This window comes from Arachis hypogaea, chromosome 11, assembly GCF_003086295.3.
Source record: "Arachis hypogaea cultivar Tifrunner chromosome 11, arahy.Tifrunner.gnm2.J5K5, whole genome shotgun sequence".
NCBI lineage: Eukaryota > Viridiplantae > Streptophyta > Magnoliopsida > Fabales > Fabaceae > Arachis > Arachis hypogaea.
In genome coordinates, this window is record NC_092046.1 from 124,577,769 (window position 1) to 124,721,947 (window position 144,179).

Consider the following 144,179-nt stretch of genomic DNA (forward strand, 5'->3'; position numbering starts at 1 on the left):
TACATTACTATTTTCTGTAAGATATGAGCAACTAAACCTCATAAGTTAGGGTTAGGAGCTCTGCTGATTCTCATGGATTAATAATATTATTGTTTCTATTTCATTATGTCTGATTATATTCTCTTATGCGTTCTCGTTCTTCAATCTCAATGAATTGGGGGTGAACCGTGACATTCATCCTTATTCTACATGGGTTCTGTGTGAGTCTTGACCCGGATAGAATTGAACTAAAGCTAGAGAATTTATTGTGGATTCCAAGAGAGTACCTGGGCAACTTTGGATACGTGACATGAAATTCCGTTGATCGTGAGTTACTGAGGTCTCTGCGGCGCTAAGGCTAGAGTAAAAAAAGTAGCACTCTCTCATCCGGAAGATCCGACCTTGTCTGTGGTATTTTGAGTAGGATCATGAAGGGGAGTGGATTGCTTAGAGCTTCATCTTCGGCTACATTGAGAAGCCATGAGTCAACTTGATGAGAGGACATGAGTTACTCAGATATGGTGGACTACTGTGATTTAGAAGAGATTAACTTGATGAGAGGACATGAGTTAGTCACTTACGGCTGCCATTAAATGAATCATTCGTTATTGAAGTAGACAGTAAGAAAAGTTAATCCGGAAAGAAATAGCATCTCCGAAGCCTTAACTGAATCTTTATCAGTGTTTTCACATCAATCTGGTATTTCGTTATTTACTATTTCGTTTATGCTTTCAAACAAACAACCATCTTTTCTAATCACCTGACTAAGATTTACAAGATAGGCATTGCTTGCTCAATCCAACAATCTTTGTGGGATTCGACCCTCCCTCACCTGAGGTATTACTTGGACGAACCGGTGCATTTGCCGGTTCAGTTGTGCGGAGTTCAATTCCGCGCACCAAGAGCCATCTCATAATCTCACCTATGTTTTTTGTTTTTTAGATAGTGCATACATTTGTGGACAATGAGAATATTGTCAGTAATAAGATGACCCTTGATAAAAGTACTCTGTGATTGGCTTACTAGCTTATTCATAAGAGGTTAGAGTCTATGAACAATCACCTTAGATATAATTTTATAAATAACTGTAGAGAGGCTTATAGGTCTTACCTGAATCATCCTAGTAGTGTCCGGGACTTTTGGAATAATACAAATTTGGGTGTGATTGAACGCCTTTAAGATTCTCCCACTGTAAAGAAGCTTCAAACAGCTCTAAAGACGTCACCATTAATAATATCCCAATAATTCTGAAAAAACTTTGTAGTCATTCCATCATCTTTCGGAGCACTTTGGGGGTGTACACTAAATGTATCCCTTTTAACTTCCTCCATAGTTACTGGTCTACATAGCCTCGATCCATGGAAGTAGTAATATTAGGCTCAAAATCAGAGAAGAAAGGTTCCGGGTGCTCTTAACAATGTGAATATATTTTGGAAGTGTTGTTCGGCCACCCTAGCTATCTCTCCGTTTGTTTTTGCAACATCCCCATTTTTGCCATATAGCCTCTAAATATTGTTCCTACGAATTCTAGCCTTGAATTTATAATGAAAAAATTTAGTATTCTGGGCCCCTGCTTGGAGCCATTTGACTCTAAATTTTCTTTCCAATACATCTCTTCATTATGATAGGCAATCTCAAGCTTCCTTTCAAGTTCTTGCAGATCATCACCTCTATGTACCCTTGCTGTTCTGATTTCTTCAATTTGCTTAGTTAACTCATCAATAGCAACTTTTGAGTTAGGTCCCCTTAATCTCTACCACTCAACTAGTTTGTACCTACATTTTTTTTTTATTTTTGAGCAAGTACAAATATAGTTGAGCCTTCTACATCTATCACGCACCATCGCTCCTGAATTTTGAACCTCTAGTTTATTCTCTCAGTTCTCGAATTGGTGTCTAACAAGAGAGGTGCGTGATCTGAGCCATCTTCCAACAACCTTATCACAGATGGACTATGGTGTTTTTGTAACCAGCTAGTACCTGTCAACACTCTATCAATTCTTTCTTGAATCAATTCTCCTCCTTTCTTTTGATTGGTCCATGTAAATGGTCAGCTGGTCATACCAATGTCTACCAGTGCATTATCCCCAATAAATGTATTAAAATTAGCAATAACAGAGGGGGATTTGTTGTTACCTCATTCCTTTTTGCTCTGGCTTGTTATAACATTGAAATCTTCTGCAATTACAACCTATTGTTGCTGTTGTTGAACCACCAGTGATACCTTGTCATATTGTTGCCTTCGGTTCTGGTCATTAGTGGACAAGTGCACACCCACAAAACTTCATTCCAGGTTTGTAGTAGTATCTTTAATCCTAGTAGCAATTAAAAAATCAGCAGCTTTATTATGTAAACCTCCATCTCCTCCCTCCATGCTAGAGTTAAGCCTCTTGATGTTCCTTCTGAATTAACCAGCTGCCACTCTCTATAACCACAAGCCCGTAACTTCTGCTCCACAATTCAAGATTGATTTTTTGTTTCACATAAAAAAACAATCTTGGGAGAGTAGGATTGGGTGATTCCTTTAAGGTTGTGGACTATCAGGAGTCTCCCAAAATCCCGACATTTCCAGGTTGGCAACCCCACCATATCAAGACCATCATCTATATCCAAGCAAATTCTCTTATAAATTACATCATTCTTCTTATCTCTACTTGCTCTTTTTTCTCTAATAACTCGCTTACCTTCAGAGCTGTCCGGCCTCGCAATTTGTTTCAGTTTCACAGTTTTCTTTCTTCCTGCATATTGAAGCATCTTATCTGACTTTAGTGTCATCACGTTCATAGCTGCGGTGATGTCCATCAAATTCAGAGGTATCTCCAATGTCATATTTCCTTTGTCAACCACCGCACCCCCCGTTTCTCCTATATTTTTTCCCTTTGTCTTGGACAACATTACTATTGTTCTACTTGTTTTTCTCCTTAATTCTTAGAATGGCAAAACTGTCCAACAACCATGAAGGGGGAACCTTGTTTTTCAGTTTGATGTTGCACCAGGTCTATGATCAGGCTTGTTTCTCTCCTCTTTTCCTTTCATATACACCCTTCTCCTTACTTGATCTACCTTCAGCCACTCCCCAACTTTGTTCTCCTTTAAATTGTTCGAATTTGAGTTCTTGATCACTTTACTGCATACTTTAGTTCCATGACCTACATGAGCACAATAGGTACAAGAAATGCCAATTCTTTCATATATCAATCCCACCTCCACTACCTTGTTATTTGGACCCTTCAATTTGATGTTATCCCTTACTACTTTGTCTCCATTTAACATAACTGGCTTTCAAAATTCTAGCTTCTCTACCTCGTATGTCAAAGATTCCAACGTCCATCACTTCTCCTACCTTTTCACCCAGTTTTCTCCCAACATCTATTGTTTTATAATTTTCTGGGAGACCCAAGAGTTAGACCCAAATTGGAAAATAGAAAGTATCTAACCCTTCTGTTTCCTCTACCTCTGTCTAGCATTTAACATGTAAAAATTTGTCTTTGAAGAGCCATGGAGACTCATTCTTAATTTTCCTAACCTCTAATTCATCATCAAAGAAAAACTAGAACTGATTCTTTTCTTGATCTGCCACTCTGAAACTAGCTGGTTGTCCATATAGCCTATAAGGCATTTTTTTGTAACACCCTAATATTCAAATCCTTATGCTCGAATGATAACAAGGTGGTACGCCTCTCAAGGTGGATTTATAATACATATATATAATTGAAAGGAAGTATTAGACAAGAAGCCTGAAAATGAGTAAAATAAAATTACGAATTGGGACCACTTACGTATTGATAAAAGAAAGATAAAGAGCGTTTAGAAAGTGATATAAAGTAAAGCACTAAAGAAGAACAGAATAAAGACAATATATATATATATATATATATATATATATATATATATATATATATATATATATATATATATAAAAGCATAAGTAAATAGCCACTAGTCGCGACCTGCAAAGTTTAGGCCAACTAGGGTTACAGTAATAAAATCAGTTTGACAACAGTATTTTTTTATCTCTCCCAAAATATACATCAAAACTTCTATAGGCAAGTTTCAAAAGAAACAAATACATACATATATGTTTTTCAAAATAAGTGCGGAGAGAATCTAAACAAAAGTAAAAAAGAAGTCCAGTAAGCTTCGCCATCTCTCAGATGAATCACAGCTCATGCTGAGCACCAGTACCTGGATCTGAAAATAGAAGATATATACAGAATAATCCCCGACCCATGGATTTTCAGTACGGTAAAAGTGCCAAATAGATACTGCATAAGGCAACACAGACTCACTAAGCAATCTTAAACTCCATACCTCATCATATTCATCTTAAATTATCTCTAATCCATAAATTGACAACTATCATAAGGGGATTCTAATTCTAATTCCATATGTCCATCTTTTCACAACTCTCCAATCAAAATAGAATTAGCCCTCAACGTCATCCGACACCAGCATGAGGGGTCTCTCAAATAAGGAAACATAATCAATGCAGACAAGGAAATACACAAGTAGGTTCAAGTAAAGCAAATAGCATGTAATCAGGTAACATATTCACTTAGGCAAACTAATACAATTAGGCAAACCCAAACAAATCAAACATATACAAATAATGTATGCCTGTTCTATGGATGATGAGTCTCATCTGTCGGTTATCAAGCTAATCAGACATATCCGGTAGCGAACCTTGGATAGTCCCTAAACACGCATCCCAAAGAGTCTATGCATATATATAATCATTCATTAATCAATTCTCTTCTCATTGGGGGAATCCGGGGAGTTTAAGTGCCCAATCACAACTTGCGTCGAAGTGTCTATAGAATCTCATATCTCAACCTGGAGCAAGTGGAGCCAACCTACTGCATCTACCCAGGAAAATTTAAAACTAAAATAATTTCTCAAATCTCATATCATTCTCAACTGGAAGCAAGTGGGGGCGAATCACTGCATCTGCCCCAGGAGACTTAAACCATAACATGGAGCAAGTGGATCAACGCCACTGCATCTACCCAGGCAGGAATATTTAAATCAGAATCATGTTCAACATCAATCTCATTATCATTTCATTATCAATCTCATTAACAATCTCCTCTTCAATCTCATTTCAATTCATATTCAATCTTAATTAATCTCATTCATCATCATAGTCAATCATCACATTCATCCTCATCATACAGCAACTTCACTATTTGTTCATCTCTTATCGATTCACTAACATATTTCATTAACTCTCATTTCTCACTCCTTTATCCTTAATTACACTAGTTCTAGACTCTTATCGAGGTTTATAGAGGTTTAGAAGGCTCAAAGAATTGTTGAGAACTTAAAAATTCACTTTTCAGAAAAACAAGGGTGCTCGTGTACGCATGTACATATTCGCGTACGCATGAATGTAAATTTTCAAAACTCACATATGCGGAAGATTTGGACAGTGGGGCTCGCTCGTGTCATTTTGACAAACTCGCGTACGCAGCCCGTGTTCGCATACACATGGGTGTTGGCAGAGACTAACTCCCGCATACGCACGACAGTGCTCGCGTACGCATACCATACCAGAACTTGAAAAAGTCAATATGTTATAAAAACCATTTTTTCAACCCAAATATCAAACCTTCATATCTTTTTCCACAAAATTCACTTTTCAACCATTCTTGAACCATTGAAAAGATCAATAAATAAATTTTTATAAAAATATAAGATTTCATACTACATTACATAGTATTTAAATGAAAACTTAAACCATACCTCTTGGAAGTCAAAACTAAGCACTTCACTTGTGAATTTTCACTAAGCCTTAGCTCTAAAACTCACCTAATAGTTTCACAAGCTATTTTTCAAGTTCCCAAAGTAAACCAAAATCACCCAATGCTCTAATATACAAAATTTCATATATACATCAACCTAGGGTTCATGAAATCTCATAAATCACAAGGGTTTGAGGATCTCTTACCTTAACCCACGAAATTGGTTGATGAAACTCACCAATAACTCGTACTAGAGCATCCCTAAACAACCAAAATTACAAGATTTCTCAAAATTCATAACCAAATTTTGAATTCATCATGAATTGCAAAAATGGGATATGAGAACTCAAGATTCTTACCGATATTTTTGGATAAAATTGTAGAGGATGAAAAGGACTTTGCGTGGCCACAAATAGTGTGACAATCAGAGCACTAGAGAGAAAGTTATAGTGGATTGAATGTTTCAAAGGTTAAGGTTTCACTCTTCTTTCCTCTCTTTCCTCATTTCAGAAAGAAGCACAAAATGAAGGGGTGTTTGTGCTGAATAGCCTTTAGTTAGGGTTTATATATGTTGGGCTTGGATCCAACTTGGGTCCGGTTCACATATATAGCCCGTTTGGTCCAATTTTGAACCAAAACCTTTGAGATTAGCACTTTAATGTGTGTTTTAAATATTTTTACCTTCTCAAACATGAATTTTAGCTTTTTAATATTTTTCATTCATAATTAATTTTTTTCAGGCGTAATACCGGGCAGATCTAAGCCAGTACTACCGGTCAAATTTTCAGTACATATTTTTACACAAAAAAATATATTTTCTGACTCGAAAAAATCCTCTAAGTCCAAATATCATTTTTAAATTGTCAAATTTTGATTGCTAAATTTTTTTAACTATTTTTTTCTATATTTAATTAATTACTTATTTAATTAAGGTTTGACCGGGTTTTACATTTTCCATAGTACCTAACGAAAAGATCCTTGTAGAAAAGACTCTTCCCATCAGACTTTTGGAACACGCTTTAACTCCTGAGAGTACATCTTCTTCCTCTAACACTACAACCTCCTCCTTCTCAGCCTCCTTTTCAGTATCATGATTGATCGGATCAGGATCAGGCCTAAGACTAGTCATGATCGAAAAATCAGAATTGCCATTAATATGACGGCTGACTAGCAACCCTATTAAGCACACATCAAAACCCAAAGCAGAGCACAGATAATAGCATGTATATAATACGTTTAATTTGGCATATTCGAATTGAAGATGTTTTAAAAAGTATAATTTATGATAAAATATTTTTTTAAAAGAGTAAAGGTGCAAATTTAATTTTTGCTCAGTAGTATTTGGAGCCCCTCCAAAATCTTAGACATTTTAGTTTCCTCTAAATTCTTAGCCTTTTTAGTTTTTTTCATCTTCATTCTGAGTTCCTATTTTATTCTCAACCTTAACCCATAGTAAAATGCCATCTCTTCTTCTCCATCAACCTCGCGTTCATGTCGGCCTTACTTCTAATGCATCGTTAGTCTTGCGTCCATCATTGTCAATTCTATTTATCTAACGTATGTCACATTGTCTGTCTCTCCATACGCCGTTATGCTTCTCCTCACAACATCAGGTAAGTTAACTATGATCTTTATGCCTTTGCTTCCTTCTCCAAACTGTTCTCATTATTTAATAAAGTCTTTTTCTTTCAGTTATTCTCCTCAAATTTCATTGACTATACTCACTTTCAATGTTACTGCTTCATCCCCAACCCACATTTCGTCTGCTCTTCTGATTTTTAGGTAACTTACATGAAAAATGCTACCTTTTTTCTTGCCCCTTTATGGTAATTGGTTACTAGTCTATTTAGTTAAGTTGGTATATCTAGGGTGTTGTGTTTTGAGATATGTTGCATGTTTTTCTTTTCTTGATGTATGGCTCTAAAATCTAAATTGATATTAAAAAACTGGTTTAGGATCTCAAGCTATTTGTGGAGAAAGGTGTTTTGTTTTTTTATTCTTCTTGTATTAAAAATAAAAAAAAGGATTTAGTAAAATGCTTTGACTATTGTTGGTGTTTTATTTTCATTCCTCATCTACAAAATGTAGTATGCTTTTAAAGAAGATAACTTATGTTTTAATTCATTCATTAATCCTATATTCAAATGTAGAAATTCAGGACCTTTCCTATTTATATTGAGAATAAAGCAATGTTATAGTAGTTTATGGTTGGCTTTAAAACCCTTTGATTCTGAGGATAAACTCTATATATGTTAGTTTAAGATATCAAAATTAGTCAAAATTTTATTTTCAGTTTTACGAAAGCTATACTACTCAATTAACTTATACCTACCCAATTTACTTTATTTGAACGGTGGAATATAATGTATTATTATTTTAATATTTATAAAGTTATGAATCAATATATAGCATGTATGCTTAACTTCTTTTTACTCTTAATCTTTGTATTTTCTCATCTATGAATGACATAAAGTACTCCTTACAACCTTAATTTGATTTGTGTGCTGGTGGATGTTTGTGTAATTATCTGATGATCTTAAAATGTTTTACACGATGCATTAGGGCTTGTTTAACTCTATGAAACTTTTTTCTTATTAATTTCTAGAAGAATGAGCTTAGGTTACTATGAGGAGCACCTTTAAGTGGGTCCAATTTGAATAATTCATCCATTAGGAATTAACAACTCTCTAGTAGTAACTATAATTTTTGTGATGTATGTATTTTGTTTCTTAATATATAAGTTAGATATATATGTTGATTGAAAGGAACTCTTGGAATTTCAAGTGGAGCTCCAAGCCACATTGTTTCAAATCAAGAGTTTACTAACAAAATGAATATATGATTCATTTATTTTATATGTTTCCTTATAGTTGTAGTTTTATGCATGCCGACTGCTTTTAAAGAATTCTTTTACATTATCATTTTTCTAATACTTGTCTAATGACTTTATTTTGTGTCAAGGTTTGGAAAAATAGATAGGAGACCTCGATATAGCATTAAAAGTATAGCCAGAAGCCCAGAATTGATGATGGTATTGATGCCTAAACTTAGGCTAGTTTGGTGAGTGATCTTCATGAACATTGATTACATAAGTTTGTGTTAAAACTATGTATAAATTATTTCTTAAATGAGTCATTTTGTAACTAATTATAAAAACTTATTAGTTTTTGCACTCAATTCTAATTCTCAATTCTGTTCTTTCTATTACTTTTCTAAATGACTTCATTTTGCCTGAAGGATTGAACAATGTCTAGGGGGATAATATATCAAGTAAGTAACCACGCACTAGACCTCATCCATTTTCATCTTCTGCGAATAATGCTAGAACATCTCGTATTAATAATAGATCATTTCGTCCACCACGCAATGAAACATAGCTGGCTCAATCAAGTTACATTGGTGATCATCAAGCTCCTGTAACACACATAGAGCCTCGGCATGGCGATGAAGTTGCCAATATATATTCGAAGGATGAAGATTATGACCTAGAAGCGGATAAGATTGAATCTTTCAATGACCATGTCGATGACTTATTTGTGGCCCAAGAAGCCAAAGGTCACAACAATGCCAACAGTTTTCAAGGATACCGATTATTGGACTATTAATGTCATTGATGTAATTTTTTTTATCCTATCTTGGATACTTTAGATTTTTATTTCCTTGTATTCTATTTTTCTTTTGTGTAACGATAATCACAGAAGTTTATTTTTTCTTCCTTAGAGGATGGCATGACAAAAAGATTGTAAGACTTCTTCCTAGTAGAAAGATCATACTCTGATTTAACAGAAAATTGCAACCAATTAATTATGTGTCTAGCATATTAAGTAGATTTTTGGGGAGTTAGGGTGCTGACTTTCAACAATTTTCAATTTTTGAAGAGAGTTAGAGGAGAATGAACATAGCTATCAAGGAACATGCATATAACATAGTTAAGGTATAAGTTTTTAGTTTTTTTATTTTAAGTCAATTTGGTTAAAAAAATTTTGGTGAAAACTTTCCGTTGGATATTTTATACAATTGAATGAATTTTCATATTTTCTATTTCAAATGTTTAAATTTGATTAACTTTTTATTTTTCTTATTTTCATAATCACATTATCTTAGTTTTATACCTATTCATTTGTTTTGGTTACTAACAATGTCAAAATTTTATAACGGATCTTTCACTATGATGACGATGACAAAAGAAAAATAAAGCTGAGAATTACTCAAAGGATATGAAAAAAACTGGAAGGATACAAGATCCAAGTTATATCATGAGTTTTATGATGAGACAAAGACTTTTTGAGAAAAATACTAAGCATCACCCATCAGAAATATATGCAAATCACTGGAAATGGTTCCTTCAATATCGGTTGGAGGACGACACAAAGGTAATAAATAATGAATTGGTATTTCATTTTATCCAATTTTAAACCCGTTGAATCACTGCTTAAGATGCTTAATTGACTGTGATAGTAGCAAAATCCCAAAATACCATTACTATATATTTCTTTCCCTTAAACTAAATATGCTTACATAAAAGTCTCCTTAAGTTTTATTAATTTAAACCACACTAATTTTTATTTATCTCTTTTTTGTATGAGAAATACAGACAAAATACTTTAAATCATTCGAAACAAGCTTACACATATACTAGGAGTTCCAAAATATTGGCAAGACGAAGAGATGGAGACATAATCAATTTTTATTTTATTTAAGATATTCTTTTTTTTATATAATATTCATTTGCTAGTTATATATTTGTATCAATATCAATATTATTATAGGAGCAATTACAGAGAAATCACATTAGTAGAGGAGAGATATGAAATATGGTTCATAAAAAAGGATGGCTTGTATATCCATGACGATGTAGGTGTTATTGGTGTAAGTATTGTTTTAAACTTTTCTACTTCTCTTTTTGTATTTGTGGTGCTAAATTTAGAATCATTATAACTCAATTTTGGTATGTCTATAGAAAGCAATTGCAAATATCCCATGACCAGTTCATGGTGTAGGTTTTGCACCATGTCCCACCCACCTTTTTGGTAATACTGCACAACAGTTAGACTCTGGTGTGCAAATTGAGGAGTATCAAAAGATGATTGTAGAATTAAAGGCAGAGGCAATAGGAGAGAAGACAAAAAGTCAAATGATGGAGAATTTTTTGAGATACCTAATCCAATAGCAAAGAGATACTTTGCCACCTGACATTGCTGCAGAGTTGGATTCTTTGAGGAGTGCACCAACTTTATCACGCACAAGGCCATCTTCTTATGATCTACAAAGAAAACCATGAATTTGAATAGACTGAAATAGATACTATAGAATTTTATTTGTTTTAATGTTCACTGTTTATTTACCTAACAATACTTTTTTTGTTTTATAGGCAATGATGCACTTTTGACAGATTCCTATTATATGTGTGTGTGTGTGTGTTTATGTTCATTCTAGCATTTGATTTTTTAATTTGATTGAAAATTACTTATTTTAATTAAGTTTTAATAAATTAAACCCACATAAAAAATGACGCGAAATAAAAGATACAAAAATATTGATGTGATATAGAATAAAAAGGCAATAAAACAAAAAAATGAAAATAAAGAATTTGGCGGCGGTTGCCAACCCACTGCAAAATAAACACTAAATTTTTTTGTTGCCATATTGTGGCGGTGTATAAACTGTTGCTAAAGGATAAGCAATTTCATTTTTGAATATAGTAGAAGCAAAAGAGATCCACAGCAAAATTTTGATTGACAACGGTTATTCCAGCGGTTTGAAGAAACCAACGCTAAAGGTTTAGCAATGTCTAATATTGGAGTGGTTTAAAAACCGCTGCTATCTTTCCACTACAAGAAAAACGCTGAGTACCGACGGATGTCGGAAAAAAGAACAAAATTCGACGGTAATTACCGTCGAAAGAAATCAGACGGTATAAACCTTGCTGGTAAAGGTTTACCGTCGAATTTTTTTCGTTCAACAGTAATTACCGTTGGATTATGTGACGGATTACCTGCTCAAAAAACCATTTGGTTATCAGCGAATTTTTTCAACAGTAATCCTATGCTACAATATGTTATTTTCCACACTGTTACCATCGGATTATTCCCTCCGTAAATCTAACGTTAATGTCAATTTTTTAAAAAAATGTAAAATAAATGGTCAATTTTAATTTTTTATTTAAATTTATTTTTTTACATAATTCATGGTCAATTTTTAAATAATAGAGACCTATTATTTAAAATAAATTATCAAATATTCAAATAAATTAAAATTCAAGTAAATCAAATAAATACAATAAAACAATAAAACGAAACACTAATCACTAAAAATCCAGGTAGTCCTCATCGTCATCGTCGTCGTCGTTCCCAGGCCCTGATGAGGCGGCCCCTAAGGCGGTGATGTCTGTGTGCCACTAGCAGGATCGCTGCCATCAGCAAGGATGATGCCAGTAGCGTGCATCTAAGCCTCGTATACCTCCATCTGTGCCTTCATCCGCTGAAGCCACTCCAGCTGCTCCCTCCATTCTAGCCTAAAGTCATTTGTGTCCCTCACACATGTGAGGATCTCCTGATACTTCTCCAGATAATCATTCAGCTCCTGAGTCTACTGGTGAAGGATGCAGGTGAGCTCCTGCACTTGAAGCCTCAAATTCACGCCTTCCTTAGGCTCGACGGCTCGACGGCTCGACTGGTGGCAAAGGCAAATGATGGCCTTAATGTCGAAGTGCGAAGGCTTCTGGCGAAGAATGATCCCAGCCTGTATACGCGGTTCTTGTACAGTGCAGAGGCGGTCTCGTGCCAAACCGCATTGAGATCGACGACTGAAACAGCAGAGCCATCAGCGGTATCCTCCCCACTTTGCTGAGATTGCTGAGTCACGACCTCTAGTCTCTACATGTAGGACTCCTGTGTAACACATGCTATTGTGATTAGTACGACAGCTATACAATTAATCTCTAATTTTATATCAGAAGATCAGATGTATGTTTACTCACAAAATGATCCTGAGACCGCTAATCAGTAAATCTCGCTTTGTTCTCCTTCAACGTGTGGGTGTACTTGAACATCTCCGCCAATGTCATCTTGCGATCCAATGACTTTGACTACATATGTTGCATTGAAATAATATGATGAGGATGCCTAGTAATGATATGTAAAAAAATATAACTAAGTTAATTACAAAACCAAAGACACTACATACCAGCCTAGCCTTAGTCTTCAAGAAGGTCGCTGAGCCACCGGTATACTTGGACGAGATGGCCGATGCCCTATTAGCTCTATTAGTGAGATGCCGATACCTGAACCCCTCATCGATCTCCCAGTAAACTAACAGAGCATTTTTTATTTCCGGTCGGAGCCAATTCGTCAGGTGGTCCCGCCCCTCACGAACATCCTCCAGCATCTGTTACAGCCGCCGACCCATTCGATGGTCGTAAATCTTCCTAATGAGGGCATCGTGCTCAGCGTCCCATATAAAGTGCAGCTGGACAAAGAAACTTTAAAATTAATTAATCAAAATAGAAGATATAAACTATAAAGTAGCTAAAAAAAGTTTAAAACTTAAAAAAATTAATTACTGCCCATTTCTAAAACCATCGCTCTCTGGTCTCCGAGTGGATCTTCTTGTAACTAAGCCAGGGATGGTCGTACATCAGCTTGATGACGTTGGTCATCTCCTGAGTACATGCGTTGTTATTTGGCACAAACCTATTAACAATCTACAAAAAAACCAATATGGAAATATAAATTAAAACTTCAAAAGCAAATAACCATAATATATAGAGATTTTTATAAAAATTTCTGCAGAGTTTCATCTATAACTAGAATGCACCATAAACTCTATCCATCAACAATTAACTTAAACAGCACCAAATGTCAACAATCAATGAGCAACAAACAATAATCAAGAATCAACATCCATAAATTCACTAAATTCACTAAACTGGAATCAATAATCAGACACTTTCAGCAACTCAATAATCAGAAAGCATGAAACACTTTCAGCCATTCAAACCTACAACCCTAAATCCACTAAACTAGAATTAATAATCAAACACTTTCAGCAATTCAATAATCAGAAATATAAAAGACTTAAAGTGATACTTATCCCATGTCGCTATCATGCCAAATCGTCAACCATACGATGGAAGGTGGTGGAAGGGCATCAGCTGCCTCACTTCCATAAGAGGACTCCGAGGCCATGGCTTCTGTCGCTGGAGGCGACGTCTCCGTGGCAGCGAGCTACTGAGCGGTTGGAGGCGGCATCGTCGCCGTAGACAGAAGGACGTAGTTGGGGTTAGGGACCATGATGAATGACTAGTCCACTAAAATCGCAACCTATAACATCACTGGGGTAGTCGGAGTAGAGGGAGAGGATCCAGAATTTCCTGGAGTACCAGAAGAAATCCTCCGTCTACCACGACCACGACTACGTCCACGGCCAGTAGCCTGATCTGCTGAACCTCTACATGTCGTCATGTCGGTAAATAGCATGCCAATTAACAGAAATTCAAAACAACAAATCAACAATAAATTATAATAATACCAACGTAATTCTTATAACTAATACCACAACATTAAGTTCAACATTTGATAATCTAAACAGCTAGTGTCTTATAATACAACTATTTCAACCATAATATGCATTATTGGATCTAAATCAGATATTAAGTGTGAAAAACACTTCAATCAAGCAAGGCAACAATTAAGGTAAAAATCAACGCAAAGGAAAGTGAAGGTAGCATACACTAAAATGAGGTAATTTTTATAATGTTGTGACATGAAAGAAAGCAATGTGTGTATTCTAAGTGTGCGCGCAGTTTAAAACACACACATTGATTGCTTAAAAGCATTATGTCACAATAACCAATCAAGAATTCAATTCCCTCAAATTAGCGCGCTTAAGATATTTTAAAGAGAACTTAGAAGTTAAAGCAACCAAACACGTCAAAAGCATTTAAAAACACTTAGGCAATAGGAATTGATGTAATTGTGATGGATTGTGCAAAAGAGGAGTTTTAGAGTGTGTTGTGTTGTGATGGACTGTGGACTATTATGCCTGACGAAAAAAATGATAGATATTGATCTATATATTAATTTTTCTTAAAAACTAAAATGTATGCATTTAAAATTCTTGAAGATTAATTTGAATAATTATTTTTTTTATTTGTGAGATGGGTCAATCAGTCTCTAATCTTTAGTATTATAACATGAATAATACTAAAGGGCCAATATATATAATTTATTATTTTTGGTTAACAGATATTAATATTTAAAAATATAAACTAAAAATATAGTTAGGTTGTTGGACTAAAAATACTAGACTACTAAATTACTAGTTAAAAGTCTTTGCCAATATAAACTAAAATTGCTACTCTTAAACTTTTCTCTTACATCACAAATTTATCTATACTACATACTCTGACAAATAATATTTTAAAAAATTTTATCCACTATTTAATCTGAACCAAGTTTTGAATCTACAAATAAATTAGAATTGTACCAAGCCTCAATCACGTGAGTAAGACTTATTACGTCCTACATATATTACACAATTTGTTCAAGACTTTTTAATAGGTTATTGACTATGCTTCTTTCTCCCACCCAAAGCTCAGCAGAATAAAGCAATATATATAGAGTTCGGAGTTTTTGACTTATTCTTGCATCCATCATTAACTTTTGATTTTATTTTGTTACATTTTTAACCTATTTCGGACCATTTGGCTATTCGGTCATATATAGATTATTTTTATCACCGTCGTATATGTATTATGTAGGGTTATTAGAGCAACTCCAACTATTACTTTTTGGAGTCCTTGTTATTATGTGTGTCAGGAAAAGAAAGGGGATAGTCGTTGGAGTGAAATACGAAGAAGTTTCTTCTCTTGGATCGAGAAGAAAGAGTCCCTCTGAATGGAGACTTATGTTGTCCAATAATAATTTGTCACTTGGCAAGTTATTATAAAAATAAATAATTATATAAAATTTGAATTAATTAAATAATTATATTAAATAATTATATCTCTATTTAATTAATAATTTATATTAATTATTTATGTCATAATTAATATTAAATATTATTTATATTATTATATTAAATTATAATTAATTAAATTTATTTACAATAAAAATAAATTTAATTTTACACCTTACAAAATAATTTTTGGTTGGGTTAGTTATTTTTATTTTTAAAATTTAAAATGCTAACCACGTTATTAAAATTAGCCATTACAAAACTAGCCGTTGTAAAATTAGCCATCGGAAACTAGTCGTTACTATGTTGCCGTTATTATTAATAAATTAGTATTTTATTACTCTATATATACTACTTACACGGGAGAGAAGAAGTCACCAAAAAAAATACTACTTACATACACTTCTATTCTCACACTTTCTTCTACTCTTCTTCATCTTCTTCCAAGTTTACTAAATCAAAGTTTTGCTGATATTATTTTTTGTTCGAAAAAATGGATCCAAACCAACTCAACTCTTTTTTCAATTATTTACAAAACTTTTCTCAAACTCCAAATACCCAACAATCTCAAATCTCAAACTCTCAAGTTCCAAATCAAAACTACCAAATACATTTCAAAATCCAAATCCACAAAATCTTTCTAATTTCAATTTTCAAACTCCTTATAATAATCAATTTCCTATATTCCAATCACAAAATCAAAATTCACAAACACCACATTTTCCATTTTCATCCATATTTAACCCCTCTATCGGAAATGTTACTCCAACATCCTTGTCGTTTCCAACTCAATTCAGTACATCAAGACATAACTCATCTGGTGTTGGTGGCTCTTCTAACCCATCCTCTCAAACTCCGATACAATCTAGTCCAAATTCGCAATATTCAGATTTTACTAACCCTCGTGGATTAGATGCTATCGACCTCAATGATGATGATATTGAAGATCGGAGGCAAGATAGTTAGTGCATACAAATCCCCACACCTTCGTACAGCAGTACCAGCAAGTGCACTGGGTCGTCTAAGTAATACCTGAGCGAGTCAGGGTCGATCCCACGAGGATTGTTGGCTTGAAGCAATCTATGGTTATCCTGCAGGTCTTAGTCAGGCAGATGAAAGAGTAAGAGATGTTGGTATGTTATTTTTAATTGCATAAAAGTAAAGGAAATAAATAAACAGGGTAATTAGAACTCAGAAGTCGTGTAAACTGTGAAAAGAGGGATAAGAATGACGTATAGGATTGGAGTTGCTTAGTCTTTCTGAATTAATTCTGGTAGTATTGTTTCCTTTGCTTGTGAGTGATTTCTTTAATGGCAGGCTGTATGTGATTGACACTGGTTTGAGCAGCTGCCAATACTCCTCCAGATCTGAACCCCAGGTTTAGTGCGGATCCATTCTGATTGAGGGTAAAGCTCGTACAGTTCATTCTCCTTAATGATCCTACTCAAAATGCCACAGACAAGGTCAAATCTTCCAGATCAGAGAATGTTGCACCTTGGGTTCTAGCCTCTACCACAGAGACCCTAATCTCCCCGGAAATCGGCTGAACTGATGTCTCAAGAAGTCCCCAACGAAGTCATGGATTAGTCGTCTGAGAGATGTATAAACATAGCTATTGGCTCGTCATTGTCCGATGAAAGACGCATTCTGAACCCAAGTAAACGCGGGTATTTGTCAGGTACGTTCGTCTTAATGTGATGAACAGAGCTAATTTGTCAGATCATCCTATTCATCACGATGAAGATCGAATATACATCTTAGAATTAATCAAGCACAGATCGAAGAGAAACAGTAATACTTTTATTAATTCATAGGACTCAGCAAGGCTCCTCCCCTCAACCTAGGAGGTTTAGAAACTCATACTGATAAGAAAATACAATGGAATAAATGTCTATGCTGAATGGTATGCGTTCCTCCCTTTATGAGAGATGTAAAATACACTTTAAATACTAAACAGATAATTAGTAAGGGTAAAACAGTCTATTTAGTGCTAAAATCCACTTTTGGGGCCCACTCGGTAAGTGTTTGGGCTGAGCTTTGATGAGATCCACGTGCTATGAGGTCTCTGGGGCGTGGAACGCCAGCTAGGGGGTCCTCTTTGGGCGTTTGTACATTGGTCTCTGCTCTTTGGGCACTGAACGCCTGGAATGGGGCAGGTAGCTGGCGTTGGAAGCCAGTTTTAGGCCTTCTAATCCGAAGCAAAGGATGGACCATTATATATTCTGGAAAGCTCTGGAAGTCAGCTTTCTATAGCCGTTGAGAGCTCTCCATTTGAACTTCTGTAGCTCCAGAAAAGCTCTTCCAAATGCAAGATGGTCAGATCCGGACAGCATCTGCAGTGCTTTCTCTGTCTTTGAATCAGACTTCTGCTCCAGCTCCTGAATTTCAGCCAGAAAATACCTGAAATTGTATAAAAATACAAAAACTCATAGTAGAGTCCAAAAATGTAAAATTAACACTAAAACCTATAAAAACTTAATAAAAACTAAATAAAATATACTAAAAACTATATGAAAATAATGCCAAAAAGCGTATAAAATATCTGCTCATCAATAGTATTCAACACTGGCATTGGAAAGAGAATGAGATGCTGATCAGTGCATGGTTAAATGTTTCAACTGACCCTATAGTTGGTACCGATCAAAAGGGGAAAACATTTTGGAGTCGAATTCACAACTACTGTGTAGAATTTTGCTCCGACATGACAAGGAGGGTAGTTGCATGTATGAAACGATGGTATAAGATCAACAAGGTTGTTGCACAATTTGTTGGTTGCTACGATCAATCTAGTCGAAACATAAGGAGTGGTTTGAACGCTAACAATATAAAGGAGTTAGCCTATAAACTTTATTCCACAAATTATGGTAAAAAATTCACTTTTGACTGGCATTCGAACATGCTTCGTTTGGAGCAAAAATGGAGAAGCCAACTACCTACACAAAGTGGAGGCTCAAAGAGAACCAAGGTTAGTGCAACTGGAGCATACTCATCTTTATCAAACCCAGAAACACCGTTGGCTGACGAACCCGGTGTGGACTCTTCTGTTCGCCCACAAGGATCAAAGAAGAGCAAGCAAAAAGGTTAGGAAAAAGCACAAATGTCTGAAGATCTTAGCGAAAAAACATCGGTTGTTAAAAAACTATCTCTCATGGAAGATATTAAGAATGTTAGAGAAAAGGAACTAATGGATAGGGAAAAAGAAAGAGAAGAGGAGACAGAATATAGAGGAAAGATTATGGCAATGAAGGAGAAGGAGTTACAAATTCAAGCGGCAATGAAAGAACAAGAATTACAAACTCAAGCGGCAATGAAAGAACAAGAATTACAAACTCAGAGGTATATTAAAGAAATAGAGATAAATGCAAAAGAAAGGGAAATGGAAAGGATGGCTAAGAAAAGGAAAAGGGAAATAGATATGCAAATACTTAATACTGACACGTCTACAATGAGTGAAAAACGACGAGCTCTTCATGAGATTGCATGTGAGAAAATAATCGCTAAGTGGTTTACTTAATGGTTATTTGTATTCATAGAGTTACGTAGTATGTTCTTATTTTTATTGCGTATTACTGGTATGTGATGTTGTATGTTTTAATCATTTCTGATGTAACTTTTCAAATTAGTCAATATTATTGTGCCGTTATTGTTCATGAAAGTGACCGTTGCAAAACTAGCCATTTTAAATTTAGACAAGAAAAAACTAGCCGTTAAGTAGCCGTTGCAAAACTAGCCGTTAAGTAGCCATTGCAAAACTATCCGTTAAGTAGCCGTTGTAAAACTAGTCGTTGAGAAGTAGGTACTTGTTGCAGACACACTTATAAATATCAACTATCAATGACTCTGCAACTCCATTTCAACTCTTGTTTCTCACCTTAAAAGGGTACTAAAAATTACATTTCAAGATATGGCTAGAAATTTTGATGATATGTTTAATGAGGCTTTGTATGGCAAAATAAGACAACAAGATAACACACTCATAGATCATTGGATCGATGAGTGTTTATTCGAAGATTCAAAAGAAGAAGAAGATATCGATAGAAGCTCTATCCAAACTCCTCATACATGAATCAACAGAGATCAAGAAGCAAGACATGATCACCTTTTCCAAGATTACTTTGCAGATGAACCGGTGTATAATGCTGACATTTTCCGATGGAGATTTCAAATGATAAGACATGTGTTCCTTCGGATAGTAGACGCTCTCTCAAATGTCTATCCATATTTCCAACAGAGGGTTGATGCAACTGGAAGAAGAGGCTTGTCACCACTCCAAAAATGCACCGCTATGATACGGATGTTAGTATATGGCGTAGCAGCTGATGCTGTTGATGATTATGTGCGCATAGGCGAGAGCACTACAATTGAATGCTTGGAAAAATTTGTTGAAGGTGTCATTTCGGTGTTCGAGGATGAATACTTGCGAAAACCAAATCCAAATGATGTACGACGCCTGCTACAAATGGCGGAGGGTCGTGGATTTCCTAGCATATTGGGTAGCATTGACTGCATGCATTGGCAATGAAAAAATTGTCCAAAGGCGTGGAAAGGTATGTACATGAGTGGTTATCGTAGGGTTGCAACCATAGTACTTGAGATTGTAGCATCTTCAGACCTTTGGATATGGTATGCGTTCTTTGGAGTTTCTAGTTCAAATAACGATATCAATGTGTTAGATCGTTCTTCAGTGTTCGATTATATTCTAAATGACCGAGCTCCGGAGGTAAATTATACTATTAATGGTAATAATTACACTATGGGATACTATTTAGCAGATGGTATTTATCCTGAATGGGTCATATTTGTCAAATCAATCTCAAAGCCACAAGGAGAGAAACACAAGTTATTTGAATAATACCAAGAAGGGTAAAGAAAAGATGTGGAGCGAGCATTCGGAGTGTTGCAAGCACGCTTTGCAATTATACGTGGTCCAGCTCGCTTTTGGGAAAAGAAGAAGCTTGCCAACATAATGAGAGCTTGTATTATATTGCATAATATGATTGTTGAGGATGAAAGAGACACTTATGCAGAAAATTTTGCTCAAGACTTAGAGTATGACGATATCGAAAATGGCTTATCACAACTTCAGTTGGGAGAGGAAGATTTTGCACCATACCATCAATTTCTCCAAAGAAATGCCCAACTTCAAAATAGGCAGCAGTATAGACAATTGAAAGAGGACTTGATTGAATATATATGACAATTTCACAATACTTGTCGTCAACTATAGAGCTTAATTATATTTTTTTTGTATTAAATAATTTTACAAATTAGTGTAATCCCGAATTATATATTGTGTATTATTGTTACATATGAATTTTTTTAATATTAATATTTTTTAATAATGAATTATTTTTAAATTTATAAATTTAAATAATATTATTGAAAAAAATAATTACATTAATTTTAAGTATTTTAATTAATTAATTAATTAAGTGAGATTACAATAGAAACTAAAATTAGTTTTTTTTAATAAAAAAAATATTTTAAATTTTTATTTACTGTTTATAATATAAAAATTAATCTAAAATTATTTTTTATGACAAATGAATTATAAATAAGAACTAGAATGACTTCTCTACTGAAAATGGTGTTAAGGTTATGCCTAACTCCAATTACTTTTGTTGAACAGTTGTTTCGTTTGTGCCTTTTTTGGTAAAAGCCAAACTAAAAAGTATATAACGAATGCCGAGCCACCATGTGATGGTCTGATGGAACACTAATTTTAAAGTCAATGTACTCATCTTTAGGGTTTAGAGTGCATGCATGCATGACATCATGATGCACTCCAATAGTTTTCTTTTTTTGGTGACACTCCAATAGTTTTCTACATACACTTAATTAAATTTGGTTTCTTAAAGTTTAAAATAAAAAATCAAAATTTCTCTCTTTCACACACTAGCCACACTACTCCTTTTATTATTTTATAAGTATTATTTTAACTACAAAATTAGCAATCAAAAGCCTTTGTTTTTTTTTTTTTTTTTTACTTTTTAGAACATATATATATATATGAGGATGGTTATTCTTTGAGAATAGATATTTAATTTTAGAAAAATACAGAAACAACATAAATCTTTGTGCTTCTAATTTAAATTTATAATAAGCAGCGGCAAAACTAACTAAGGTAACTGCATTTATTTATAAAAATAGGGCTTAAAATATAAATATAGAGACATAAAATTATATTTGATAGTGAGATATAAATAAAGATATTATATCTTATAATATTAAATTAATATATGTTATATCTGAAATATATATTAGATAAAGACATAATTTATTTTATTATTTTTTTCTTTTATTATCATTATTAGATTTTTATAATTATATTTTTTATTCTAAATTTTAGATGAAGAAAAAAAAAGTAAATTAGATTTTTCATTATTTGTTCTATTTTATATTTAATTTGTCACCAAACAAAGGGTAAATCACTAAAAAGATATCTGGATTATTTTATTGTTGACAAAAATATTCTTAAATTTTGTTATTGACAAAAATACCTTCAAATTATTTAAAAACGTGACGAAAATGAACATTTGTGTACTTAGATATTTTATGTTAACGAAAAAGAATGATACGACAAATGAAGCTTCCTTTGTGGCAAGTGAGACTCTAAGATTAGCAAATGAGTCATTACATACTTTTTTATTATCAGATTAGGTTTTTAATCACGATTGGGTATTTTTGGAATATTTTTAAATTATTTGAGAGCATTTTAATCGGTAACAAAATTTAGTGATATTTTTGTTAGCGTTAAAATAATTCAAGTGCATTTTTGGTGGTTTATTCTCAAACGAAAATACAAAAATATTATTTTTTGAGTCTCTGTTCTTTGTGTCATTTTTTTAAAGTCTTGTCTTATCCTATTCTCAAAATCAAACACTAAAACGTTGAGTACCGTCGGATTTATCGACAGAATAACAAAAATAATTCGCCGGTAAATTGGATACCGTCGGATACAATCCGACAGTATAAATCTCTCTGATAATTTATTACCGACGAATTTATTTTTCCAACTATAATTTACAGAAAAATTAGCATCAGAATATGATGTTAACTGTTAAGATTACAAAAATTTGATATCAGTTACCATTAAAAATTATTCGATGATAAATTTAACATCGGACATAAATCCAACAATAAATCTGATAATATTCAGCTTTTTCTTGTAATAAAACGTAGCATGGGTATGTTTGGTTGTTCAAAGGCAATGAACTAATATTTTAAAAGTTTCATATGTTTCTCTATTGTCAACAAACTTAGCATAATATATAGAGTTTAATATTTTAGTTTTAAACTTCATCTAGATCAGATTTTTATCTGGTCTAAACTTGATTTTATTGTGATTTAAAAATAATAAAATTTTATCAGAAGATAAAGATCTAAACTCGATTAATATTTAAGATAAGGTCAGATCTAAACCAAAACAAACACTTTTATTTAACCTATGAACAACTCCTAACAAAACAAGTTCAGGCAAGAGCAACGACCAACCATTTTTTTGAATTTTCTATTTTCTTTTTGGTATAATATTGTTTTTATTTATTCTATAGTCTCCACTATATTCAAGAACATTATTGTTTGGGTCTCTAACCATGAGCCCATAATTAAGACTGGCCCAGGAAAATATTTTTGTTGTGTAGTGAAATAGTCGATCTTCTTTGAACAACATTTTTTTTTTTTTTATCAAAAACAGTCAAATAGTCAAAAAAGTATTTAATTGATCAATGTTGCCTTGATTATCATCATGTTGCTCTTGTTTTAAGCTTCCAATAATAATCAAGTGCGTACAAACTACAACTATTACTACTACTAATTTAGTGTGAGTCCTAATCAAAGTTTAGGGAGATTGTTATTATTAATATTAAAAGTGGTTTTAAGTGACCCTATCAACCGTCCACTCGGCCGCCCCTTCCATTATCAAATTCAAAAAGCATTATTGTTAATTAATCTCAGTTTAATCTCCTCTCAGCTTTTAGTTTTGTACTTTTGCTCCTTAATTATTGTGTACTCTCAATGAGAACATTCTTTAATTAGTAGAAGATGCATGTTTACTTTGCTAAGCATGATGAGACTTGAGTGGGTTTTACTGTTTTAGTAATCACTTCATTAATGTTTCTAAATAAAATTTTACTATTATCAGTAATAAAATCGTAAGTTATTCATAATTTCATACAATCCACTAATTAAATAGAAAATATTAGTATTTAAAAATAAAAAAAAGTATGTATCTATCCGTGTCCCATTTTTTTTTTAAATGAAAAACTAAACCCTAATTTGTATATTTTTAAGAATAGTGCTATATATTTAAGTTTTTTTATGAATTAAGTCTAATTAAATTAAACAATATAAGATTTAAAATAATGCTAGACATAATTAATTTTTGTTATATTAGATTAATTTAATTAAATTTGATAAAAAAAATTTAAATATATAGTATTATTCTATTTTTAATAGCTATTTCTATAGCTAAAATTTTTATATATGAATAATTATAATGTAAAATACAAAAATATTTGATTATTTTAATATTTTACATGGTTATAATAATAACACAAAACATTATTAACTTTTTATATTAAAAAAAATTTAATTATGAAAGAACAAAACGTTATTAATGTTTTTTAACAAAACATACGTTTTGTATTTTACTAATTAAAATAATATTTTTTTATTACAAAACGTTAATGACGTTTTCTAAATTACCATAACAGTATTTAACACATAGTTTAGTTTATTATAGAGGATTTTACACCTAATAATACAATATAAAAAAAAAAAGTTATGTTTCTATACCATTTTTAGTCAATATTAAAATTTCTTGCTAATCAGGACACGTGTCTTGATAATCAAAGGGAGGAGTTGCTTAGAAGTTAGTAAAACGAGGGAGGTGAATAATGCGAGACACGTGCCAATAATCTTGAGACATGTCTACCCACGTGAGAAATTGGTATAATATTTTAATATCTTAATTAATGCTTTTAGGCTTTTAGCTCAATAAGAAGGAAAAGAATTAAAAAACTTGATAAGAAGGAAAAGAATAAAAAAATAAAATGAAAAAAAAATAAATACATGGAGGTGATGTGTTTAAGGAGACCCATCAATCTTGTTTTCTCTGTCCTCCCTTTAGATTAGCATTAGCATAAGCCGTTGGTTTAGCCATAATGCTTGCTTACTTTTTCTCACTTGTTTTTTCAACTTTGCATCAATGCCTCGCACTACACACACATGACACTTCCATTTGCTTCCAAAACACAGGTCTCTGAGTTATTTGAGGGTCAATCTCGGCTTTTCATAGACGGACAAGTTTCGTTTAGATATATAAGACAACAAATTAAACTATTTTAAAATTTGTGAAAAGGACACTCACCAAAATAAATAAAAAAATGTAAAGGTCTACACTCATAAACTATTGTGGATAAACATTTGCTGTGATTTGTGCATGTGTAAAGATTTGAGAAAATTTTACGTTACTTGAAGATAAATGCTCATATAATATAAGAAAGTTGTACTAGCAAACAAATTAAAAGAAAATGAAATAACGATATTCTAACAAATATCCTAAAAGTAATTTTAAGAATATATAAAAATATAAAGATATAGTTTATAACTTTAATGTATGAAACTTCATTTTTTTTTTCATTTGAACAATAATATCGATGTAAATCAAGTTAATCATTCAGTTATCTTCTTAATAAAAAATGATAAAATAATATTATATATTTATTTTAAAATATATTTTATACAAATAATTAATTTGGTAGTTATTTTATGTATATTTAATATATATTTGAGGTATTAAATTGTTTTCAATTTCGATGTTGTGGATTTAATTTTCAACCTAATTACAATTTAATTTTCTTGCATTTTTCTTTATTATTTTTCGAGATAATTAAATTATACTGGATTAAATTAATGTACTTTTATTACGTTTATTTATGGCCAATGCTAATGCGCCTTAATAAAGAAAGAAGTACAATTTTTTTAGAGTTAATTTAATTTATTATTAAGATAAATAAAAGATAAACAAAAAACAAAATACTTAAAATCCTAACTCTTAAATTATATATTTTAAATTCTAACTATTGATATAAATAAATAATAAAATGTGTTTAATTAAAAAAAAGTACAATATTCTTTTCTTAATAAAAAATATTTAGTCGATATTTACTGTCTTGCAAAAAGTAAAAAAATCTTTTATTTTAAAATTAAATAAACAGTTTTTATTGTACAATTAATTAAGCCTCAAAAGTATCAAGCCATACAATAATTGTTCAATAAAATTGTTAATACTCTGTTTGCTAAAACAGTAGCACAACCATTGTAAAGATTTTCGACTGTACATGTTTAGGAATAGAAAAGTCGTCCGTGCACTTGGCACCACTTCTGCCAACCAAATCACGCCATGTCATCATTGTCGCCAAGGTTATTTGATTCCCATGTCCCACTCTGAAGCTATCAAGCCATGAAGTTGCCATTTACTTCTTAGCAGTTTAGCAGGGACAGACTTTGAACATTTAATTTGTACTTTTTTTTTTGGTGTTATTTAATTATTGTATTTATTTCCTTTTATTCTCATTAGTTTTTTTTTTTTTTTTTAACTTTTTGAGGTGACTTTGATTTAACAGTTAATTTTATTGTTTTTAAATCATATCTAATTTTTGGACGTTCATAAATCTAATTTTAGGGGAAAATAAAGAAAGAGTGTTGATATAAAAAAAATTGACAACCCGGAAATATAAGTTATATTTCAAAAAAAAGTAATATAATATTTAAACAATAAAGCTGGGAGTTCAAATTTTTTTAAAGTCATCAATAATGTCATCTTTGCTTTCCCTTTGTACGTAGGTGCACGCTGCTTTATTTTTTTTTCTCTTTCTTCTCTTTCTCTTTTTATTTCTCGTTATCGTTATTATAATTATTGTCGTTATTGCTGTCTTCTCTTTTTTTTCTTTTTCTATTTATCTTTTTTCTTCTATTAGAAATAAGAGAGTAATTTGGAGAAAATAATTGTATATTATTCAAGTATATTCAAGTTGTATAAAATTATACAATATAAAAAAGTATTTATAGGTGTTAAGATATTTTTTGATATTTCTTACATTTAATGCGTATTAGTCTCTTTTTTCACTTTCCATAAATATAATTACCACTTACTACAATATCTTCTCTTTTTCTTCCTTTATCTAAAAGTTTTATTTACTCATGCTTTGCTCTAGGGACATAAATGTTTACATGCTTTTGTATATAAAAATTGACAGATGTTAGTTAACTTTAAAAAATATCACATTCATTTTTCTTTAAAAAATACATGTTATACCGGTAATAAATAAATTAGTAACATCTCTGCTTACATAATGACCAAATAGACAAATAGTAGTAACGGCAATATTAGGTTTCAAGTAGGGATGGCAATTTTTTCCGGCGGGACGGATATCCGCGGGGGACAAATTTGGGGGACAATTTTCTCCCGCGGGTGGCGGTACAGGTCCCCGTTTAATAAATGGGACGAGGGAAGAGGTACCCGCCCCGTAGATATCCGTTTAATATCCGTTTATGTGAAATTACATAAATGTCCTCCTATATATATATATATATATATATATATTTGAAACCTTAGGTTTCACTACTCCAGCGCCTCCCTCATCAGTTCCTCACCTCCCTCACCCAATCACTCTCTTTGCCTCACTCAGACACTTTCCTTCCCTCTCTTCCTCTCAAGCCACCTGGTGCGTCGCCGACAAGGCTCCTACCCACGCTTCTGTCTTCACTTGCGTCTCCTTCTCTTCCTCTCAAACCACTTGGTGTGTCACTGGAGAGGCTCCAGCCGCGTCGATGCACCCACTCAGCCCTCTGTCTCCACTCGTGACCCTCTCTCTTCCTCTCAAACCATCTGGTGCGTCGCTGGCGAGGCTCCAGTCGCGTCGCCGCCCCACCTGTGCCTTTATCTTCACTTGCGCAGCTGCTTCACCTTCACCTCCATAGGCGTTGCCGCTTCACAATCCAGTGTTATTAACCTCCTCAGACTTCGATTTGTTCTTTCTTTCTTTTTCAGTATTTGAATTCATTGCATGTTCTGTTCTTATTACTCTATTAAATTTGGGTATCAAGGAATAACAAAAAATTGATAAAATTAGTTTTACATTTGATGAAATTGATGAGATTGGAACCAAATATATGAAATTGTTATAAGATTTGTGTAATAATAGATGTCTATTACTGAAATGATTAGATCTGTGGTGGATTCAAGTGTTGCAATGGCCATTGGACACAATATTTTGGAGAGGCTATGATTTCAGGGTTTGAAAATTTTGAATTTGAAAATTGGAAACAGATGAAGATGAGGAGTTAAATTCTTTGTATATGTGAAGAAGATTCAATAAATTTGTGAGATGAAAATAGTTGAATTTGTATAAGTATTGAATTGAATTTGTATTATGGTAGAATTGAATTCTAAACTTATTTGTTTGCTGGAAATTTATTTTTTTAATTTTTTAATTTTTTTTTAAATTTGCGGATATCCGTAGAGACCCCGATCCCCAGCGGATACGGGGTCCCCATTACCCGTGACGGAGACAGGGTGGAGACGGGAACGGATTATGGGTGGCAGGGGGCATGTTCCCGTCCCATGGGAACCCATTGCCATTCCTGTATATGTATTAAGTAAAGATATTAAACACAAAAATTTTAGTGCACAACATAAAAAAAATTAGTACACAACATAAAAAAATTTATATATTATATCAATAAATTTTGGTTATATTAAAAAAATTTTATACTATATTTATAAGTTTAGGGCAAAAAACCAGAATAAACCAAGGGAAGTTGAAAATTACTTAAATAAGCCAAACTGAAATTCGTTTCTGCAATGAGCCAAACTCTATATTTATATAATTCGAACCAGTGTGGTTCGAACTCAATTCATTAGTAATTCGAACCAGAGTGGTTCGAATTATGAAGAGGGAAATTCATTCAACTAAATCGAACCAGGGTGGTTCGAATTACTTGGGAGGAAAACGTAGCACATAATTCGAACCACACTGGTTCAAATTATATAGGGAGAAGCTGCATCAAGTAATTCGAACCAGGCTGGTTCGAATTACACAAATTGAATTCGAACCAGTCCGGTTCGAATTAGTGGTAGACAGTGCAGTATATATATGGTTCTAAACGTGAGTTGCTCTCATAGAGGGTGTAATATGGCTAGTGAGGAGAGTTTTGGGGTTTTGGTTCACCATAGAGGATCCATTAAGAGAAAAACTCGCTCCGGTGTGAAGTTCACAGATAAGGATCCTCTCTGTATCGTCGTGAAACCAACGACGAGCTATGATGATCTTGTTAGATCTGTGCTGATGAAACTCGGTCTGGAAGGTGCGAAGCGAGTGAAGAAGTTTTTCTATCGCATTCCAATCACTGTCTTGCAGGATACGGTGAAGTATGATTGCTTCACGATTGGTAGTGATGAGGACCTGCAAGTCATGTTTCTATGTCGGAGGCAGTTTCCCGAGGTTAGGACACCAGAGTTGTTGGCAAAGTTGGTTGATGTGGTATCCAGCTCAGGGGGTTCGAACCGGAATGCCACCACTGAAGCAGCGGCAGCCGGTTCGAGTTCAAGGCCTGCCGTTGCTTCTTCGTCCGTCCCTGTGTACGAGCCAGCGGTCGAACCAGTCGCCTCCCCGTCTTTTGCTGTTGATCTGAATGATGGAGTAGGCGACGTGGTAGGATCAATTGATATTCTGCCGAACGCTTTACAGGGAGTTCCACCGGTTGGCGTCGGTGACGGAGTGTTGGGTGATGTAGAGGAGGACGACGTCGAGCCGGATATGATTGAGGATGACAGCGGCGACGAGGTTGGAGCGACTGAGCCTGCATTGGTAGTCGGTGGTTCTAGTTCTGGCACACAGCAGTATCCACCACATTTTTCCTCTTTGGACCTAGATGCCATGAGGCAAGAGGGTGTTTCAGGGCACTCTGTTGGATTCGGAGCTAGAGATGCTGAAGGGACTGCTGGTTTGACAGAGTTCCAGGTTGGTCAGCAATTTCAGGATAAAGACGAGGCCCTGTTAAGTGTGAAGACTTACAGCATCCGGCGAGGGGTACAGTACAAGGTTGTGGAGTCTGATCATCGCCGTTATGTGGGCAAGTGTTCTGAGTTTGGGAATGGGTGCACATGGTTGATTCGACTGAGTCTGCGGAAGCGCAAGGGCATTTGGGAGGTCAAGCGGTACAATGGACCTCACACTTGTCTTGCGACCTCCATCTCGAGTGACCACAGGAGCTTGGATTATCATGTGATTTCCGCGTTCGTTATGCCAATGGTTAGGGCTGATGCATCCGTCAGCATCAAGGTGCTTCTAAATGCCACGGCAGCACACTTCGGGTTTAGGCCGACTTACAGGAGGGTCTGGATGGCGAAGCAGAAGGCAATTGCCCTCGTATATGGTGACTGGGATGAGTCATACAACGAGCTCCCCAGGTGGGTTTTGGGAGTCCAGTTGACGATGCCCGGTACTGTTGCAATCCTACGGGCGATCCCCGTTCGAGTTAGTGGACAAGTAGACGAGTCTCAAGCTTTTTTTCACAGACTTTTCTGGACGTTTCCACCGCTCATCCAGGAATTTCGCCATTGCAAGCCTTTAGTTAGCATTGATGGGACCCATCTGTATGGGAAGTACGGGGGTACTTTGCTCATCGCGATTGCACAGGATGGGAACTCCAACATTCTACCCGTTGCATTCGCACTAGTAGAAGGTGAGAATGCAGAGTCTTGGTCATTCTTTCTCTCCCACCTTAGACAGCACGTGACACCGTAGCCCGGTCTTCTGGTTATATTGGACAGGCATAACGGCATAAAGGCTGCGCTTGAGGCTCCGGACGGGGGTTGGTTACCTCCATCTGCATACCGTGCATTCTGCATTCGACACGTAGCGGCTAATTTTGCCCTTACCTTCAAGGGCAAGGATGCACGTAGGCTTCTAGTGAATGCCGCATATGCCAAGACCGAGGTTGAGTTTGATTACTGGTTTGATATTCTTCGGTCTGAAGACCCGGCGATGTGTGAGTGGGCGAACCGGATTGATTATTCCTTATGGACTCAGCATCGTGACGAGGGACGGAGATTCGGTCACATGACGACAAATATCTCGGAGTGTGTGAACTCAATCCTAAAGGGTGTCAGAAACCTCCCTGTTTGCTCTTTGGTGAAGGCAACATATGGAAGGCTTGCGGAACTCTTTGTTCGCAAGGGTAGAGAGGCTGAGGCCCAGATGGGAACCGGACAGCAATTCAGTCAGTACTTGGTGAAGTGTATAGAGGCCAACTTGAAGAATTCGAGGTGCTTCACGGTGACTTTGTATGACCGGGATAACTCCGAGTTCACCGTAGCCGAGACCACTCCGACGGGCTCTTTCTCATTAGGTACCTACAGAGTATCGCTTGCGTCCAGGACCTGTGACTGCGGGTACTTCCAGGCACTTCATTTCCCGTGCCAGCACGCACTTGCATGCTGCGCCTACTCACGGGTTACCTGGTCCTCTTATGTTCACAGCGTGTATCAGATTAGTTCAGTCTTCCGTGTGTACCAGATGGGATTCACACCGCCGATACCGGAGGGATTCTGGCCACCTTACGACGGGCCAACCGTGATCCCAGACCCTGCCAAGAGGCGGGCAAGAGAGGGTCGTCCGAGATCCACTAGGATACGGACGAACATGGACGAGGCAGATCCGAATCGGCCAAAGAGGTGTGGCCTTTGTCGCCAACCCGGACACACCCGCAGGAGTTGCCCACAGCTTGGAGGACCGTCTCACACGGGGGGCCAGTAGTAGCGATCTTGTTATTGTTAGTGTTCATTGATTTTATTTTTCCTGTTACTTGTTATTTAAGATGATTTGTGTTATCTGTTTATCCTTTTACCTTCTAGTAATGAAAAAGTTGCATCTGAATTTGAATATGGTTAGAAATCCCATGACTGCAAAAGTTGATAACTACAGTGTTATATGATTCAATGATAATACATAGTCACTAATCCACTAGGTAAATAACAGATTTTTAAGTACAATAAGATGAGCAAACAACAAGGAAAAATAGCTCTAAAGTAAATCATCTAAAATACATGAGTGAACCCTAACGTCCAAAATACATGAAATGTAAATCATCTAAACAAGTGGGAGCCTGTCCCACAACGACGGGGAACCCATGGCCTCTGACCTCTGCGGATAAACGGCTCCTCATCCTCTATCTCATCTGCGTCCTCATGCGGGGCAGGCTGTGCGGGTGGCGTAAAATGGAGTGGTGCGGCAGACGGCCCGGCGACAGACTGTGATGCAGCGGTGTAAGCGGAATGTGGGGTACCTCCCAAAGCAAACTGGTCACCAACAGGAGTCGTAGCAGGCTCGTTCAGATCAACATCTAAGGGTGCCTACGTGGCAGGGGTCTGAGGACGCCTCCTGCCCGGCTCGTCCTCCTGCATGATAGCCGAAATCTCCGCCAGAAACCGTGGACTGCCGAAGTCCGGATCGAGCGTATCTGCCCCAAGGAAGTCCTGCCACTGTGATCCGGGAATAACCCATGGAGTACCGTCCTGCTGAGGCTGGTCGTCGGTGGGTACTCCAACAAAGTAATGTCCAAAAGGACCGGACCCAAGTCCAGCGTCACTAGGCTCAGCCCCGTCACCCATCCCGGAGCCATACCACTCACCTCCGTGAACCCCATCCTGGGTACTACCACCAGCAACTGAGGCCGCCCCTGCACTATCCCCGCCCTCAGGCCCATGCTGATCATCGTCATCGTCCTGAGGGTCAGGTGCAGCGGCATGAACCGCAGCACGCCCTCTACCTCTGCCAGGATGATGTCGTCGTCGAAGTAGCTGAAGTAGCTGAAGTGGGCCCGCTAGCTTGATAACATTTCTGTTCGCCACACGGCACATGCACCGGTACAACCATGCCAGTGCTGCAGAACCCCAGCTGTAGGTCCCCACCTCCTCCAGCCTAGCTACAAACGGAAGCCATCTGATGTGAACGCGGTTGCCCGACTTGTTCGCAAAAAGCTGCGTGCCCAACAACATCATGATGTACGCACGGGCATAACGACGCACAGTATCCTCATCAGCTCCCTCCGGGCACTCACCAAACGTCTCCTGAAACCAGCTGCAGTTGACCGCGTACTTCTGAACCTGGCTAGGAGGAGGTACCACTCCAAGCAACTCCTCGAACCAAACCCAGGCTGGACGGCCACCATCGATGTATACATGGAACTCTGATAGGCAGCCGCTGACGTAACGCCCGTCCACTGGCAAACCCAGCTGGTATGCCACGTCCTGCAGTGTGATAGTGCACTCTCCGAACGGCATATGAAAAGTGTGCGTCTCCGGACGCCATCGCTCAACAAACGCACTCACAAGGGCCTCATCCAACCGGAACCATCTATCGTTCAGCCTTGCAAGATGGTAAAGACCAGCCATCTGCAGGTACAGAACGTATCTGTCATCCAGGACCATGCCCTGCTGCCGCCGCATGCTCCTGATGCATCGCTGAGGCTGCGGAAGAAATGAACCGCATTATTAGAACCAACTTAATTACCGGTGACAAACATAATCAACACGATATTCCCTAAACCAAAAAATCTTACTATGCATAGCCGCTTAAAAATCCAAGAACGAGAACCATTTGCATAAGAAACTTAAATTAGAAACCACCATAGCCTACTGACATCAAAGATCTAACATTATAAAACCAGAACTAAACCGCTTACGTAAACCACTAACATAAACCACTAACGTAAACCGTTAACGTAAACCGCTTACATAAACCACATACATAAACCACTAAGATAAACCACATAAACCACTAAGATAAACCACTAAGATAAACCACCAACATAAACCACTAACAAAAACCACTAACCTAAACCATTAACAGAAATCACTAACATAAACCGCTAAAATAAACCACCAACTAAACCAACATCTAACCCGCATGCCAAACCACTAACTCACATGTACCGGTAAAATAAAGTTATTTCCGTACTAACCTCTTCGTTGATGACCCCAGCTATATGGGCGACTCCGTCCAAGCGATATAACCGTGCCGGATCGTCCTCCATGAGCAGAGTATTCCGTTCAGGTCTTTCTTGGAGAGAATCTGGGTCGTTTTCTCTGAGATTTGGTGGGGCAGGGGAAGAGGAGAATGGTTCGAATGAGGCTGATTCGAACTCCTTATATAGCCGAATCACTAGTAATTCGAACCAGGGTGGTTCGAATTACTAACAACCTTGCTTAAGCGTAATTCGAACCAGGGTGGTTCGAATTACATGCAGAACTCATTTCCCCATAATTCGAACTGGAGTGGTTCGAATTACTTGCATAGGTAGTTCGAACCAGTCTGGTTCGATTTACGTTCAATTTTTTTTTGAAATTCGAACTGCTCTGGTTCGAATTACTTGAAGATAGAGTTCGAACTAGCCTGGTTCGAATTACATAAAAATATGATCTGGCTCATTGCTGTATCGATTTTCATTTTGGCTCATATAGGTAAATTTGGATTGACGTTGGCTTATTATAGTATTTTGCCCCTAAGTTTATGTACTATATGCTGCATGTAAAAATTCATGTATTATGTAATGAAATTTCTACGTGCTATAACAATTTCTATGTTATATAACAAAATTTTTGAAATGAAGAAGCATACAAATAAAGAACCACATAATGAATGTACACATTTTTTTTTTTTTTGAGCTTATACCAACTTAGTTGGATAATATTTGTATATCTAGCATCACTAATATTTAAAATCATGGAAATTATTCTTTTACCAATGTTTTAGATTAAACAAAATGTAAAAGCAAAAATATTACATGCACACTAAAATTCAATTATTTTGTTCTGTATTTATATATATTTGTATATATTATATTGATTTATATATTTTTTTAGCTAAATAATGAGTTGCTAAAATAATTATATGTGACATAATAGAATAATCAATTTTATTTATAATAATATAATAAAAACTTGAGTAAAGTATCGTTTTTGTCTCCAACGTTTGGGATAAGTCCCAAAGTTATCCCTAACGTTTCAATCGTCCTGTTTAAGTCCTTAACGTTTTAAAATTGACTCAATGTTGTCCTACCGTTAGGGATCCGTTAACAGAATTGATGGCAGGACAAAATTGAGACGATTTTGAAACGTTAAGGACTTAAATAGGACAAAAACGCTAGGGACAAAAATAATACATAAAAATAAATTTTAATTTAATTTTATCTTTCAATAATATTAATTTTTTACTGTACATAGTGTTCAATTATTTTTTAATTACATCTAAATAAATTACACTTAATCACATTACTTTCATTTTAAATAAATTTATTTTTTTATAATTTTAAAGAATTTTGATACATTAGAGACAAAATGTATAATTTATATTTTATTGTATATATATTATTTTTTCTGCAAGTTTATATACTAGTTATTATACAAACATTTTATGATCACTAAAAATCTTTAAGAGTAAAATTATAAAAAAAATTAATTTATTTAAAATAAAAGTAATATGATTAAGTGTAATTTACTTAGATGTGATTAAAAAATAATTGAATACTATGTATAATAAAAAAATTGATGTTATTAAAGGATAAAATTAAAATTTATTTCTGTGTATCATTTTTGTTCCCAACGTTTTTGTCTTATTTAAGTCCCTAACGTTTCAAAATCGTCTCAATTTTGTCCCGCCGTCAATTCTGTTAACGGGTCCTAACGGCAGGACAACATTGAGTCAGGTTTTGAACATTAGGGACTTAAATAGGACGATTGAAACGTTAGGGACAACTTTAGAACTTACCCCAAATATTGAGGACAAAAACAATACTTTATTCTAAAAACTTTTAATTAATAACTAATTTTTTATATATATTTAACATTTTTAAAAAATACATGCATAACTATATATTTTCAAATTTTTTTTTCTTCTTTCTTGTTTTTTATACTTTCAATGGGAATTTCAAGTTTTCAATTTAGCCAAAGTAATCTCTCTCCTATAGTCCTATTCCAAGGATCATTAACCTATACTTATGCCCTAATTGATTTTACCACTTAATTAAAAAGTCTTTAAAAATAAAAATTTATATATAGTTATTTTTATATAAAATTAATGTTTGTGAATAATTAAATAATTTTTAACTACTAATTTTATACAAAAATAATTGCACTCAAATCTTCGGCCTATTCAAAATGTAACATATGCAAGAATAATTCACCTAAATAAATTGTTTCACATTTAAAATTATGTAAATGCATTGTTTCCAAAACGAAGACTCAAATACATTGTTTCACATATCTATAGAAACCGCTACTAACAGTTAGGGGTGCACAGACCTGGCCCGGCCCGAAGGCCCGGCCCGGTCCCGAATACTTTAGAGACTAATTTGGTGTGATTTCATCGGGTTTAGAGTCGGGTACGGGTCCCAAAAATAGACCTGGTCATTATTTCGGGTTGGGTCCGGGCCATAACTCGGGTCACCCGAAGTCGGCCCGGTGGCCCGGTCATCATACACAATTAATATTTTGTGTTATTAATGATGGATCATGACTATTCTTATGTGGAATTTAAGTATTGTAAACATTAATATTTTGTGTTATTAGTCATTATAAGATTATAAGTTAATGTTTTATGTTTAGAATGCATAAGACTTTAGACTAATACATAAGACTGTGTTATTTGTATTGATTTAAATATTTGGTATTATTAGACAATATTAGTATTGATTGTGGTTATGCTTTAATTTTGAAGAAGGGTTGGTTCTTGTTATATTTTTCTAAGTGAATTTTACCATGGTAACTACTGGTTGGAGTCTTGGAAATTTGAATATTTTTACATGCTAGCTTACAAGAAGGTATCAACGTAATGTAATGTTAACGACCCGGTTTTCACCCGATTTTTACCCGGTATAATTGTGGCCCGAAAGTGTATTGGTTTCATCGGGTCTAGGGTCGGGTTCGGGTCTAATAAATAGACCCGGTGTATATTTCGGGCCGGGTCTGGGTCACATCAAACCCGGCTTCACCCGGCCCATGTGCACCCCTACTAACAGTAGCAGTTTACACAAACACAGAATCTGCTGCTGCCTGTCTCGATTTCTGCATAATTATGGTTGGTCATAAACCGCTACTACAAATAAAAAATTTATTATATGCATATTATATTTTTTAAATTATATTGTAAAATGATAAATTAAATTTTTTTTTAATTATGATATTTAGTATATACCATTAATTATTTGTTTTGTAATTATTTTTTAGATAAAGATTAGTTTTATTATTTGTTTTTATACTCAACGTAAATCGCTGCTGCTTCTAGCGATTTACACACGTGTCCCAATGCACATAAACCGCTACTGGTAGTAACGATTTATGATGACCAACTATAATCATGTAAAAATCGCGGCAGACTACAATGGTTCCATACTGTCACAACTCAAGGTAATCCGCAGCTGACAGCAACGAATTCTGTGTAAAATAATACATTTGTGTCTTCATTTTAAAGATAATACATTTATATAATTTTAAAGGTAAAACAATTTATCTAGGTGAATTGCCCATATGCACCGTAGAAAAGCTTAATTAGATTGGAAAAACCAAAGAGAAGAGACAAAAGCAGGTGCAGGGGAAAGGAGTGAGGGACAGTGGTAGAGAATCCAAAAATACAAGACAGCAGAGCAGAAAGAAAAGAAAGGAAATAAAAAAGGCAAAAGGAAAATCTAACAGAGGCCACAAGAACTTGTGGCTAGAAATCGAAACAACAATCTGACGTGGCAGCCGAACGTCGTTGGTTTATACGCAAAATCAAAATCAAAATCCCCCATTACTCCTGTGCCCTCCATTCTGTCAGATCCTAACATTGCAACAACTGTAACCACTCCCACCCACCAACCCCCTCAACTCTATACTCTTCCGCGCGCTCTTTTTTTTCTTTACTGTTTTCGGATAATGGAGGACCAAAGTACTGTTACTATTAGGGACCCTGCAATTAAGCTTTTTGGTCAGAAGATTCCCCTTCCCGGAGATCCTGATGTTCTTCCCGCCGCGGCCATGGACCATGAACAGGACCTGCATGAAGAAGACGAAGAAGAGGAGGAGGACCAGGATTACGACGAGGAAGACGGAGAAACCCAAGACACTCACGAGGACAAGGTAAAATTGTTACAAAAATGTTCTTTTTTTTCTTCTCTCAAAGACAAAGCTTTGTTTTTGGGGATGACCCATTTCTTCCGATGATGGAATAAATTCTGGGTCGATTTTGCCTTCTTGTTCTTTTCGAATGAAAAAGAAGAAACGAATTTTATTTATTTATTTATTTTTGGGGTCGTATTCATTCCTATCGAGAATTAGTATCATCCATGTTTCCAATTGTGAGATTTAGGACTTCATTGCTAATCAATCAGTTTTGAATATATGGAAAATTCTGCAAGATCCTTTCTTCCCTTGTATGAACAAAGTTTAACTGATTCCACTGTTTTTTGAATTCCTGAGTTTGCCGATCATGGTTTGCTCTTTTTTGTTTTGTTTTGTTTCATAGTTTGGTTGACATGTTAATGAGTACTGTTCAACAGTTTTTAGTCCAGTATGTCCGAGGAAAACATGAAAATGACTATTTCTTTTTGAGTAGTAAATTTTAGCTTTTCAACAATCAGTACTTACAAACAGTGAGCTGTACTTTATGTTGGCATGGTCCTAGTCCTACTCTAAATCTCTGTAAATAGTCTACTATGCAGCCAGAAGGATCTCATTGACTCCTCTATATCTTTGTATTCAATGTAAAAAAGTTTCTTCTTCCTATTTAACTTACTTGAATTCTTGAATCTAGCACTTTCATCTCCTTAACCCTTTGGCAGTGTTGTTCTCTTAGAGTAAGTTTTTTCTTATGTTGGATACTGTATTGAAGAATTTATATTTGTTCTCATTTCATTCAACAAATTGAAAATATGCATACAACCTCTCTCCCATGGATTACTAAGATAAGTAATTGCTCTTTTAAACAGTAATTAATCACAACAAACTGATACAAGGTTTTTAGAAGTCTCCTTCCACCTTGCATCTTAGTCATAGCTAATGTTCTTATAATTTCATTTCAACTCATGATCTTCCCCATCTTAATATGCATCTTGGTTTTATTTCTGTGGTTTTATTTTCATTGATTAAGCCAATCATTTTTCTCAAAATATTAGGATGCAGAAGCTGAAAATCTTACCACCCAAGAGCAAGAAGCTGATCCTCCTCCAAATGTAGAAGAGAACAAGAAATCAGCCACATCACCTGAGGCTATGGTGAATCCGAAAACACCTGCCATAGAAGAAGATTCTGCAAAATCAAAAAGTGACAAGTCAGATAAGGAACAAGGTGACACATCCAGTCCACAAGATCAGAAACCCCTGAAAAAGCCTGATAAGTTGCTTCCATGCCCCCGCTGCAATAGCATGGATACTAAATTCTGTTACTACAACAACTACAACGTAAACCAGCCACGTTATTTCTGCAAAGCCTGTCAACGATACTGGACTGCAGGTGGCACCATGAGGAATGTGCCGGTTGGAGCAGGGCGGCGAAAAAACAAGAACTCTGCCAACCATTATCGCCACATCACAATCTCTGAGGCTCTTCAAGCAGCTAGAATTGATGCTCCTAACGGGACTCATCTCCCTGCTTTGAAAAGCAATGGGAGAGTCCTCAGTTTCGGAATAGATGCCCCAATCTGCGATTCCATGGCATCTGTCCTTAACCTTGGAGAGAAAAAGGTTCTTAATGGCACAAGAAATGGATTCCATCATGGCTTTGATGATCAAAGATTGAAAGTTCCTTCCAAAAGTGGTGAAAATGGCGAAGCTTGCACGAGTTCATCGCCTGTTGCAGTTTCAAATCCAATGGGGGAAAACAGTAAAAGTACTTTCCAAGAACCAATGCTTCCAAGCAACGGTTACCTTCCTCAAGTTCCTTGTATTGCTAGTGTTCCTTGGCCTTATCCGTGGAATGCGGCAATTCCCTCACCAGCTATGTGTCCTCCAGGATTTCCTGCCCTTCCATTCTATCCTGCGGCTTTTTGGAACTGCAGCATGCCAGGGAACTGGAATGTTCCATGGTTTCCTCCACAGTCCTCCCCTTCAAACCCAAAATCTCCAAGTTCCGGACCGAATTCTCCAACTCTGGGGAAGCACTCTAGGGACGGTGACACGGGTAACCAAGATTCTTTGAGCAAAGAAGAGCCACCAAAGCAGAGAAATGGAAGCGTTTTGGTTCCCAAAACGTTGAGAATCGATGACCCAAGTGAAGCTGCAAAGAGTTCTATATGGGCAACTCTAGGGATCAAGAATGAATCCATTAGTGGGGGAGGCATGTTTAAGGCCTTCCAATCAACAAAAGAAGAAAAGAATCAAGTCGAAGCTTCTCCTGTGTTGCGGGCTAACCCTGCAGCTTTGTCAAGATCCCTTAATTTTCACGAGAGCTCGTGAATTTGCGACCAGACACGAAGTACTAGATATAAAACCATTCATCTGTCTTGGCATAAAGAGGCTTTGATACCATGTCATGAATAACTGTCTCTCCAAACTATTGGACTGAGACACGTTAATGGTTTAATATCTAATAGAGTTCTTGAATCTTGATGGCAACAAGATTAGTCATTTCTTCTTGAGTTAGGAAGAGGCAGGGACCAATGACCATCTTTGAGTAATGGAGCATTTGACTATGCCTTCATTGACCTTCTACTGAAACAAAGGGTGGTGGTAGTCTTTGATTTGTTCAGCATAAAAGTGGGTTATAACTTATGTTGGAGGTTACAAGAAGTTTTGGTGAGATGGAAACTAATTTTGTCCTTTTCTTTTTTCTTTCCATTTGACACTATGAATAGGTGCCTTTTTAGTTTGCTAAGTTTGTGAGTTTCATGTAAATATATATGAAGTAGCATATGTGAAATACTGGCTAGATATGGAGAAAGATATTTACTATGTATAAAATGCAGAGGTGCTGTGTTTTCTTTTCCTATCAAATGGGGTCTTCCCCATTTTTGTACCATGGTTTACTAAGTAGAAAATAAGAAAAAAAAATTGACACTTTTTTTCCCTTTGAGTTCTTGTGAACAATTTAGAAGGGAAAAAAAAGGGGGAGGGGGGTTATTTGCTTATTTTTCTCTCTCTATCTTTTATTTGTTAAGAGTATACAAGAGTGTAAAATTAGGAAGATAACCACAAACATTATGAGCAAGACAATAAAGTAGTGGATAGTGGATACCCGTGTCATACCTGTCAATCTTCTATGATAATTTAATAATAATTGCAACAAAAGTCAGTAAGCATCTGAATTATTTTTTTTTAAAGGAAAAAGATATGAATTTTTATTTATTTATATTTTTTGGCTATGAAATTTGAAGGTATCACATTCAGATTTAATAGCTCCCCTTACTCCACAACCAATGATACCTTTTTCTTTCCTTTTGCTCTTTTCACATTAAAAAAATATTATTTAAAAATTAAAATCTCAAACTAATTTAGTGTCTTGAATCTTTATCGTATAACTAAATTACATAATAATTTATTAGATCTTCAACCTACCTTTTAAAAACTAAATAATGGAATGTTTCCAAAGGAACTTTGGAGTCTAATATTTAGTTTTTTTTTTTTCCTTATCAAATTTTGTCAAATATTCTTTATCAATAATTTAATAAGTTTGCTAGAAAATTAAAAGGAAAAAAGAGTTTCCATATTATGCAAAAAATTGATGGATACATCAAAACCAGATTGACATGTGTCCTCAATCAACCACCCTCGAGAAAAAGATTTTAGATATTTTTTCAACCTCCATCTAATACAAGTCACATATAGTGTATAAGATTTATTTTTATAATGAGTTGTGATGGGACCCTAAAATGCTATCAAATGACCCACTCATATGATATCCTCCTCCCCTTGGCACTCTATTTCTGACTTTTTGTTCCTTTTTTTTTTAAATATTATTTTTTCTTTTTTCATTTTTTGCCTTTTTGCCCTTTCACTGAGATACAAGAAAGCAATGGCTTATTTCTTTTCCTCCATAGAACCATGCCATTGCCCCAATTTCAATTATTAGGGGGAACCAAAATAATAATAATAATAATAAAGATAATTCGTTGCACGTAAGCATCATCATCAATTTGTAGCCATGACTAATAAAAATTACATCATTTCGTTTTTCCTTCATACCCAAAATTTCAATTATTAACACCCACATTTTCAGGATATTCTGTAGTATTCATTACCGTGAGTTGAAAAAGACCCTTAATTTGTATTGATCAATTTGGTGATTTTATCCCAATGCCCTAAATTTTTGGTAGCCAATAGCCACACATAGCTTTAACCATATCACCCCAAAAGAATCCTCTATTTAGCAAGTAACAATCAAAGATAGAGATAGCGTAGAGAGGGATGCCAAATTCCATTACCAAAGTTTTAGGTTAATTAGTACGTAGTACCAAGGGAATAGCTTTTATTCATTTAGTTAAACTTGGTGTTTGATGCAACAACATAAATCAAAAGTATGGGTAGAGTGATGTTAAAATTTATAACCATTAGATTATCTTGGATAAAGCTTTTTCTAAGGTGCACACTATTTAAACCATTAATTTAACGGTTTTAAATTGTATGGGTACTTATGCATGCATGGTTTTGTAATTTATTAAATCTAAACAGTTTATAAGGAATTCATAATTTTAAATGTTATATTTTACTCTCTAAAGTAGAACTTTCATTTTAGAGGAGTCAAATTTGATTTCTAAAATAAATATATGAAAAATAGGTATACATAAAAAAAAAAAAAGAGTAATCATGTCACTATTTATCCTAATAACAATGTACCTTTGCCTGTTTAACACGTCAAAGTGAGTTTTCAAAAAGAAAGAAAAAAGAAGAACGAAGATGGGAAGCTATATCTTAATCATCACATGCAATTGGATGGCGAATAATGGCAAACTTGCTTGCCATCAAGAAATTGGTCCATCAATTTCTATTGGATTAAAGTGCTTAACACTTTTTAGTATTGGATTTGCTGAAAAATGTAATTACTAATTAGTCAACCATTGCTTTTATAATCTGAATTATAATTCTGGTGAAAAAGGGTAAGCTAAGATACCTAAAGTCTATGGTCAGGACACGGTATAAGGAAGTATATGTGGCCACTTAATTAAAAATGTTGACTTAAGATAATGACAATTTCAAAATAAACTCTAAAATAATCCAATGTCAACCTTAGTAGACTCTGAATCAATGTCCACTATAAGGTAGCACTTGATCTAAATTCTATAGTTTTGTTGGAGATAAGTCAGATAACATAAAATAAAGCACACAGATTTACATTTCAATTCAATGCTCTTGGTATCTGTTGTATCAACTTCAGATATTGATTATCATGAGTTTCATTTGCAGCTTAAGGATTCAATTTTTTTTTTTTAAAAAAAAGAGAAATCTCAACAGAGTATATAACTGATACTAAACAAATAAATAATTAGAAATTACAATCAAAATCAATTCATATATCATTTTTAGCAAAGCCATTAATAACATAAATTAATTATTATACTATTTCTTAGAGTAACAAAGTAATCTAATAACACAATTCACCATGTCTATTGTTTTATTTTAAAATACAACACCTCTGTGTGGTTAAATATTTTGTATAACAGAAACAAAACTAACTACTTTTTGTATTTTTTTTCAAAGGCATAATCTTTTAACTCTCAGGTGTGTGTGGTTTAAGTATTACTTTGTTACTCACATTTTATTTCTATGGGAATCAAATATACCCAAGAGAATGTGGGAATTGAAATGATGGTATTTTGATTTCATGGAATCAAACTTGCTTAAAAATAGCTTTTCAAACTTTGAACCAAACATAAGAATATGATATTCACATCTTAAAATTTTTAGGAATTATTTATAATTCTCCCAACCACACACATTCTCAAAGTGTTCTTTTATGGTTTCTGAAATAGTCTAAGTACGTCCAATATAAATAATTCATAGAGTAAATAGCCATTTCTAACCATGAAAGATTTGGACACCGACAAAACTGACCATGAAAAATTAAAATTAAACTTATACTCATATAAGATAAGTTTTGTTCGACAAAAATAACCAATTATTAAATTTTTGTTCATAATTCCATAAACACCCCTAACCTTTCATCTTTCTTTATCTCTAAGTCTAATCCCTAACCCTATCCCGCTTCCTCTTCCTCTGCCTCTGCCTCTATCCTCCAACCTTCTCTCTGGTCACAATCCCCTCCCACCGCCACCATTCCCTCACCATCCCTTCTCTGTTAACCATCACTAACTCCAACACCACCACCGCTTCATTTCCTTCCTCACCCCTTCCCTCCAACCACTTCCTCCACCGCAATTGAAGATCCTCCTCAGAGAAGAAAAGCTTTTCAAATTGAAAACTCCGTTGTACCTACCTACTATATATGTATTATCCATCATCAATCATCAATAATTATTTCGCCTGCAAATTGGAATCCTGTTACAAAATTTTTAAGTACAAGTAGCTAGAATTAAAATTTTTATATTAATTTTCAGTCTAACACATTATTTTATCGAAATTCAAAAGTGAGAAAGAAATTAATAATATTTTTCTCATCAAACACATTATTAACATGCAGATCAGTTTCTCCAGCAGCGGCGGCAACAATATAGACAAAAATCCGTTCATGCCAAAGACGTACGCACTGCAATACTGGGCCAAAGCCATTCAAAACACGCTTCCAAAGCCATCCTTCCTCACCTACTAGGCCTCACCACTAACCGCCATCCAAGCCGTTAAAACTCGCTGCCACAACGCCCTCACCACACGCCTCTCTGAATTCTGTTCCGCCACGCACCTTCTTTGTTTCCCGGACTTCAAGCCCAATCTCTCCAAGCGAGACAAGAGCGAAAGCTTCACTGGCTATGAAGACGGCCAAAACTTCACTAACTACGACATCGACGAATCCGGAAGCGTCATCGACACTGGGTTTCTAATTTGAAAAGTTTTTTCTTTCTGAAGGAGCTGAGGAGGGTATTCAATGGTAGTGAAAGAAGTGGTTAGAGGGGAGAGGTGGGGAAGAAAATAAGCGGTAGTAGTGTTAGAGTTGGTGATGGTCGACGGAAAACGGAAGGTAAGGGGGATGGAAGGGATGGTGGTGGTGGAAGGGGATGGTGAGGTTGGAGAGTAAACACAGAGGAGGAGGGAGTGGGCTTAGATTGATAGGGTTAGGGATTGAGTTTAAAGATAAAGAAAGATGAAAGATGAAAGGTTAGGGGTGTTTATGGAATTATGAACAAAAATTTAATAATTGGTTATTTTTGTCAAACAAAACTTATCTTATATGGGTATAACTTTAATTTTAATTTTTCATGGTCAGTTTTATCAGCCTCCGAATCTTTCATGGTTAGAAATGGCTATTTACTCATAATTTATATGTACTATACCTGCCAAGAAAATACACAAGTAACAAATAGGTGTTGAAATGTTGAATAGTTTCAACATCCTTCTTACACAGAATGCACACATTATCAACATATTCACTGATACTCAACCTATTCAACTAGTCCTTAGTATTGACATAGCCTACTAAAACAAACTAGGTAACAACTCCACTTGAGACAGCATTAATCCTTTCCAAATTTCATTTGTAAATCTGTAGCTAATTATATCATCTGCCAAAGTTTCTTTTTGAAGCACCTGCACAAATGAGTTAGTAGAATAAACGTCTTCCTTATCAAATTTTCACACCACTATGTCTTGTACTTCTGTTATCAATCTAACAGATTTTTAAACATCAAAAATCTGATTTAAAGAATTTGATTTAAGATTATTTTTCTGCCTCCCATTGGCAGAGTTTTTTTCTCTACTAGAAATTCCAAACCCACTATAACTCATCCCAAAACACAAAATCTCCAATTATGGATCTTTTTTTGTTTGAAATCAAGAAGAGTCACGGAAATGAGTCTTTCAACTTTCCAGCTTGTAACCATGTATTCTCCTAAAATCTGGTTGATCTACCTTCTCCTACCTCTATGGCAAGTCCATCAATCATATTTTCTCTAACGTGTTGCTCCTTTATTTACAGATGACATATATCTCTCCACGGACTTTCTCTTGCATCTCCCACTCGGCCACTCCCAAACTTCCTAACTTCTTTGGTACTTGTACCATCTCTCACCTTACAAGGACTAAGCCAAGTCGCTCATCTTCCTTCCCCCAAAAAAATCTTCTTTGTAATGAAATTATTCTTTGTGCAATTGCATTTGACATCTTATACAAACTTAGATAGTAAATAGGTAAAATGTTGATAACTCACTTAATAAGGACTAAGTTTCCATATTTATTAAGAACCTTTGTTTTTCACGAATTAAGTTTCTCCTCCACCTTATCTATTACTAGCTTTCATGTTTTTACTAGCTTTGGATTCGCTCCCAGATTAATACCAAAAATACTTTATCGGTAGTGCTGCCGCCTGACACTGCAGTAATTGACGCATTCTCCCAACCTACTCCTCATTATAATTTATTGGTATCAAGCTAGACTTCTCAAAATTAATACTCAACCATGACATCATTTTAAAATACTGCAAAAGTCTCGTATAATTTCTAACTGTCTCCTCTTCCAGTAGACAGAATAATACAGTGTCATGCAAACTGTATATGTAATAACTCTATATTATCTCTGCCCACTAATAATGGAGATATTCTTCTATTTCTTATCACCTTTCTAATTATTCTATTCAACACATTCATCACAAGAACAAACAAAAATGACAACAGTTGATCACCTTGACGAAGTCCTCTCTCTATCTTGAATGGTTTCGATAGTGATCTGTTTACCAGAACAGAGATAGATGCCAACCTAATGCACTCCTTAATTCATGTCCTCCATCTTTTACTGAACACAATATCAATAAAGCTTCAATTTATTCTATCATAAGCTTTATGAAAGTTCAGTTTGATGATCGTTGATCCCTTCTTCCTCAATTTTAACTATTGTACTATTTTACATGTAATTAATGCTCCATCATATATTTTTCTTTCTTTGACAAAGGTATTTTGTGATTCTTCAACTAACCCTATGCTCCTCATTTTTTTTTTGTGAACACTTTAGATATAACCTTAAACACATCTAACCATGCTAATAGGTCTGAAATTTTTTCTCTCTTTTGTCCAACAAATTTCAGAGTCAAAGTTACCCATATAATATTAGAATCTATTGGTAGCCTTGCCGTTTCAAAGAAATCCATCATATCTACAGTAAATTTCGCTCCAATCTCCTCTCAACTCTTCTTTATACTAAATCATCATTGATATCCAAGTGAGAATTTTGGTCACAATTTTGTGGTACCACAACTCGATCCAACATGACAAATTTTTACGTTTTCTCGATCATATTTAACTTGCTTTAAACATATTTTATAGTGACCTTTTTTAAAGAAAGTATTTGTGTGTATTATTTAGTCTGAGGTAAAGTACAATGTACAAGGGGTATATATAGCTGCTAGAAGAATCAAAGTAATAAAAGCATAGAATCCTATAATTAATATATAGATACATTATATAAATACAAATGATACTAATTGATCTAATTTGATTCTAATTATTCTCTTAACATCCCCCTCAAACTCAAGTGGGAGCTAAGGATACCATCTTGAGTTTGGATAACAAGGTCCGGAAACGAGTCGGATGATGAGCCTTCATGAAGATATCAGCAGTCTGATTTAGTGTTCCAACAGCGATGAGACGAACAGTATCAATAAGGATACATTGGCCGAACAAAGTGACAATCAATCTCAATGTATTTGGTGCGTTCATGAAACACATCATTATGGGCAATTTGAATAGCACTGCGGTTGTCACAAACAATATTAGTTGGGGATGACTGAGGAGCACCCAAGTCTTCGAGAAGCCAATGTATCGAGATAATTTCAGTAGTGGTGTTAGCAAGAGCACGATATTCAGCTTCTATGCTTGATCGAGCTGTGAATATTTGCTTCTTAGCTCGCCAGAAAATGAGAGAGTAGCCAAGAAACAAACAATAACGGGTAGTGGAACGATGATCAGTGGGATCACCAGCCCAATCAGCATCGGAGTACGCCCAAAGGGATAGAGATGAATGGGTAGAAAAGTAAATGCTATGGAATAAGGTGCCTTGATGTAGCGAAGAATACGAAGAACTGCCACATTGTGAGTAGTACGAGGAGCTGACAAGAATTGGCTAAGAACATGAACCGAATAGGCGATGTCTGGTCGAGTGACAGTTAAGTAGACGAGTCCTCCAACTAGCTGTCGATAAAGAGTAGGATTATCCAAAACAGTGCCATCCATAGGAGTAAATCTAACATTAGGCTCAAGAAGAGTAGACTCAGTGTGACTATCTGTAATTCCGGCTCGAGCAAAAAGATCTGAAGCATATTTAGCTTGAGAGAGATAGATGGCATCATCGGTAGATATGACTTCTAGACCAAGAAAATAGCTGAGAGAACCAAGATCTTTCATCTCAAAAGTACGCTAAAGGGATGCCTTGAGATCAGAGATACCATCAACATCATCTCCAGTAATGATCATATCATCAACTTACAGAAGTAGAAGAACAACTCCACGTTCACTTTTACGAATGAAGAGAGCATTCTCATGAGGGCTGCAAGTGAAACCAAGATTGCATATGATAGTGTTGAACTTGTCAAACCATTCATGAGGAGCTTGCTTAACTCTATAGAGTGCCTTGCGAAGGAGACAAACTTTGCTAGAAGGACAAGGATAACCCAGAGGGGGTTTCATATAGACTTTCTTTTTCAAGTCTCCATTAAGAAATGCATTCTTCACGTCCATCTGACTGAGAGACCATTTTTTTAACCGCAGCAATGGCAAGAAGAGCTCGAACAGATGTGAGACGAGCAACAGGAACAAAAGTCTCTTCATAGTCAATACCATACTCTTGCGTATAACCCTGAGCAACCAATCGTGCCTTATAATGGTCAATAGAACTATCAGAGCGAGTCTTGATTTTGTATACCCATCTGCTTCCCACAACTTCCTGATTAGAAGGAGGATCAACCAAATTCCAAGTGTGTACTTTTTCAAGTGCCTGTATTTCTTCCTGCATTGCTTGTTGCCAATTTAGATTTGTGGAGGCTTCTCTGAATAACTTAGGTTCATGTTGATGAAGAATAATAGAAAAACAATGATAATCAAGAAGATGGGGAGGTAAATTTCTTAACCTAGAAGAACGAGTGGAAGGAGGAGGCATGACGGTAGGAGCAGGATCGTCGTCCGGTCTGGAATCATCAGGAGATGGAGAAGGTAGAAGAACAGGAGGCTGTAGAGGGTGACTCGAGATGGAACCTATAGAATCATCACTAGGAAAAAGACCAACATTAGGGTTAGTGATAAAAGGTGACTGAGTAGGAGGAATGGACTCAAAAGAGGAGAACCGAGAAAACATGTGATGCTCCTAGAAGATAACATGACGAGATATACGAATACGTTTAGAGAGAGGATCCCAACGACGATAACCCTTATGTTCAATGCCATAACCAAGGAAACAACACATATGAGCCCGAGGTTCAAGTTTACTATGTTCATGAGGCTGAAGAAGAATAAAACAGACACAACCAAAAACTCGAAGAGAACTATAATCTGGGGAGGTATGATAAAGACGCTCAAAGGGAGTAAGGTTACCAAGAACAGAAGAAGGGAGTCTATTGATAACATGAACAACAGTAAGAACAGCTTCACCCCAAGTACGCTCAGGACACAAAGAAGAAAGAAGCATTGCACGAATAGAGTCAAGAATGTGATGGTGTTTGCGTTCAGCTCGGCCATTTTGTTGAGACGTACCAGGATAAGAAAACTCAGACAAAGTACCCTATTTTGCAAGAAAGGTTAAAAGTTTGGAATCACGGTAATCCATAGCATTATCGCGTCGAAAAACCTTAATGACTTTGAAAAATTGAGTTTTAATCATAATGGAAAAGTTAATACAAATCTTAGGTAACTCATGGCGATTAGTCATCAAATAAACCCAAGTAAAACGTGAATAATCATCAATAAAAACGACAAAGTATCGAGCTCCGCTCATAGAAGCAGTGGGAGCAGGGACCCAAACATCAGAGTGAATGAGATCAAAAGGAGAGCAAGCAAGGGAGGAATTATTGTGAAAAGATAAAGCAGGTTGTTTAGCAGTTTGACAAAGAATGCAATCAAAAGTTTCATTAGGAACCTGACCTAAAACACCCTGAGACACAAGAGGATGCAATTTTTCTAAGGAGCTGTGGGCATGGCGTTGATGCCATAAGTGAAGGGTAGATAGAGAAGAAGCAGCACAGAGATTTGGTATAGGAGGAATATGGAGATTCTCGAGTTCAAACAACCTTCCAACTTTACGTCCAGTTGTGATGATTTGTCTCGTCCGACGATCCTATACACGACAACCAAAAATGGAAAAGTAACATCAAAACCCAAATCAACATGTTGACCAACAGAAATAAGATTAAAGTTTAATTTGAGAATACAGTAAGTATCAGGAAGATTAAGAGTCGACTAGGAGATAGAATCCTTGTGTGTTGTGTGCAAGAGGGAACCATTAGTAGTATTGATAGAAGGTGAATTTGTAGTGGTAGACAGAGACAAGAAAAGATTACGCAATGGAGACATGTAATTAAAGCAACCCGAGTCAAAATACCATTTAGAATTACCTGGAGGAGTCGAAAAAGCAGCAGAGGTATTACCAAAAAGGGAGAGAAGATGATGAAGAAGAGACGCAATATCAGATAGAGAGACAGGAGACGGGTTGAGAGGAGCAGAGGTAGTAGATTTCGTAGTAGCAGCAACAGCAGAAGCAGCACAATCTTGGAGAAGGTGGGACGAGAATGATACTTGAGTTGATCAGGACGTGGTGGACGAGTAGGATAGGTAGTAATTAAGTGTCCTGTGAGCTTACAATAATGACAGAACAGCTGTGAACAATGGTATCTAATGTGACCTTTCTGGTGGCATGTGCGACGTTCAACAGAGGGACTGTCGGAGAAAAGGTGCCCAGAACAGTTACAGTTTCGATAGAAGTTACCCTTTCTGTTTGTGGCAGCAAAAACATTTGACTTTTCCATAATAGTAGTAACAGAGATCAAAGAGTGGAGAGAAAACTGCAATTTTAGAGCAAAAAATGAGAAATTTGACGGAAAGAGCTCACAAAAAAATCTTAGGGAGAGTCCCACTGTCTGCCACGCCAGATGACACGTCAGCAGGGAAGGACACGTGGCGCTGCGTGATTGAAGGAGAACACGTTAGCAGTTGACGAGGCGTGGAGATGGCAGTGGGTCGCAAAGCGGATCGGGTCGAGCGCGCGGGTTGAGCACGGGCCCGTGGAGCAAGCTTCCTGACACGTGGCGTGACGGAAGCCGTTGATCTAGGGCGCTGATCCAACGGGGTTGGAGGCGTCTGGAAGGAGAAGAGCTTTAATCGGACAGGGAACTTCAAGCGGCGCGTGGCGGCACATCCGGCAGTGTACGGCGGTGATTCTGGAGGCATTGGAAACCTTGCGACGAGGAGAAGGCGATGGTGGCGACGGTGACGAACCAAGGCGTCAAGAAGGAGTCGAAAAATGAGGACAAAGTACTGACGGAGGAGACAAAAAAAAAGAGCTAGAAACCAATTGTTACTTAAAAAAAAGTAACCTAAGCTTTTGATACCATGTTAGAAACAAGAGAGCAGTCTAAAGAAAGTGTTTGTGTGTATTATTCAGTCTGAGAAAAAGTACAATGTACAATGAGTATATATAGCTGCTAGAAGAATCAAAATAATAAAAGTATAAAATCCTACAATTAATATACAGATACGCTATATAAATACAAATGATACTAATCGATCTAATTTAATTCTAATTATTCTCTTAACACCATTTAATAATTATATAAAGATAAAAAGTAAATTGTGGATATTCCTATTCAATAACGGTATTTTATGAATATGTAAGTTCTTTATTAAATAATGAAAAACTTTATTATATCTTTGCCCTTACCGTGCAATGATGGTTAACTTAAATTGTGTTAATACTATTTATGACATAGAAATATATAGACAATAACATAAAAATTCATTTGATTATAAAAAGAGGAATATAAAATATAAATACATATATAGAAAATATTTGTATATCCTTCTATCTCTTATTTCTACTTAAAAGAGTTACGAGATATTCAAATCATCCTTAAGTAGATAAAAAAAAATGGTTTATTTAGTTCATAGAATTGATTAAACCATGCGTATTTTGGTAACTTTTTCGAGCAATAAGTGGCCCAGAACTTGAAGTGGTGGACATTACAGGAACTAGGCAAAAAGTTAGGCATGTCACCAAAAAGGAAGCGCATGAAGAAAAAGGAAATAGGAAAGGAAAGAGATAGTAAACTGTTCGTTTGGATTGGAAGGCATATTGAATGAAAGTGTGGACATTAAGCTTTGCTTTTTGATATAAAAAGGCATCAAAGATAAATGTGTGGTAACCTTTTTTTCACACTAAATCACGAGACCAAGACTGGTTTTAGTCAAATAGGAAAGGAGAAAAAGCTCCAATACACAACTGTAGAATGAAGCAATGTAGGGAGATACATGGTTTGGTACCTTATTATATGTTACTCTAGGAATGTTCCATTAATGCTATTAGGACCACACCAAAATTCTGGACTAGATTCTTCCGAGTATAAGATTCAATAATAAATATTGAATTGCAAAGGTTACCTCTATGTACCATAAACAATGTTTAACGGAAACACGTTTATCTTCAACACTAGCAGCCAAAATTCTTAATTTCAGTTTATTTGCTTTTTTTCTTCAGTCAAGATTGTGGTACACTGGATGACTGTCATTTGCTTTTATATTTATATATATAAAAAAGGTATCAGTTATTTACACTCATTCGACAAGAATAATGATAATTCGTGTGCAACAATAATCATTTTACACTTCTGTAGCAATAAATAGTGTTCTGATGTTCCAGCATATAGGCTAAATGTTCAATGCAATAGTGGCTCTTCAATGGATCAGTATGCTATAGACTTACAAGACCAGTTAAGTCATTTTTTCTTTGCAGTTTCAACTTGTTTGTGCACAAATGGAGCTCCAAAAGATCATTTTCAGGATGACTAGCTACAAGGTTATCATTTAGCTCTCATTGGCAATCATCCACAAAACAAGTTAGTATGCTCAATTGTTCATTGGATTCTACAACCCCCAGACTCCGGTCCTCGCCGTACGTTGCCATATGCTGACAGTTCCAAAAGATCCATATCGCGACCTGTAAGGCATCCAGAGCTCCATCAACAGTTGTCATCACTACTCTAGGTAATGTACATGCTACCATTGGAAGACTACAGCAGCAAATATGTATAATCAATTAATCATATAGCCGTACCTGAAACCCTGCAATAAGAACTCTTCTGAATAAGTTCAGATTTGGATATATCTGTTGGATTACCCTTTGATCGGTTAACTGTTGCCTGAAAATCACAACAGAAAAGAACTATCAAATGAATGCTAAGAAAATCAAATAAGGAAACAGACTAAATAACTCATTGGTTTTTGTTCTGAAAATAAAGTCGAGCTTGCATCATAACTTTCTTTATTATTTGCATCCGAATTGGAACTAGCAATGAACTTTAGCAGCAGAACTAAACTGCATATAATTTACCATCATGAAATTATGTGAACACTGTTTAAGGATTAACAGTAAACCTTCCACACCTCATCCTTAGATGGCTTGAAAGTGTGAAGTCACTCAGAAAGAAGTGTAATGGAAGAGACAGGAAAAATGTCAGATTATCTGAGTTATCTAAATGCTTCTCCAATAGAACAAAAAATCTGTTTCACACTAAGTCTATATGGCTACATGGTTCTGTTAATGGTGTCCAAGTCTTTGATTTGTTGTTCAACGACCAAAAATATGTTAGTGGAGTTCCCTTTGGGCATGGACAAATCAGTTACATATGGCTGTAATAGGCTAATAGCTAAAGAATGACCCCAATAACATCAGTATAATTATCTACATACTACTGAAAAAGTAAATGCTTATAACAAGTTTACTGGCCTTCATTATAGCATTACAGGACACAGCTCTCAGTTGAAATATGTTTGCGTTTATTGAATGATGTTATTGTTTAATGGATTTTCAAAAGGGGATCCTAGTAAAGCACATTATCAAATAAAAGAAAGGTATTATAAGAGCTCTCAACAGAGAAATTGAGAAACTGAGAGGAACCGAGACACCTTACCTGTAAAACTTGACAGTTTTCCAGTGTGCTTTTCCCACCCTGTAGTTCACAAAAAATCCCAAACAAAGAATAAGCAAACAGAACAGTAGTAATTGAGTTAGTAAAACATTAATCTTTAAAATGTTTCCTTTCTTGGATTGTGGGGGGGTGTTTTAAGTGATGATTTTCCTTTCTTTGGAATGGATAATTATAAATATATAATCCTCCAAGACTTATGGTACTTTAAAATGTTCATACAAATGGATAGTTAGATAGGGATTTGGAGGATCACATTAAAAAAGCCCTCACTATCTAATCCCCAGACTTCCAAATAAGATAATGGTTTATTATATGTAGATGCAGATCTCGATTAAATGTACTCCCACCAAAAGATAAATCTAGAAAAGTTAAGCTATTATAATTCATCAAAAGAAGCAAACACCAGTTTCCATTGAAGTTTCATATCCATTAATGTCAGAACTGTATCGGAATCACACATATGAAAGTGCAAGGTGAATTTGAAACTTACTTCATGGTTCTCTTGGTGCTCATCTACAATTTTGTACATTGAGCATGTAATAATCAAATGCATTTCTATATTCTGACATAAAATGCGTCAAAAGAGGGGAAGTCCGTGTGACCTTAGAGTAAGGGAGGATGTGGTCGTAATCATGGCAGAGACAACCAGGGCAACCAACGAGCTTGCGAAAGACGGTGTTGCCGAGGGCATCCCTGCGCCAGCGATCGGGGTCTCGGCCTTTGATCTTCTCGGCTTTCTCCCAGCATTGCTGCTTCACGCTGTAAGGGAAGCTTCTAGGGTTAGGGTTAGGGTCCGAAGAGATTCGAAGGTCTTCGAAGTCAGCTACGAGGTCATCGTCGAGCAAGAGGGCTTTGGAGCCGGAAGGGGTGAGTGTTGAGGAGCGAGACGACAACTTGGAAGAAGTCGTTTTGGATCGGTCCCTTATGGGCGACTTGCTTGGGCTTCTTCGTCTTCTTCTCCTTTCTTCTACTTCTTCTCTGTTATTCTCACTCCGAGAAGAAGAACTCATCGCCTCCTATCCACTTTCCAATTCTTTTCTCCTTTCTTACCCTACTCCAATGGATAATATTATAATAATGAAATTTTGAATTACACTTTAAAAGGTAAAGTATAATTTATTATCATTTATTTTATAGGTAGGACCAAGAGAAAATATGAGAGAGAAAACATTCAATGTTAAAAGATCTTATTTTATCCTCTAAAGTGAAGATGTAAAATTTAGACGATCCAAATTCCATAATAATATATCTATTTTTGCTTTCTTCTTTTCATTTTTTATGAGTTTATATCAAGATTCTGAAAATTGGCTCGGACCGGTCGGTCGAACTGGTTGAACCGTGAACCGGACAGAAAAAAGATTCGGATAAATAAGAAAACCGCAAAATCTGAATGAGTGAGTGAATCCCCCTCCTTCTCATCGAACTGAGAGCGCCTCTCTGACTTTCACACGGGTTCTCATTGAGCTCGTCGTCCGGTCGCCCATCACCTCCGTCGAGCCACCGCCGTCGATCCTTGAAACAGCCACCTAATCGCGCAGTAGCCGTCCTTCCTTCGACCAGTCACCTCCGTCGCGCAGCAGCCGTCGTTCGTTGGAACAGCCACCTCCATTGCGCAGCAACCGTCGCCCCTTCGAAGGTGCTCCACCACTGCTTGGTCACTAGGCGTCTGATGCGTGAGCATCTTTCCTATCTTTTTTCTAGTGAATTTGCATTTAAATTGTTGAGTTTAATCAAGAATTAATCATCTTTTAGCCACTATGGATGCTACTTTGAGTTGTGTGCAATTATGTTTATTTTAGGTAGCATTCGGATGGATTTGATGGAGCTTCCGCAAAAAAGAAGAAGAAGGCTATATAGGGCAGGAATGACTTAAAGGATAGAGAGGAAGCTTGCACAAATGGAATCAGCACAAGAATTAAAGGAGATGACAGCGAGGAGCGACGCGTGCGCGTACCTGACGCGTGCGCGTGATTTGGAGATTTGGACAGCGACGCGTACCTGACGTGTACGCGTGACACGCGAAGTAGATCATCGACGCGTACGCGTGACTGACGCGTACGCGTGATATGCGCCACGTGCAGAAAACGGAGAAAACACTGATTATTTAATTAATTCTTATTTAAACTTTATTTTTATTTTAAAATAGGAAAAGATATTATTTTAGTTTTAGAAAATAGATTTTAAATTAATTAGGATTAGATATAAAAGAGAAAAGAAACTTCTCTTCTGGAGATTCCATTCCAATTCACAATTATTCACAATTCACAGTTTAAGAGAATCCTAGTTTTTCTCTCTGAACCATGAGCAACTAAATCTCCACTGTTAAGGTTAGGAGCTCTGTCTATTTGTATGGATTGATTCTATTGTTTTTGTATTTTAATTCATATACTGATTTATGATTCAAGAATTGTTTTCGTTCTTTATCTTATGAATTTGAGTGGAACGGAAGTATGACCCTCTTTCTAATTGAGTTCTTGTATAACTTGGAAAAGCTCTTTACTTGAACAACAGCTTGAAAACAATTTCTCCTAAATTCTAATTACCTGGACTTAATAGGATACGTGACATATAATCCTCTTATATTTGGATAATTAGAATTTTTGTGGCATAATGACTAGAATTAAACTTCACCCCCTAATTGAAATTAATTGACCAAGGAATTGGCGGTTGATGAAAGTTAGAGGAGACTAGAAAGGTCTAAAGAATTAGGGTCTAGTCACATATAGTTTGCCATGAATTAAATCTTGCATGATTAAAATAAATTAATAAGAAAATTCAATCCGGAAAATAGATAACTCTGAAGCCTTAACTGCCTTCTCCATATTGTTTTTCCAACTTATTTACTTGCCTGTCTTCTGATATTCTGAATTTATTGTTAATGCTTTTGAACTCTCAACACTATTTTCTGCTTGTCTAACTAAGTAAATTAATAAACTATTGTTGCTTATCTCTCAATCCTCGTGGGATCGACCCTCACTCACCTGAGGTATTACTTGGTACGACCCAGTGCACTTGCCGGTTAGTTTGTGGTTGTAATTTCCGCACCAAGTTTTTGGCGCCGTTGCCGGGGATTGATTGTGATTAACAACTATCAGGTGTTTGATTGCTTAGATTAGGCGTTTTAGTTTTAATTTTATTTAAATTTTATTTTAGTATTTTTGAAAAAAAATAGCAGTAATTTTTTTCCTTAATTTCTGAAGTTAAGTTTGGTGTCACCTAGTTAATTTTATTTTAATTTTTCTATTTAATTTTGCTTTATATATTTCGAATTCTCGATTAGGTTTAGTTATAATTTTCAAAAATTTCTATAGTTAATTGTTTAGTATTTTTATTTTATTTCTTTACACAAGGTACCTCACTGGGAATTCTCTGCACTCTGACGTAGAGAATCCCATATTTTCTTGTCTTCTGTTTGTTTATGAGCAGGAACAAGGACAAAGAACCTCGTTTAGACTTTGATCCTGAACCTGAAAGGACTTTCACACGACGTTTGCAACAAGCAAGACTTTGCAAGGCTGCAGAGTCCAACATGGATCATAATAATAATGCTGTTAATGCTAATGTGGCAAATCCGAATGGGAATGAGCAACAAAGGAGAGTACTTGGCTCTTACTCTGCTCCTACTGCAGATCTTTATGGAAAAAGCATTGTGGTGTCTTCTATAGCTGCGAACAACTTTGAGTTGAAGCCACAATTGGTCACCCTGGTGCAACAAAACTGCCAGTATCATGGTCTTCCCCAAGAAGACCCAAATCAATTTATTTCTAACTTTCTACAGATTTGTGATACTGTGAAGACAAATGGAGTGAACCCAGAGGTGTACAAACTCATGCTCTTCCCGTTTGCTCTGAGGGATAGAGCAAAGCTATTGGTAGATTCCCAACCCAAGGAGAGTTCGGATACTTGGGACAAGGTTGTTACTGAGTTTCTTACTAAATTTTTCCCACCAAAGAAGCTGACTAAGCTTAGGGTGGATGTTCAGACCTTCAGGCAGAAGGATGGTGAAACTCTTTATGAAGCTTGGGAGAGGTACAAGCTACTAATTAGGAAATGTCCTCTGGACATGTTCTCTAAATAGACCGAACTAGACATCTTTTATGAAGGCTTGGGTGAAATGTCCAAGATGTGCTTAGATAATTCTGCAGGTGGTTCATTGCACAAGAAAAAGACACCGGAGGAGACTATTGAGCTGATTGAATTGGTTGCTAGCAACCAATATTTATACTCATCTAACAAGAATCCTGTGAACTCTGAGGCTCCTCAGAAGAAGGGTGTTATGGAAGTAGAAGCTCTTAATGCTATTCTTGCTCAGAACAAGCTTATGTCTCAGCAAATAAATTTACTTACTCAGCAGATGGGTGGCATGCAAGTCTCAGCTATCAACAGCCAAAATCCACCTCAAGAGGTCTCTTATGATATGACAGGTAATTTTGTACAAAATGAGAATTATGATTATGTTCAATCTTTTTCTGAACAGGTAAATTACATGGGGAGTGGTCCTAGAAACCCCAATAATGATCCATACTCTAAGACATACAATCTTGGGTGGATGGACCAACCTCAGAGATCTCTGAATTTTAACAATAACTCTCAGGACGGTTTCCAACAGAACAATCATAATAACTGCCAATTTCAGTCTCATCAACAACAACCACCTCAGCAGACAAACTCTCAATCCCAAAAAGATTCTAATTGGGAGATGATGAGGAGTTTTATGCAGGAAACCAGAGCCTCCATTAGAAACTTGGAGGTGCAAATGGGCCAACTGAGCAAGCAAATACCTGAGAGGTCTGCAAATACAATTCAAAACTTGGAGATTCAGATGGGTCAATTAGCCACAAAAGTTAATGAAATTGATAAGAGGACCATTAATAGCCTTCATGGTAACACAATTCCAAATCCAAGAGAGGAATGCAAGGCTATCACCTTGATAAGTGGACAAGTGGCAAGTATGGAAGTACAAGTTAATGAGGAGCCAGTTGAAAAAGAAGCTACAGAGGAGAAGAAGGAAGAAGTAGAGCACGTCCCTCCAAAGCGTGCGGACAACCCATTCCCAGACTCTCTTGACACTTATCCTACATTGCCAAAGGCTCCTGAGTACAAGCCTAAAATACCATATCCTCAAAGACTTCAAAAGGAGACCAAGGACAAGCAGTTTTCAAAGTTCCTGGAAGTCTTCAGAAAGTTGCAAATCAATATTCCTTTTGCTGAGGTTTTGGAGCAAATGCCTCTCTATGTCAAATTCATGAAGGAATTGTTGTCAAAGAAGAAGCCTTTAAAGGGAGATGAGACAGTGGTCCTGACTAAAGAATGTAGTGCCATCATTCAGGGTAACTTACCAAGGAAGATGCCAGACCCAGGGAGCTTCCAAATTCCATGCACCATTGGGAGCACAACCTTTGAGAAAGCATTATGTGATCTGGGAGCAAGCATCAATTTAATGCCCTTGTCTGTGATGAAGAGGTTGCAAATCCAAGAGGCACAACCCACAAGGATAGCATTACAGATGGCAGACAAATCTATGAAGCCTGCATACGGATTAGTGGAGAATATCTTGGTCAAAGTGGGTAAGTTCTTCCTCCTAGCAGTTTTTGTGATTCTTTACACGGGAGAGGATGGGAATGCCTCTATAATTCTAGGAAGACCATTCCTAGCCACTGGGAGAGCTCTAATTGATGTGGAAGAAGGTGAATTAGTGCTTAGAGTGCATAATGAGCAACTGGTCTTTCATGTCTTCAAAGATATACATTCAGCAGGTGAAGAAGAGAGGTGCATGCAGACTGAGCTTATTGATCCAAACCTTCAAAAACCCCCTGATGATGCACCGCAGAATCTGCAGCTCAAACCTCCTTTGGTGACAATCAATAAAATACCTCCTGACATCAAACCTAAGTTGGGTGTCGGGAATGCATCATCCACCAAGGAGGAGGTTCCCAAAAAGAAGAAAGTACCCAGAGGATGGAGAAACAAAAAGATCCCCACTGAAGGTTTCTCCACAGGAATGAAAGTGGTGTTGACTAGCAATTCAGTGTGAATTTATACAGTAAACAGAATCCTCTCTCTGGAGCATATTGAGCTGCTTTATGGAGACACAGGAAAGAAGTTCAAAGTAAGGGGGTGAAGAGCTGAGCCCCTATGATCCTCCTCCTTAGAGGAGCTAATCGTCAAGCTAGTGACGATAAAGAAGCGCTTGTCGGGAGGCAACCCGATAATTTCGTATCCTTAGTTATTTTTCGTAGTAGTGATTTTCTTATTTATTTGATTTTTATTGAGTTTTTACTATTTTTCTTTTGTTTTAAGTGTGTTCTGATCATGCAGCTATTTTAGAACAGGAACCGAACACTTCGACTAAAAAAAAAAAGAACACACGACGCGCAAGCGTCGCTGACACGTACACGTCATATGTGTATGCGTGAAAAATAAAAAATTGACAGAAAGTTGGGCAGGAGTGGTGCTGGTGGCGTGCCTTGCACACAAGCAAGTCCATGCGTATGCGTCCATCACGCGTACGCGTTGATTGCGTTTTCACCAGTCCACGCATATACGAGACCCTGCAAATCGGCGTCAATGGGTGTATGGCCAGAGAGTTATGATGGTGTGGGGCTAGAATGGTGCTGGGAGCACAAGCCCCACCACCCGTACGCGTCCCTGACGCGTGCGCGTCGTTTTCCCATCCTGGCAGGGACGCGCACGTGTCATATGCAATTTTGGCTCTCGTGCGTATCTGAACAGAGAGTTGTGCGTGCACGGGGCTGCCCTCACGCCATTCGCACAACCAACATCACGCGTACGTGTCCCAGACGCGTACGCATCGCTTGAATTTCGCGCGATCCACGCGTACGCGTGCCTTACGCGTACGCGTCGCATGCGACGCCAAATTAAGCCACCTCAGCACCTGATTTCAAATCATCCACCCCCCCCCCAATCCTAATTCTCTCTTGTTCTTTTATCCTTTTATTCTTCTCTCATCATACTATTTTTTTGTCCCTCTCTGTTTTAAGTTCTTCTTTGCTTGAAGACAAGCAAACCATTAAGTTTGGTGTTGCCGCTTCGCTGATGGTTTTTCTGTCTAATTTTATGGTACCAAAGGGAGGCGAATCATCTTCACGGAGGAGCACAGCCTGAAGAATAAAACGGCCACTAGAATAATTGAGGTGGTTGAGTTCCTTTCATTCTATATTTCCTCCCGTTTTTATTATGTTGTATTCCTGTTTTCTGCTATTTTACTTGGTTTCTGCATGATCCTTTGTTATTTCAATTTCTAGATTATAGTTAAATTAGTTATTTTTATTCTGTTAGTTGCTTTAATTCTAAAAGGTGTCTCATGTATTGTCCACTGAGCTTGAAATCAAAAAGAAAGAAGAAAAGATGTAGTGCATGAGAAATTGAGTTTAATTTTTAGAGTAGTCTCATTTATTCAAAAGTGGTGGTATTTTCTGTTACTCTGAATGAATGACATGAACAGTGCATATTTAAATTTGAATCAAAGAATGTTGATGTACAAGGAACAGGAATTTAGAGAACTATTATGAAGTCTCTGCAATAAGTGAAATTTTAATCTTTGAAGCAAAAGAAACAGCAAAAAAAAAGAGGGATATAAAAGCAAGGTCCAAGGCTCTGAGCATCAATGACTAAGGAGGTCAGAAATGATTAAAAGCTCAGAGAGTTGTTTCCCTAGTCATATGCTTGTGGTGTTCTTGTGTCAAGTAATCCTTGAGACAAAACTTTTAGAGTCGAGATCAATTGCAATTAACAGAGTATGCCAAAGGCTTTAAGCACCACTGCCTGGGAGTAACTGAAAGGAAAATTAGAACTTAAAGAGAGTTTCCCAGTTAAGTGCTTGTGGTGTTTCTGTGTCAAGTGAAGCTTGAGACAAAATATTTAAAGTCACGGCTAGGCTCAAGGTGCAAAGCACAAAAAAAAAGAGAATCAAAGAAAAAACTTGTTGTGTTCAAGGGTTAAATTGAGTTACAAAAGGTCAGAGAATTCATAATATTATCTGGATTCTAATTCCGAATGACAGTGACATCCTTCTGATTCAAAGGAGAGTGAGATGCCAAAACTATTCAAGATTGCAGTTGTAAACCCCACTATAAGAAGAGACATGAGCTTAATCGAACTCTCATTCTCATGCAAATTCACATCCTAAGCCTATATTAGTTTGGTTGCTTGAGGACAAGCAACAATTCAAGTTTGGTGTTGTGATGCGTGAGCATCTTTCCTATCTTTTCCTAGTGAATTTGCATTGAAATTATTGAGTTTAATCAAGAATTAATCATCTTTTAGCCACTATGGATGCTACTTTGAGTTGTGTGCAATTCTGTTTATTTTAGGTAGCATTCGGATGGATTTGATGGAGCTTCCGCAGAAAAAGAGAAGAAAGCTATATAGGGCAGGAATGGCTTAAAGGATGGAGAGGAAGCTTGCACAAATGGAATCAGCACAAGAATTAAAGGAGATGACAGCAAGGAGCGACGCGTGCGCGTACCTGACGCGTGCGCGTGATTTGGAGATTTGGACAGCGACGCATACGCATACCTGACGCGTACGCGTGACACGCGAAGTAGATCATCGACGCGTACGCGTGACTGACGCGTACGCGTGATATGCGCCACGTGCAGAAAACGCAGAAAACGCTGATTATTTAATTAATTCTGATTTAAACTTTATTTTTATTTTAAAATAGGAAAAGATATTATTTTAGTTTTAGAAAATAAATTTTAAATTAATTAGGATTAGATATAAAAGAGAAAAGAAACTTCTCTTCTGGGGATTCCATTCCAATTCACAATTATTCACAATTCACAGTTTAAGAGAATCCTAGTTTTTCTCTCTGAACCATGAGCAACTAAACTTCCACTGTTAAGGTTAGGAGCTCTATCTATTTGTATGGATTGATTCTATTGTTTTTGTATTTTAATTCATGTACTGATTTATGATTCAAGAATTGTTTTCGTTCTTTATCTTATGAATTTGGGTGGAACGGAAGTATGACCCTCTTTCTAATTGAGTTCTTGTATAACTTGGAAAAGCTCTTTACTTGAACAACAACTTGAAAACAATTTCTCCTAAATTCTAATTACCTAGACTTAACGGGATACGTGACATATAATCCTCTTATATTTGGATAATTAGGATTTTTGTGGCATAATAACTAGAATTAAACTTCACCCCCTAATTGAAATTAATTGACCAAGAAATTGGCGGTTGATGAAAGTTAGAGGAGACTAGAAAGGTCTAAGGAATTAGGGTCTAGTCACATATAGTTTGCCATGAATTAAATCTTGCATGATTAAAATAAATTAATAAGAAAATTCAATCCAAAAAATAGATAACTCTGAAGCCTTAACTGCATTCTCCATATTGTTTTTCCAACTTATTTACTTGCCTATCTTCTGATATTCTGAATTTATTGTTAATACTTTTGAACTCTCAACACTATTTTCTGCTTGTCTAACTAAGTAAATTAATCAACCATTATTGCTTAGTCCCTCAATCCTCGTGGGATTGACCCTCACTCACCTGAGTTATTACTTGGAACGACCCGGTACACTTGCCGGTTAGTTTGTGGTTGTAAATTCCGCACCAGCGTCACTGTCTCCCACTCTCCCTATTGCATGTTCTGTTGAAGCCTTGAAGGTGCCTTCGAGCTTCCAGAGTTCCAGGTAATTTTTTTTAGTTATGATTGTTTGATTGAATAACTGTTGCATGTCTCTGTCTCCCTGATGAGTTTGATTGAGTAGTTCTTTGATTTTGTGAAGCTCTGTGAACTCTGAAACTGTGAACTCTGAAATTGTGATCTCTGTCTCCCTATTTTATTTTTCTTTGAACTGTGTAGTGTGAAACTGTGAACTAATTCAACTGATCCTGCTAAATTGAATTTTGAACTTTGGTTAATAATTGTTGTTTATTGATTACTGAAACTGAACTGATTTTTCTTTGTTTACTGAACTGGATTTTGTTGTTTGTTGAATAATTGTTAATAATTTTGAATAATTTTGGATTTTGTCTATTCGCCGCCAGCTCTGCATTCTTCCTTGTCTTCCACTAACTTTAGGTATAAATATAATTTATTGTAATAATAATTGTTGAAGCATGAATAATTGTTGGTTCTAAACCTTGCCGTTGATTGCTTGAAGCATTATTAAAGGATTAATTGTTGAAGCTGATTGCTTGAAGCATTATCAAAAATAACAATTTTATTTTTGGAGAATTTCTTGATTCCTCTTACAAAGATTCTACAAGATAAATTTGAAATGGAATTGTTTGTTTTTCTATTTCCATATACATATTTATTATGCCATTAAACATGTTCATGAATTGGACAATTTCTGCAGAAAAACTTAGTAAAGAATAAATAACTTCAACATAACAGGATCGAACACCTTTATCTACAGGTTTTGAAGGGCCATCGAAACATGCAAGATCTTTTTTCAAATATTTTGCTAGACCCATATGATTAGCCTTTTCTCTTACATTTCTTTTTAATGCACTACTATGACAAACCTCAGAAGCATGTTGAAGGAGTTCCCTATACAGATATTCCTGTTTTTCTCTTAGGGCAATATAGACAAGTGAAGGTCTCATTTGATATTCTCACAATGTGAATTCCCTTCTTAAGCTCTTCATAAGATTCATCTACATACCATGAACTTATTTGAGGTGCACTTGCACTAGTATCCGTGTTAGATGTGGAGCAATGAGCCATTACAATTTCTCCCAGCCAAGGTATTACAATAACTGAAACACATATATTAACACTAGAACAGTGTACAGATGGTTGCCATTTTGGTTTACCTATCGCTTCCATGAAAAAAATAAAAAAAATAAACAAACATTGTGAAGTAGCGAATTTCTTCAAAAAATTCTCCAATTTAATCAAATTTAATGTGTTTATTTATATTTATTTATTATTTTATTATAAAATGGTTTTTTCGGTTCAACCACAGTCGAACGGATAGAACCTATGAACCAGTGAACCAGTAACTAGAGCGGTTCGATGCCGGTTCAGTTTTCAGAATCTTAGTTCATATCACTATTTTCTTTTTGTACCAAATTCTATTATTTTCACTTGTTGGTAAGAGATTTATTTAACTTGTAGGGTTTTAAATTAGGAAAAAGTATTCGTAACCAAGTTAGAGTCTGCCAAGATTTGCCAAAAATAATTAATTATTAATTTAAATTAAAAAATAAAATTTAAATAATTAGCATTAAATAGAATTTGAAATATAAGAATTAGGAAAATAGTAACCTCTTCATAAACATCTCGACTCTTTTTCATCGCAACTTTGGAAGTGTCTTGACTCCCATCACGCAAACCGCCACATCCCCGCCTCTACAGTGCGTCGCGCACGTCGCTACTCTCCCATCGCACCGCAGGCTGATCTGCATCACTCGCACCCATGCCATTCGCCTGTTGCATCTTCGCCGCTCGTGACTCGCATACCCAAGGCCAAGCCCGTATTTGCGCCACCGCGGCCTCTACCTCGACGATCCTTTACGCAGCGCCCGTGTCCTTCGCAACCAACCCCACTGCAACGCGCTCTCTGCATGCGGTATTTCATATATTTGAGGTCTGTATTCTTCTATGTCATAATAATTTTTGTTCTTTACCTAAATGTTATTGGATTGTGGTATCAATAATTCAACTTCTGCATTTGACTTTCATTCTATTTTGTTGTCATAAGATTCTGTCTCACGGATCAAAGCTAGAGTGGCTGTTGGGATGCTTGTTATTGGTATAACCAACTGGAATGCAGAGCATTTACTGATGGTAGCAAAGCCTACCTTTCTAATTAAGGATTATAATGATCCAAAATTATGGTAGCTTTGGATGCACTTGACAAGGCTGGTGCTTGTTGAGTATGAATTACTTATGCAAGTAGTACATTTTGAATTTTGTTTAGGGGGCAATTTGTAATAATATATAGTCCATAACCAATGTTACTTTTAAGTAGACAGCAAAAACTTGAGGTTAATTTCTGGTAGCATTGTGTACTATCTTTGGCCATGAATACGCTGGTAAAGCCCATATTCGCAAATGCAAATTCATAAAGTATTTTATGAATAATTTAGAATTCTATGAAGTAATTAGATAGACTATAGTTACGTTTTTCACAATTTCTTCAACAATAATTTTTCTACTAAAACTGTATAATAAGCTTAATGTTGCTAATCTATGTGATAAAGTCAGTCGATTCTAATATATCGCAATAGAATTTTTTTCCAAATCCAAAGGATTGAAAAATCAGATCTAACATGTTCATGTAAGATAATGGATAATCATTTGATTTAGAGTTATCTCAACAATTAGTAAAATGCTCTATAAAATAAAGTTCTTAAGAATTTTTTTCTCTTCAAGATTACAAAACTTTGAAAAATTAAGCTCTTATATATATGATGGACGCAGAGAAGAGGCACGTCAACCCAAGAATTTCTCCACAAGTTTAGCCATGGAGTTAGCTAGGCTATCTGCTGCTTCTTATGAAGATACCTCGACATACACGCGAACAACATCCTCTGTGCCAGATGGCCGCACAAAGCATTGATCTTGAGAATACTTCCCCTATAAACACACAAGAAAAAGAAAAATGATGACAAAGTTGCAATGCAATAGTGCAAGTGTTTAACAAATACAAAATAGACACACCAATGTCCTAACAGAGAAGACACATCCACACCAGAAAAAAATTTCACAAGAGTCTCAATAGAGACACGCACTAATAAGTCCAACAAAGAAGAAAAATCTAGGCCTGAAACAAAAGAAAGTCCACAAATCTCGAAAAGCAACATCGAAGTTCTAATCAAAAAACACATATATTAAAGGCATATTCAAGCCAGTTTTAAACAGAAGATACATCTATTAAAGACACATCCAATAAAAGACATATCCATTAAAGACACATCCGAACAAGTTTTAAACAGAAGGCACATCTCTATAAGTTTTAAATAGAAGACATATTTTAAAGACACATCCATCTAAGTAAGTGTTTAACAAAAGCCAAAAATCCAACTAATACTAAATTAAAATCGAATCATAGCTCAAAAAATAACCATCCACATATAATTATGAAAAATTAGTCTATCCATTAATCACATTTCAACTACACACACAGTAGAAAAAAACTCAACAAGAGGAACATAATGTCCGTACCAAGAGTAACTTCAAACACTTCTACATAATTCAGACCATTCAAAGCCTATAAATCAATAAATTTTAAACAAAGACTAATTCAACAAATAAATAATCTAAATCTCAAGTTCTCCTTTTTCAAAAACTCTCAAACCACCTTGGAAGCATCAACTAAGTATAAGATACAACAACAATAAGACATAAAATCATTTAATAGCAACATCCATTAATCAAACTAAAAACTTGGAACATTGAACGAAACTAATTAAATTCAGTTACTGACAACTTCACGTAAAATCTAAATCATGGAAACAAAAGACACCTCTATTAAAGACACATCCAACAAAAGACTCCGATTAATACTAAATTAAAATAGAATTACAGCTCAAAAAACAACCACCCACATGTAGTTCTAAAAAATTAGCTTATCCATTAATCACATTTCAACTAGACGCATAGTTAAAAAAAAACACTCAACAAGAGGAACATAATCTCAATACCAAGAGCAACTTCAAATACTTTTACATAAATCAGACCATTCAAAGTCTATAAATCAATAAATTTTAAAACAAGACTAATTTGATAAAAAAAATAATCTAATTCTCAAGTTCTTATTTTTCAGAAACTCTCAAACTACCATGAAAGCATCAATTAAGTACAAGGTACAACAACAACAAGACATAAAACCATTCAATAGCAACATCCATTAATCAAATAAAAAACTTGGAATATTAAGATAAACCAATTAAATTTAGTTACTCACAACATTACGTATAATTTGAACCATGAAAAAGTGCATGAAAATGAAATTAAAACAGAAGACACCTCTATTAAAGACACATCTAACAAAAGACACATTAATTAAAGACACATTCAAGCAAGTTTTAAAAAAGAACATATTTATTAAAGAAAAGGTCCAAAAGAAGACAAATCAATGTCTATTGCATGAAGACAGTAACACATAGAGGTTTCTGAATAAGAATAACTCAACATAACTAGCTTGATCAAAGGATGCCAGTAAATTACTAAATGAAAGTAATTTGGTTCAGTATGCACTAACAGTAGAGAAGGAAGCACCTTTCAATAACCTTTAAGAAATTAATCAGCATCACAGGCAAAACCAATACCATGAAAAAATCAGTTTAAATTAGCAAGTCAAACATGTAAACTTCATTAAAAACAAGAACATCCAGTTATTCAGCAAAAATTAAAGAACACCTCAATTGAACCACTAATCCTAGTTTATGAATCCTAGGACAGTGCAGAGAATCATCTATTAGATAAAATCCTAAGCATCTACGAATCTGTTGGAGAATAATAAAGTGAAGGAGCAGTAGCAGCCCGCGATGAAAGATGGGAAAAAACGTCGGCGCATCGTAAGGGCAGTGGCGGACTGCACACATCCCGGTAGAATGATGGTGGTGGCGGTGCGACGTCACGGGTTTGAGCAGAGGCGGCACTGGGCGGCGTTTCTCAAGCGGACGGTAACGGCATCCAAAGGAGGTTAGCAACGCGTCTTCGAGGCAGGGAGGTTCAGCAACCGGGGAGGGGGAATGGAAACATACAACGGTGGTGAAGAATGACTACGTGAAAAGAATGAAGAAAAAATTTGAATTAGGGTAAACTGGGATGATTGGAATTGTTTTTTTTTTGTTTGATGGGTCCAGCCCAATAAAATTGGCAGACCCTTGTTGGTAACGTAGCGGAGTTGAATTAAATTATCACAACTTAAAAGAAATTCTCCTCAAATGAGTAAAAAATAAGATTTTTTATTTTAATAAATAAATTAATTATAATAATTACTGAAATAAATAATTTAAAAAATATTTACTAAAATAAATACTTCTCTAATTTTGCATGTATCTATACATGTATTTTTTAAAAAAAATTAAAAATAATAAAAAATATTAATATTATCAATAATCCAAACTTTTAACATACAATTAGTAAATAAAAAAGTTGGTAGAAGAGATTAAAATGGATATGTTTGATCAATTAGTACTCAAAAAGGTTGATGGATAGTGGGAAGAGAATTAAAACAGTTATCTCTCACCTTATCTCCCACTATCCACGTGAGAGATAACTGTTTCAATTCTCTTCCCATTATACCTATCAATCTCTCCTATCCCAAACGTTTATTTTTATTTTTCAAATTTAAATCAATCTAATTGGATAATAATTTAAATTAAAATTTTATATCTATTCTTTTTGAGTACGAATTGATCAAACATATCCATTTTAAAAAAAATTAAATTAAATTATGATCCAATTGGATTGATTTAAATTTAAAAAATAAAAATAACATTGAATGGCACATATACATAGACAAAAGGTTCAATGAAGCCACAAGGAAGGAAAGATCATTTCCCTCTGCCTTTCCCTTTATTGACCAAACGTTGGGGAGGCTTGCTGTACATGAGTACTATTATTTCTTGGATGCTACAATCAGACTGTAGTGGATCCTAAGAACTAAGAAAAGACATCTTTCACTTACCCCTTACGGTGTTTTCATAAAATGACACTTTTCAAAATTAGGTTAGTCTCTTGGTATCTCTTGAGTACCAAGGCAAAGTGGTGTAAGCAATTAGGAAAGGAGTCACCAAACACTGAAAAATCATCTATGAAAACCTCAATAAACCGTTTCAAATCTATTCTCATTATCCCCTCAATCTCATCTAATAGTTGGCAAATGGTTATTTTTATTTTTTAAATCTAAATCAATCCAATTGGATCATAATTTAAACTAAAATTTTTTTATGTACTCTTTTTGAGTACTAATGTATCAAACATGTTCATTTTAAAAATTTTTAAATTAAATTATGATTAATTAGTACTCAAAAAGAGTACATACAAAATTTTAGTTTAAATTATGATTCAATTGGATTGATTTAAATTTGAAAAATAAAAATAAATTTACCATCGGAGAGATTGATAGGGACAGTGGGAAGAGAATTGAAACAGTTATCTCTTACGTGGATAATGTGAGAGATATCCGTTTCAATTCTCTTCCCATTATCCCATCAACTTTTTTGAGTACTAATAGATCAAATATTACATTTTAATATCTTCTACCAACTTTTTTATGTACTAATTGTATGCTAAAAGTTTGGATTATAGATAATATTAATATTCTTTATTATTTTCAAATTTTTTTTTAAAAATATATGTGTAAAGGAGATATTTATCACATTTATCTCGTTTACACTATAAACGAGATACATACAAAATTATCTCGTTTACCGTGTAAATGAGATAAGAGAGAAGTATTTATTTTTATAAATATTTTTTAAATTATTTATTTCAGTAATTATTATAATTAATTTATTTATTAAAATAAAAAATCCTTAAAAAATAATAGTGTTTATACAAAAAGTTAATTATAATTTATAAATGAATTTGGATGACATTAGAAAATTAAAAAAATTGTTTTAATTGAGTGAAAATTAAAAATAACAATTTGACGAATGCGCAAAATTTAAAAGATGACCTTGATTATTTATTCTGTTAAAATAGGTGATAAATAATAAATTAACAAATTAAATCCTTGGATAAAATTTCTTAATTTACACAACATGTGACTTATATTATTTACATTTGAATTAATGTTTACTTTTTTATTGTCTTGTAACTTGTAAGCATGGTTGATAAATGAGCGCACCAATCATTACATACTCAACAGGAGTAAGACATCATAGACACTCGGTGAACGAAAAAAAAGAAGAATGGCAATGGCATGACCGATGCACGATACATGAAAGGTGTGTTGTTATTTGTTAATACAAAAAGAAGACGTGGCAAACTACCTAGAAACTGAATGAAAGAGAAAAGGGGAAATAGTTTGTTGGTAGGGAATAGAGATTAGAAGAAGAAGGGTGTCATTGTTTGTTGTTGCAGAGGTTGGCAGCAGTGTGTGGAATCTGACCGTACTTTTTGGAAAACAGTATATAACTTGTACGTTTGGGTGGTTCTCCAAAACTTGTATCCACCGAAATCACAGCTCAGCCCCTTCCTCGTCCTTCTTCTTCTTTCTCTCTTTCTCTCTCTCTCTCTCTCCCCCTCTGTCTCTCCCTCTGTCTCTCTTCATTTCTTCAGTTACCTCACACCACCCTCCCACATTTCAATAATTCCCTCTCTTTTTTTTCTCCCTGCATCTTCTTCAGTACTACCTTAACGAGGTTCGTTTTTCTCTTATCTACATCAAATTCTGTTATCTTAAATTTGTCGTATTTACATATTGTATTGTATCGATTATGATTTATGATTGATTTGAAAATATGTTTGCTCCTACCTCCTAAATGTGCAGGATGGGAAGAGTTAAATTAAAGATAAAGAAATTGGAGAGCACCAGCAATCGCCAAGTGACTTATTCAAAGCGGAAAAGCGGAATCTTGAAGAAAGCAAAGGAATTGTCAATACTATGTGATATAGATATTGTTCTTCTCATGTTTTCTCCAACAGGAAAGCCTACATTGCTACAAGGAGAGCGCAGGTAATAATCATCATTGATACATTCGTTCTAAGATGGAATTTGTTGCTAGTGAATCCAAAATCTATTCCTAGAGGAAGTAAAAAGCAGAAACTGTACTGTGATATGCATTCATTTTTTCATAATTTTGGAGTTTATCGTTTCAAGAATCAGAGACAATCTTTGCATTTGCAATAGGTGCAAATCATATTTTATGAGGATGATGAGATATCGTAATATATTAGGTATTATTTCTTGAACAAGGAAGTATCGTCACGGGTAAAAACTAATGTCACATGCTCAATTGTAACTTCTATATGATAATCAATGAAGTGAATATTGTATGAGGGACGAAAAGGAAGTGTAGAAACAATGAGTTTTTTAGCTTCCAGATTCGAGTAAATCCGCGTGTTACTGTAATTCTTTTCAAGCTGGTGAATTCTTTATAGATGTTCATCTTTGAAGTTTTGAGATACCAAGAACATGGAAGAATCCCTACTTCTAAATTTAATGTTCCTATTTATAATTGAAATTCTTTCAAGCCAGGCCTAGAGCCACCCTGGAAGTTGGAACAGATATTGATATTTTTATGTGTGGTTGTAAGACTAGGCAGAAGCAACAGAATAAGAATAAGAGGTGTAAGAATAGGATTATAGAAGAAAGAGTAGAAGAGAGTGTGTATAAGAAACAGAGGAGCTGAAAGATATCAAGGTGATACCCTCCTAGTCTCTGATGTATTATTTAAAGAACAAAATCCTGAACAGTAGAGAACAAGGTTGCATTAGAAAGGCTACCACTCTCCTAAGGTCCTGCCCAGTCCAAATCCTTTCTGTTTTCCTATTGATTCCCTTCATCCCTCTTATATACATTCTCAATCCTCTCTCCTATAACAAAATTCATCTCTCTTTCTCTCTCTCTCTCTCTCACAAAATCCACACTAACTTTTCCATTCCAGCTGTCCAATTTGTTACATCAGCTGGTCCTGCTTTATATTTCATTTTCAACTCTCTAACTAACTTAACTGCCAATTTTTTCTCATTCTTCTTGTTTTCTTCACTTGGGTACTAAGGAACTTTCATATGTGTAAGATGCTACTTTGTTTTTATTTTTACAAAAGAAAAGCCTCGTTTTTATAATAATGGAATCGGTGTATTGATCTTTTAATATACATAGAACATGTCAGCTTGTAAGTATCTTGTTTATCGGAGGATATTATTATAAATTCATCTTTATAATGTTTAACATTCAAATGAAAAAGAGTAAATTCTTGTTGCATTATTAATGACGGTATATTGATGATGATTTACAGTAATATTGAGGAAGTCATTGCAAAATTTGCTCAACTTACCCCACAAGAAAGGGCCAAAAGGTTTGCCAAAACTTTCTGCTGAGGTTGTGTTTTTTCTATTTCATTTTTTGATTATATATGAACTAATCTTCTTTTTGCCATTTTATTTGAGCAGGAAATTGGAAAGTCTTGAAGTAAGACATTCTTTTCATCTCACATTTGTCTTTTCTATATATTGTGCATTTGATGCATCAGGTTCATATTTCGTGTTTCCTCTGAACTTTTATTAGTGATGCTGAACATTCTGGTTGTGTTTAAAATATAGGCACTAAAGAAAACCTTCAAGAAATTGGATCACGATGTAAAAATACAAGATTTCTTGGGTTCAAGGTAAGTTATTGTGATAGTTGAATTGTCACTTTTTTAAGAGCTTTTGATGGGTCTGACTTTGCTTCTTTTCCATCTTGCAGCAGTCAAACTGTGGAGGTACAATTTCTTCATAAACATCACAATGATCATTAAAATAGCTTCAGAAAATTTAAGTTGGAAGTTAAACAACAAAAATGTTCCACATGCAGGAATTAACTCATCAAGTAAGGCTTCTACAAACGCAGCTAACAGATGTACATCAGAGACTGAGGTGCAACTTTGGAGCTTTTGGTTGTTAAAGTATTTCTTTTTCTTCTTGATGTTATCTTATTGCTCTCTAACTGAATTATTGTTGATTTGACCTAGGCTTAGTTATTTGTGACCTGAGTCATTTTTCTGTGGATTAGTTATGCTAGTAAGTGATATGGTGACTAAAATATTATAAATTGATAAATAATCATACAAATGGATGTGTTATGTATTGAATAGCTTTTTAGTAATGATTAAGATAAATCCACCCACAGTCCATTTGTATCATGTCACGTTTTATACAGATCATTAAGTTGATTTATACTTTAGATTTTGTCACAATTTGACCACTATTTAGTATTTTGAACTGAAAATATATTGCTTTACTAGTTGACTTTTCTTGAAAGCCCCAGATTTTCTTTGTTAGCAGTTGGGTAGAGCTTGCTTAATAATTTGAATATTTCCCGTGGTTTAAATTTCCCCATACTTCTACCTTGACCTTCGATTTGCCAGCATTTAACATGATTGCGAAAGCCTCTTCTAACCCTATAAATCTCATGCATGCTCTTGGGTGATGAAAGTTTGAGGCCATCATATATTAATTTTATTTTACATTTGCAATTTTTTAGCTATTGGAATAATATTGACAAGATCAATAGCATAGAACACCTTAGGCAAATGGAAGAATCACTCAGGGAATCAATTAATCGAGTGTGTTTACAGAAGGTAAGATTTTGTTTGATGTGGTCTAGTCATATTATTTTGACATCTTCAAATTTCTGACATATTGATATTTTAGCATATATGCACGTCTTAGACTAACATTTTCACGTTAAATGAGTTGTGAAGTGGAGTTTATATTATAAATTATTTTTGTCTGCAGGAAAATTTGGGAAAGCACCAAATAATGTCTCTTGAATGTGCCAATCAGGTAGAAAATGTACTCTGTTCATATGTGAATACCATGTCCTTTCTTTGGGGATAAATCTTATTTGGGATATTGTTGCTTCGTAGTTACAGGATGGAATGACTTTACCCTTGATGATGGCTGGTCTGCAAGAAAACCAACCATTGTCTTGGCTTTTGAATAACGATAACCATCAGTTGATGTTGCCGAGCGAACCGAAATATCTGCAATATAGGTGGGTCAACTGCTATATAAAGCTTGAACTCTTAATTCTACCGAGCGTTGAGCAACTTATGTGCTAGCAAAATTGAATAACATTCCTTCTAAGAAAGCTTTACATTTCAATTTATTCACATGATCTAAAATATTCTCCTTAATTATCATGTTCTATTGTAATTATGATTTATCAAATATTTCCTTTTATTTGGTATGGATGGCCTTGTGCTTTATTTGCCAAACTAATTAACGAATTGTTTGTATAACATACAGCGATAATACCAATAGAGAAGCTGAGCGCTCAACTGATGTTTCGCTCCCTGGATATTCCAGTTACATTGCCAATAATGGCAAACTTGACAGCTCTCCCCAAGTCAATACCATAGGTCAGGCAGGCAGTGGCTTGAATGAGTTGAACGGCACTGCTTGCTTAAATATACAACGTTGTGAGCAATTTGCATACCCTCCTCCTCCTCCTCCTCCTCCAGATAATGAGGAAGTGAAACATCGCACGACAATGTATAATGAGAATGGCCATGATAAACTAAATACTTCAGATTACCAAGTTCATAATGGCTTTGATTTGCCAAGATCACTGTTTGAAAACGGACACCAGTTCTGGAATTCTGCTCCTGGGCCCTGTGGGGTTGCCATGTATAACGAGAATGGCTACCATAGGGTATGCAGTCCTTTTGATTTTCACCATGTTCCAGTTTTGGCTTTTGTTCTTCGGTTTTATTATAAACAAGATGGCTTGGATTGGCTTGAAACTAATTTCTATTCTTTTCATTCTTTTTGCAGTAATCGATTGACTCTGCCACCCCTACTAACTGATTGGCTTCTAACATTTTTATCCTTTGATGATGTTAACTTTGAAGGACTCCAGAAACCAGATTAGGTTGCATCTCCAACTATGAGGGTCAATGCACTTCATAAGGGTTGGTTGTGTTAGCTGTATATACTGTATGACTTAATAGGATGCAGTTTGTCCACATACAAATATTTTCTGTTATTTTTCACTTTTTGTTTACTGTTAGATTCTTGGAGTTGATGCAGTTATCCAAGCCATGAATGTAAAATATTGTAGAAAAATTAAATTGATTTACATTGAGTAATGAGTGCAGTTGTAACTACTAGTATTAGGAAACTGCTTCTTGAAGTCAAATGTTCATTACTAACCAAAGGACATGAGTATGATTTTAGAGCACACATCCAATTATCTATTTGCAACATTCACTCATGTCATTCAAGACTTAAGAAGCATTTTACATATGTAATTAGTAACTACCACAAAATGCTGAAAGAAGAATAAACTTACCCTGTTTTGTTATTAGAAAACATTATGCTTGTGTGATAGTGGATATATATTAAGGTATAGTCTATAGTGTATGCTAAAGTAGTATGCAAAAATACCTATGCTAATCAGAGAAAGGCACTGTGTTTGATAATTAGTTTAGAAGATTATTTTTCAAAATCACGATTACTTTCCTTATTTGAAAATAAATAAGATATTGTCTTTGTTTGAGGTCCAATATTTAGAGCATAACCAGTCCATTACCAAGTTATTGTTTAGATCAGGGTAAACAACAATGTTTTTCTGCCAAACTGCACCAAGAACTAGAATTTATGCAGTGTATCCAGAAACAAAGAAAAGATAATCTATCACAGAACACTAGTTAAGGAATTAAAGCTGATAACTAGCTAAGATAAACATTGCAGCAAAAATGCTTCTTATTATATATATTCTATTGATCTTTATTCTTGTTATTCTTGGCTAAGCTCAAAAATCATGCTTCAAACTTGACTAAACCTCCCAATAGACCAAAAAAATAAGATAAAATGGCCGGTGATAATCTGCCCACTACCTTTAGAAAGCAGCGCATAACTCTTATTGTAATACAATCCAAATGATAAGGAACAATTTAAAATAATCCCCTCCCATTTTCTCTTAATGACTTACTCCTATATTCGCTTTACTCTGCATTATAAATTTATCCTACTGAATATCAACCATAAATGGTAATATAGTACTAATTGTATGAGAAATAAGGATCTATGTTATTGTGTCTCCTAAGGGAATTGTTGGCCTGTGAAGGTCTGGCCAAAGGACCAACCAGGAGGGGCAACATCACTGGAGACAACGGTGCGGCCGTCGCTGGCGGTGACCTTAAAGGAGAGGCTTTGTCCATTGAGGTAAGAATTGCTCTGCCAGTTCTGACCCCAGTTCCTGGACATTGGTTGCCAACCGGTTCTTGAGCCTTTGATGGAAACCGCGGTAACGTCGCCCGCACCCCCAACATTGGTGATTAGGACTAGGTTGAAGTAAGAATGGCCATTGATGGTGAATCTGATGCCTCCTTTCCTTTGGCATGGGACCCTGCTCTTATCACAAAAGGAACCTAAATTTACTTGACACACTAATTAATTCTAACAAAATCTTTTGAAGAAAAATATCACCATGGCGTTGTTCTGCAATCATATAATAACAACAAATGATAGATTATGCAAAAAGAATTACCTTCTATAAGCTACAGAGACTATGCCAGCTCTGTATTGAGCAATTTGTTGGAAGACAGGTTGAGAGAGATCAAAGTGTTGAAGGGGAGGGTTGCACCAACCGCCGTTATCGCTTGGGAGGGCATTGTTTGGAGGACAGAAATTGGTGGCAGTGACCACAACTGAGCCAGGGAGGCACCAGCTTTGATCACTCACACACTTCACCTCAAAACATGCCCCACAGCTCATGCCATTGTTGAACAATGCACTGCTCAAAGCGGCTGTTTCAGTCCCATATCCTTGCCTAATCAGGTTTCCATATCCACAAGCTCCACCTAAAATCAACCACAAAACAATACAAATTCAAGATTTTGTTCTTATTCTCACACTTTAAATTTTCTGCATGCGACCAATGCTTAATATTGAGAAAAACTAATATTTCAAGGATGACTGAAGATATGGTTCAGACTATATATATAATAATGAGAAAGTCCATGAGCCAGCACTTTTATTAGAGAGGAGTGCTAGGGACAACATTTTTGTTAAATTCTGGCCAACACTTAACCATCAAAAGGAAATTGAATGATTTTATACCATTATATGCAATCTCACACCATTAGAAACATTATTGATGGCTAAAAACTACAAAATCTGCTGGCCTCCTAGATTTTCTCTCTATTAAAATCTGGTAAGGATTTAATCAGTAAAAAAATGAGTAATTTTATACATTAGATGTAATTTCACACTATTAAAACATTAATGATAATTAATTAATGACTACAAATTACAAAATCTGTCGCTTGCTAACACTCCTCATACTTAATTTCTAATAGCATCAATTATTAAGTGAAAGAAAAAGTGTTATTTATCTAGAAGATTAAAAATATATTTGTAATTTGTTAAAGATATATTTATACAAGTGCTTTTTTCTCTCGACTTAAATTTATAAGATAAGTAGTTTTATGATATAGTATTAAATTTTATATGACAAAAAAATTTAAAATTAGTTTCTTATTATCCAAAAATAAATTAATAAATATAAAGCAAATAAAAAAAAGTAAAAGAATGTCTATATAAAATTCACATAAATTGAAAAAAAATTATTTAAACAAAATTCTTATGTAAAAGATATATTAGAGATATAATTATTTATGTATTTTTTTAATTTGCTTAAATTTTTATAAAAAGTAGTTTCATGATAATATTAGATATTGAAGTAAAGAAAGTACATACCTCGAATTGAGTATATTTAGAAATATATTGTGAAATCACTTTTACATTGTAAAAATTTCAAAATTCAGTTGATTTTGAAAATCTTTTATTGTAGGTGTGATTCCCCTCTCTTATTATTGAAATGAAAGAATAATTTGTCTAGCAATTTAATTAGTCAAATCAACCTTAAACCTTGTCATATATATTATAACTCATATAACCATAATAAAAATTAAAAAAATAGGAGACGTACATACCCATTGTGGCAGAGGCATCACCCCCTCCATAGAAGGTTGCATGGGCATCCAACCAACTATTACCATTAGCATCATTCCCATGAACACCTATTCCTACTAATGAAATAAACCCCATCAACACAACTCCCAAAAATCCCATCTTTCATGCAGCAGTTAATCACAATATGTAAAGTTAATGGAGTGAAGAATAAATGGAACTATGGAAGAAGAATGCAAAAGGTAGTGGAATAAATAGATGCTGCATTGTGGCCAAATAGTAATAACTGTGTCAAGTGTGGGGACTCTCATCTTGCCAAGTGTTGATGTTCTATTTTTCTAAGCTGAGACAGCCAGACAGCTCAAATTTTCCTTAAACCACGTGGTTTTCATCATTTTCTTTCTTTCTTTGTTTTGTTTTGAGTTAAAGAGTGCATAATTTAATTTGCTCTTGTATGTGGTAGTGAAAACTGTCACTGTCTCAAGAGGGGCAAAGCGCCCTCGCCACACAATATTGTTACCAAAATTTGGTGAATTTGTTACCCAACTATGCATAGTGAGTGGAATTTGAACCCCTTCTTTTATTCCTGAAACGCTTGAGTCTATATTTAAGCATGCACCATTGTGAAATAGATTGCATGGTTTAGAATCATAGGAATGAAATTAATCAAGTAAATGATTATATATATTGCGTTAGAAGTTATAGAGGTGGACACGAGGAAAAACACAAGCAGCTAGCTCCTCTCAAGTCTCAACTCTCAATCAATACTAGCTAGTACATACTACACACTTTGCATGGCAGGTAGCAAGCTTATTTCAAATTTAAATAGTATTACCACCATGCTTTGATTTGGAACATCAATCAAATTGGGTCCAATCTTCTACTAACAAGTTCAATCATGTGGGGTGAGGCGGTGGTTGATTGATAATAACTCTACCAACAAAAGTTAAATTAGAGGACCATCACGACCACTCTCATTTATTACATTTCATTCCATTAAATTTATGCTAACGTGAAGTTTACTAAGTTGAAATTACCTACAAATAATTAAACCCCGGATAGTTGAACTAAATGAAACCTCATGCATACAGTACTTAGTAGTTTCATGTGGGAAAATTATTAAAATATTGGCAACTACGTACTAAGCTAGTTTAACCGAACCATATGAGTTGTAAACTTGTAATTTTAAATTTAATTGTAGTAGTTTGAGTTTGTACCTTTGCAGCAAAATTTAAAGTCCTGTTTCGTTTTCGATTCTCTTCTTCTAATGAGTACTCACTACTCATCAGCAACTAACACTTGTTTCCATATTTACGGCAATTATATTCTTGTTTCCATTGGATCTTAGAGCATAGTGCATATATATATATATATAGCTCCCTTTCGGTATATAAAACAAAGAAGCATGTCATGGTATGGTTCTGATTTCTGAATCGAAAAATTATGGAACAAAAATATAAAATAGTCGCTTCTTTTGTTAATTATAATAATTAATGGAATGGAGATGCGGGATATCGATCCCCGTACCTCTCGCATGCTAAGCGAGCGCTCTACCATCTGAGCTACATCCCCATTTTAATTATTAATCCAAAATAAAATATTATTTTTTCATATGTAATACGCTAGTACGCATACACTTCAATACTTCATAATTTCATATATAGTTGACAGCACATGAACAGAAACAAAGACAGGTCATATATCTATCCAGCTATGCACCGATGTGAATGTGGTACAAAACATGGAAAAAGAAAAAGAAGCAACCACTTGAATTTCCCATTGAACTCATCAACATATATTAAACATAATATGTAGATCTATTTCCACCGTCACTTCCAACTCTTGAAGGATATCTTCCCTGTTTCAAGTTTGGTGAGTCAATCATTATTCTGATCTTCCGAATGAAGACATTCACAAACACTGTACAACTTCTTTTTCTTTACTTGCCTCTAGAACAATTCAATCCTTGTTTGCACATGTGGCTATTATATCTTTACTGCATTTAACGGTGCTTCTTGTTGTATTCCAATCCAACACAAACACACATATTGTCTTAATCAGAATATCTAGCAATATATTCGTACGTACTTTTACAAAACTCATAACAATCATACTTCGACACATACGTACTTCATGACAGTGAACATATTATCTGATATAAAAGTTATTCTTAGCTTGTATATATATATATATATACACTGTACAAGTCTGGTACGGGTTGTGAAATGGATCGGAGACTTGTGAGTCGAGACGGTCGCCGGAATGTTTGGCTGGAGCAACGGGGGGTGGTACTTGCAAAGACACTCCGACACTCAAGTTAGAATGGATCTAAGAGGTATGAGGTGAGTGGAATGGGTGACGTACCTGAGAAGGCCTCGGACTCCCCTTTATATAAGTGATGGTAGCTATCTTATCTTATCTTATTTGGCCAAGATAAGGGAGGTATTTGGACTTGAATGTCGGTGATAAAGTCTAGTGGGCCGATTTGGGCCTTCCAGAAGGAGGAAGCGGGCCGAACCCGAGTTGCCAGGTTAGGGGCCGCTCTGGGTGTGTGGGATCCGGAGGTGTTGGATCCGTAACAGTTACCCCCGCAGCGGGAGAGCAAGCGAGGTCAGTCTTCGTCGCTGGAGGACATGGGCTTTGCCGTTTATGGCTTTGTTTGGTGCTTACCCTGGCGGGGTTTAGCGTCCGGGAGGTCGTTTGGAGGGAGACCAGCGAAATGGGTCTGCGGGAGCGGGCGTTCCTCTGGAGTTGTTATTTTCCAGAGTGCGTGTTAGCTTGGCCCTTTCGTATTCCTATGCCTGTTGTGCTTTCCGAGGAGTTGTGTCAGTTACGCTTTTTGTGGGTGCATTTATTGTGAAGGGATGTTTGGTTTGTTTTTCCATTTTTGTCCTTACGCCTTTGTTGGTTCGTTGGGGTTTTTTCGGTTTTGGTGCCTCTCGCAACTGTTTTGTTTTTCATCCTTCTCTTTTCCCTCATTTGCTTCATTCTTTTTACTTACTTCTGCATTTTCTCTGCTTCCTCTACTTCTTTCTTCCCTGGTGCATTTTTGGCTCCGCGCTCTGCGCCGTTTCCTACTTCAACTCCTCATTTTTCACTTCTACTTTAGTTTTTTTCAGGTTGGTGTTCTTCTTCTTTGCTTTCATTATCTCTGTTTTTATTTTGCTTGCACGCGCTGGAGTTGTCGTTTCTTTTCCTTTGCTTTTTGGGTTTGGGATAGGGCTAGCGGTGTTTATTTTGGGGATGTGAGCACCACTGTTTGTAGGCGTAGCTTGTGGTAGATGGTGGTATTTTTCGTTTTCTCTTCCGTTTCTCGCCCTGTAGCTTTAGTGGGCTGATGGTGGTGCTCCTCCTGTTTTAAGTATGTCTGGCAGTAAAAGGAGGGATGAGGGTGTGGGTGCTCCGATAGCTCCGGCCAGGGGCGTCTCCTCTCGGTATTCCTGGGTGACCAGTGATGTTTGGGGGGTGCCGTCTTGGATGACGGATGCGGATCTTCAGAGGCTCCGTGACCAAGGGGTGGTATGCGGGGGTGGCGACGTCGAGCGTCAGTATGAGCTCGCCCTCCCTGATGCTAATGAGAGTGTTTGTTACTTGAATCTCGACTCGCCGACCGTTCCGGACTGGATGTAGGTCTATGAGTCGATGTTTACTCGGCTTGGCGTGCATCTCCCTTTTTCGCCCTTCCTATTTCAACACCAATGTTTAATTTTTCTTGATAAATTAGTTGTTACATTTGCATGTTTGATTGCATGTTTGTTGATTTTGTGCATGTTCTTCTACCACTACTTGGTTGGAGTGATAAATTCTTTTTCAAGACCCTTTTTATAGCATTTCACTAATTTAAATTAAAACTTTTTTGTTAAACTTGTTTGAAGATTTTAATTTGGAACATGGTTTTTGAGCTAAGAACATACAACCTGTGAGATTTTGAGTTTAATTATATGGTTACATTATTTAACCATGATTTTTATTCTTGTGTGTTTTCTTCTCTATGATTGCAATCTATGGTTTGTTCCATTCTATATGTCCATTGTTTAGTGTATTTGCATGCATACATGTGATTGAGGCCATTAATTGTTATTAGCTCACTTATCCCAAATAGCCTACCATTTCAATTACTTGTTTTCCACTTTGAGCCTTTTAACCTCCATTTGTTCTTTATATTACCACATCACTAGCCTTAAGCGGAAAAATAATTAATTACCCCAATTGAATCTTTGGTTAGCTTAAGATAGAGATTGTGTATCAATTAAGTGTGGAAAATTGTGAAAACTTGGGTTGATGAAAATGTGTTGACAAAAATATTGGGAATTTGGGTGCATACTCATGTGAGACTAGAAAAACCATATGCATTGATATGTTATGTTTTCTTTCATGTTAAAAAAAAAATTTACAATATAAATAAATAAATAAATAAATAGGGGACAAAATTACCCCAATATTAAGTTTAATAAAAGATCAATGCATATATGGTGAAATTAAGGAAAACTTGATACATGAGTATGTGAAATATATAAAAGTGAGATTATGGATAGTTAGGAATAAATTCATATATATAGAGTGTGTGTATGTTAGGTGAGAACTTAGGTTAGTCAAAGATTCATATTATAGCTCACTTGGCCATACCTATAGCCTCACCCTTATCTTAGCCCCATTACAACCTTGAAAAGACCTCATGATGTTTGTAGTTGTACATTAAATATTTGTTGATTGGTTAGATGAAGAACAAAGTTTTAGAAAGCATGACTAGAGGAGATTAGAGTGAATTAACCCTAGACACTTGAGCGATTAGAGTGCATATACACTTCCAGTGAGGGTTCAATGCTTGATTCTATGTTCCCTGCTTTCATGAGCTATCTTCCTACAAGTTTACTTGTCTTTTATTGTGTGACATCAATTGTCCATTGCTCCCACTTAGTTAACCTCTAACTATGAAGAAAAGTCAAGTGGATGAATCAATTTGATTCCTCAAGTCCTAGTCAACTCTTAAGGAAAGACTAGCTTTAGAGGGATCCAAATCAATTAGCAACTTTCAATTATCAATCAACAAAGGAGTTTGATAACTCAAGAGTCTCCAATTACTCAACCAAAGCCAAAAGGAGAGAAATCTATACTAAAATCCAACCAAGCATTTTATCAAGCACTTGAAAAGCATAACATAAAAACATAGAAATTAATAAGAGATAATAAATCTAAACAACCAATAATTGCAAGCATCAATAATAACAAATAAAGCAAGAAGCAATAAACATGAAATACCTCAAATTGCATTAAATAGGAAATTGAATCTAACATGAAGGGTTCATAAATTAAATTGGGAAAATAAATAAGCCAACAAGAGAAATAGATAAACTAAAGTTCTAGAACTAATAAGAGTAGAAGAAAACTAAATTAAAGTAAAATAGAAATCTGAAATTGAGAAAAATTAAAGCTAAGAACCCTAAAACCTAGAGAGAGGAGAGAGCATCTCTCTCTATAAAACTACATCTAAAACCTAAAATTATGTGAATGAAAAGTTGTGTGAATGAATGAATGATTCCCCCACCCTGCAGCCTCTAATCTGTGTTTTCTGGGCCAAAAATCAGCTCAAAATCGCCCTCAACGTTTTCTGCAATTTCTGCACGTGGCGCACGTCACGCGTACGCGTACGTCACACGTACGCGCCAATGGTCTTCTGCGCGTGTCACGCGTACGCGTACATCATACGTGCGCATCACCTAACTGCATGGCAACTATGGCAAATTGCATATCATTTTGAAGCCCCGGATGTTAGCTTTTCAACGCAACTAGAACCGCCTCATTTGGACCTCTGTAGCTCAAGTTATGATCGATTTAGTATGAAGAGGTCAGGCTTGACAACTTAGCAATTCTTTCAATTTTTTGTATTCCTTCCACTTTTGCATGCTTCCTTTCTATTCTCTAAGCCATTCCTGCCCTATAAACCCTGAAATCACTTAACACACATATCACGGCATCGGATGGTAATAAGAGAGGATTAAACATAGCAAATTTAAGGCCAAATAAGCATGTTTTCAATCACAGCACAAAATTAGGAAGGAAAATGTAAAACATGCGAATTTTATGAATAAGTGTGAGAATAGTGGATAAAATCCACTCAATTTTGCACAAGATAAACCATAAAATATTGGTTTATCAATAGGCTATGATCAGATTTCGACTGCAAGTAATCATGCTCAAGGAGAACAGACTTGAGCTTGTTGTTCCACTGCCAGCTGACTTGTTTGAGTCCATATAGGGACTTGTTTAACTTGAAAACAGACTTTGGGGGTACATTCAAGCCTTGGAAAACTTGCATATAAACTTCTTCCTCCAAATCACCATGTAAGAAGGCTGTATTAACATCGATTTACTTTAAAAACCAACCTTTTGCAGCAGCTAAAGCAAGGACAACTCGTAGAGTATTGAGCTTTAAGACTGGACTGAAAGTGTTCAGATAATTAATTCTCGGAACTTGTGTGAATCGCTTTGCCACTAACTTGGCTTTGTACCTATCAATGGTGCCATCTGGATTATGTTTAAGTTTGAAGATCCACTTATAGCCAATAGCTTTCTTGTGTGGTGGAAGAGTTGTAAAGTGCCAAGTTTGGAGATGCTGCAGTGCATTTAATTCTTCTTCAATAGCTTTCCTCCAGTTCGCATCAGATACAGCTTCCTCATAGTGCTTGGGTTCTTTGTCGGTGGAGATGGCCAAAGAGAATGCCTTATGTGATGGTGAAAGTGCATGGTAGGATAAAAACTGTGAGATGGGATATTTTTTGAGTGAAGTTGTAGAGATGCTCATACACTAAAAATCTGATAGGTATGATGGTTGTTTCTTTTCTATGGTGAATCTTCGAAGAGAAATGATATGTGAAGCCTGCTTATCTAAATGAGATGCTGATGCATGGCCAGTGGTGTTAGAGCTAGCTGAAGTGGATTCAGCCATAGTGTGTGTGAGAGATGGAGTGTTTGACGTGGAGGTAGCCGGTGTAGCTGGTGTGTGCGGGTGTGTTGTGCTGCTGGGAGTGTGTGAATGCACGATGCTATCTTGTGCATTTGGGGGAAAAGTAAATTGTATCGGAGGGCTCTCAAAATGATAAGTGAATGGGTCATGTATTGCAAATGTTGTTTGATCACTTGTAATTTTTTATGAGTGTTGTTGTGTGCATGAGGTGTGAAAGAAAAATAAACTTTCATAAAATTTTACATCTCTTGAAAGAAACATTTGATTTGAAATCATTCTAAAAGCACGAATCCTTTGGTGTCTTCCCTGAATCCCAAGAAGGCACACCTCCTTACCTTGGGATCCAGTTTCTTTCTACCAGCAGAGACAGTGATGGCATATGCCAAACATCCAAACACTTTCAAATCTGAAATTGAAGATAAGGTTTAATACAAAACTTGATAAGGTGTTTAATTATCTAAGAATGTAGAGGGAATGACATTTATTAGGTGAATTACATGTTTTATGACATAATTCCAGTAACAATGTGGCAAGTTTGACTAAAAATTAGGGCTCTAGTTACTGCACGAATGTGTTGATATTTTCTCTCAACAATTCTATTTTGTTGAGGGGTTTCAACACATGTCCTTTGATGAATGATGCCAGTTGAAGCATAGAATGTAGACATGATAAATTCTGGCCCATTGTCACTGCGAATTGCTTTAACAGTTTCACCAAATTAAGTTTTAGCCAAATTGACAAAAGATTGTAACAAATATGAAGACTTTTGATTTGGCTTTCATGAAATAAACCCAAGTATACCTTGATTTATCATCGACAATAGTCAAAAAATATTTGTGACCCTCAATTGAGGGAGTTGAGAGAGGACCCCATATGTCAACATGAATTAGTTCAAAACAATGTTCTGAAATTTTATTACTTGCTAGAAAAGGGAGTTTTCTTTGCTTTGCTAAATGACAAGCGTTACAAGGTACATCAACATTATTACAATTAATGAAATTGTAGTTCCTTTTTATTGTGTTCATGTTACGTAAGGATGGATGTCCCAATCTAAGATGCCAGGTGTTATTATCGGATGACTTTTGAATATTTGTGATGCATGATTGTGTGAGGTTTAACTAATCTGTATTCAGTGTATAAAGACCTGCAGCAACCTCAGCTTTGCCAATCATCCTCTTGGAGTTGCAGTCCTGAATCTCACACAATTTTTCAGAAAATCTCATAGTGCAATGCAGGGATGCAATGAATTTTGAAACTGAAATAAGCTTGAAATTGAAGGATGGTATATACAATGCATTGACAAGATACAATTTTTCAGAGAAAACAATAGTTCCAATTGTATTTCTTGTGGTGTAAGAACCGTTTGACAATTTTACAAGAATTGGATCTATTTGATAATAGGTTTTAAAATCTTCAAGCGCATATGACACATGATTTGTAGCCCCAGTGTCAATTACCCAAGAAGTGCACTTTTTGTTTGAAATCCTTAAATCTGTCACATTGGTTTTAAAATGCAATATGTGTACCAAATTACCTTGATGAGGTTGTGACTATGGTAATGTCACAATTTGATTTGCACTATGGATATTCTTTACTTCCTGCTTGTGTAGTAAAGCTAGTAAAGCCTCTTTTTGTTCTGTAGTAAATCCAAAATTGACATTCTCAATCTCTCCCAACTGTGAACTGAGTTGTTCATTTTCTATCTCAATGTCTGATGTGGTCATGGCATTTACAGCAGCTTCTCCACCATACTTTTGCCTTAAGTGTGGTGGAAGGCCATGCTTCTTATAGCATGTTTCAACAGTGTACCCCAACTTTTCACAATATAAGCAATGTAGTTTGCCTTTGCCCCCTCCCCTTGCACTAGCTTGATACCTACCTCCTCTACCTCTACCTCTCCCTCTACCTTGATTATAGACTGTAGTGTTTGAGTTAAAAGTAGAATATGCGAGCAACTTTGGGTCTGAGATAGGTTCAAGGCTGTGATTCTACCTTTCTTGCTGTGTGAGTAGTGAAAACACATTGTTGATGCCAGGGAGTGGATCCATTAACATGATTTGGGACCTTACGCATGAGTATTGGTCATTCAATCCTCTTAGGAATCGTGTTACCTGATCCTCCACCTTATACTGCCTGATGATTCCCAAGGAGCACAAACATCTTGTTCCACACTCACATGACGGGATTGATCTGAAGTTCTTGATGTCTTCCCAAATTGACTTCAGCTTGGTGTAATATATTGTGACGTCCATATCTCCTTGTCTGATTGTGTATAACTCCTTATACAGCTCGGCCACTCGAAATCTATCACCATGGTAGTACCACCGCTTCAATTCATTCCATAGATCACTTGCTATGCTATTCCATATCACCAATTGACGAATGCTACAGCTCAATGAAAGATTGATCCATGCTAACACATAAGTGTTGCATCTTTGCCAAGATTCATATAGACTATCATTTTTCTCTGGTCTTGCTAGGCTACCATCTATAAACTTCAATTTGTTCTTTGCACTTAATGCTAACAATATAGATCTACTCCAAGAACTGTAGTTCTTTCTGTCTAGAGCTTCTGAAGTGAGAGGAATACTAGTACTTTCTGATGAATGCAGGTAATAGGGACTTGACAAATCTTGATTCGAACTGAGACTATTTCATGTGATTTGTGCTTGGATCGAAGCAATTTGATTCAGCACGTTACTCAATGCATGCAAATCAATACCAGAAGATGTGTTATTATACGGTTCTGCCATTGCTGTCCAATCTTGTTCGATTTGCAAGATTAGAGAATAGGTGTAGAGATTCAACCTCTCATATTCCTCAATCCTCTGTTCGTCACACACGCTACCCTCTTAGGGTCTACGCTCACCGCACCATGTTGAAGGTGCCGCAAGAGTAGCTTGAGAGTGTGTGAAATTGGGAGATCAGAGAAGAGAAATTTGAAAGATAGAAGCTAAATCAGTAAATGGCAAAACTCATCATTCACTGTAGGCTCATTTGTCTTATATACACATGTGTACACCTAGCTAATTATGCAACCACTGAACCTGATAACCTACTCTAATAAATATCTCAATTAGCTTTAACTAACTCTACCACTTGCTGAATTATGCTAACTACTTGAAACTAACTAACAAACTACAGCTAAACGATTTTGTTAAGTAACATTTAATGTGTATCTTGTATTTTAACATGTAATTTATAATAATAGTTGATTTTAGTGACTAATTTTAATGTATACATAGCATACTTGATTTCACTAATATGCTAAAATCATTTTAAACTATCAAATTGAGTTTAAAATAAAGATTTTTTTTCAAAAGATCAGTTTTTTGTTCAAATAAAAGAAGTTCTTACTTCTCAAACTCACTTTAAATTTTTCAGTAAAAGGAAGGGGCAGAGCCCAAAGAATTTCCTCCATCATGTTGTTCTTTTTTTATGTGGGCTATCCATTAAGCTGATTGTTGTTGACAGGCCTAGTTAATTAACGATTCATTTTCTATTGCCATTTGGACCCAACCCAAGTTCCCTACTAAGATAAGAAAAACAAAAGGAAACTGCTGCATAACAACTTAACGCGCCCCCTTCTGAAACCCTAATTTCTCTCTCTCTCTCTCTCTCTCTCTCCTATAAATCCGAGAATCTGAAATCCCTAACGATGTAGGGCAGAACCAAAAGCCGTCAAGGATTTTGCTTGAGCTTCATTACTGGTTTCTCTTTCAATCCTGTTTTTATTCTTCATCTCCGTCTCTAATTTCACCCCTTATTACCAGGGGAAAAGATCACTAGTATCGTGGTTTTACATTTAACAACAAATGTTTATTATTCGATCGCAACATTATTTTGTTCCCGTGACATGTGCCAGTGATGGTGTTAAATATACTTCGAGATTTAATTCTATGATATCAACTTTGATCTGAGGCACCCGCTTTTTCTTTCACTATTTTGTTTTTCCCCCTTTTTCCACACCTCGGAATAGGAAGCTCTATTTTTTAATCTATTTAGCAATGCATATTCTGCGTTACGGATTTTTAAAAATTGAAACTGGCATTCTACTTGTGAAGAATTGAAGTTCAAGTTTTTTTTTTCTTTTCATTTATTATTTCTCTGCTTGAATTATAATTATTTCTCTGAGGCATTGTGTGAAAAATCCATGTTTAAGCTTGCAAATGCAGTATTTCTTTCTATTCGCAAATGATGACAAATAGACAGGGACATCAGCACTCGAAGGAGAGTGATGACTTAGTCTAAAATGGGAATCTCTCTGATGCGTTCATATAAAATCTACAATCTGTTATTATATTTTTCGTATTAGCCCTTTGTTTTATTTAGGGATTAAGCATTTTGATTTAATATTGCATCCTTTGTAACTATCAGTGTATAACTCATTTTCTTATGGATATGGTTATGGCTATGTGTGTTTATTTATTTTGTTCCCTAATGTGTAATTTTCTGTTGACTTTTCATTTGTCAATGAACCTGATGTTCAAATCTATTTTGTTTTTCAACATATGTATGTTATTGCTTTTACTCTATTGAAGAACCCATTGTTTTAACTTTTAAATCAATTTTCAAATTATACTTGTGTAATGGTTTGGCCAATGATGTATTCTATTGCACGTATTATCAGATATATGTATCTGATGAAATCTTAGATTGTCACTACCTCTGAGGCCATCCATCTTATATAGTTAAATCTTTTTACTGATCTTTGTTATTTGCATGTGTTGTTAGCTCACTCCTGCTTACATTCATCTGATTTATTCTTCCTTGGTGAAGTCATTGTTGTTTTCTCTAACCATGTTGGAGATCATTTTGGTGTTTGGTTTCTTCTGAGCATTTTGGTGCCAAGGATGACTAGCAAAAGAGCCATGGATGGAGCTGCTATTCAATGTGATACAAGCCTGATGATTGTAACTAAGAACGGAGATTTGAAGATTGCTTTTGTTGAAGTCTGACCAGAGTTGGGCTCCAAAAGAATCTTATGAAATAAACCAATCTATTTTGTTATTAATGAAGGCTTGTAATCTGTTGCAACAATCTTGGCTCACTAGTTCTTTACATGATTGATCACTTGTTCAACTCAACAACAATCACCGCAACCACGGGTTTTCCAATATCTCTTACTACTATCTCAAACTATCACCATAAAATACAAGTAAAAATTAATATCACATCTAGAACTTTAAAAAGTAAATAATTGTAAAAAATAACAAATTGAGAGTGGAGGGAGATGGATAGATGGAAGAGGGTGGTGTTGGTGGTGGTGGCAGAGGTGATAATAGCAGTCTCTTGACCGGAGACTCTGAGACGGAAGAGGTCTGGTGTTGATCGTGGAGGATAGGAAATTAGAACATATGGAAGAGTGTTCATTTTTTCAACTCCAAAATTATCATTGTGCCATACACCATGGCATATAAATAAATAATCTGAAAATTGTGACAATTTAGTAATAAATTTAAGAAAGAGTGACACATTAGTTAAACAGCCGGATTAGGGTAATAAATTATTTTTTATTTTGAAATTGCCATTGGAACTTTTTCTAGCCATTGATCGCATGTGGACTACATTCTTGCTATGCTAAAATTTTAATTTTTCAATTAATTTTCCTATGATTTTGTTAAATGTGATTTCAAATGTAACTTAAAAAGAAAATCAATGGCAAGAGATCATATATACACGAAAGGAGAATGTTAGGGCAGGACGAACAAGTCCAACATAACACAGCCTTGAAAAGCAATTAAGATCATGTAAATTGGCTTTAGTTCCCCACGTGCCCTCTAATTCTTACAGAAAGATTGTTACAAACCCACAATGTTAAATAAATCCTTTGCTCATAAATGACTGAGATACATGGGAATGTGAAATTGTGAATAAATCTATAAGATGATATGTTTGATTTGATAGCAAGAATTCTTCTTAACGTTGCATTGTTATGTGTTATATAAAACATTCTCGTTTATTAACAACAAATGGCCTATTAGCTCAGTTGGTTAGAGCGTCGTGCTAATAACGCGAAGGTCGCAGGTTCGAGACCTGCATGGGCCAAATTTTAATTTTTGATCTTCTTTATCTTTTTTTCCTTTTCCATTATCTCCCCCTTCGCCCTCAAATGTTGACAATAGCTTGAAATTCATTAACTTTCAGCAGTGGGAAGGGAATATCTTCTAACTTTTGAATTTGGTGAACTAACATTGGAGAATCATTGAAAGCAATTTTTGTGTCCTTTGAATCATTGTAACTTTATATGACAACACAACATATCTTTCAAGTTTGTCGCGTGTCTTTGTTGAACAGTATAGTTCATCATTGCATTGGCTTGTTAATAACTTGATACACATTACTCTAACAACTATTTCAGGTCTCTCAGTTTCTAAGAAGAACATTCACAATTAGGAGACTAGGAGAGTAATATTAATGACTTGATGTAAGTTAGTAATCTTAGGAGTCAATGGAACTTTTCTCTTTGTTATACTTACACTAGTCCTTATTACTCTTATCTTGTCTTATCTAAGTTTTGCTGTTATTTTCTCAATATATATGAAAATTACTTTAGCATAGGATAATTATCATAAAATGTCCCTACACAATAACCGCTAAAATATAAGATTATACACGGTGGGAAGGGGTAAAAAAAAGTTGCACTTGCACACCTGTATATTCCTTTCTTTTTGTATAACTTGGGTTGATAACTCTGTTAATGTTATCCTTGACTTTAGAAATGGTGCTTATTTTGATACATATTAAAAATGTGCAAAAATACAGAAGAAAAAATAAATATTGTTTTGTGGATTTTTTTATTATTATTTATTCTGTATGTTATGTACCTTCTTATACTGCATTTGAGTGTGAACCTTTAGATATATGCATCTTTTTTTATGTTAATCAAACCCAGTAAAAACATGGCATGCTTTAGTTTATAGCGATAGAAAAAAAAATCTAAATATACATATTTATAAGATATGTTTTCAGTTTTGGCTAGAATAAACTAATATTTGAGTTTTGGATGATTATAGTAAAATCAGCGGCCAAATTGTAAATATTTTAAAATTATTAATTTTTTTAATAGAAATACTCTAAACCATATTCGGGATATTTTGGCACAGATTCTACAAATTTTAAATATTGAAAACCACAATAAATATTAGGTTTACTGGCAATAATTGAGTTTGAAGAGGAAAACTTTGATTACATCAAGGATAAAGTGGAGAAGAAGTTACAAGCATAAAAGAGACTTCTATTATCAATCAGTAACAAAGAAGTGCTGATAAAAGGTTGTGGCAACTTGGTGCGTACGAACTCCACACTCTCGTACAGCAGTACTAACAAGTGTATTGGGTTGTCTAAGTAATACCTGAGCGAGTTAGGGTCGATCTTACGAGAATTGTGGCTTGAAGCAATCTATGGTTATCCTGCAGGTCTTAGTCAGGCAGATCAGAAGGAGTTGATTTAACTTAGTATAAATTATTTTTTATATCAAATATTTGGATGCAGGAATAAGGAATTAAATGGAGTAAAAAAAAGAGTAATTAGAACTCAGAAGTTGTGTAAACTGTGAAAAGAGCGATAGGAATATAGTTGAGGATTGGAGTTGCTTTGTCTTTCTAAATTAACTATGGTATTACTACTTCCTTTGCTTGTGAGTTATTTCTTCAATGGCAGGATGTATGTGATTGACACTGGTTTGAGCAGCTGCCAATACTCCTCCAGATCTGAACCCTAGGTTTAGTGCGGATCCATTCTGATTGAGGGTGAAGCTTCTGCACTTCATTCTCCTCGAAGATCCTACTCAAAACGCCACAGACAATGTTGAATATTCCGGATCGGAGGATATTGCACCTTAGGTTCTAGCCTCTACCACAGAGACCCTAATCTCCCCGTAAATCGGCTGAACTGATGTCTCGAGAAGTCCCCAACAAAGTCGTGGATTAGCCGTCTGAGAGATGTGTATTCAAGCTGGTGGTTCATCATTGTCCGATGAAAAACACACTCTGAACCTATGTAGAATGTGATAACCTTATGCCAGTTCAACACATTCATAGTGATGAAGAACGAACACACATCTTAGAATTAATCAAACACAGATCGAAGAGAAACAGTAATACTTTTATTAATTCATAGGACTCAGCAAGGCTCCTCCCCTCAACCTAGGAGGTTTAGAAACTCATACTGAAAGTAAAATACAATAGTAAAAACGAAAATAGGGCTGAAGATGTTTAACAAAGAGTAATCTTCTACTTTAAATACTAAACTAGTGACCAGTAAGGGTAAAACAGTCTATCTAGTGCTAAAATCCACTTCTGGGGCCCACTTTGTGAGTGTTTGGGCTGAGCTTTGATGAAATCTATGTTCTTAGGCTTCCTTGGGTGTTGAACTCCAATCCTGGCACCTTTTTGGGCGTTAGACTCCAGCTTGGAATCCCTTACTGGTGCTAGATGCCAGAATTGGTCAGATGGCTGGCGTTGAACGCCAATTTTGGGCCTTCTAATTCGAAGCAAAGTATAGACTATTATACATTGTTGGAAAGTTCTAGAAATCAGCTTTCCATAGCCGTTGAGAGTGCTCCATTTGGACTTCTGTAGCTCCAGAAAAACTCTTCCGAATGCAGGTAGGTCAGATCCAGATAGCATCTACAGTGCTTTCTTTGTCTCTGAATCAGACTTCTGCTCCAGCTCCTCAATTTCAGCCAGAAAATTTCTGAAATTGTTAAAAATACAAAAACTCATAGTAGAATCCAAAAATATGAATTTAACACTAAAACCTATAAAACTTAATAAAAACTAAATACTACTAAAAACTATATGAAAGTGATGCAAAAAAGCGTATAAAATATCCGCTCATCACAACTGTAGTACCTATTTATACTCTTAGATGTTTTAAACTTCTTGACACCTTACTAAAAGGTATCCAAAAAAGTACCATAAACTTTTGAAGGGGGGGTAAAAGGGTTTGCTTAGAGAGAAAATTACAATGGGTGAGTTAGGATGTTATGTGTCGCGCTAAAAAGTCGGATAGGTTGGGTTTTAAGGATCTAAGTTTTTAATTTAGCTATGTTGGTTAAACAAAGCTGGAGGACTCTGACAAAACCTGATTCTCTGATCAATAGACTATACAAGAGCAAGTATTTTTGATATTCCTCTTTTCTAAGGGCAACACCAAGTCAAAATCCCTCTTGGACCTGAGGAAGCATTTTAGAATGGCAAAAAATCTTAAAAGATGGACTACAATGGCAGATTGAAATAGGCAACTAAATTAGAATATTTGAAGACTCATGGATTATTCATTTTATAGGTCCTATATCAACTAATAGGTAGAGCAATACAAAATTTGATTTTTAATGGATTATCCAACTAATCACTAACAATAGACAATAGAATGAAGATTTAATTAGAAATAATTTTGGAGCATAGATTGCAAACAAAATTTTGCTAACACAAATTTCAGAAGAAGAGGAAGATGCAGTAACCTAGAAGGATGAGAGAAGTGGCAAGTACACGGTAGCTTAAGGTTATAGAATTGCATTCCATAAATTTTATCCACCAGAAGACCAGTAGCCGATACAGTGTAGAGAAAAAATATTTTGAAGTTTATTATGGAAGCTTCGCTATCCTCCAAAGATCCGAGTTTTTCTCTGAAAAGTATTTCATAAAGGTTTTCTCACATGGTCACACCTCAATAGAGTAGAATTCCTACTATATTGTTGATGTGTGCCCCAATTGAATATCCAAAAAATAAATTGGTGTGGAGTAAAATGGAAATGGGCCCCTACCTTTGTGTAGATTGGTCGGAACAGCTTTGGCAAAGATGGTTCAACATGATTTTAGAGACAAGAAGACGATCCATTTAAAAGAAAAGCATTCGATTGGCAGCTACCCTTTTTTAAAAACTTTGACAGATTTGGAACCTCCTAATCTTCTAAGAGAAAGAAACGCTAGTTGACTTCATTCTCTCCTCGGCCATCGAGTTCACGAAAGAGTATGAGAGACAAACTGAAAATTAATGTTTACTACGAGAAATATTGTTTAATTTTTAGACAATATTTTATTTATGTGGGTATCTCTCATTTGCATGATTTTATGCTATTGTACCACTCTAATGTATTAAGCTTTCATAAGGAATGAATAAGTTCTATCTTAGATAAAAAAAAAATATTAATGAGCTAATACTTTTTATCAATATTATTCAATATTTTAGACTAATTTTTTATTTTTATAGTATTAAAATTTAGTATAAAAATATTTTAATTAGCAAAATATTAGTTAAAAATAATAAATTTTATTAGTCATATAACATTATTCTAAACAAAATTAACTTAATGTTTACAAAAGATTATCTTTTTGTGACAAGAATATTTTGACGATAACTTTAGGGCAATTTACTTTAATAAACCAATAGCATTTCAATATTACGCAGATCCCCCAAAATGTAAAAGGTCATCTGAATGTCCCAAGTTGTATTTTTATATAAATCGAATTTAATAAATTTGATTTACCCAAATACGTATTAAATCAAAGACATGGAATTCGAATTGCATGCAAATAGATTTCACGTATAAATCGAAGCTAGTGACTTCGAATTAAAAAACCATATTAAATCGATACAAATGGATTCGATTTATATATGCTAGTAAATTAAATCCATTCAATTCGATCTATAGACGTGAAGAGAAGCCCATGGTAAATCTAAACCCATAGATTCGATTTACATGCGAAACATCTCTCAAGCAATTCGAATCCAATGAATTCGATTTATGGTAAAAATGATTATATATACAAATCGAATTTCATTCATTCGAACTACAAAACATACAAATCCCACATCCAACCCCACCACCCAGATCCGAAATCATCGGAAAGCAGCCCTGGAATATTGGAAGCTGAACACATAGAGGATGACGCAAATCGTCTATATCGGCTAGATGGAGTCGTGCATATTGCTGGCACCATCCACCTCGAGGTTAGTGAACAAATTTTTCTTTTTTAAACATAGATTAGTCGTTCTATTAATGTTAACATAAATCGTGTGGTAGTTAGTTAGAGTATTCTAGTGATGTTAATACATGTGCATATTAGAAGTAGTAAGCTATTAGGTGGTTAGATTTTGATAACTTGAAATGGTACCAAAGAAGGTTGTTTAGGATAGTAGGATATGTTAGATTTTTTAAGTTATTAGTCTTGTATTCAACGAGACTTGCTTGATGAGTAGTGATAGCTATAAATTTTTTTAGTTTTTTGAAAAAATTAATATAAATATTTTCTAAAACTATAATTTTTTGAGTTAGATAATTATGATTAGAAATGTAGGATATGTTAGATTTTTTCAGTTTTTTAATCCTTTGTATTCTCTGTGTAAACGTGTGGGACTATATGCTTTGGTGAACCCTTTTTTTTAAAGTTAGAGCATGCAATGTTTATCGTTTTCAGAATTTCATGCATTGGAAATTGTATTGTGACGATTGTGATAAGGAATTTTCTATTGTTGTACAGCCAATCGATGCATCACCAGCATGAGACGGCAACACGATATGCCATTGGACGATAGGATCATTCTGTACTTGCAGATGGCTGGTTTATTCCATCTTGCAATACTGAACGAGACATGGTTTCGACTGGACGAGCCATTGGTCAGCGCATTCAGGGTGAGATGGCGGCCTGAGACGCATACTTTTCACATGTTGTTCGAGGAGTGCACGATCACGCTCCAAGATGTAGCATACCATCTAGGGCACCTGATCGACGGTCAGTATGTCAATGGATGTCTTACGGACTTTGCGTGACATATCAAGGGGGGTCGCTTGGCGTAGGTATGGTTTGAGGAGCTGTTGGGTGTTTTTCCTCCTGTGAACTGCATTGACAAGTTCACAGTGAAGTGTACATGGTTTCAGGAGACATTTAGTGAGCTGCCGCAGAAGGCAGACGATGAGACGGTTAGGAAATATCCCGTACCTATATCATGATGCTTCTATCCACACAGCTGTTCGAGGATAAGTCAGGTACCCGCCTGCCTCCACATTCGTTGGCTACCCTATGTCGCTAGGCTAGAGGACATGGGTCAGTATAGATGGGGGTCTACTGCACTGTCATGACTATTCAAGTGCATGTGCCGTGTGGTGAACAAAAATATCGTCAAGTTGTCCGGTCTACTGCAGCTCCTCCAGTCGAGGATCTTCTAGAGGTTCCCTAGTTTCTAGCCAAACGGATTTGATGTCTTCCATTGGCCGTTAGCGTCCAGGTACTCTCCCTTTAATTATGCATCATCTTTTTAATAACATGGTAGATGGTCTGATTATCAGCCCACGTTGAGCGACAAGGGGCCTCTGTTGCGCATTGGAGGCTTAGGATAGATTTACTCCAACCCGGTGATGTGAGTATCTTTTGGTCTCAATCTATTCATAACTAAATTAGGGTTTGCATCTTTTATTAGTTATGGTGACTAACGATAAATACTCGTATGAACAGTTCTTGTGGATGCCGTATAGCTTGCTAGATGTTGTTTAGGTGGTGTACCCCGAGATATTGGAGCCACGACATATGGCATTGTGGAAGGCTACAACAGCGTTGATCTATTTCATTGTCATTAAGTGGCATCTGGTAGATCGGGTGCTGCCGTAGTGGTGGGGTTCAGGGTAGACCTCGTGCTGCCCTGAACATAAATTTTCTAATGTCGAAGGATGGGAGAGGTAGAGATCCGTGGTTTCCTGATACGCTATAGAGTTGGCAACTTTATTAGGTCAATAGGGTGCAGCATGTGCTGTAGTTTGACGTGGTTGCGGATCCAGGACCTTCCCATGAGTACCTGGATTGGTGGTATCAATACGGCAGGAGATTCTTGTTGCTTGAGCTCCTCCTAGGTGATCCCAGGGCAGATGCGATTCCAGTGCAGGTGATACAGAGAGGTCCTGGATGAGTCCCTGCGATGGACCAGATGCCAGATGTTTTGGACAACCGTCGGGTTGCGCAAAGGCAGCATGTAGGGACACGATCGAGCCAGCGTGAATGGATTTGGTTGGAGGAGGCCATCGATAGGATAGAGGGGAGGGGTCGTGGTAGGCGAGGCGGGAGGGGTCGTAGAGTGCGAGGAGCTATAGGTCGTGTTCGTGGTCGTGGTGGAGCTCGATGCGAAGGTAGAGGCAGGCAGGATGACAGTAGTGGCGAGGACGATGATGGTGGTAACGCGGATGACGGAGGTGACGACGACAATCATAGAGGTGGAGGAGGTGGTAACGGTGGTGGGAGCGGGGGTGGTGGTGGTTTAGGGGGTTCATGGGGACACCACGGTAGAGGTGGTGGGTGTGGCGGAGGTGAGTTTAGCAGGGGTTTTGGTCATGGTCATCTTAGGGGAATTGAGGGCCAGCGAGCTGTAGGTGACGCAGGAGGGAGCCATGTATACAGTTGTGGTGGAGTGGGTGGAGGACCTAACGCAGGCAGCGGTGTTCTTGGTCGCGGATTTGGTGACAGTCTGGCTGAGCATCAGATGTACATTAGCCCAGGTCAGATGCTGTCAGAGTTAATGGGCAGTCAGGGCCTTGGCGTGGAGTTTGGTTGGTCACATTTCCTTGATGAGATCATCATGATCATGCAAGAGGATGAGTTGGCCAGTCGTAGGTCTCCGGTAGTTGGATCCCAGACTCGGGTTGATGTGGACCTGAATGAGCTTCCTTCCGGACATGTGGACGACACATTTGCATTGGACGAGACACCCCATCTCCATTCGCAAGACCTAGTACATCGCAGCCCGGTCCATCCACAACACAAGCTGGCACACCGGAGGAGGTCCCCCAGGCCGGAGACGGTGACGAAAACGGTAACGGTGACGAGGACGAGGTCCCTCTGGCACAGAGAGTCTGGTGGGTCAGGCGTCCTCGACGCTGCTTCACTGGATTGCATCTACTCTTAGGATTGAGTAGCGACTATTTAGCATCATGTTTTATGTATTCCATGTTGTGTATTCAGTTTTAGTTATGTATGTCGGGTAGTTATGTATTTTAGTTTGTTGTTTTCTTATGTTGTGAATAAATATTAAGACCCTTTAGTAGAACATATATTCCACGTTATGTTATGTATTCAATTTTAGTTATGTTTAGTACCTTCACATTATACGTTGTATCTTTAGTAAAACGCGAGTCCATATGTGGTGAAACGGATTGATCAAATAAACCAAAATTAACATAAAGCATCCATATTCAAAATAACATGAACTGAAAGATGAATTGAAAAACAACATTATAAAAAAACTAAATCCTAAACCCTACACATTACTGGCAGATGCAGAACTGATGGTAAATCCTCCCTGGGAACACCTCCTACGTATGTGGCCGGGCTGTCTACAAAGCCCACATCTCTTGGGCTCGTCCATGGTAGTCCGGACCTTGGTAGTCCTGGGGCGCCCCTCAGACGCACATTTCTTGGCCAGATCAGGTATGACGGTCGGACCATCGTACGGCGGCTAAAATCCCTCCAGAACTGGAGGTGTGAACCCCATGCGATAAACATCAAACACAAAGCTAAGGCGATACACCTCGTGGACGTAGGTGAACCAGGCCAGGCGTGCATATGCACAGCAAGCCAAGGCATAACGACATGGATAATGAAGTGCCTGAAAATAGCCACAATCACATGTCTGGTCGGTGAGGGATACTTTGTATGTGCCTAGTGAAAAACTCCTTGTCGGAGTGATCTCTACCACAGTAAACTCTAAGTTGTCCCTGTCGTACATAGTCACGGTGAAACACCTTGAGGAATTTAGATTTGCTTCGATCACCTTAATAAGATACTGACTAAACTGCTGCTCTGTTCCTAACTGTGCCTCGGCATCTCTGCCTTTCTGAATGAATAGCTCGGCCAATCTCCCATAAGTGGCCTTCACCAGCGCACAGACTGGAAGGTTCCTCAGACCCTTCAGTATTGAGTTCACACACTTAGATATATTCGTAGTCATGTGCTCAAATCTCTGACCTTCGTCCTGATGTTGGGTCCAATGTGCATAGTCAATCCGATTAGTCCAGTTGCGCATAGCAGGATCTTCAGCATGGAGAATGTCAAACCAGTAGTGAAACTTGACCTCGGTCTTGTCATAAGCAGCATTCACTAATAACCTCCGTGCATCCTTGCCCTTGAAACTCAGCGTGAAATTCGCAGCCACGTGTCGGATGCAAAAAGCCCTATATACAGTAAGCAGAAGCCAGCCACCGTCGGAAGCTTCCAATGCAACCTTTATCCAGTTGTGCCTGTCTGATATGACGAGTATACCCGGATGAGGTGTCACATGTTGCCGCAGGTGAAATAGAATGAATGACCACAACTTTGTATTCTCCCCCTCCTCAAGTGCAAATGCAATAGGAATGATGTTGGAGTTTCCGTCCTGCGCAATCGTGACCAACAGTGTACCGCCGCATTTTCCATACAGGTGGGTACCGTCCATACTTACCAACGGCTTGTAATGACGGAATGTCTCAATACACGGTGGGAATGTCCAATAAGCTGAAGAGTCATCCACTTGTCCACTAACTCGCACAGGACTCGTCTTTAACACCGCAACACTACCTGGCATCGTGATCTGAACACCCAATACCCATCGTGGCAAGTCATTGTATGACTCCTTCCAATCTCCATAAATCTGGGCCACGGCTTTCTGTTTAGCCATCCAAACCCTCCTGAACTCGAAGTGTGCATCCGTGGCATTCTGCAGTACCTTAATCGAGACGGTGGCATCAGCTCTAATCATGGGAAGTATGAAGGCCGATATAACATGATAATCAAGCTTCCTGTGCTCACTAGATATCGATGTGGCTAGACAGGTGTGAGGACCATTGTATCGTTTTACCTCTCAAATACCTCTACGCTGCTGGAGGCTAACCTGAATGAGCCATATGCACCCACTGCCGAACTCCTTGCACTTGCCATAGTACTTGAAATTATCGGATTCAAATACCTTGTACTCAACCCCACAGCAAATGCTATAAGTCTTCACGCTTAACACGACTTCTTCTTTATCTTGAAACTGCTGACCAACTTGAAATTCTGATACAACACCTATATTCTGTGTCTCTCTAGTCCCGAAGCCAACAGGTACTCTCGGATCCCCTTGAGGTACCATGGCATCCAAGTCCAAAGCTGAAAAGTGTGGGGGGTACTAATTAGTACCCGAACTAGATGCTCCTCTACCCATAACTAGAGTCGGCCGTGGTGTGTCATCGTCACTATCATCCGCTATTGTGGCGGGCTTCACATCATCATCATCATGCAGTGCATCCTCAACCCCATCGGGTACTCCAACCTCTTCGAAGACCGGGACCACTGCAGGAGAACCGGGCATCGCAAATGCTACCTCCCCTGATGGTCCAATCTCACTAACTACGGCATCACCACTATGGTTCAGATTAAATGCAAAGGAAGGAGAAGCAACTAAAACTACCTTGGGTGTAACGACCAGCGCAACTGACGAGGCACCAACAGGCATAGAACTAGAGCAGGCTAGATGTCCTGAGAATTGAGGATTCCGATTCGAACCTCCAGAACTAGATACGACATCCACAAGCTTTGCCAACAGTTCCGGAGTCTTCACCTCGAAAAACTGACCACGACAATAGTGCAGAACTTGCAAATCCTCATCACTGCTAATAACAAATGAATCATACTTCACATCATCGTGTAACACGGATATCGGGATTCTATAGAACAACTTCTCTACCCGTTTGACGCCAAGCAGACCTAGTTTCTAGAGTATAGTATTCTTAAATTCGGTAAAACTCGTCGAAAGTTTGAGAAAAATACTCAGCGGGTCCTTATCAATAAACTTAATATCTGATCGCATTTTTTTCTTAATTGACCCTCTATAGTGCACAAGTGCTACAAAACTCTCATAATTAGCCATTGTGAATCTCACTATGGCGAAAAATTCACTTTGAGCTCGTATTTATAAATGTCAGTAATGTATAAATCGAATTAAGTGCATTCGATTTAATCATATAGTGTCATACATACTAAATCGAGTCTAATGACTTCGATTTACCTAAAAAACTACGTATAAGAATAAATCGAATGGAGTGGATTCGATTTACTAGCATATATAAATCGAATCCATTTGTATCGATTTAGTATGGTTGTTTAATTTGAAGTCATTAGATTCGATTTATACGTGAAATTCATTTGCATGCAATTCGAATCCCACGAATTTGATTTAGTACGTATTTAAGAGAAATGTAATTTGGGACATTCAAATAGCCTTTTATAATTTAAAAAATTTGTGTAATATTAAAATGGACTTGGTTTATTAAAGTAAATTACCCATAACTTTATTTATAGGCAAAACACAAAAAACAGACCGGGAAAGCATGGTACACTACGCTAGGCACGGTAAATACCGGCAAAAATTTGGAGGCCACACATCTTGCCGCCGCAAAGTTTGCTGGGGAAAGCAGAACTCCTTCGCGTGCCACAATCATCAGCGGCGACTCCATCAAAAACGCCGCCAGGACTATGCCAGGCACGGTAAATAGCGGCGAAGATCTGGAGGCCACACACCTCGCCGCCGCAAAACATGCTGGGGAAGCAGAACTCCTTCGCTTGCCTGATCATCAGCGGCGACTCTATCAAAAACGCCGCCAGGTGAGGATCCAATCTAAAATCAATTTTGTTTTGCCCTCTTTTTTTCTTATAAACCTGAGTTGGTTCCCCCCAAATTTGCAGAAAACCCGCGAAGAGTACTCGGTAGCCCGCGAAGCACACTCATTGCTGCTATTCCAAAACAAGGTTGTGAAGGATTTGTTAACAATTTCTCCTTTTCCCCCTTTTTAATTTCTCCTATAAAGTCTAATTCATTCTTCCCCAGATTAAGCAGAACCCTCTTAGAGTCCTTGGTAGCGCGCGAATTCTGCTGCCGTCGCTGCTCCACCGCGAAGGTGCTGCCGATCGTGGGTACTCTGCCCGCCGTGCACGAAACTGTTGAGCCACCCTCCACTGTGCGCCATCCTGAGCTATCGCGGCCTCTCCCGTTCCCTGGTTAGTTCGCCATCCTGTTTCTGTCATACCTTAACTACTTGAAACGGGTGTGTTGATTAGCAAGAATGAATTGCGGTCTGTTATTTTGTTCCTGTCTCAAGTGATGAGACTTGATTGGTTTTAATTAATCTAATCTATCTCTCATGTACAATCATAAATATAAATGTTTCGTTTTTCATGAAGATTTTATCATGACGTTAAGATCATTAAAGATATTGTGCAGTGAATCAGATAAACTTTATTCCTAATATGTAACTTTAGTTAAACAATATAAAAGAGAAAAAAAACATATGATAGTTCAAAATGATCATAGCCTTTATGACAGGAATTTGGATTCAATTTCATATCCACCACCACTTGCAGATACAAGATCATAGCTTCTTTTGCTGGTTAAGTCAAACTGAATTGAACCTTCCATGTTTGTTACCTTTGTTGTTTATGTTTTCCTTGAAATTGGAAAAATTAGAGTTGAATTCCTACAATTGAGCTCTTGATGCTTCTAGATTTTTGCCTGAACCTTCCATGGAAAGTGACCTCTGAGCTTTCTCTACCACAGCTTGCAAATACTTTCCTTGAGCATCTATTCTCATCTGAAATTTCTCCTGTACCTATTGGTTATGAAGCATTTTTTAGTTTTATTTTTTAATTTTTTCTGTTAAACTATGCCAAATTGTACCATTTTTTTCTAAGGTTTGATAAAAATACCAAGTATACTATTATCTGAATCTTATACGTGATAAGTACATCTAGCTGTTCTTCAAAATTCTTTGGACTTCAATTTGATGTCTCAATGCCTGCTGCTATTGGGATTTCTCTGTTTTGAGACTATGTTAGAGTATTTTGGAGAATTGAGGGAATATTTGGTGTCAAAGATTTTGGCTTTGGAATTAATGTTGTTGACATTATTAGAGAAAAAGCATAACTCATGTCTATGAACATGGTGCATCTTCGGTTGTGAATATAATGTTGAGATGTTTGGCTAAGTGAGCTTTTTGTAAATACTTTAAAATTTAAAAAATGCCATTTCAGTGAAAATCATGTATCTTGTGTAAAATATTTTATAATTCCTTTACATCAAACGTGATCTCTCTCACGAAACTACTATCAATAACAACTATTCACTGTTGACAGAATATTTTTTGGGATCTACATTAAGCCAATTCAATCCATACATCTTTGTAATTAACATCATGATTTAGAAGAGTTACACATTTTATTTGTTAGCTACAACTTCCCAGAAAAAACACTAATTAACTTGTGAAGATGAGCATATGTCATGTGATTCTTGTTGAAGAATTTCCAACATAAAGGACCGAATCTTTAATCATCTGTTCACAAAAATAGTATTTATTTTGTATTTAACTCTTGCTTCATCATATGGAAAGAAAAATTCTGATTATGTGCTAGGAATTGTAAGATGTTACCTTGTTAGATTATACCTCAATGTTCACAAATTAGGATCTCGAGGCGAGTAGATTCTTTTTTTTTCTTTTTATTTAACTGTCATTAAATTAATTAAATAATAGTAAAGTTTAATTAATCTAGATTGACTTAGGTCATTTCGATGTAGAACAGTTTAAGGAGCACACGTTCATCATCCAATTGGTAGTCACTTTGATCTATTGATTTTTCAAGTTTTGGATTTGAATCATGGAAGAAAAATCAAAGACTTTGTTATAATCATCTTATTTCTTTCATAAAACATCAACTAAATTGGATTAGTTTAATTAAATTTTAAATAATAAGATTCAGTATCTCAATTTAGATAAACATAATAAATAAATACTACTTTAGACTTTAGATGCTAGTATCCTATATGAAATTAAGACTACAATAGTTTTATTAAGACTTTGTTTGCTATCTTTGTTGTTCATGTTTTCCATGAAACTGGACAAGACAAAGTTGAATTCGGTCAATTGAGTAAAAAGATGGTTCTAGGTCACTACCTGAACCTTTCATGGAAAGTGTCCTCTGAGCTTTCTCTAACACATCATGCAAATACTTTCCTTGAGCCTCTATTCTCATCTGCAATTTCTTCTGTACCTATTGGTTATGAAGCATGTTTCATTTTTTATTTTTCAATTTGTTTAGTTAAACTATGCCAAATTATAATATTTTTATTTCAAGGTTTGATAAAAGAACCAAAAATAAATGCATAAAAATACCAACTGTACTATTATCTGAATTGTATAAATGATAAATACATCTATCTGTTCTTCCAGTCTCTTTTGGATTTGATTTTGATGTCTCAATGTCTCTGCTCTTGGGATTTATCTATTTTGTTCAAGAATAAATGTAGAGAAATGCCATCTATCTCTCATCTAGAAGCTCTATTGTAATTAATCTCATCTATCTTTAAAGTGGCATAATTGGAGATAACGGAAATCATGGTCATGTATATAACTAAAGAAGTGACATTAATTCTTAATACATTACCATACCCCCTTTCATTATCACCTCTGAAGCTAGTGCTAAACTCTGAAGAGCTATTTTCCTGAAATTCACATACGAAAACTCAAAAAGGAAGAAAACAAAACACAAATTATATAAACCCTCATTCTTTTAAGGTAAATAAAATGGTAATATTTTCAATCTCTCTGAAATTGTGCTCTTCCAATGTAGATTGATTTGAAGGTGAGATTGCACATAGGCTCTTCCACGAAGAAGATTCTGGTGCAGGAAGCAACGTCGTAACCCAAGTGTGTGTCTGTTTTCGCAGGTGTTAAGGATTGCAAAGTTACTTGCAGCAGAGAAGCTTTTAGAGGACAATCTAATCAAGGTTATGTATGACAATTTTGATTTATTAACATTCTTCTATTCATCTCTTGCCTATGTGAGTATTTTAATTGATCAATCTCCTAGTTAGGAAAAGGAAAATAATATGAAGGAACTGGGCATGATGCATATGATAATATTTTGAATGTGTTATAAGCAATACCCAGCATTGGCAACCTCTCAACACCACAACGTTTGCCTTTTATCAGTACTATCAAAGTGTTATAAGCTACACTCTGGGAGTCTTGTAACATTGTGGGGTTTAATAATTTTTTTTTTCACTGAACCAACTATTTGTCGTCTTTTACTGAATCTGATATTTTAAGCTATGTGTTTTTGGCTTTTTCCTCTTTAATTTGTGTCATTATTCTTGCTCCACTATAATTTCATTTTTTTAATTCGGAGGTTGTATATTATTAGCGAATTCTTTCATGCTGGACACTGGGAGTATGATTTGAATTGTGATGCTTACGGCCTCTCTCATCAATCTTGTGCTGTATGAGTTATTTTCCTAATACTCAAAATATCTAATCAAAGAAATCTTTATATACTTGACGTAGACATATTTGGATTATATATTTTCTATCATGGGTAGGATATAGATGCTGTTAAATTAGATTTTAGGTATATCTATGTTCATGAAAAATTGAGACTAATTGGAGATGGTAACAAATTTTCATTTTAAATTTGAATATATGAAAAGTAATATATCGACGCAATTGTAATTTTTTTAGAAAGGAGTTCGTCGTAGTTCACCTGGTATTTTTCTTAGAAGCATATCTAAGATAACATATCTACAATTTTAAGATTCTAAGCTACTACATCTGTTATAATTGTTTTTTTATATTTTTTTTGTTGTCTTTTAAATCTGTCTATCATTCCTGTTATGTTTTCCATTTTTCAAGATATTTTGAAGATTTTATTCTCTGTACATTATGATTGTTTAGTTATATTTTTTGATTATTTTTTTAATTTTAACAGTTTTTCCTGTTTTCTTTTTCAATTTTTAAGGACCCTTTTCTTTATCTTTTCATTTTTTGGGCTTGGAACCAGCAATTCTTTATAGAAGTATTCTTTTAAGAAAGCACAGAATTTTGCAATGAGTAAGCCTCCTCCCCAATACTTTTCGTGAGCTACATGTTATCTGGGATGCAAGTAATTTTAATGCTGTTTTCATTTTGAGTTATTCCGTCGCTTGCTACATAGTTTTGAAAGCAATATATTGTCTAGTCTATTACATATGGTATTCTCCCATCTTAATTGCGATAAACTGTTACTGGTCTTCTTGACACGCACCCCATCTTTTTCCTCTTTTTTTAGTTTAATGTAATTTTTTACTATTCATTTAGTTATCTGTGCTATTTCATTTATTTAGACATTGACAAGAGCTGGATTACAAAGTCACGAGGTAGTGTAGAGTATAGGGATGGTCTGAATAGATTCCTTGACTTCGCATTTGCCAATTCATCATCCGATGGGATGATACATTGTCCATGCCCTTTGTGTGGGTTCCGATTTTTTCAAACTAGAGAGGACGCCTACGATCATCTTCTGATGAAACCCTTTCCCCCTAACTATACCTTCTGGTTACATCACGGTGAGAGGATAGTAGACGAGAGACGTAGCGGTAGGGAAGAATTAGAACCCACTGTAAATTCAGGCGATCAAATTCGTGACATGGTCCACGATGCATTCAACTTGCCGGGACTGCAGAGTGACGATGAAGACTCGATGAGGGGTCACGTCGAAGACGTTGCGGAGGGGTTGCCGTACATATCTGACGAACCTAGCCGCGAGACTCGTGCCTTTCACGACTTGCTGGAGGATGGCGAGCAGGAATTGTATCCGGGATGCTCAAGATTCTCGAAACTCTCTTTCTTGGTGAGGCTCTACCATATCAAGTGCATGTGCGGAGTGAGTGACAAGGCTTTCAGTTTGATTCTAGAGCTACTGGGGGATGCCTTTGAGCATGCAGCGATTCCAAAGACGTTGCACGATGCCAAGAGGATCATAAGAAAGCTCGGTATTGAGTATAAGAAGATAGATGCATGTCCAAATGACTGCATGCTATATCGGGGCTCCGATCAAGACCTGTCTAGATGCAAACATTGTGGAGCATCCAGGTGGAAACAAAAGACCCGGAAGAGTTCCATAGTAAGGATCAACGCCGTTGTCAAGAAGAATGGGAAACCTCTGCCGGCGAAGATTCTCCGCTACTTTCCTCTGATTCCACGGTTGCAGCGATTATTCATGTCTAGCAAGACATCAGTAGACATGTTGTGGCACAAGAGAGGAACCAACTCTGACGGTTTCCTGAGGCATCCCAGAGACGGAGAGGGTTGGAAAGCATTTGACATGAGATATACTGACTTTTCATGTGATCCGCGCAGTGTTCGCTTAGCCCTGGCCAGTGATGGCTTCAATCCTTATGGAAACCTCAGTTCAAAGTACTCAATATGGCCAGTGATTCTTATTCCATACAACTTACCCCCATGGATTTGCATGAAACAAACCAACTTTATTCTCTCTATGATTATTCCCGGTCCTAAAATGCCTGGCAATGACATAGACGTGTACCTACAGCCCCTGATCGATGAGTTGAAGCAGTTGTGGGCCGGTGTTGATACCTACGACGCCAGTGAGAAGAAAACATTCAAGATGCGTGCTGCGTTGATGTGGACTATCAGTGATTTTCCTGGCTTGGGCAATTTATCTGGCTGGAATACGTACGGCGGGAGAGCTTGCCCCACGTGCAATTTGGACGCCGAGACTAAGCGACTCACCTTCAGTCAGAAATGGTGTTATATGGGTCATCGTCGCTTCCTGCATTGCGATCACAGGTATAGACAGGACCTGAGTAGATTTGATGGCAAGGTAGAGGATAGATCCCCACCTACCAAATTGACTGGCAGGGATGTCCTGAGACAATTGGAAGGTGTGCCCGTCTCACAGGGCAAGGTGCAAGCGGTGGGCGGCAAAAGAAGGCGCGGACAGCAAACCGTGATGCAAGATGAGTCTCCCTGGAAAAAGAGGAGTATATTCTTTGATCTGCCCTACTGGGAGAACAACGAATTACGTCACAACCTTGACGTGATGCACATAGAGAAGAATGTATGCGACAATATTGTTTACACCATGTTGAACGAGAGCGGTAGATCCAAAGACCACCTAAAAGCTCGAAAAGATCTCCAATTGATGGGAATCAGGCAAGATATGTGGCCACTTGAAGGTGGAAAGTATCCCGCTGCAGTCTTTACCATGTCCAATCCACAGAAGGATGTCTTTCTTAGGATTATCAAGAATGTGGTCTTTCCTGACGGGTACTCTAGCAACATCTCTCGCTGCATTGATTTAAAACATCGCAAGTTACACGGGTTGAAGAGTCATGACTGCCACATTCTGATGGAACATCTATTGCCAATTGCGTCAAAACATGTATTGCCCACCACAGTGGCCGTCGTCCTGGCTGAGTTATCAACCTTTTTCCGACTAATATGCAGTAAATCCATAGATCCTCAACAACTTCCTCTCCTTCAGGATCGTGTGGTCAATACTCTATGCCACATGGAGATGATATTTCCACCTTCCTTCTTCACAGTCATGGTTCATCTAACGGTTCATTTAGTCGACGAGGTACGTATTGGTGGCCCAGTGCATTACCGGTGGATGTACCCAATCGAGAGGTAAAGATCTACTTAAACTTGCGCGTTCTGTTTTAATGGGATAGCTATCATATAGTAACTTATATGTTGTTGCCTTCCGAAGGTACCTATGTCGTCTCAAACAGTATGTGCGTAATAGGGCACAACCTGAAGGATCGATTGCAGAGGGTTACTTATCCGAGGAGATTCTCACATTCTGTTCAAGATACCTAGATGATGTCGAGACTAGGATCAACCGACCAACGCGTGTTGACGATCGGCCGAGTGATGATCTGCCGAGCGAGATTGCCAGCATGATCCCAGATGTCGGAAAGGCGGTTGGGGCATCTTCATTTTTTACTCTAACCGCAATAGAAAAGTTTCAAGCACACCGTCATGTACTTGTCAACTGCGGTGCTGTTGAGAAATTCTTGGAGTAAGTACAGAGCCTGAGTTTTAAATTTATACCGTCAGCCAATATGGATGTGATAGTATTGAACTTGATTAAAATTACTGTATGCATAGTGAGTACAGAGCTATCACAAAGAGAAAACTGCGAACTAGAACCAGGTCCCAGTCTCACATAGATAGTGTTGTGCACAGAGAATTTCCGAACTGGTTCAGGCATCAGGTAATCCTTACTATCTCAGGATCCTAATACCCTTTGATGATTACTTGGCTCTAATGGTTCAATGCCAGGTCCCATTTGGAAGCACCAGTCATTCGAACGAGTTGCAGTGGCTTGCATGCGGTCCCCTTGATCAGGCCAGACGCTATCAGGCCTACAACGTCAATGGATTTAAATTCAGAACCATGTCGAGGGAGGAAGGAATGAAAACACAGAATAGCGGTGTCTATGTCACTTCAGACACTAGAAGTTATGCAAGTAAACGGGATGCCAATGTTGCTGTTGGCGGTGTCTCGTACTACGGAAGATTATTGGACATCATCGAACTGAATTACAGTGGTCAATTCACTGTTGTGTTGTTCAAGTGTCTTTGGGCAGACACCACGTCGGGCAGAGGCATCCGACACGACGTGTTGGGCCACACCTGCATCAATTTTGCCACTTCGATTCACACCGGTGATCGAGAAGACGATGAGCCGTACATCCTGGCATCTGAGGCGCGTCTTGTGTTCTACGTGGAGGATGAGGTGGACAACGGATGGAGTGTAGTATTCCATGTGAAGCCACGAGATTTGTTTGACATGGGCGAGGATTTTGAACATTGTGAGGTCGACCTTCACCCCCAGGCTTGTATGACTACGATGCCTGAGTTTGATGTCGAAGGCCTGCGGCTGACAAGAGACGGCGATTTAGAGGAATCCACTAATGACGGGGTTGAAGATTGTGATGAGGCCGCCGATTCCTAAAACACTAGATGTCCATCAATCATGTAGCTCATATTTTAATATACTAAAGAAGGGACGAATATATCGACTTATTGTCGATTTTTTTATAACTTATCTACTAGTACAAAGCTCTTAGATTTAACTGGATCTTCACATTGCTGTAACTTCTCCTTCAAGTCTTCTTACACTCACATTTTTTTGGTGTCCTTCTTCTAATGGTTCTATGTCTTTGGCCTATCAGGAAAATTGGAGTGCCGAGACTTCTATCTCATTTGCAGCAGCCGCTGTTTCGGAGAGAAGATGATAGAGGCGTCCCCATTCTATTCCCTGGATGACGCAACATCATTTGCAAGGAAGTTGTGGTTCAATGAGTCCAGTATACAATCATGGCTGGATGCCTTTTCTGGTCGCAGACACCTCACTCAAGCCATTGGTCATGCGCCGGGTTCAATGATGAAGGTTTGAATGTTGCTGCCCACTTTCTAACCGATTTCTTTTTCATGTTCGTGTATGAAATCCAATTCAGTTGATTATGCTTACATTTTAGGAATTGAATCAATGGGACCGTATGTACCGGGCAAAATTTGGGTTTCAGTTTATAACAAGTACGGATACGTGGTGCTCACAGGAAATACTCGACGAGGTGAAGGTAAATGTTCATGATTTACAAAAGTATTTAAATAGCGTACATGAAAGTTCTCGAACTACTTAATTCAATTCTAATTTCAATTTTGCTGCTGTGATAAATTAGAATCACTTGTGTATGTTTGCAGTCACGGCATGAAAACTCCCTTGTTGTTGAACTGGAAATTGCGGCACGGGAGGAATTCAACCTCATAGTACATGGCCTTGATCGACTATGGGACAGTAAGAAAGACTCGGCCTTTAAGATATTTATATGATCTGAATATGTTTAATCCACTATGAGTTTAACTATTTCAATCACTTAAAATAAATATTAACACATATATGAATTCAGACTTATATATGTATGTATATATATATATATGTCTACATTCATGATAACTAATTTGATGTAAACCATAATATTTTACGGCCTAGTTAGGTTGCATACGAAAATTTTATCACATGTTGGTCTTATTTGAAATAAATAACTTCCTAAGTGTTCCTCTGAGAGTTAAGATGTTGGAAGGGAAGGGAAGGGAGAAAATGAATGGTTTCATGAATAAATTCTGCTTAATTTCACTCTCCTAGTCCCCTCACTGTCTTCCCTTCCTTTTCATGATTTCAACCAATAGATACACCCTAAGGAACTCACCTGAGATAATAGTGGCATTGACCCTTGTCATAAACCCAAAATGGCAAATAATTCATAGCAGTACATTAGCTGTTACTCATATTATTGTGTTTTACCTCAGTTCCAATCTGTGCAGAACATCCTGTTCTGATTTGTCTGGTTTGATCTTTTTCCGGATCAATTTGAAAATTGGGTTAACACGTTCTTTTTGCTTATTAGTTGTGTCTTATTTTCTTCCTATCAATACTCTTGTGTCTTCACTAACTAGTTATCCCATTGTTGGCTGACTAAAGAAGCAATTGACTTAGATGTTAAGATTTTTTATCACGCAATTCACACACTTAATCCTCTTAATCCGGGCTTGCTTGGCTACCTTGCAACTATCAGGAATGTCTCGTGAGAATATTCAGAAGGAGTCTGAAGCACCGGGGGAGGTGGTTCCAGATTCATTGGATGGAGAGGATGTTGTCCCTTCCGATAGATCTGATGGCGAGGATGCTGATGGACCCAAGGCTTCCACTCTATCATATGATCTGAATTTGACGCCAGAAGAGAATGAAGATCCTTATAGTGGAATGTCTCCTGAGAAGAGGAATGCATGGCACTTGGCTGTGTGGGCTACTAGATACTTGAACCCTTGAGAATATGTTGGTTAGTCTGAAGAATTGCGGTCTAGGTTGTACAGGGTAGCCAGGACGTGGTGGTTGAACTTTATCTTGACTTTATAACTATTTTCTGTATTACCTTGGATTGTTATTATGCTACATAGAAAGCCACTAGTCTACTAGCTTCTTATTATTAATGCCAGTTATATTATTATGAATGAACTATAGTTGATTTATCTAGACTAATACATCCATCACTGGTAGTGGTTTTAATTTACTGTGTTTTTTTGTTTTTCTTAGGTAGAAATTTAGTGGATAATTCATTCCTATATTAGGCCATATGCAATATGCTGAATTCATGATTACTGTCATCTGATTTTCATATTTAAGCCTTCTTTAGAGTCATTTGTCATTTTGATTTTATATATTTTCCCAAAGGGACTGCAAAGTCTTTTGAAGGGCTTATATATATAAATATAATAAACATCTGATCACATAGCAAAACTAGAACAGCTTTATTCATATCCATTAATCAAATTAAATAATATACGCTAAGATGCCATCCTCAATTACGAAAAATAAAAAAAAAACCTATGCTATGCCAAATTTAATATAATGTTTGTATATTTTTAGAAACACTTCTTCACTATTAGATGTGATGCTATAGTCATGACCATTCTAGCATGTTCCCCCATCAATTCCAATTATGATAGAACTGGTTCTCCAAGTTGATAATCAATTGTTTCCACTAAAACACTATTCAATGACACATTGACTGATCAAGTAATATATTGATAACTCTTAATAAAATGAATGAGAATGTGATAGTGGTCAATGGCCCGCTAATAAAAACATAAAAGATTATCAATATAATGTTTAGTAAATTTTTATAATATAGCTTCTAATTCAATGGTTAAAATGAAGACAATTTATACTCCAAAAAGCATGAGTTCAAATCCCATTTCATGAGTTTTAAATTTATTTGCTACTGTTCTATCAATTTTTTTTTTTTGTAATTCTTCTATTTATTATTATATAAAGATACTTTAGTTTTTATAATAATTTCTAAATGAATGTAAGAAATTATATACATAATATATTAGATTAAAGTTTATTTTTTATAATATTAAAATCAAAATATATTAAGTGAATTATTTATTAATATAAATTTATCATCTATTTTATATTTTTTAATTTATCTTAAATACATATATTAAACGTAATGGAGAAACAAAGTTATATTATTTACGTTTTATGACTTGTATCTTTTATAATTTGGATAAAATTTAGAATTTTTTTTTTAAAAAACTGATAGAAATGATTCCTTTAAAATTAAATTTAGTTTAAAATAATATTATTAAAAGCAACATTTTTTTTAACTTTGAATTTTAATATGATACTTCCAATTTTATCATTTCGGTCCCCTCTTTATAAGATTTTAGAATCTGCCACTTATTATTATTATTATTATTATTATTATTATTATTATTGTTTTTGTAAAATTAAAGAATAAGTTCTAAATTTATGTACCATTGAATTTTTAATATATCAGTTTTCTCCCACTTTTATCACTCCCGCGTCTCAGTTTCGTTTTATTTAGGCAATAGTAACTTGGGGAAACAAGTTTTGGACCTATTTCAACCTAATTTCAAAATCCTCATCTCCTGCGCCCTACCACTTCTACTCACTTCTCAAACACTTCATAACCCGCGCAACCATAGCTCCCTGATCTGGCCTGTATTTGTTGTCGTCGAGGAGAACTGCTCTTTTGTATCCTTGTTTTTTCAGCTTCCAGAACCTGCAGGTAACGTCGCTCTCCCTATTATTTTCGTAGTCGTGGGTTTGGAAAGGCTGTTAGGCCCGCCCTCTTTGTTCTGGTAACCACCCCTGTTTCTTCCAATGGCCATTTGTGATGTTCTAATGTGATTGCATTAGGTGTTCTGGGAGGCATTGAATGAATTTGATTCTCATGAGTGTATTTTAAATCTTAACCCCTTTTACATTGCTGGTATTTTCATGAGTAGTGCTACAGTTTAGGAATTTTTCATATCATTATTCCATCTATGTGTTGATACTGTGATGGCTTTTCTTTACTGTGTTAATATTCTCTTAGGGTATGCTTGGGAGTTTAATCTAACTGAAAAGAAAAGATGAAGGGTAGGGATTTGGGAGATTAAGAACACATCGCTATAGTTCAAAATTTTGTTTTTTAACCAGTTTTTATATACACAAAATTAAAATCGGTATCTAACATTTTTTAAGATAAATTAATGAACTAATTATTAAACTAACGAAACTTAATTTCTTATAGTAATGAAATTATCATAACTTCATAAGGAAAAATGCGAAAAAAAAGGTTCTTCATTTTTACATAAAGATATACAGCACTCGCGAAGCACCAATGGCTGTGATCATTCCATGTGCATTTGATTTAAGCATATCGTGGTATATACATAGATCATGGTCTGCACAGTAGGCGTGTTATGTCTTGTACCTTCCCCCTGAGAACACGTTACTTCATTTGTTTATTTTGGTTTCATTTGGTGTTATAACTTCTTTTTGGCCTTAAGGTTCTAAATTTGCTCCTGTAATTATGAATCTCGCTTATAAAAAACAAGTAGAGTATCTGAGCTTATAACCATGTCTTGTGCTGAGTAACTCATAGCGTTGTATACAAGTTAATTTTGTGGGTTATAGTATATATAAACAAAATTTACCTGCAAACTATGTTGCTGGAGTTAATGTTTCGATTTTTGGCCTGCATCATGTTATTATGTATATAAGATGGCTAGGAAAGGCCGATTTACCAAAAAGGCTAAATCAGGACCAGCATGCCAGCAGTCTCAAAAGGCACCGGCTTCGGTTCCGTCTCCGACTTCGGCTCTCCACCAAGATGACTCTGAAATTCCCCAAGCAAGCTGTGGTAGTGTTCATACAACCGTACGCCCGTTCCGTCCACCGCGCAGTGAACCAAGGCCTGCTCCACAGACGCGCACTTATAGCAGTCAAAACTCGGAGCCGGGACACTTAAACTTGGACGCCAATGCTCAAGAAGTGGATTCTATTGATCAAGAAGTTGACGACAGCTTTGTTGCTTCTAAAGCTCAGAGTCGCAAAGGACGGAAGACAACAGAGTATTGGACTGTTAAGACCATCGGTAACTTTCTTTTTGATTTACCATCTTCAATTTGCGCTATAGTATGTGTTATTTAATTTTCTTCGTGCAAACGGTCTACAATGGAGACATATATAAAGGTTTATAATTGGCTTGTAGATTCCAATGGCACAATCAAGCCGGCTAAACTGAGTGTGAGGGAGGCTATGGAACGGCCCAATGGTAGAAGGATCGTGCTTAGGTTCAACAATGAAAAGCAGGCAGTTGGAGACGAAGCTGGCCTGTTGAGTGGCGTTCTCGGTATGCTTGGATCTGACTACGGTAAATTTCCTATCTGCGAGGAAAGTTGGCGTCACGTTACCACTAAAGAAAAAGTTTATTTCGAATGTGTTAAGGTAAGAGTTTATATCCGATCTAAGTTACATCTGCTTATTCATGATTAGAATTGATTATTTTAGGAATAGTAATTTATTCTTAAATTAAAAGTAACTTAAATATAACACAAAGTGTTTGGATATAAAGTGGTTCATGAATATACCGATTTTATTCACAAACTTCTGTGTACTCTTAAGATATGAGTTGGAATTTTTCCTTTTTAATTTGTTAGCTTGTGGATTTCTGTTAATGACATTATACAATTTTCAATCCCTTTGTGCATTTTTTTAATCAATATTATATTTGAGTCAATAAACATCTTTTACTCCATTTTTTTGGGTTCTGGTCGGTTGGTGCAGCTTCTTCGATTTATTCTTTATTGCTAAAAGATGTTTTTGTAATGGATGGCTACCTTTACCTGCTCCTTGACCAGGGAGTGTTACAACAAATATTTTTAACAAATCGTGTCATTTATGCAGCAAATCTTTGAGTTTGATGAAGATAGTGACGGGGTTATAAAAAAAAATATCTTGAAAAGTATGGGGAAGTCCTGGAAAGATACAAGGCTGAGATTGTATGATGATTACTACGAGCCAACACTGTCGACTGAAGAAAATATCGAGAACCATCCGCCAGGAATTGATCGAGATCACTGGAGATGGTACCTTGATTATCGCGCTAAACCTGAGACGAAGGTAAAAATAGTTTTTATATTGGTATAACATAGTACAATCACCTTTGCATTGTGTCTTTTTTAAAACAGTTTCTAATCCCCGTTTATCTCTTATGGACCAATAGGAGAAGTGCAGGAAAAATGCGTTAAATCGAAAAAAACAGCTGTATACCCATACTGGCGGTTCAAAAAGCCTGGCTCGACGGAGGGAAGAAGAGGTAGTGTACTTTTTTATTCACTGTTCAGTATTGTACTGCTCTGCATAATCCCTGTTTAATTTTTTATTCTCCCTGATTGCGTGGTCTTCGGTGATGGATTAAACTTTGTTATTTCAGTCAGAACAAGAAGGAAGGATAGTCAGTAGAGGAGAGTTGTGGGTCAAGGTTCACAAAAGAAGGGATGGCTCTTATATTAATGATGAGGCGAGAGAAATTGGTGTAAGTACAACTTAGTATGTTTAGTCATTACATTTATGATTTCTAATGCATCCATAGTTCATTGCTGCTTCTTAGTTGCCTATTCCTTGTGTGCTGAGCTGAAAATAGGTTGTGGGTTTCTTTTCATTCGATCTTTACAAATAAGCTTTTGGGTCCAACGCTTATACATCATGAAGTACACTTGTTACATTTGATAGATTCAATTAATTTACAAAATATCTGAATTTTCAAAAAGGTTCTTTATTTGGGCAGAACTTTTGATAAGTGTGTTATGAATAATGATGTTTTAACAGCTCTAATTATTTGTTTCAAAATATATATGTAACACATGATTAGGAGAAATTATCAAAATTACATGCTGTAACTAGTATTGAATTATTTCTCTGCCCATTTTATTTATTTACTTATGTATTTATACATTTACTTAAATGAGCGATATTCTGAGAGCGTGTAATATGCATAAGTTTAGTAATAGAGAGAGAACAGTAGAAGGTTGGAATCCAAGTTTAGTAATAGAGAAAGAACAGTATAAGTCTTGGAATCCAGGGAGATCTGAATAATGAAATCTATAGCGTACTTGGGTGTCTTGTGGTTCCTCAAATTGATTTTGTGACAGAACTGGAATCCAATCCATTCAAAATTATTCTCTGCTCTCACTTCAGATGTATATCCCTATGCATGCTTATGCTTATCGTATGCCTCAAATATAAACTCAGTTTAAGTTTTAGTTAAGTTGAATGTACATGAATCGGATCTATATTGTTGTTTTATGTCTGTAGGAAAGACTTCTGGAGATTGAGCAACAAGATGAAACTTCTAGAGTCTTGTCTCAAAATGATTCCCTTGCTCAGGTTTTCGGAAGAGAGAAACCGGGTAGAGTGCGTGGAATGGGTATTGGACCGACTCCCAGTCAACTCTTTGGTACAAATTTGCAACCATCAGTAAACAGAGTCCTAGAAGAGGAGACGCAAAGGAAGCTGAATGAACTACAGACAGAACTGGAAGCCGAGAAGTTGAAAAGGAAGGCGATGGAAGATGAAGCAGCAGCAGACAAGAAAAGGATAAAGGTAATGGAGAGTGCTTTGATTTATCTTTTTCAACGACAGGGTGAGGAGCTGCCACCAGAGATTGCTGCAGAGATGTGTTCAGTGGAATGATGCAGTAGAAAATAGTAGTTTAGGATTTAAATTGTTTTGGATGGATGCATACTTTTTTTGAAGTAGACTAGGTAACTCTTAGCAAGAGATCTATTTTGTTGATATTTTGATAAATACATTTTGGTTTTTGGATATTTTTCTGGTTTTGTCACAAGTTTAGATTCTATCCGTCAATACAGTCACTCTTAAAATAATTAGAGATCCAAGGAAACAAATTTATTATAATATTTAAGAAAATTTTACGTAATTTCATAAATAAAAACCCAAATTCTGCGTTTTTTTTTTTTATTTTTTCCTTAACTTGGCGGCGGTTTTTAAAACGCCAGAAAGACTAAAAATATATGGCACTTGTATGGTGGATTGCGGCGGTTCGCAACCGCCTATAAACATGGAGACAAACCGGACCTATACTGCGGCGGTTGTACGAAAGCCGCAAAATACATTGATTTAGAGGAAACTGAATTGATTCGCGGCGGTTTTTAAACCGCTGATAAATAAAGTAGAGAATCGTAGAATGTTTATTTTGCGGCGGTTTTTTAACAGATGCCGCGAAGTACGTATTTAGCGGCGGTTATACCAGCGGTTGCTGGAAACCGCCGCTGAACTCAGTCCCAGCGCTCATAACCAGGGCGGTCACCATAGCCGCCGGAAATCTATTTTGCGGCGGTTTTAAACCGCCGCTAAAAGGATAAAAAAGCGCCTCTAAGCCCCGCCTGTGCTGTAGTGGTACATGCATGGCAAGGGGACAGTGACCTCCTATCTTGATAATTTTTATAATGAAAGTTCTTCATTTTACATTTTTAGAAATTCCAAACAACCCCATCTTCCTTATTGTTTTTCTTCTCTTCTCAAGTTATATCTTTTATGTGGGCTTTTTTCAAGTAAAAGCTCCATTTTCTTCTCTACATAGAAATGATAATCTTATTTATTTTTTATAGATATAAAACTAATTTCATTTATTGATAGTTAAATTTATTAGTTTTTTGCAGTGTTTTGAAAACCATAACAAATCGGTCAGTTTATCTAGATTAATCAAAATTTGCTCATCAGACAAGTTTGATTCTAGTAAAAATTTATTGATGATGAACTGGTCAAAAAATTAAAAAAATCAGTCAAAAAATTGAAAAAATTAATCAAAAAATTGGTTAACCGATTAAACTAGTAGGATTTTTTAAAGGTTAATTGGTTAAAAATAGAAAAATATAAAAAATCACTTTTTTTTAAATATATATATATATATATATATATATATATTTTATGCATAAATATATTATTTTATTATATCTGATTCAATTCTGATTAAACATTGGTTGAATTTTTAAATTTTTTTAATTTTTAACTCTATTAATTTAGTGATTGGTTCAATTTTCAGACTTTTTTTTTTACTTTCATGGATAAAAATTATAATTTACTCTTTTTACGGTCTATAATGACCTTATTGGCAGCTTCTATTGTGTACTACAAGATACTTAGTTGAGAGTCGAAGCTAGGTTGGGTTGGCCTTGCCCTTACTCTGTAGCCCTAATAACTCAAGCTTGAACTTGCTTATTTATAAATAATATCTCAATCAAAACTATTAGCTTCAAGTAGTCCGCAAACTAAATTATTTTAAGTAACATCTTGAATTTGATCGAATCCAAGATGCCTTCATGTATTAATTTCAAGCATTTGCTACGCTACTAAGGCCAGTGTTAGCTACTTCTCAATTATTGGTGTCACAATGCTACGCATATACATAGCATTTTATTGCCGAGTTTACAATGGAAAGGGATAAAAAGAAACAAACTTTAGAAAAACATCATATCTGTAATAAACTATATAATTTGTTTGGACCACTCTTTTCATATGCATGTTATTCGTTTAGAATATATTGTATATTATATATTAATGTCAATTGTCAGTTGCGGTTGTGCTGGAAACCAATGAATCATCATCACACCAATCTCCCTACGATTTTAAGATTAGGTGCCACAAAAAAGGGGGAAAAAAAAAACACCAATACTAGCGATTTCTGTGAAATACCCTTTAGGTCCTTGTCCCTTTCATTTCATCATGTTCACGAGTCCCACAATAACCCAACCCTTAACCAATATAATGTAACCTACATATAATCTTCAAGATAATCTAAAGTAAGCTAGATACAATGCAACAATTATTCTAGACTTCACATGTTATTAAATAATTTAGTGTTCGATTAATTAATCCCCCTAGCTAGGTGACATGAATCATCCAATAATTCGAGTTGTTAAGACATAAAAAGACAATTGGTTCGTTCTAATGGTGACGAACACCAAACAGAAATTGTGGCATATTCTGCCCGCAATTTACTGTAGTGCATGTAACAAGTGGAGAGAGAGAGGTGAACTGAAACTAATTAATACATTATTAAAATACAAAAATGAGATATTGCATGCTAATCAGTAATTAATGTACTGTGCCTAACCACCTATGTCTTTAAACCAATCAATTTAGTGAATTTACTATAGGCTATATATATAGGCAGATCCTACTTTTGGGTGAAAATGACAAAATATATAGGAGGATCAGCAAATTAAAATGCAAGTTTTCTATAATAATATAATATAATTTTTACCTACGTGGCTCTTTGAATCAAGTATAATTTTATCTGTGTCCTTCTCTGGGGAACTCATTGCATTGTTCCGGTATCCATCTTTGACTAATAACGGATTTTCAGCATGTATGATAGTATGGTTTATTATTTCTAGTAGTAAATTTGAAATATATATATATATATATATATATATATATATATATATATATATATAATTTTGTCAAATTAATATTTGAGAAAGGTTAGAAAATTAGTAAAATTTATTATTTTTGGCTAACAATTAATTATTAACGTATAAAAATATCTACTAAAAATATGTTATTAGATTATTAGACTAAAAATAACAAAATTTTGCTGACTTTGAATATTTCTTTTAATATTTAATGAGTAATCAGAGATAGTAATTTATTTATAATAGAATTATTTATTTGCACTAATAACATTATTAGTATTACAATTTAACTATATGGTATAATAAAGATAAAGATATATTTTCGTATAATAATAAAAAAATAGACACACAATGCAAATTAGTCTTCAAAAAAATTTAATTCAAACGTTTTAGTCTTTAATAAATTTTTATTTCCTGTAACTCCGAAAAAATTATTCATGTCGGATATATTAGTCCTGTCATTGTTTTGATGGGGATTAATTTATTTTATTTGTTTAACACGCACATTAAAAAATTTAATTGATGAAAATGACGAAACGATTAATTTATCTGATAAAAATAATTCTCAAATACTTCTAGTGAATAAAAATTGTTGCAAACTAAAATATCCAATCTAAAATTCCTTAATTAAAACCAATTTGAATATTTATTCCAAAAAAAAAATTTAAATTTTTAACCTATTCAACACAATGAAAATTTAATTGATAATTTTTGGTAGTATATTTAAAATGTGTCCTTAAAAAATATATTAGTAAAATTATTATTAAATTGTGACATAATATTTCTTAATAGAGAAGAAAAGAAGAACACATTTTTGCCCCAAATAATTCCATAGATTGATGATGAAGGGTATTCTGAGAGGTATTTTATTTTCAGTCATCCGTTTTTTGGTCCTTTCATATGACGTATAAGTCCCTGCTCCATTGGAAACGTTAGTCTCTCTAGCACTTTCGAAAGCTCTATCTGCTTGGTGTCTTTTCTCTAAAGTTTCCATTATTGAACAATATGAAAAGAAAACTGAAGTATATTATTAAGGGGTCATGATCATAGTGGCAATATAATTATCAATTGCTATGCTGCGAATCTGTGATATAGATATATATAGTGATGTTAAAGGAGTTTAAAGCTAACAGGTGCCACTTGATGAAGGAGACAACACACACTCATACCAATTGGATATTCTTTATCCTTTTTTAGTATTTCTCTATCTGCTATTTACTAATAGACTAATTCATGCGGGTATATTTCACTTGTTCCAAATTAGGATCTCATCAAATTTATTTTCCTTATTAGCTTTAACTTCATGTTCTAATAAATTGTTGAATTTATTCAAGTTGCATTAATTTATAATTTAGTTTCTTAACAAGTTTAATTTTCATTATATATTAGAATTATTAGTGTAACATTTCACGTTCGTGATGAAAGATGTTTATGAGTTGTCGTGTCTGTGTGTCGGACACATTTCGGACACGACACTCACCGATATTTGTCCGACACACGTGTTTGTTGTGTTCAACCGTGTCTTAATAAAGTAAAAAATTATTCTTCAGACATGCATGAACATACCTAATACCATCACATGTCAGCATCGGTCTTATTCTTAACATATATTTTTGAAATAAATTTAGATATAGTATATATTATTATTTATTAAAACAAAAAATATTTTAAATACTTGATATAATTAAAATAAGACATTAAAAATAATTACAAAAATTAATTTATATTTTAATATCAATAAAATATCAAAATATCATTATGATTTATCTAAAAAATAATTTATATTTTATATGTATGCGTGTCCCCGTGTCTTATAAAATTTTAAAATTCGTGTGTCGGCATATCTCGTATCGTATCGTGTCCTGTATCCGTGTTAGTGTCCCTGCATCATATGTTAGATATAAAAATATTTTTTCTGCAAAACCAAAATTTTCAATTTTCAATGCATTTTTTTCATTTTCATCATATATATTTAAACCTAAAAATAAATTGTTTATCGTAATGAAATTATCTTCGGAAATCATTTCTATGATAACTATATACCGCAAATCTCAATGTTGGGCAGTTCAATGATTTGTTCAAATGTGCTTATTACAATATTACTCCATATGACACTTGCCTAACTCCATCTATCCACCACATGAAGATTCAATGCTTTGAATATAAAATTTTGTTAACGACTGGTTTAAGAATACTTAATAAAAATATAGCAATTATTTTTTCTATTAGAAGTTACGAGACATTTAATTTTCAATAACCTTTAATATAATATAATATAATATATATAAAAAATAAAATAAAAAATTAACTAATATATTGTCATAAAACTTTTTAAAAAATATATAAAATTTAAATTTTTAATATATTTATTATATATTTACTAAAATAAAAAATTTCTAAAATAATAACCATACACACATATTCTAATTGAAATATTATTAATAAATACTCAAAAAATATACATATATCAAATCATTTAATTCTTTACGATTAATAACTTTACATAAAGATAATAATAATTTTTTACCTAAATATCCAAACTAAAGATCATAAATATTGTGAACGAATTATAACTCAAATGACATAGTTTCTTTATACTTATCTAGAAATCACATATACGAATCTCACTCTTATCTTAAAAAAAAAAATCATAAAATATCAAAAGAAGTAATGTAGAAATAGGATTGTTCCACATGGTTGTGTTGTGTCTTGTGTGTCTTTACTTCCCTCATGTCGGAACAGGTGAAACAGGGCCCACACATGCACCTGCAGTTTCTAATCGAACGAACGGTCAAAAATACGGATTAGCGTTTGATTAATCACAATCAAAGTCAATAATCATAAACTAATGTGATCTAATCTTAACCAATATTAGATCCCCAAGCGGCGCTGTGCCATCATGATTCATGACCAAGAGTGGCGGCACTGTCAACTTATTTTGTCAAAGGAGAAATTTATAACATTTCTCTACTTTTTTTTTAATTTTTAAATAGAGAAATAATTAGTTATTAATTATTATTATTATTATTATTATTATTATTATTATTATTATTATTATTATTATTATGTTAATTGTATCTATTCCAGAACTTCGCATTTCTTTTGGTCTCAAATAACTTGGATTGCTGATTTTTGTCTGATTCACCTTTTGTATCTAAGTTTAGTTTAGGGTTTTAATTTAGGGACAATATTCGTTTGAAAATAAGAAAATAACATAAGAAATTATTTCAAATGAGAAATAAATTAGTTTATTTTAAGATGATGAGTGATGACTATTATTTTAAAATGAATGGATTATTACTTACATCATAATTAATAGTAACATACTACTTAACCTTCTCCTAAAGAAATTTTAGTATAAGATAGTTATGGAGTGCTTATGATGAAATTTTTAAATTGTTTTTTCCCGTATAGTAGTAATATTCTAATAAACACACCTACTATATTGACATAATACTTTAACTAAGCAGGTATTTAGGATTTATTAAGTATAATTTATTAAAAAAAGGAAGTATATAATTAAATAGTAATATTAATTTGCACTACTTTTTTACTTATATTTTAATAAAATGGAGTGCTACTTTTGCAATAAGGTCTTTACTTTTAGGCGTGTTTTGTGAGTTGCCAGAAAAATAAATTGAAATTTAAAGACAATGAAGAAACGGTGAGAAGACTTAAAATTGTTTATTCGTTTATACTCATGACTTTAAAATAAATAATGAACAAATTGCAATGTTTATTATATATTTATATGATGTTTTAAGAAAATAACTTATTGCAATTATATAAGTTATAATATTATTATAATAATTTTATTAATAAAAAACGTAAACTAAATTAAAATTGGGTAAAAATTCTCCAATTTGAAAATTTTGAAAACAAGGAAATTAGAGAAGTTTAGAGGATTAAAAAAAAAAAAACTCTAAAACCCTTATTTAAAAATAATAAAATTTGTAAACCCTTTTTGTTATTTTCAAAAATCTCTTCACAAACACAGGTGATTTGCATCTGGCTTGATACAGGAATTAGGTTTCCCAGACGAATAAAATTGCTGCTACGCGTGTTCAGTCGTAACAGATAGATATTACTATAAGTTTCCATATTAGGAAGATGCTTTATCTATACGTGCTTTGATTTAAATGTCAAATCACTTTTTATTCAACGCCCATCTAATCTAACATTGATGCATCTGATTTAGACTAATTTAATTTTTTTTTATCTTATTATTATTGAATGAATTTGTGAAATTATTGTGATGTATAGTCATTTTCTTTGTTATTTTTGCTTTAAATTTAATAAAATGTCAAATGAATTATGAATATGTACCCGTTTCTAGACGAGTAAAAATACTAATGCATACTTATACCCAATTTGGTAACATTTTTAGTTTAGATAGTTTCTATTTTTAAAATTACAAAAATTTCATTTTGTGTACGGTAATAAATGTTTTTATTTCTGTTTATAATTTTTAAAAAATATATAAAGACGTATATTTTAAAATTATTTTTTATTTATTAAAATTAAAAAATATAATATATAATTTTATATATTAATAAATATTTATATTTATTTTTTCTTTTTATTATATATATCTAAATTATTTTAAATTTAAAAAATAATGTTACCAAAAATAATTGGTGGGATGCATATTTATTGAAAAACAATTTTGTTTTGAATTTCCAAGATAGTTGTTTTGGCTTAAAGTTATAATTTATGATACACGGACATGATATCGATAAAGAACATGACACGACATAGGATATGCAGATATGCGAATTTAAAATTTTTATAAGACACGAGGATACGACATATATATAAAATATAAAGTATTTTTTAGATGGATTTGGATCCTCTAAAGTTTGAATTTCACTTTAGAGAATAAAGTGTGATCTTCTATCCTTAAATAGTTTCTCTTTCATATTTATTATTAGTCCTACCTATGAAATCAATGGTGAGAGATCACACTTTACTCTCTAAAGTGAAATTCAAACTTTAGAAGATCCAAATCCTTTTTAGATAAATTATAATGATATTTTGGTATTTTATTGATATTTAAATATAAATTAATTTTTAAATTGTTTTTAATATCTTTTTTAATTATATAAAGTATTTAAAATATTTTTATTTTAATGATTAATACTATATACTATTTCTAAACTCATTTCAAGAATATATGTTAAAAATAAGGCTGGACACGCTGACATGTGATGGCATTTAGGTGTGTCTAAACGTGTTTGGAAAAGATTTTTTTATTTTTTATTAAGACACTATTGGACATAGAAGATACACAACGAGTCTCGATGAGTATTGTGTCTAAAATATATCCGACACACGGACGCAGCAAATCAGAGAAGTGTTTATATTTCATAGGTTACAATCTAAACAAATATCATTAAAAAAATAAATTTTAATAAATTATTTTAAGAAAAAATTACCAAATCGGATCTTAATAATGACATCAAGTAGTCAATTTCATCTGTGTGTTACCAAATAGATTTGAAAATTATTTTATCTTCAAAGATGTAAATGAAACTCTTCTTTTTTTAAAATTAAAAAAAAAAACTCATTTAGAGTTCCTTAAGGAGTTGATAAAGAATATTTATAAATTTGGTGAATTAATATTATTATTAATATTAATCAAGTAAAACGGTTGTTTATTAGTCGTTTAATTTTTAGTATTTTACATTCTTCAAGCGGTAATACTTGAATAATGTTTTTGTATCGTTTGATTTTGAAAAACCATAAGTGCTAAACGGTTGTCTTGGTGTTTGAACTATTCGCAAAGTAACTAAAAGTTAAGTCATAATCATTCATATATGGTACGTGACTTATGTAAATGTAGCTTCATGCATTATATATATATATATCATGAAAAAAATGTATATCAATTAGAAACTTCCAAATTACTAAGTCTTTTCCATTTTTAAGTTCAAAGAGAGTGTTAAATAATTTTTTCAAATTGCTAATCAAGAAATGATAGGTTTCAAACTTTCAATATATTTTAGAAGAGTATTGTCATAATCTTATAGCAACTAAATATAAAAATAAATATTTATATAAAAAAATGATCTAATTATACTTTGAAATTACAACAAATATAAATTTTGTCATCTATTTCATATTATTTTTTCAACATTTTTAAGAAAATATTTTTTAAAAATTGCTCAAAATCAAAATACCACATTTAAGGTCATGAATCAAGAGTTTATCAAGTTAGATCGTTTTGATAGAACGAACTTCGACTATTGGAAGGACAAAATGATGTTTTTTCTTACGACTATCAATTTTGCATATGTAATTGACCCAAAAACTACACCAATTGCCGATACCACTGAAAATATTCCACCGAAAGAAAAGGAAAAGATTGCTCAATTATCGAAAAAAATGTGATGAAGATACTTTTACATGTCGAAGTCATATTCTCAATATTTTATCTAACCAACTCTATGATTTCTACATGTCAATTCGATCACCATTGGAGATTGGAAGTCTGTGAAAAAAAGTATAATACTAAGTGACAAGAAACAGATAAATTCATTATGTTGAAATATTTTGAATTTATTATCATTTATACTATACATGTTATGTATCAAATTCAATAATTACAAATTCTTGTAAGTAGACTTCATGATCTACAAGTAGTGATTCCTAAATCATTATAAGCTAGAGCAATTTTAAAATTGTCTTCATCTTGGATTGATTACTGGAAGAAACTTTTACATCTTAGTGAGAACTTTACAATTGAGAAATTACTAAAGCATATGTTTATAGAAGAGAAAATTTGAAAACGTGATACAGTGTATCATTCTCAAAGTTCTAAAGTGAATCATATTGGTGAATACAAAAATAATAAAAAGAAAAGAAAGTTCTCAAAGGATCCAAAGCAAGATAAGAAGAGACAAAGAGAGTGTTATCATTGTCACAAAAAGAACATCACATCAAAGAATATAGACTTTTAAAAAAGAAAGTACTAAAGGCCAACTTAGTAGAAAAAAAAAATACCAGTTGCTACGGTTGCTGAAAAAGTACAAAATATGCATATTGGCATGATTATAGAATTTAATATGGCAATACAAAAAAAATCACTTGAATGATAGTTAGATTTCGGGGTTACTATTTATGTTTGTAATGATCGCAACCAATTCAAACCATATGAAGAAGTAAACAACAAAGAATTATTTATGGGCAATGACAATTCAACCAAAATTTGTGGTCAAGGAATTGTGGAATTAAACTTTACATCTGAAAAAAATTAAATTTAATAAATTTACTTCATATTCTAGATTTGAGAAAAAAATTAGTTTCTGTTAGTCTCTTATGTAAGAAATAATTTAAAGTTGTAATAAAATTCGATAAAATTATCTTGTTTTTAAGAATGATGTATTCATAAAAAAAGTGATGCATGCTCAAGAGGGTATTTTTGACATTTTAAAGCTAAATGACATAATGTTAATATTATCTTATTTAAGGATCTGAATACTAAAAAAATTATACTATTTCAGTTTTGGACATTAAAGAGACTAAGAGTTTGTCTAAAAAATAATGGTGTTAAAATGATAGTAATCATAAAGTCTGTTGGACTAAATGAGGACATCAAAAAGCCTAAGAATTTGTTTGAAATTCATTAGGAGGCATAAAATTAGTATTGAATTCGAAATGATTTAGTTTTGATTTGTTGTTAGGATTTTAAAAGATTTGATTTGGTTTTGATTTATTTAGTAGTATTTATAGATTTTTTAAATTTAAATCAAATATGTTCTAATTTAATAAGATCAAATATGATTTAAATTAGTTATCATACTTTTTTAAGATCTTTTAATTTAAATAATTATCATATCTTTTAATTTTAGAATCATATATAAGAATATTTGACACACTTTTAGGCTAATTTTTTAGGGGTTTATTTAAACATTTTTTATGAAACGATTTATACACTTTTTGATAAATATTTTGAGTGCTAATATGCATGCTTTTCTATGTGTAATTAAGTAAGGTGAATGATTTACTTTATTTGTTGCATGAAGAAATTTGAAGCATCTAACCTAAGATAATTCTTTAGTGTTAGTTTTTTCAATTTTCAATCCTCTGATCTAGATTGTCAATGACAGATTTTTTAAAGGTTTAGTAAAAAATATTCTTCTAATGACCTAGGTTGCTAAGAACATATTTCTTAGAGGTCTAGTAGAATATGTGTTTCCACTGTATCTTTTCTTATTCCTTTTAACTTCGTTCTTTTTCTTTTCTTATCAAAAAGGATATTATACTAAAGGCATGTTCAAATTTAGTATTGATAATAAAGTAAATATTTCATTGTATGTTGTTGATTCTTGTGATTTATGACATAATATATTAGTACACTTAAATTACAAATCATATGAATATATGCATAAAAATAACTATACTAATTTTAATAACAAAGATTTTAATAAAAAATATGATATTTAATACAATCTAAATTTTATTAAGAAATCATTTTCTAAAGTTAAAAGAAATAGATATTTATTAGAACTAATTCATAGTAATATTTGTGAATCGAATGATAATATTACTAGAAGAAAAAAATATTTTATAATTTTTATTAATGATTGTTCTAAATTTATATATGTGTATTTATTTTAAAATAAAAATAAATTTTTAAAATATTTAAAAAATATAAAATAAAAATAGAGAATATGCATGATAAGAAAATAAAACTTTTTTAGTAATAGAGGTGGAGAATATTTTTTTAATGAATTTGATAATTTTTATGAATTTTATGGTATTGTACATGAATCTTCTACTCCTTATACTTCGCAATAAAAATGGTTTGGCGAAAAAAAAAAATCGTACCCTAGTGGATATAATTAGTTCAATATTGCTAAATACAAAATTGTCTTATAATTTGTGGGGTGAAACATTATTGACAGAATGTCATACCTATAATAGGATACTGTCAAGACATAGAAAATTTTTTTCTTATAAAATATAAAAAGAAAGAAAATTTAATTTGAATTATTTAAAAATGTGGGGGTATTTAATTTTTTATTGAGTTTCTAATCAAAAGAGAATAAAATTAGGGCCAAGAGCCATAAAAAAAAACTTTAATAGGATATGCTAAAAATTTTAAAACATAGAACATTAAATTTAGTGTCTAATGTAGTTGTTGAATCAAGAGAGGTAGAATTTATTGAAAGTAAATTTTATCAATGATTTAACTTCTAACTTAGAATATCTCAAAATGATACTAATATTTCACAAGAAATAAATTATCAAAATAATAAATATTTAAGAGATAAATAATTGATCGAGTCAAGGAAGAGCTTGAAAGTAAAAAAAGAAAAGGACTTGGATCTAAATTTTATTTCTTTTCAAGCTACCAGTTTTTTGGTAGAAGGAACTAGGGATTCTATGAAAAACAAAATTCCTATTGGGATAAACATTGAAAATGATCGTTAAACCTTCAAAGAAGCCATAGTTTCTAGAGATTCTGCTTTTTTAAAAGAAGTAACAAATGATGAAATGAATTCAATATTATCAAATAATATTTTGAATTTTAGTTGATTTGCCTCTAGGATCAAAGCCTATAGGATGTAATTGAGTATTTCGAAAAAAGTATAATACTGATGGTTCATTATAAATTTTTAAAGTAAGGTTAATGACCAAAGAGTTTAGATAAAAAAAAAGGTCTAGACTATTTTAATACCTATACACCTATAATAAGAATGACTTCTATTAAAACTCTTATAATATTAGCCTCCATTTAAGTTTTACGTCCATCAAACAGATACTAATATTATTTTTTAAAATTGAGATCTTAATAAAAAAATTTATATAGAACAACCGAAAGACCATGTGCCACCCAAAAATGAAAATAAAATTTGTAAATTAATAAAGTTATTGTATGACTTAAATAAGTGTCTAAATAATGGTTTGAGAAATTTGATTCAGTAGTATTATCAAATGACTTCTCACATAATATGTGGATAAATATATTTATTTTAAATTTATTAAGGATTATGGAGTAATCATTTGTCTGTATGTTGATGATATGTTAATTATTTGAACAAATTTAGAAGGAACTCATATAACAAAAGAGCATCTAACTTTTAAATTCAAAATGAAGAATTTAAAAGAAATTGATACAATATTAGGCATAAAGGTGCATAAGAATGAAATTAGCTTTACTTTAAGTCAATTTCATTATATTAAAAAGTTTGATCATCTCACAATTAAAGAATCTAATACACCTTATAATCTTAATTTTAAATTAGAAGAAAACATGAAAAGGCCTATAGTATAATTAGAATATGTTATTGCTATACAAATTTTAATGTATGCAATAAATTGTACAAGGCATAAAATAGCATTTGTTGTGTGTAAATTATCAAGATTTACAGAAAAATCTAACAACCAATATTGGAAAGTTATAACAAGAGTTCTTAGTTATTTCAAGAAAATTATAAACTTAGGATTACATTGTAGTGATCATCCTCCAGTTTTGAAAGGTTATTCCGACACAAGTTGGATTACAAGTCTTAGTGACAATAAATCCGCTTCAGGATGGATTTTTACCGTAGGTGGTGGAGCAACAAGTGGGACATCAAAAAAATAAATATATATTTTACATTCTATTATGAAGGCTGAATGGTGGAGCAACAAGTAGTGGGACATTAAAAAAATAAATATATATTTTACATTCTACTATGAAGGCTGAATTTGTAACTTTATAGACACAAATAAATAAGCGTAATGGCTCAGAAATTTGTTATATGATGAGATAAAAATGTGACCACAGCAGTCAACAACCATTTTAATTTTCTATGATAGTGAATTAGCCATATCTTAAGCATATAATAAGGTTTAAAATGGAAAGTATAGAAATATAAATTTGAGACATGAGTTTGTTAGACAATTAATAGAGGATAATGTAATTACCATCACTTATGTAAGATCTCAAAAAAATTTAGCATACCACTAGTTTCGAGGTTTAATGGGTAAGAATAATCTATTTAACAACTAGAGCACTAAGATATAGTGATACGTGCTTCAAATGTTTGTGATATGAAGATTTCAAGTGTTATTTAGAAGATATTAGTTTATATTTTTAGAATGTTTTAATTTGATCTATTTTGATTTTGTTTATTTAATTACTAAATTGGGCATTATATTTGTGGGCTTAAGATTTTCTATATTTTAACGTAATAAGAGGTTATAAATACCTCATAAACTAGGGTAGTCATAATATAAAATGATTTAGAGGTTTGAAAACCCTTTTTTTTGTTTCGTGATGAAACCATGGTGTGGTCAATTGAGGTTGAGGAGTCCCTCTCTTATTGCATCGGGAAATTGAGTAGAAGGTTGAGGAGTCCCTTCGATTCAATTTCTAAACTATGGCGTTGACAAGTTAGGTTAATGAGTCCCTTTCTTGCTGCGTCAAAAAATTGGGTAGAAAGCATAGTGATTCTCTTTGTACTCAATTTCAATCTATCCTTTTTATTTCTATTCAATTTCAATGTATCTTTTTTTTATTCAGTTTGAATCTTTATCTTCTTGTTTATCTTTTATTTCTTTATCATTTAGTATCAGAGCTCAAGTATTAGATCTGAACCAGGATATATCTGTGTGTCACTTCTTCTTCTCTACTCTATTTCTATTTTAGGAGACAAAAATGGGAGACTCTTTACTCAACAGGAGACAAAACTAAAAATATCTCTTAAAATTTTGTTAATGATACAAAAATGATTTTTGCAATAACGAAGGCCAAGATTCAACCCACTTTCTTTTAGCCACTAATAACCATTAGTAGTGAATATGTGATTGAATAGTTTTAAGTCTATATTTCTATACTATAATAGAAAAAATTGAAATAATAAGACAACTATAAGAGTTGAGATTTGGTAGACATAATTCAATTCTAAAAATTACTTTATAAGATAAAGAATGATTTACATTTAGAAATCATCTAAAAACTTTTTTCTTAAAAAAATCTGAAATTTATAATACATCTTATCTCCTTCACATCTAAGAATATTTGTCTAGAGTGTGACATTTGCAGGTAGATGACTCAATATAATACTGGATTAAATAGATTTTAATACTTTAAAATTGAGATTAAATGAGCTAGCCTAACTCAACTCCAAAAATTAGTTTATAGATAAGAGAAGTCTTATACTTATAGAGACCTTATCTTTGAAAAATGTAAAACTTATAATAAGTGCGTAAAAAAATAAGTGATTATTGCATAAAAAGTAATTATCTTTTTGAATATAACAATATGTAATTAAATATATATATAAAATTTATTTATACTGTGAATATGTTAAATTAAAATTCTTTAAAAAAATTATTTCAAACATTATTATACGAATTGGAGAATAATAATTTTGAGAACACTAGTTACAATTAGAAAACTTTCACGGCGATTATCTCTTTAATCAGAATATTCTACACACTTAGCTTGTTTAACTTATACATATATATAAATAAGTCAATATATAATATGTTTGTGTGTCGTAAATGTTAGGAAATTATTTTAATTTTTTAATTTGTTTATAGGTAATACATATATTAATTATAATTACAAATTATATTATTTTAAATTAAATAATTTATATAATGATAATCTTATTTATTGTTATAAATTCTAAATTGAATAAGTCATTATTACTTTTGATTTGGAATTAAATGAGAATAAAATCAGATTATCTTTTATTTTTTAGATAATTATCTTTTGAATTTTAGATATATTATCTTTTGGACTTTAGATACTATTTTATTTGGGCTTTAGGGTTTAATAGGTGTCATATTCAAATATAAATAGACCTTTAGGATTTCGGTTCCCAATATACCAAAGCCGCATTTGTCGTTCTTTCTCCATCAGAAGAGTCATAATTCAGCCGCTTAGGATACAGAAGGCTTTGGTTGAGGAAGATCGAAAGAACCACAAGATCCAAATCCTTTCGTCAATTTCTGATTCCTATGAGTAAAGGTACGCTTCTGCATTATGATATATTTTTGGTGATTCAATAATATGGATGATCTAGGTTAATAAAATTATTTATTCCAACAAGTTGTATCAGAGTCATCCATAATTTAATCATCGAAATATTCAATTTTATTATTATTTTTGGATTGATACATGTATATGTATGCGCTACCTACATTGAATATTGACAAAATTATGAATTAAGAACAGTCGACTATAATTCTGTTCATTGGTGTCACACATATATTTTATTATGTGTGTATGTCACATGTATTTGCTACTGTTGGACGAACACAAAGATCAACCTTTTTTTTCAATGCTAACGGCGTGGATTGTAGTTTTTCATATGCATATACATGTGTATTATTATGTATAAATATTTATATATATTATCATTATTTGGTTATGCATTAAAGTATACCTATATATATGAGACCGATTTGGTAGAGTTATTTTTTTTTTGTATAAAAAGTATTTTAAAATATTTATAAAATATTATTAAATTATAATTGTCTCAAATTTAATTGTGTATGCTATTAATTTGGTATAAAATCAATTGATTATCCTTTTAGAATATAAGGATTAATATGTATATGTCACTTATGCGAATATTAATTGATCCAAAAGGATATTTATATTTGGCCAAGTTATGTGTACATATTAATAATAATAAAAAAAATTGAGTAATAAAAAATATTATTTAATTGTTACATAAGGAAACTAATAACAATTTGGATTATTATACCCACCCATTTTATAAAATTTTGGTTTTGGAATAAATTGATTAAATATTATATTGTCAAAGTAGCCTCTTTTGTAAAAATTGATTTATTTAAAACATTAGGGATATGGTGATATGTAATTCATGCAAATATTGGTTAGCCCAAAGGAAGTTTATTGTTTGGCCAAATAATAAGCATTGCACACTTTTGTTTATTTTTTATTAATTATGCGGTCAATAATCGGCCCAAAGGAAGGTTATTGTTTGGCCAATTAATAGAAAATATATACGATAATAAATAGGTTGCAAAGTTTAAGTTTCCATGTGTGCATTAAGTCGGTCCAAAGAAAGGCTTAATGTGTGACAGGGATTTTGACAATATTTGATTACTGCAATGAGAGTATCACTTACAGTTAATTTTTCTATCTAAATATTGAAAATTAATGTTGTTTTAGATATCTCAATCTGGATTTTTTTCCATTATTTAACTAATATTTACTGCATATTTTTTGTTCTAATCCAGATACTATGACTTTAACTACCAATGTTTCTGCACAAATTAGCAGTATTTCTATGCTAAATGGTTCAAATTTTAAAGTTTGGAAGGATACTATAGAGATTGTCCTCAGTTGTATGGATCTAGATGTAGCTCTTTGAGAGGAGAAACCCACTTCCACTCCGGAAAACCTCAATGAGGTTAAAATAGAGAAGTGGGAGAGATTCAATCGAATGAGCATTATGATCATGAAACGCTCAATTCCTGAGGCGTTTCGGGGCTCAATTACTGAGGATAAAGATGCCAAACAGTTCCTAAAGGATGTTGAAAAATTCTTTACTAAGAATGAAAAGGCAGAGGCAAGTAGTCTTTTAGTACATTATGGAAATGTCTCATCTTGCTTCAAAATTGAAAGCACTAAAGTTAGAGTTGTCTGAAGATTTACTCGTGCATTTTATTTTGATTTTCCTTCCTGCACACTTTGGGCAATTCAAAGTGAGTTATAACACTCTGAAGGACACTTGGTCCTTAAATGAGCTTATATATCTCACTGTGTGCAAGAAGAAGAGAGGCTACATCAAGATAAGACTGAAAGTGCTCACATGGCTTCATCTTCTCAGTATAAAAGAAAGCGTGATACTACTATAGATGTGCCTTCTCAGCAGAAAAAGGCTAAGAAACAGGATCAAATTTCAACTTGTTTCTTTTGTAAGAAGGTGGGACACATGAAGAAGGATTGTACCAAATATGCCACCTGACGTATAAAGAAGGGTATAATTTTTACTTTCGTTTGTTCTGAGACTAGTTTAAGTTATGTACCTGTTGATACTTGGTGGGTAGATTCTGCTGCTACTACTCATGTAAGTGTTACTATGCAGGGTTGCCTGTGGAGCCGACCGCCAAGTGATGCTGAAAGTTACATCTATGTGGCAGACGGCAATATAGTTGCAGTCGAAGCTATAAGAACCTTTAGATTATGTTCCACGAGTAGATTTTACTTGGATTTATTAGAGACATTTTATGTACCATCATTTACACAAAATTTGGTTTTTGTTTCTCGTTTGGACAAATCAGGTTATTTTTGTTCGTTCGGAGACAATAAAGCCAGTCTCTTCTATAATTCGAATAATATTTACTCTGGTCATTTGGTGGATAATCTATATAGGCTTGACTTAAATTCCTATAATAATAAAATACTGCAAACGGGTACAAAACGAAAACTAAATGAGAAATCGGCATCATTATGGCACAAACGCCTAGGTCACATCTCTAAACAGAGAATTCAGAGGCTCGTTGACGATTGGATTTTTGACGGTTTAGAATTTCACAAATGAAATCTCGTTGCAAGTATAGTTTCTAAACCAATCACTAATCCTTTCATACAAAAAGTTGTTTGTCACTAGTACAAACCCCTAAGATTTATAAACCGAAGTATTGGACCTCGGGTCGTTCTCCCTAGGAATTACAATAGAGTGTCTTGTTATTGGTTATGAGTTATTTTGGGGTTTTGGATAAGAAGCATGAAAAGTAAATGCCAATGAAAATAAACTAACAACTATAAAAGGCTCTTGGCAAGGTATGAAAATTAGAAGTCCTATCCTAGTTATCCTTCTCAATTGTGATGAGAATTGTTCATTGCTACCACTTAGTTAACCCTTACTAATTAAAGGAAAGTCAAGTGGATGAATTGACTTGAGCCACAAGTCCTAGCCAACTCCCAAGGAAAGACTAGCTTTAGTGCACTCCAAACCAATTAGCAACCTCTCCAATTATCAATCAACAAAGGAATTAGATAACTCAAGAGTCACTAATTACTTTACCTAGGCCAAGAGGAGCAAAACCTACTCTAAAATCCAAACAAGCATTTTATCAAACACTTGGTAAGCATAAAAGAAGAACATAGTAAATCAACAACAAGAATGAAATCTAACAACAATTATTGAAAGGAATTAACAACAACAATCAAGGAAATCACAATTATCATGAATTACCTCAAATTGCATTATTGAAAGAAAATAAAGAGAACAAAAGTATCTCAATTACAAAACCTAGAAACAAAATAAGAGAAATTACAACAAGAGAATAGGGATAGAGAGAAGAATTAAAGTGTAGCAATCATCAATTGAAGGTAGAGGTAGAAGAACATGAATCTAAATCTAGACCTAAGAACTAAACCTAATCCTAATTCTAGAGAGAAGTGAGAGCTTCTCTCTCTAAAACTCTAACTACAAAGCTAAACTAAACTAACTGGTAACTAACTTCTAAAGTGTGAAAAATATGAAAAGTCCTTAAGTGATGCCTTCCCCTTAATCCTTCATCCTTTTATTCCTTTCCCTTAGCAATTTGGCGCCAAAATGGGTTCAGAAAACCTCTCAAATCGCCAGGCACGTGTTGCATTAATGAGGTCATGTGCCATCATCGGCGCGTGCGCGCATGGTACGCGTGCGCGTCCTTGGCCTGTTTCGCAATGTGCGCGCGAGCGCCTTGTGCGCGTACGCGTGCACGGCTGACTTTGCTTCTTTGACTTTTTGTGCTTCTCTCCACTTGCATGCTTTCTTCCTTGCTTCCTTTGATCCATGCCTAGCCTATTTCAACCTGAGATTACTAGCAAACACATCAAGGCATCTTATGGAATCAAACAGAAACTAGAATTCATCAAAACAAGGTTTAAAAAGCATGTTTTTACACTTAAGCACAATTAGGGGAGAGATAACAAAACCATGCTAATTCCTAGGCTAAATGTGACAAAAGGTTATCAAAATACTCTAAATCCAATGCAAAACAAACCGTCAAATTGGGGTTTGTCACTCGTGTCGGATGGAATTCTTGGACCCCTAAATTTGGCGGACTTTGAAGTCTGCATTGAGTGCATAAAGGGGAAAAGGACAAATGAAATGAAATTAGGTGCAGATAGAGCTAAAGATGTCTTAGAACTGATACATACCGATATATGTGGCCCATTTCCTACTGTCTCTTGGAATGGACAACGGTACTTTATTACGTTCATAGATGATTACTCTCGTTATGGGCATCTATATTTAATTCATGAAAAGTCCCAATCCTTGGATGTTTTCAAGTCTTTCAAAGTTCAACTTCAACTTAGAAAAAAAATTAAAGCTGTCAAATCTGATCGTGGTTGTGAATACTACGGAAGATATGATGGTTCAGGTGAGCAACGTCCCGGACCTTTTGCTCTTTTCCTAGAGGAGTGTGGTATTGTTCCGCAATACACCATGCCAGGTAAACCTAGGATGAATGGTGTTGCAGAGCGAAAGAACCGAACTCTTAAGGACATGGTCAGAAGTATGATTAGTCATTCTTCCTTACCTGAATCACTCTGGAGAGAAGCCTTAAAGACCGCAATGTACATCCTTAATAGGGTGCCAAGCAAAGCAGTTAACAAAACTCCATATGAAATTTGGACTGAAAAAATGCCTAGTATAAAGCATTTGCATATTTGGGGATGTCTAGCTGAGGCGCGACCTTATAGGCCGCATGAAAGAAAATTGGACTCAAGGACAATTAGTTGCTACTTTGTTGGTTACGCTGAGCATTCACGGGGGTACAAATTTGACAATTCTGCATCAAGATCTATTTTTGAAACGGGAAATGTGAGATTTCTTGAGGATGTTGAGTTTGGGGGAAGGAAATATTAGGAATGTTACTTTTGATGAGGATTCTGTAACTAACAATGATTAGGACCTTGTGCCTATTATTGTTCAAGATACAGTTATAGTACAAGAGCATAATGAGAATCCTATTGTAGATCCAGTTACAGTACAAGAGAACAATGAGAATATTGTTGTTGCTCAAGATACTACTACAGTACCGAAAAATAATGAGAATCCTCCTCAATCCCAACTCATACAGCAAGCTCAACAACCTCAAGAAGTGCCATTAAGGAGATCCATAAGAGAAAGGAGAAATGCAATTTCAGATGAATATGTAGTCTATCTCCAAGAACATGAGGATGGCATTGGTTTGACAGAAAATGACCCAATCAATTTTCCTCAAGCCATGCAAAGTTCTAACTTTGAAAAGTGGATCAATGCCATGAAAGAAGAGATGAAGTCTATGAAAGATAATGACGTTTGGCATCTCGTAGAATTACCTGAAGGTGTGAAACCAATTGGTTGTAAATGGATATTTACAACCAAAAGAGATTCTAAGGGTAATGTCGAGAGATATAAACCTCGTCTAGTCGCTAAAGGCTTTACTCAAAAAGAGGGCATAGACTATAAAGAGACTTTCTCTCCAATATCATCGAAAGATTCTTTTAGAACCATAATGACACTAGTAGCTCATTTTGACTTGGAGCTACATCAGATGGATGTAAAGATAGTGTTTCTCAATGGTGACATTGATAAAACGATGTATATGGTACAACCAGAAAATTTTGTATCAGGTGATTCAAAATCTATGATTTGTAAGTTAAAGAAATCCGTCTATGGTCTCAAACAAGATTTCCGTCAATGGTATCACAAGTTTCATCAAGTCATTACCTCATACGGTTTTGAGATGAATATCATAGATGAGTGTGTATACCGCAAGTTCAGTGGGAATAAATACATCCTTTTGGTCTTATATGTTGATGACATTCTACTTGCTAGTAACGATATAGGCTTATTTCATGAAACTAAGAAATTTCTATCGAACAAATTCGAAATAAAAGACCTTGGTGATGCCTCTTTTATATTAGGAATCGAGATACTAAGTGTGTGTTTGGATTTCAGTTTGTAAACGGGAGTTTGCATAAAATTGATTTTGCAAACTTGATTTTGATGAAAAGTAAGTTTGTGTTAAAGTGATTTATGTTTGGTAATCTTTATATCAAAATGGATTATAGTAAAGTAAATATTGTTTGGATTACACTATTCAAAATTACTTTTAGATAAAAAATTACTAAAATAGATATCAAGTTAAATAAATTTTTTATATTATTCTATCATTTTAATTTAGATATTTAAATAAATATTATTAATTAATTTTATAATAAAATTAATATTTACTTACTAAAATAAAAATAATATATAAAAATTGACAAAATATATTTTTATATCAAAATAAAAAATAATATATGAAAAATATATCCAAATATACTTTATTAAATTATATTATTTATAATTTTTTTAATACTCTCTGTACTCTTTTATTTAATACTATTTTAAACTATAAATTTTAATTATTCATGACTTTATTCTTAGTTATAATTAGTTTTTTATTTATTTTGTTCTTTTTAGTGGGATCAATAATTTATATTATAACAAAATTATAATAATAAATTAATATACAAGAATTACACTTACAAATTTTAACAAAGTCAAATAAAAATATTTTTTTTATATAAAATAAAAAGTAAAAATTTAATAAAAAAATATAATTATATGTTTAAAATATTTGAATACTAAAGGACTACAAGCAAGGAAGTAAAGGGTAAAATTGATAAAGCAAAATAAATTCAATTCTAACATGATTATCTAAACGCAGAAGCTACAATTTTTAACTTCTTATAAATGCACGTTAAGAACGTAAAATCACATTGGCGTTTAAAGAAAAAAAAAAGCATCCAAACAAAAAGAGGAAGCGTTCAATGCACTCAAACGTGCTTCTCTTCCTTCTAACGCAAAACCAAACACACCCTAAGAGATCGTTCTCAAGGTATTCTTGGATTATCACAAAAGAACTATATCGAAAAGATTTTAAGTAGATATGGCATGGAAAGTTGTAGACTGATGGACACACCCGTAGCTAAAGGAGACAAGTTCAGTCTCAAGCAATGCCCTAAAAATGATCTTGAGAGGACAGCAATGCATGATAAACCTTATGCATTAGCACTAGAGAGCTTAATTTATGCTCAAGTCTGCACACGTCCCGATATATCATTTATAGTGGGAGTATTGGGTAGATACTTGCACAATCCGGGCATGGATTATTGGATAGCTGTTAAACGCGTAATGCGTTATCTGAAGAGAACAAAGGATTACATGCTTACTTATCGAAGATAAAAAAATTTGGAGATCATTGGGTATTCTGATTCCGATTTGTGGGATGCCAAGACAATAGGTGCTCTACTTCAGGCTGTATCTTCATTTTGGCTGGAGGAGCTATTGCATGGAAGTCTAATAAAGAGACTCTTGTAGCTTCCTCAACAATGGAGGTAGAATATGTTGCTTGCTTTGAGGCATCCAAACATAGCATATGGTTGCGAAACTTTGTCACTGAGCTTTATATAGTAGATGACATTGAAAAGCCATTAAAGATATTCTGTGACAACAAGTCAACAGTTTTATACTCCAATAACAATAAGAGCTTGACAAAATCGAAGCATATAGACATCAAGTTCTTAGTTGTCAAGGAGAAAATTCAAGAAAAACAGATTTCCATAGAACATATAGGAACATAATATATGCTAGCAAACCCATTAACCAAGGGATTGATCCCTAAAGTCTTTCATGAGCACACTGCTCGAATGGGTGTCAATATTTGTGATGCCTTGATTTATTGGCAGTTTATTTTATGCTATATGTCCTATGAAAAATATTGAGTTATTTTTTTTGCAGAATTAAGTTGATGGTTCATTTCATGTTATGTGAAATGTTCATTTTGCAATATTTGTTTTGTGTTTGATCTCAATAAAGTTTTAAAGTTGGACCAGCTAGAAATAGACATGCATGAGATCACTTGGGATGTAATTTCCAGATTACTCATCCAAATTTGATCTATGTCGTTAAGTATATTAGGATGGTGATTGTCGTGGTTTAGTCACGACATTAATGTGATAAAAGCTGCAGTAGTTCCATATCTAATGTATGAGACGGACCAGATTGTTAAAGTAATGAGAGAAATAACATTCAGATGCGCGCATAAAGTTTATAAGATGTGATTATGGCAAGGAAGAATATATGTATAGCCCAAGTGGGAGATTGTTAGGAAATTATTTTAATTTCCTAATTTGTTTGTGGGCAATACATATATTAATTATAATCACAAATTATGCTATTTCAAATTAAATGACTTATATAATGGTGATCTCATTTATTGTTATAAATGCTAAATTGAATAAGTCATTATTACTTTTGATTTGGAATTAAATGAGAATAAAACCAAATATTATCTTTTGTTCCTTAGATAATTATCTTTTGGATTTTAGATACTATTTTATTTGGGCTTTAGGGTTTAATGGGTGATATGCTCAAATAAATAAGCCTTCAGGTTTCGGTCCCCAACATATCAAAGCCATCTTTGTCGCTCTTTCTCTATCAGAAGAGTCACAATTCAACCGCCTAGGATACAGAAGGCTTTGGTTGAGGAAGATCGAAAGAACCACAAGATCCGAATCATTCCGTCAATTTCTGATTCCTATGAGTAAAAGTACGCTTCCGCATTATAATATATTTTTGGTGATTCAATATGGATGATCTGGGTTAATAAAATTATGTATTCCAACAATAAATACATATAAACGAAGAAAGGAAAAAGAAAATCGTTATTTTATAATTTGGTTTTTTGTAAGTATACGACGAATAATACAAAAATATAACATAAAAGCGTACAAAAGAGAATCTATTTAACAGTCGACAAGAAGCTGTTGATCTAAATTATGAATAGGATCTAAAACTGAACAAAAGTAATGTACTAATTAATTCAATTTTCGTGAGAATATCTAGTTGTTCATGATAGGAATAAAACACAATTTCGTACTTACAAGAATTAGAGGAGTAATAATATTCACTCATAATAAGTATTAACATCAGTACAATAATATCCAATAGTAGCGGAAAAATCACATAAATCAGAAATTAGAAACAAGCTAACACACCAAGATTTTTAACGTGAAAAATCTCCTCAATGAGAGAAGTAAAAATTACGAGTTATCAAAATCAGGAAATAGCTTCACTATGATGAAAATAGGGTACAAGAGAGTCACAAATTACTGCACAAAACGTGCATACAACAAGCCAAACAACCTAAGTTTCAAAGCTTTCAAAACAAGAACAAGAATATGAAAATACCACAAAAACAGAGCTACTGTGCGTGACCAATATCTCCAGCTACAGATGTCGAATTGAAGATCCGATTGGTGAAATCAAAGAACCAGATGTGTAGAACACACTGTCCAAATTTGAACTCGATCCAACCGTTAACGAATCTGCAATGACCAATTTACAGAGACAGCTTTGTGTATGTGCGAAAATAACTTTCTCTCTTCTTTTCTTTGGGTGTTCTCCTTTCCAAAATAACCTCTCTCACTCAACCCTAACTCACCTCAGCCACTTCAACTATTCATGAGTTTGGATATTAACATTTGAACTTTTTCTCCACATAAAAAGGGAGCTCA

The 144,179-nt window shown here is 34.8% G+C and overlaps 5 protein-coding genes and 5 non-coding genes across 11 annotated transcripts; 6 read left to right on the forward strand and 4 right to left on the reverse strand.

Moving 5' to 3' along the window:
- The first annotated feature begins 37,277 nt into the window (after window positions 1–37,277).
- Window positions 37,278–40,778, forward strand: LOC112722507 (cyclic dof factor 3). Its single transcript, XM_025773563.3, has 2 exons — window positions 37,278–37,859; window positions 38,894–40,778. Exons 1-2 carry the CDS (start codon window positions 37,656–37,658, stop codon window positions 40,169–40,171), a joined length of 1,482 nt encoding a protein of 493 aa, XP_025629348.1. The 5' UTR covers window positions 37,278–37,655; the 3' UTR covers window positions 40,172–40,778.
- Window positions 40,779–52,567: 11,789 nt separating this feature from the next.
- LOC112722508 (uncharacterized) lies at window positions 52,568–55,102 on the reverse strand. The gene is made up of 4 exons (XM_025773564.2): window positions 54,599–55,102; window positions 53,979–54,017; window positions 53,123–53,207; window positions 52,568–53,005 (listed from the first exon to the last, which is right to left on the reverse strand). Exons 1-4 carry the CDS (start codon window positions 55,004–55,006, stop codon window positions 52,923–52,925), a joined length of 615 nt encoding a protein of 204 aa, XP_025629349.1. The 5' UTR covers window positions 55,007–55,102; the 3' UTR covers window positions 52,568–52,922.
- A 15,719-nt stretch (window positions 55,103–70,821) lies between these two features.
- On the forward strand, window positions 70,822–75,831 carry LOC112722509 (agamous-like MADS-box protein AGL65). 2 transcript variants are annotated; one of them, XM_025773565.3, is made up of 13 exons: window positions 70,822–70,886; window positions 71,289–71,303; window positions 71,432–71,617; window positions 72,903–72,962; window positions 73,057–73,075; window positions 73,207–73,271; window positions 73,352–73,367; window positions 73,460–73,521; window positions 74,129–74,225; window positions 74,383–74,430; window positions 74,514–74,641; window positions 74,896–75,301; window positions 75,424–75,831. In XM_025773565.3, the coding sequence occupies exons 3-13, from the start codon at window positions 71,433–71,435 to the stop codon at window positions 75,424–75,426; spliced, it is 1,089 nt and encodes a 362-aa protein (XP_025629350.1). In that variant the 5' UTR covers window positions 70,822–70,886; window positions 71,289–71,303; window position 71,432; the 3' UTR covers window positions 75,427–75,831. The 2 variants fall into 2 exon arrangements, with proteins under 2 accessions (XP_025629350.1, XP_025629352.1); XM_025773567.3 differs by lacking the exon at window positions 70,822–70,886 and having other exon boundaries at window positions 71,000–71,303; window positions 74,520–74,641.
- A 504-nt stretch (window positions 75,832–76,335) lies between these two features.
- LOC112722511 (expansin-A15) lies at window positions 76,336–79,216 on the reverse strand. The gene is made up of 3 exons (XM_025773568.2): window positions 78,588–79,216; window positions 77,141–77,453; window positions 76,336–76,999 (listed from the first exon to the last, which is right to left on the reverse strand). The coding sequence occupies exons 1-3, from the start codon at window positions 78,724–78,726 to the stop codon at window positions 76,693–76,695; spliced, it is 759 nt and encodes a 252-aa protein (XP_025629353.1). The 5' UTR covers window positions 78,727–79,216; the 3' UTR covers window positions 76,336–76,692.
- Window positions 79,217–80,063: 847 nt separating this feature from the next.
- TRNAA-AGC (transfer RNA alanine (anticodon AGC)) lies at window positions 80,064–80,136 on the reverse strand. The gene has a single exon. It is a non-coding gene; the product is annotated as a tRNA-Ala (tRNA).
- A 9,247-nt stretch (window positions 80,137–89,383) lies between these two features.
- LOC112725744 (small nucleolar RNA Z267) lies at window positions 89,384–89,456 on the forward strand. The gene has a single exon (XR_003164830.1). It is a non-coding gene; the product is annotated as a small nucleolar RNA Z267 (small nucleolar RNA).
- Window positions 89,457–89,715: 259 nt separating this feature from the next.
- On the forward strand, window positions 89,716–89,802 carry LOC112725746 (small nucleolar RNA R44/J54/Z268 family). Its single transcript, XR_003164832.1, has one exon. It is a non-coding gene; the product is annotated as a small nucleolar RNA R44/J54/Z268 family (small nucleolar RNA).
- A 322-nt stretch (window positions 89,803–90,124) lies between these two features.
- On the forward strand, window positions 90,125–90,204 carry LOC112725765 (small nucleolar RNA snoR122). The gene has a single exon (XR_003164850.1). It is a non-coding gene; the product is annotated as a small nucleolar RNA snoR122 (small nucleolar RNA).
- Window positions 90,205–91,502: 1,298 nt separating this feature from the next.
- TRNAI-AAU (transfer RNA isoleucine (anticodon AAU)) lies at window positions 91,503–91,576 on the forward strand. The gene has a single exon. It is a non-coding gene; the product is annotated as a tRNA-Ile (tRNA).
- Window positions 91,577–99,973: 8,397 nt separating this feature from the next.
- Window positions 99,974–101,623, reverse strand: LOC112721726 (uncharacterized). The gene is made up of 2 exons (XM_025772764.1): window positions 101,362–101,623; window positions 99,974–101,316 (listed from the first exon to the last, which is right to left on the reverse strand). Exons 1-2 carry the CDS (start codon window positions 101,621–101,623, stop codon window positions 99,974–99,976), a joined length of 1,605 nt encoding a protein of 534 aa, XP_025628549.1.
- Window positions 101,624–144,179: the final 42,556 nt, after the last annotated feature.

Coding starts and splice junctions, on each gene's coding strand:
- LOC112722507 (XM_025773563.3), top strand. CDS start 37,656: ATGGAGGACCAAAGTACTGTTACTATTAGGGACCCTGCAATTAAGCTT. Junction 37,860..38,893: donor AAGACACTCACGAGGACAAG/GTAAAATTGTTA, acceptor TCAAAATATTAG/GATGCAGAAGCTGAAAATCT.
- LOC112722508 (XM_025773564.2), bottom strand. CDS start 55,006: ATGAGTTCTTCTTCTCGGAGTGAGAATAACAGAGAAGAAGTAGAAGAA. Junction 53,208..53,978: donor AAAACTGTCAAGTTTTACAG/GTAAGGTGTCTC, acceptor TGTGATTTTCAG/GCAACAGTTAACCGATCAAA. Junction 53,006..53,122: donor TTCTTATTGCAGGGTTTCAG/GTACGGCTATAT, acceptor GATGCCTTACAG/GTCGCGATATGGATCTTTTG.
- LOC112722509 (XM_025773565.3), top strand. CDS start 71,433: ATGGGAAGAGTTAAATTAAAGATAAAGAAATTGGAGAGCACCAGCAAT. Junction 71,618..72,902: donor TTGCTACAAGGAGAGCGCAG/GTAATAATCATC, acceptor GATGATTTACAG/TAATATTGAGGAAGTCATTG. Junction 74,642..74,895: donor CCGAAATATCTGCAATATAG/GTGGGTCAACTG, acceptor TATAACATACAG/CGATAATACCAATAGAGAAG.
- LOC112722511 (XM_025773568.2), bottom strand. CDS start 78,726: ATGGGATTTTTGGGAGTTGTGTTGATGGGGTTTATTTCATTAGTAGGA. Junction 77,454..78,587: donor TGATGCCTCTGCCACAATGG/GTATGTACGTCT, acceptor GGTTGATTTTAG/GTGGAGCTTGTGGATATGGA. Junction 77,000..77,140: donor GTCTCTGTAGCTTATAGAAG/GTAATTCTTTTT, acceptor TGATAAGAGCAG/GGTCCCATGCCAAAGGAAAG.
- LOC112721726 (XM_025772764.1), bottom strand. CDS start 101,623: ATGGTACCTCAAGGGGATCCGAGAGTACCTGTTGGCTTCGGGACTAGA. Junction 101,317..101,361: donor TAGCCTCCAGCAGCGTAGAG/GTATTTGAGAGG, acceptor ACACCTGTCTAG/CCACATCGATATCTAGTGAG.